Here is a 144179-nt window from a genome sequence, read left to right on the forward strand (position 1 = left end):
AAAATGCTCTGAATCATCCCACGCTGCAGCAGCCACACTAAATCCTTCATTTCATAGTTTTGTGAGCACTGCAAGAATTCTCTGCCCATTTGCTTAGGGTTTCAAAGATGTACTAATCCCTCAAACACATGTTAACATGGGTGTTCCTTGATGAGAAAGGGGAGATACATACTTCAGAAGTGAAGCTCCTCCTTCAGCCCCCTCCCATCCATTCCACGGCGAGAAAGCTTATTAGACTCCCTACAAGCTCACTACGGGTCTTCTAGAGTTGGGGTTCATGGCTCTAGGGGATGGGGTAAGAGTTGGCCAAGGTAACGCCCTTTTGGTGAAACAAGTACTTTCCTCCAGAATCCCTCTCCCTGAATTGTAAATAACTTCTTTTCCCCACTTTTTATTGTTGTTTTAAACACCTGACTTCCCCTGTCTTATTCTTTGACTCTTGGCTATGACACTTGCCTGTCTTGCCTGCTCTCCCCACCATCCGATCTTAACCTACCCTGGGGAGAACATACAAGCTGAATCCTGATCACCCAGAAGCCACCTACACCCACAAACTCACAAAATGCAGTATAGAAAGGGAGTAAAGCCTATCCTAGATTCCACATCTTTACTTCTTAGGCCTATAATCTTGAGCAAATTGGACCATAATTAATTAACTATACTTTCTTTGATCTGTGCAGTGGTATAAGTATTTCTTTACAAGAGGTTCCTAGTAGTAGAATTGCTCAGTCAAGGTTATATGTTGATAGGTATTGCCAAAGTGCCAATCAAAGTCATTAACATACATGACAAAGCATGTACATGTTCATTCTAGAAGATGGTTGCAAATATTATAGTGCTAAAAAGCTACACTTTCATGCATCTTTGAATTGGTGACTGAGGTTCAAGGTCACAACCTCTAGTCTTACACCTTAAAAAAAAAGATAAACAAAATTGATAAACTTCTTTCCAAGAAATAACTTTTCTGTTTCATATGCAAAAATTTTTTTACCTGTCCTGGCATTTACCAGTTGACATCATCACAGAAAACACAAACTCAGAGACAATAATTTCTTACCAATCTTTGGTTCAAAGTGCTGGATTTTATCTCTAAATCCTATTATAAATACTTGTACCACACAATCACATACATTCAATTAGAATGAGTTGATCGAACTAGACTTTTCATAATGTTTTCCTTTAGATTCTTTCTCTCTTGTTTTTATACTTTTTTTGTTTGTTTTACATTTCACAAACAACATAGTTTTCTTATAAAAATTCAGACATTAGGATTACTGAGAGAGTAAAGCATGAAAGTCATTCTTTCCAATCTTGCTGCATTCTATATCTATATCTCTTTATAACTATATCTCAGATATTCTTATTTTTCAATCCATTATTTAATACCTGCTCCATACTGACATTATTCAAGTTATTCAAGAAAAGCTCCCACATGGAAGTGGCAAGGCAGTGAAATATAGGGACAACAAGAATAAAGAAATAGTAATTCTCTGAACAATTCTCTCTGTGACAACTGTGGGAGTATTTTGATAACTGTTGGCAGCAGGGCACTACATGTGATGTGGGGAAGGAAACCTTGGCATTCAAACAAGCAAATGGTTTGGCGACAGTTTATTAAATTTCTGCCATGCTTGCAAATGCCAGTAACAATTTCTCAGACTGCAGAATTACTAGACATGACAGGTTCACAATTGTCATCAAACAAATCATCCTTCAGAATTAAAAATTATATGAACTCTTTTCATAATTGTCACTATTAAAACAAAAGCTCTACTGGAGTTTATGAATTTCACTTGTGCATGTTGGATGTTGCCCTGTCATAGAATCAGAGGTTAAGTAAAGGCATTCAAGTAAACTTATAATCCAATCTTACCAGTAGGTTTCTATCGGACTATTAAATCTTCCGCCCCCAGATAACCCCCGTTCCTTCCTAAATTTATAACTGTAAATGCCTACAGTAAAAAGTATTTCACATCAATAGCTAACTTTTCACCTTCAGGAACTAGATAAGAGCAAAATAAACCCAAAGCTAGCAGAAGCAAGGAAATAATAAAGATTGGAGCAGAGATCAATGACATTGAAAACAGAAAAACAAAGAGAAAAATCAATGAAACCCAAAGTTGGTTTCTTGAAAATATGAACAAAATTGACAAACCTTTAGCTACATTGACTCCCGCCACCCCCAAAAAAAGAGAAAACACAAATTACTAAAATCAGGAATGAAAGAGGGCACATTACTACCAATGTTATAGAAATTAAAAGGATTACAAGAAAAACTATGAACAACTGTATGCCAACAAATTAGATAACTTAGATGAAATGAGCAAATTTCCAGAAAGAAGGAAACCAGCAAAACTGACTTTGAAAGAAATAGAAACAAATAGAATAAGCCTATAACAAGTAAAGAGATCAAATTAATAATTTAAAACTTCCCACAAATAAAGACCAGACCCAGATTACTTTACTGGTGAAGTCTGCCAGACAGTTGAAGGGGAATTAATACTGGTTCTTTACAAACTCTTCTGAAAGATAGGAGAGGCAGGCACACTTTTCAACTCTTATGAGGCCAGAATTATCTTGATACTAAAACCAGACAAAGACATCACAAGAATATTGGTAGAGAAAATCCTCAACAAATACTTGCAAACTGAATCTGCAATATATAAAAAGATTATATAATATGACCAAATGGAATTTATCCCAGGAATGCAGAGTACTTTAACATACAAATATCAATCAATGTAATACATATGAAAAGGACCAAAAAAAAAAAAACATGACAATCTCAATAGATGCAATAATGTTTATTGATTTAAAAAACAAAAGCAAACAAAAACAAAAACAAAAACCTCAACAAACTAGGACTAGGAAATTCCTAACCTGATAAAGGATATTTATGAAAGTCCACAACTAACATTATACATGATGGTGAAAGACTGAATACTTTCCCTTAAACCAGGAACAAGAAAAGAATGTCTAGTCTTTCCACTTCTATTTAACATTGTACTGGAGGTTATATCCAGGGCAATTAGGCAAGAAAAAGAAATAAATGCATGTAGATTGAAAAAGAAGAAGTAAAACTATTTCTATTTGCAGATGACATGATCTTCTATCTGGAAATCCTAAAAATTCCACTTTAAAAAGCATTAGAATGAAAGAGTACAGAAAGATTTCAGGATACAAGATCAATATACAAAAATCAATTGTATTTCCATAGTGCAGCAATGAAAATTCTGAAAATAAAGTTAAGAAAACAATTCCATTTATAATTGCATCAAAAAGAATAAATCACTTAGATATAAATTTAGCAAAAGAAGCATAAGACTTGTACCCTGAAAACTACAAAACATCATTGAAAGAAATTAAAGATCTAAATAAATGGAAAGATATCCCATGTTCATGGATCAGAAGACTTAACATTGTTAAGACGGCAGTACTCCCCAAATTGATTCACAGATGCAATATCATTCCTATCAAAATCTCAGCTGGCTTTTCAAGAAATTGACAAGCTTATTCTAAAATTCATACAGAATTACAAGGAACCTAGAATAAAACAATCTAGAAAAAGAAGACTGAAACTGGAGGACTCATCCTTCCTGATTTCAAAGCTTACTACAAAGCTACAATAATCAAGATAATAAGGCACTGGCATGAGGGTAGATATATAGAATAATGGAATAAATTGAGAGTCCAGGAATAAACCCTTACATTTATGGTCAATTGATTTTTGATACCTGTGCCAAGACACAATGGTGAAAGATTTTTTTTTTCAATAAATGGTGCTGGGACACCTGGATATCCACATGCAAAGAATGGAGTTGTTTACTGAGATATAATTCCCATACCAGACAACATACACAAGAGTTACATTTCTGCCTCACAATATATATAAAAATTAACTCAAATGGATTATACACCTAAATGTAAGAGCTAAAACTATAAAACTCTCAGAAGAAAACACAGGAGTCCATTTTCTTTTTTGACCTTGAGCTAGGCAGTAGTTTCTTAGATGAGACACCAAAACCACAAGTCACAAAAGAAAAAATAGATAAGTTGGACTACATCAGAATGAAAAACAACTTTGTGCTGCAAATCATCAAGAAAGTGAAAAGACACCCACAGAATGAGAAAAAAACTTGCAATTCTTGTATCTAACCAAGGACTTGTATCCATAACACATAAAATACACAACCCCATAGCAAAAACAAAGACAAATAATCCAAGTTTAAAACAGGCAAAGAATTTGAATAGCCATTTCTCCAAAGAAGACATAACAATGACCAACAAGCATGCAATGCAATGAGAAAATACTCAACATCATTAACCATCAGGTAAATGCACATCCAAGCCAATGAGATATTACTTCATTCCTATCAGCATGGCTATAGTTAAAAAGGCAGACATTAACAAGTGCTGGTGAGGATGTGGAGATACTGGAACCCTCACACAGTTCTGGTGGGTATGTGAAGTGGTATAGCTGCTTTGGGAAACAGGCTGGCAGTGCCTCAAAATGCTGAACATAGAATTGTCACGTAACCTAGCATTTCAACTCCAGGACGTATACCAAGTGAAATGAAAAAAAATACATCCACATGAAAAAATTGTACATGAATGTTCACAGCAGCATTATTCATTATACCCCCAAAGTGGAAACAAACCAAATTGTTCATAAACTGATGGATCGAAGACAAAATGTGGTTTATCCATACAACTGAACATTATCAATAAAAGAAAGTACTGGGTTTCTCTTAGGAGGGACAAAAATGTTCTAAAACTAGGTGTGATAGTTGCACATCCCTCTAAATACATTAAATACCATTGAATTTATACTTTAAATGGCCGAATTGGGTGGCATATGAATTATATTAATAAAACTATTTTTAAAGATTCCTGACCGGTCTGGCTGGCCTTTTCGAGAGGATGCCTGATTCCTCATCCCTCGGTCAGACACTTGACTGTCTCTTACCATCCATCAGCCTTGACACGCCCGGGAAGAAGACACAAGGTAAGTCCTGCCAGGTCAAAGCCACCGCCAACTGGCACATAGGAGCACAGTTTCCAGGGCCAAGCTGCCTACATTCAAATTCTTCCTCTCCAATTCCTAGCCCTTGACTTTTATTAAAGTTTATTTGCACCTCATGCTTCCAATTAATCATATGAAAAACTGGAGTAATTATAATACCTGCCTTGTAGCCCGCAAGGATGATGAAAGCAGTTAATCCACGGGAGGCACTATGTAAGGTCAGCTGGTCATGACCTCTTGTTACTGGTCATGGCCTCTTCATCCTCGGAACCTCCTGGGACTAGCTCAAATCCAGATCTGGACAGTTTCTGACTCTGCTTCATGTGGCAATGGCAGCAATGCTTCTGCTGGGCTCCCTAACCTAGCAGAAGGCACTAGGCCTCTTCCCTACACACCAGTTGGCAGCCCAGCCTTTTGGGGCATCAGAAATAGTTTTGTACATAGCCATAATGAAATGGAATTATGTGTTATTTGATTTTCAAACATTCTGCATCAAGTGTGTAACAACTACAGGGGCTCATATTACCCCATTCTTAGAAAAAATAATTACATGTAAAATAGATTAGGAGTATAAGGAAATGCATTTGGAGGGCAATGCACATTTGAAACACTGAAAAAAGAGCGTATTTGCAATCTCAGTTTTAAACTGTTCACGTATTTATAATCTCATTGTTTTGTGTTCAGCTTAGGTTAATTTTCCTGCTGGGATAAATCATCTCTGATAGTCACTGTGTATTTTATTCTCATCCCTTTTCTTTGCAATCTGCAATATTCAGATGCTTGGAAAAACTAGAAAATTCAATCTGCAATATTCAGAAGCTTGGAAAAAATAGTAAGTGTGATCTTACTTAAATAAAATTTTCCATCATTTTTGTCAATGAGAATTTGGGAATATAGGTAGTGATACATAACAGAAATCCCAAATACTGATAACTGAGTATTTAATTTATAAGCAGGTTGGCTGGCTGGTTTTTACTTGCCCCAGTTTTACAAGATTTTATAGTAGTTTAGAGCAGTGGTTCTCAAACGTTGTCTCCTTATACCTTCCCCAGGTAGCTTTTTTAGACATTTTTCCAAAGGCCCCCGTGACATTTTAATACCATTGATATACTGTAGATCTGTTTAAGCTTTTTTCACGCTCAACAATTAATTCCTCTACCCACTTCCTGCCCTGTCCTGGGGCAATATTGTGTCCACTGAGAATTCACGACCTAGAATATTCAGATTTTTCCATGGTAAGAAAATGTAGGATGAGCAACCTTCCTCACGTGCCACTCTTTCTGCAGCTTGTTATTTTCAGTAGCAGGAAAAGATGCAGCTATTCAATCATATTGGAATATCGCCTTGTTCTTTATTGTGGTCTTTTGCTCAGCAGCGCCACCGCCATCTGGGAGCTTGTTAGAAATGCAGGTGCTCCGCCCCAGCTGAGACCCACTGGATGAGCACCTGCATTTTAACAAGATCCTTGTTGAATCTGATGCCTGTTAGAGTCTGAGAAGCACCGTTTTACAGTACAGTGGACAGTCCTCTCCTTAACTGGGAAGCATTTGGATAACGTGTGAATGGAAAAAATATGTGTGGACCTCCAAAACAATTTTTAAGTCCCCCCACCGCTTACTCTCAAGTCCTGACTAATACACCCTTTCTTTCTTAAAAGTCATTAAAATTATTTTTTAAACTTAGAACTGGGTGTGTTTTGTTTGTTTGTTTTTTGAGAAAGTGTAATTTTATTTACTTCTCCTAAGCAAGTGAAATCCCCACGAAGTCGTGTCCCGCTGCCTTACCTCCTCTTTGCCTTCTTTCCTTTGTTCTGTTTCTCCAGAAAAGCAGCGGTGTTAGAATTAGCTGGAGAGAGCAACATGAAAACAACGAAGAGAAGTTTCTGTTTTTCTCCCCTGGTGAATTGGCCTTCCAACTCTCAGTCAAGCCCGCTGTAAAATTAAACTTGTTTTGATAGTGATCATTTCTTTTGGAGCCAGTAATATAGCCAAGAGATTTTTGTCTATTTTACTATTTTGAAGAGCTAACAAGTTAGCTTGGGGGAGAGGATACCAAATTAATTCAATACACGTTGGTTCTTTATCTATGAAGAGATTGTTTATTAACTTTTTTTGTTCCATATATGAAATTTTGAAATGTGTGTGAAAGGTTTGAAATATTTCAGCCCTACTGAAAAGAAGAAAAATGTTATACCATATGCTACTTACCCACCTCCTGGGTTAATGATTTGCTACATTTTGCTTCTTCTCTTATGTATTTTTCTGAAGTATTTGAATATAAATTCAGATATTCTAGTTCGCCCTTAATTTTCCTGTGTGTCTTTTTTTTTTAAATGACATTTTCTTGCATAAAAGATGAGTTATACTTAACTAAAACTTTTGAGGTTAAAACTGGAGAGATTTCCAGTACCACAAAATTTCCATTATTATTCCCATCACTTTTTGCCCTACTAACAGGAGACGAGAAAAAAACTTGGACCTGTTAGACTTGGTCCTAGTACCAGCCGAGACTTGATTCTTTGGTGTTTCCCGAGGGGTTCAAACAACAGAGTTCTCTTTAATGCTAAACTATTGATGAAGACTGAGGTCAAGTTAGGCCAAAAGCCAAAGCACGCGTCATTGAAAAATGCTGTGGAAAGATTTGGCTAAATACCAGTAGCTTTTTCTTAATTAAGAATCTCAGTCAACATACTGAATCTTTTGAATGCAGAAAGCAGGAAAGGGAGTGTAGAAAAAAGTGATGATAAAAGGAAGATCAGAAGAGATGAGAAAAGAAATAGTTGGTCTTATAAATTCCAATTCAAATGGCACAATCAAGCCAGCTCTTTGCTTTTAGCTCCCTAAATCCCTTTCTATTCTAACATGCTTGACTTACTAGGGTAAAATTAAGTAAACCTTAAACAATTTGTAAGAGATAGAGAAAAAGTGTGTGTGTGTGTGTGTGTGTGTGTGTGTGTGTGTGTGTGTGTGTGTGTTTTAAATAGCTGGAGGCAAGAAGAGAAAACAATCTGTAGGAGTTGAGTACAGGTTGCTTATTATATTGACAACTTGGCATGCAATATGCTATTGTTATTAGAAGACTTGTTTATTTTTCGTTTCTGAATTTGAAGACTCAAAGATAAGAGGAGCCTAGTTTTATGATTGAAAATGTCTTTAAAATCACATATTCAGTCCCATTTCCTATTATAGGAGCAACTGAATTTCCAGAGGTGTTAGGCGGCATATCTGAGAGTATCTCTAGGCAAAAAAAAAGTGGTGTTTGTGCAATGACCAATATATTCCCACTTTTGATTTTTCAGTACTCCAGGATGTTAAGTTCCTATTCCAGGAAGGAATGATTAAGGATGGCCATTTCTGCCATGTGCTCTGGCCCCGTATCCTGCCTATTAAACAGAATCTACCTCACCAGGCATTTTCAGTCTCCACTGTTCCCGCCATTGTGATTACTGGCTCCAAGCCAGCAGACAAGCATTTGAACTTCTGTGCCTGTGAGGATTCCTGCACTTCAGAGAACCACAGCCTGGCCTTCTTTATAATATTACACTTCCACACAACACAAAAAAATATTTTTGAAAACTCTTCCAATTACTAGGAGTCCTCACATCTATAATGCACTAGGCAAGCCTTAAAATTCAGTGAAACAAACGGTGAGAGGGTTTTAAAGTCTAATATGAGAAAATACGCCCTTTCTTGACTTCTCCAGAGAAACATAAATCTTGGCTTGTGTGCTGGACAGAATGTTGTCGCTGCATTATCACTTGTGAAACTAAATGTTAATCTTCTGCTGTTCTTCCAGTCAGCTACTTTTCATCAGGGCCAAAAAGAACATTCTAGAAAGACTAAAAATATCCACCTGGTTTAAAGGGGACAGATCCAAGAACACAGATCCAAGTAGAATTCCTACCTAAATATTTGGAAGTGAAACGCATCATTCTGTTCCTTGTCCATCCCATCGAATTTTTGCTGTAGCAAGGTAAACCCAGTTTATTCACGTTCTCTAACCCCTTCACAAAGATCTTAAAGATAAAAGAATACAGTTGAGATGCTGATAAGAAGTCGTTCTAGCTAAAGAATTTCATTAGCATTAAGAATATGATTGGCAAAAAACAAAAACAAAAATGAAGGTTTATGCAGATACACTGGAGAAAAATGTGTTCAGGATCCATAGTAAACATTAATAAATTAAAAGCAGCCTGGTTTCGTTACATGTTCTCCTATTTATCTGCCTTAAGTTGGAGTATATGCTAAATTCTGTACTTCAAAAGAATACCTTGAGGACTAGGCCCAAATAAAAAGGGCTACAGGGGAGTATATCTTTCTTTCTGTACTCCAAGACAAATTAACCAAAATGCAAAAAATATTTTTTAAGTTGTGTTTTTTGTTGTTGGCACAATGGCAGAAATACTTGCTCTCTTGGTAAATAGGCAGGTAACAGAATCCACTACTAAGACTCAGGTTTCCTATTGCAAATGTGGCCATATGAATCAAAAACTGCCTTACATTTTTACTCACCAATTACGCTGAGGTAAAAACGAGACAAAGTACAAAGATACAAGGATGTGTATCACAGCTTTCTTTTGTTTAAATTTGCTGGGATAACATTGGTTAATAACATATAAATTTCACATGTACAACTTTATAATCTGTTATACTCTACTGGGTGCTCACCACTCAGTCTAGTTTCCTTCCGTCACCATATATTTGACTCCCTTTACCCTCTTCATCCTCCCCCTACCCCGCTTCCCCTCTGGTAACCACCATTCTTTTGTATCTATGAGTTTGGTTTTTATTGTTTATTTTATTTGTTCATTTGTTGCTTTCTGTTTTATATCCCACATATGAGTGAAGTCATATGGTTCTCCTGTTCCATCTGACTTATTTCACTTAGCATAATACTCTCAAGATCCAACCATGTTGTCAAAAATGGCCATATTTCATATTTTTAAAGTATTACATTGTATATATGTACCACATCTTCTTTATCCAGTCACCCATCGAAGTACACTTAGGTTGTTTTCATGTCTTAGCCACCGGGAATATTGCTGCAATGAACATATGGGTATATATCTTTACGAATAAGTGTTTTCAAATTTTGAGGGTAGATACCCAGAAGAGAAATTGTTGGGTCATATGGTAATTTTATTCTTAATTCTTTGAAGAACCTCCATACTGTTTTCCATAGTGGGTGCACCAATTTACATTCCTACCAACATTGTATGAGGGTTCCCTTGTCTATGCACCCTCTCCAACACTTGTTATTTCTTGTCTTGATAACAGCCATTCTAACAGGTGTGAGGTGATATCTCATTATGGTTTTGATTTGTATTTCCCTTATAATTAGTGATGTTGAGCATCTTTTCATATATCTGTTGGCCGTCTGTAGGTCCTCCTTGGAAAACTGTCTATTCAGGTCCTCTGCCCATTTGTTAATTGAATTGTTTGGGGGTTTTTTGTTGTTGTTGTTGTTGACTTGTGTGAGTTCTTTATATATTTTGGATATTAGCCCCTTACCGGAGGTGTTGTTTACAAATATCTTCTCCCATGTTGTTGGTTTCTTTTTGGTTTTGTTGATGGTTTCTTTAGCACAGCTTTCTTTATAATGTTAAAAAATCAAAACAACCTAAAAGTAAATAAAATATTAATGTGTTAAATAAGTTATTATATCCCTACAGTAAACACAATGATGCCATCAGGTCTGGTGTTGCAGTCGATTGACTGACTTGGAAAGATGGTCGAAACAGTGGCAATAACATGACATTGTTGTAGAGTAAAGGCTTTAGATATAAACAGACCTGGACTCAAGTCTTGTCCTGCTATTGACAAGCTGGGTGTCCTGGGGCAATCTATTGGACCTCACTCCAACTCTCAGCTCTTTCATGTGGAGAAGCAAAGGATAAAATGAAAATAGAGCTTTGCAATGAGATTCCTATATAGATAGTGAAGCTTAAAAGTACTACGGATTTTAAAAAAGGCTTTGTTGGGTGTTATGGACTGAATGTTTGTGTTCCCTCAAAATTCACATGTTAAATCTTAATCCCAATGTGATGGTATTTAGAGGTGGGGCTTTTGGAAGGTGATTAGGTCATGAGGCTGAGGCCCTCGTCAATGGGATTAGTGTCCTTATGAGAATAGGCTAGAGAGCTAGCTAGCTCTCTCTCTGTAGTGTAAGGGTACAATGAGAAGTCAGCTCTCTGCCACCGGAAGAGGGGTCTCACTGGAACTCAACCGTGCTGGCACCCTGATCTTCAACTCCTAACCTCCGGAAGTCTAAGAAATAAATCTCTGTTGTTTATATATCACCCAGTCTTCGGTACTTAGCTATAGAATCCTAAACTAAGACATTAGGTTAGAAAAACTTACAGAACAATCACACTCTTGCCAAAGATATACAGATCTATATATTTATCCAGTAGCCAAATATTTATTGAGCATTTACTAATGAATACACACTTTGTTAGGCAAAGAGAATATAATAATGAGCCAAAAATTAGATGGACCCTGCCTTCATGGAATCCACAATCTACTGCTAGTGACTGATTGTGATTAATTGAGTGTGAAATCACAGCTATGATACCAGAGAGGAAGGGGGTGATAAGAGCTGGTAATAGTAAGATTTGATCCAGTTGGGAAGGGCAAGGACATTGTCTAAGGAAATGACAGTTGAGCAGAGACAGAAGGATGAGTATATATATATATATTATATATATATATATATATATATATATTATATATATAGTGTGTGTGTGTATATATAGTGTGTATATATACATATAGTGTGTCTGTATATATATATATATATATTTTTTTTCCTTTACATACACACCTTTTTATTTAAAGGAAGCACTTTGTAGCTTCTCTTTAGCATATCTGAATTGCCAGCATCACTACATCACTACTCTTGTACTCTGGGCCATTAATCCGTAAAATAAGGGTTCCTTGAACACAAGCACTGCAATGCTGAGACAGTTGATCTGATAACCCAGATGGTCATTAAGTGACTAATGGGTGGGTAGGGTACACAGTTTGGATACACTAGACAAAGGGATGACTCACATCCTGGGTGGGATGGACTGGGACAGCGAGAGATTTCATCACACTACTAAGAACAGCATGCAATTCAAAACTTACGAATTGTTTATTTCTGGAATTTTCCGTTTAATATTTTTAAGCCACAGTTGACTGAAAGTAACTGAAACCGTGGAAAGCAAAACTGCGAATAAGGGGGTACCACTGTATATTCTGCTTTTATTCTAAAAGCTGCTGGAAGCCACTGAAGGTTTTAAGCAGTGGCACTCCAGGGTCACCATCATTCTCCCTCTCCACCTTTGTGCTGCCGCCCCACCTGCCAACTCTCATTCTCTAGTACTTGTCACAGGGTCCTACACATGATGTTCCCTTTCCATAGACTGTTATTTCCACCTGTCTTCTCCTGCTTCCTTCAGATTCCAGCTGAAGTGGTGCTCCCTCAGAGAAGCCTTCCCTGACCTCCCAACTAGGCAAGCGCCTTATGAAAAGCTCCCTTGGTGAGCCTGCTTGCTTTGCCTGACTGATGTCTATCTCCCCTACCTACATCTCCATGAGATGAGACAGTGTCTGTTGTTGCACATAATTGTGTCCCCAACCATTAGCACAGCGGCTGGCTTATAATAGCTGCTTAATTCATAGTGGATAATGGAAGATAGAAAGGATGGAAGAGAAGGAAGGAGGGGAAATAGTGGAGAAAAATGAGGTGGGGGTGGGAAATGATGAGATCTATACTGATTTGGGGACTGTACAGGGAAGACATAACGGGTTCGTGTTCCAGGCCTGGCTCTTTCTTGCTGTGTGATCTTAAGTAAGTCATTTCACCATTTTGGGCCTTATCATCCTTAACTCTGAAATGATGGAGGGAGCCATGTAGGGAGGGAGGGAGTTAGAAATTACCTCTAAGTTCTCCCCACGTTTTAGTTGTTAGGATTCCATGCTTGTAGATTAACTGATGCCTGTCCGTCCTTTGTTTGCCCCTGGTAAGTGTTTGTTCAATGCTAGCTCCTCCCCCAAGTAAATTCCATTTAAAAATCATTTTCATATTACCTAATTCCCTGTGAAATTTCTAATTATCATTCAACAAAGAGACCATCTATTAAGTTGATGGTAAATGTGCTTTAAAAAAAAAAGCAAGCAAGCAGTAATAAGTAATTTATTGATTGCTGGTGAACTTCACCTAATGGGTAGGTGGAATCACCTTAGTGATGTCATTTAATTTAGGAGCAGAGAACATGGAAGAAGGAATGTTCCTGCTTGTAGCGATTAGAACCAGGTGAGGCTACTTTTCTCTTCTTCTTCTTGGAGCACTTTTCTCTTCTTCTTCTTGGAGTTTTGTTATAATGTACCTGAAGAAAGATGTCACTTTGGGAGAGTGAGGAAGGCTACGTACAGGCTGGAGACACTGTGGGCTTCTCTGAATATATGTATTTGGCTGGAAAGAGCTGTGGTTTGAGCACAGGCGTGAGTGTGCTTGTGGGCACATAAGAATGGAATGTTCAAATGAGGAGTATTCCAGAAAATCATCTGAGAAAATAATAACGAGGGGTAAGTATGTAAGGAAGATCCCATTAAAGACCTTACATTCCACCCATAGGAGTTTAAAATTTATAGGAGAGGCACTCGAGAATTGTGTGGTGTTGAAAATAGAGACTTCTGCCTCTCTCTTTTCTCTAAATTGCAGTGTGGGCACAGTTTCCAGCACCTTCTCCACACCCAGGAGGAAAAATAACCCATTCGACACAGAAATACCAAAACTGAGATGTTGTGAGAAGTCATTCACTTTAAAGCCAGCCCTCCCCCACGCTGCTTGTTTGAGGCAATGGGCCTCCACACCTCCTCAACATTACGTAGAATTCAGAATTAGAGTGGGTGGAAAGAATGAAAAACGGTAAGAGATTCTAAAACACCAAGGTCCCATTTATGTTCCCCTGACAAGACTGCTTACAGTGTCAGTGAAAGTGATTATGACACACGGTGGGTGGGGGAGGGACAGTATGCTCATGGATGGAAAACTAGAACAGAGTTTTGAGGGTCTCCCATGGTATTTCCTCCCTACAACTTGTCCCCTGTTCTCTGAGGTAGGGATTCTTACAAGCAGAACAACAGTGAAACCAACTCCCAACCACTCATCATGAAGCAGCAATAACTACTGTTATTCTTTCACCATCTGCTCTTGCTGTTTCTAATCATTTCATTATTTATTTTTATCCAATACATTTGTTTAATACTTTAGTAAGTACAGAACACAAGTCTGTTTAAGTTTTCTCTGCAAGTTGATCAGAGACTTGCTTTCTCGATCGTCCAAATGGCCAGTGCCCTCATCACTGCTAACCACAGAAGACAATTCTCAAATCCTCTTTTCAGCATTCAACTCCCCTTTTGATTCCTGATTCTCTCCTGGTGACTCTCCTACTTTTTTGACTTCTCTCTCTTGTGTTTTTTCCCTAGGTCTTCTGTTTTGTTTGTTTCAATATTATTATTAGAGTTTCTTTTTCAGAGCAGTTTTAGGGTCACAGCCAAACTGAGCAGAAGGCACAGAGATTGGCCATGTACCCCTCACCCCCACACATGCACAGCCTCTCCCATTGTAAACATCCCTCACCAGAGTGGTGCATTTGTCACAGCTGATGAACCTACCTTGACACATCATCACCCAGAGCCCATATGGTACCCTAGAGTTCGCTCTTGGTGTGATACATTCTGTGGGTTTGGACACATGTATAATGACATCTCTCTGTCATTGTTAGTACCATACAGAATAGTTTCACTGCCCTCAAAGTCCTCTGTGTTCCGCCTATTCATCCCTCCCTCTCCCCTAATCTCTGGTAACCACTGATCTTTTTACTGCCTCCATTGTTTTGACTTTTCTAGAATGCCCTATAGTTGGAATCATACCACATGTAGCCTTTTCAGATTGACTTTTTTTCACTTAATAACATGCGTTTAAGTTTCCTCCACACCTTTTCATGGCTTGATAGCTTTTCTTTTTTCTCTTTTTTTTTTTTAGCTCTGTATATTATTTCATTGTCCTGATATACCACAGTTTATCCACTAATCTACTGAAGGACATCTTAGTTAGTTCCAAGTTTTGGCAATTATGAATAAAACTGCTATAAGCATTTGTGTGTCAGTTTTTGTGTGAACAAAAGTTTTCAACTCCTCTGAGTAAATACCAAGAAGCGTGATTGCTGGATCATATTGAAATCGGAGGCCAAACGAATCCAGGGCTCGTGCTGCCTGCACCTCTCAGCCAATAGACCCACACAGAAGTTGGGTCATAGAATAAGCGTTTATTATCAGAGCACCGGTGGTCTGAGAAGGCAGCGGGTTAACACCTCCAAAAACTGCCTCCACATTCCCAGACAAGCCTGGAATATTTAAGGGAAAATCTGGACATTCCTCCAGAGGCCACGTGATGTGCCAGGGGTCTGCCTGGCGTCTTCCCTCAGGGGATGTGACGCTCCATCGTGGTCATCAACCCAGGAGCAGTGATGGCAGTCACCTGGAAAGAATGCTAGGCCATAGAGATTGTGATCAGTGGGTAAAGGGTATTGTGGCCATAAGCAAGCACAAGTTTCAGGGTCATTATCTAAAGCAAGGAACTGGGCAGGGGACATTTCAAGCTCAAACCACAAGGAGGGGGCTTTTCAATTGTTAAGCTCTAGTGCAGGGAGAGGAGAGGCAGGGACATTGCAAGGCCTCTTTTCTGGGGGTCCCAACTGGGCCCTGTTTGAATAGGGCATTTTTGCAGAATGACCTCCCAAAATTCAGACCCGTGTGCCCGATGCACTGGCAAGCCAAAACACTGAAACACAGGGGCTTGGAGATAGAGAAAGGTTTATTCGATTTGGCCAAAACCAGAGGATGGGAGAGCAAAATTTCTCAAATCCATCTCTCCCAAAAAGCAAAAATAGGGAGATTTTATGCAGCTAGGCGTAGAGAAGAGGGAAGTTCCAGGGAACTGAGAGACAAGTCTGTATTTCTTTAGTCATAAATAACACTTTTTCATATCAGACTCCTGGGCAACCAGCAGCTGATCGCAGCTACCTTGGAGACATTCTTTCCTTCTGTAAAACAAACTCATAAATTCTCCTCAAGACCGTGAAGTGATCTCCTCCCACTTGACAAAGAAACAGTATATCAGCAACACAAAATTATGAGAACAAAAGGAGTTGAGGATGAAGAGCAGTTAACATGTGAACAAAGGCCTAATTAAGAATTAAATTGTTTAATTATTCTAGCTGCCAAAAATACTAGAGGCATTAAAATCACAAGGGGCTTGGCCACCATATGTTAATTAATTAAACAAGGGGGACATTAGACTGAGGTGGCACGACTGCTGTGATGGCTTAGGTAAGCAAACCAGAATCTAAACCTGTAAATGCTTTCAAAGTTATGAAATCAAAAAACGCTAAGGACGACTAATCACAGATAGCCAATCAGGCTGTAGGCTATAGACAGTCAAATAATTTCCTTCCTTCCTTTTCTTCCACACCTCCTCCATAGACGCCTTTTCCCTAGCTCCTGTCAGGACTTCCGGTTTGATGCTGCCCTATTTGAATCGATTTTTGCTCAAATAAACTTCTCAAATTTTTAATATGCCTCTGATACTGTGATACAATAATATACATTTGGTCTTTCTCCTTGGTTCCTTTCACAGAGGTCCTAAAATCCCTGTAATTTACAGAGTGAGGTGGGTCTTTGGGTGGCTGAGGGCTAAACAACTCCAGGATAGGGACCGGTCACCAGAAAGACTTAGGCACGATTAGAGGGTGTAACTTTCAGTCCCACTCCCAACCTCCAAGGAGGAGAGAGGGGCTGGAGTTTGAGTTAATCACCAATGGCTAAGGATCTCATCAATCAAGTCCCTGTAATGAAACCTCCATAAAAACCCCTGAACTACAGGGTTCAGGGACCTTCCACATTGGTGAACACATCCACAAGCTGGGAGGGTGGCACATCCCAACTCAACGGGGACAGAAGCTCCTGTGCTCAGTACCCTTACAGACCTCGCCCCATGGTACCGCTTCACCTGGCTCTTCATTTCCATTCTTTATAATGTCCTTTATAATAAACAGGTAATAGTAAGTAAAGGGTTTCCCTGAGTTCAGTGAGCCATTCTAGCAAATTTTCAAACCTAAGGAAGGATTTGTGGGAACTCACAACTTTGTAGTCAAGTTGGACAAAGGTGTGGACATCCTGGGCACCTAATCCTTGGGACTGGCATCTGAAGGGATGGCAGTGCCATGGAACTGAGGCCTTAACCTGTGGGGTCTGCACTCGTTCTGGACCTTTAGTGTCAGAATTAAGTTGAATCGTAGGAACCCACTTGATATCTGGAAAGTTGGAAAATTGGTTGGTGTGAGGGAAGCAAAACCCACACATTTGGTGTCAGAAGTGCTGAGGGTAGAAAGAGATTGTATATGCTACGAGTATGTTTGGGTTTGTAAAAAACTGCCAAAGTGGCTGTACCATTTTGCATTCCCACCAGCAATGAATGAGAGTTTTTACATTCTCATCCGAATTTGGTGGTGTCAGTGTTTTGGCTTTTGGCCATTCTAATAGGTGTGTAGTGGTATCTCATTGTTATTTTAATTTTAATCTCCCTGATAACAAATGATGTGGAGCATCTTTTCATACGGTCATTTGTCATCTCCTTTGGTGAGATGTTTGTTGAGGTCTTTGGCCCATTTTTTAATCAGGTTGCTTCTTACTGTTGAGTTTTAAGAGTTCTTTGTATATTTTTGATAACAGTCCTGTATCAGATATGAGTTTTGCAAATACTTTCTTCTAGTCTATGGCTTGTCTTCTAATTCTCTTGAGATCATCTTTTGCAGAGCAGAAGTTTTTAATTTTAGTGAAGCCCAGTTTGTCACTTCTTTCTTTAATTGGTGTGCCTTTGGTATACCTAAAAAGTCATCGAGGGGGTGGGGGGAAGGGTGGGCACAAAAGTGAAGGGGATTATGAAGTGCAAACAGCCAGTTGTAAAAATAATCACAGGGATGTAAAGTACAGCATAGGGAATATGGTCAATAATATTGTAATAACGTTGTATGGGGCCAGATGAGTACAAGGCTTATCATGGTGATCACTTTGTTAAATATCTAATCACTATGTTGTACACATAACATTAATATAATGTTGTATGTCAGCTATAGTTAAAAAATAAATTACAAAAATAAAAAGTCATTGCCAAACCCAAGGTCATCTAGATTTTCTCCTGTGTTATCTTCTAGGAGTTTTATATCTTTGCATTTTACATTTAGATCTGTGATCCATTTGGAGTTAGTTTTTTATGAAGAGTGTAAGGACTGTGTCTAGTTTGTTTATTTATTGCACGGGTCCTTGTATTGCATTTATTTTCATATATTATCGCTAGATAAATATTCACTTTTTTTTTTCCTGATTGATCTCATTCTTTCATGGTCACAGCTTCTCCTGTCTTCTAGAAAGGTATTCACATACCAGCCCATGGACTAGTTGCATTAGAACCAACAAGGGTGCTTATGAGAAGTACAGCTTTCCAGCTGCCCGAGATTGAAACTTCTGGGACTCGGAATTAAGCAAAGAATCATATTTAAGGATTCTAGGGTAATCTGACGAGCAGACAATCTTGGTGATCACTGTTCTAGGAGATGCTGATGAAATTTATATTTATTTCTTTAGTTAATCCTGAGGGTTTCCTGAGCCCTGCCTGCACCCCCAACAGAGGAACATCCTCTTATCCTTGACCTTGAACAAGACATTAAGTATCTCTCAGCCTAGTTTTCTCATCTGTAAAGTGAGAATGATAACATTTTCTCCCTTCCAGAGTTGTTGGGGGATAAATATTGCACAATTCAGAATCCACCACTGAGAAAGCACTCAATAAAAAGCAGCTATTATTTTCTGCCCTCCTGTAACACTTATCACACGGTATTAGAGGTCTTCCCAGATGGGACTCTCGCTCTCCTTAAGACTGTGAGCTGGTTAGCAGCAAAGAGGCAATCTTGTTCATCATTGTTCATCTGTATCTGGCATATTACAGCCATTTGACAAATGTCTTTATTGATTCACTCAATAAATAACTGAGTGAATCAATTATTCAGATGGGATGTCACAGAAATTTTGAAAAATATTCCTTTTGCGTGTGTGTATCTTTGGGGAGGAGCAACAGACATAGTTGTGGCAAGAATGAGAAAAGAGGATGCCAGCAACTTCTCCTGTAAAGTATTACATCTTTCTTGTTACTGCCCAGAAAAACTGGCAGAAGTCTGTTAAATCTGTGCCCCTTTTCCTTGCTTGACTGGAGTATGAGCTCTAAAATTTTTGCCATTTTGACGTTCCTTTCTGGGCCCACTGGATCCTCTGCTCCTCTCCCAGCCTTGGGTCCCTGGGTACTAAGCTTCCGTCACTGTCACCAAGGAAACAGCAGAGATGCCTCATTCCTCACAGCTCTGCATATCTAAACTCTGGTCGCCTTTGTCCACTGAGCTAGCTAAATTCTTTGTGTGCACACCACTAAATCAACTGTCTTCTATGCAGAACTTTATCCATTATTCTACTTAAAAAAAAAAAAAAGATGTCTAACAGTTTCTTTTCTTGGGAATGGCTTTTGTCCAGACCTGTCAATACTCTTGGATGCACCAGACATTTTTGGTCCCTAGGAGCAAATATAAAAATTGCCTGTTTAGCCTTTGCGGTGTGGGCCATGTAAGTGCGGGTCACTTTTAAAACATGCAACAGAGCATGCATAATGGGTTTCCCTTTTAAAAGCACGGTAGACCAAAAATAAACCTGACAAAGGGCAGCTGTAGAGTTTTAACATGTGGAAAACTCCACAGGCAGCAGTTACGTAACTAGAAAGAAACATGATAAATATTTCACACTGTTAGACGAACTTCCAACTCTGACACGTGAAAAGCAAAGAACACACCTTGGATCTCCAAGGAGCAAAAAGCTTACAGTGAGAAGGGGCCAAGACTAAAATCTGAGATCTGCCTTCCAGCACGAGTCTTGATTGCTTCCCGCCCCCCAACCCCCACGTCCAAGGCAGAGCGGCGAACCCCATCTCACCAGAGCGCCTCGCCGGTAGCTTCGCTCCACCGCCAGACAAAAATTTCCCCAAATCTCCATCTCTAGGCTGAAAACCCAAAAAAGACGTTTTGTACCAAGGAGGGGAAGAGAGAAGTTGGAGCAAGGCAGGCGGAGTTCCCCTCCACCGTGCCCCCCGCCCCCCGGCTCCGCGCCCTGGGGACAGCTGGCAGCTCCGCGCGGGACCAGACACAAAGCCGATTAATCCCGGCGGCTCAGGGGTGGCAGGACGCCCGCCAGGGCTTCCCTTCCGCTCCTCGCCTTCTGGGGCCCCTTCATCAGGACCCAGCCAGCACCTTGTCCGACTTCCACACCCCTCCCCCCCAAAGGAAGGCCCAGACCCCCCATTCCGCGGGTTGCGGAGACCTGCCTTAGGCTGCCAGCTGAGAAAGCGCCCCAGGCCGGGGAAACTGACGTAGCATCAGGGGCCGCCCCTCCCCGCCCTCCGCTGCACGAGTCTGTCTTGCGCTCCGGCTCCAGAAGTTCAGGGGCCCCTGCCCGGCCTCCCGCACTCCGGCCGCAAGGACCCTCAGTCTCCGAGGAGCAGACAGCTCGGCCCCCGAGAAGATGGCGAGGAGGAGCCGCCACCGCCTCCTCTTGCTGCTGCTGCGCTACCTGGTGGTCGCCCTGGGCTGTAAGTGGCTCCGTTACCTCCACCCTCCCACCCGCTCCCGCTGGGACCAGCTTCCCCAAACGTCCAGCTCTAGGCGCGGCGCTGGCGCTGGCGCTGGCGCAGGGCTGTCTCCCGGCTCCCGGCGTTGGGTCGGCCGCGGGGCATCTCACTTGGCACCCGGCGACCCGGGAAACGGCGGTAGGGACGGGCGCGGGGGCGGGGGGCCCGAGGGCTTCGGTTTCTTGCCCATAGCATCTGATTTTTGTCAATTCTAGTTAGAGAAAATTAAGGGTCCACACCAGCAGGTTCTCATCTTGCAAAGTTGGGTTAAGTTTTCCAAGCCAGAGGGACGTGATTAGAATGCAAAACTCACTAACTCCTTGTAAGATGCTAACATCTCAAGATGGCATCACTCGGAGGCAGGCGCGGGCCACACAAAGTACAGGAGGAGGGGACAGTTATAACGTTTTCTGGGCTTCTGAGGGTCCCCATTGTGCCGGGAATATCGGTGCACTTGTGGGGCGGGGCGTGGGGGGAATTCGTGGCAGCTGAGCCAGAATTACTTTTATCCTCTCCACCTGATTATCTACATTCAGGTAAAGTCTGGTCTGGGGACTCTAGCCAAGCCGCTGTGTCCTCGGACGCCCAACAGAACGATTGTTAGAAAGATGCTTGAAGCTGAATGACTGAGTAACGGGTGAAGGGAGGGACGTGTCCCAAAGCCAATTTCACCGGATGGTTCTAAATAGGATTTTCAAGGATTCTGGGCTCATAAATAAACCTGGAAACGCTTCCTATTGTTTTAGTTTAACCGCATTAACTTTTTTTGGAAAATGGAGAAAATTACTCTAGATCTTAAGCACGTAAGCAGCGAAGTCCTTTTGCTTTTTGTCGCTTTTCTTTCTCTCTTTTATCTTTCCTTTTGTAATAGAGTGAGTTATTATTGTTGCTCTTCAAGTTCTGGTAATATAATACTCAAAATAACCCGCTGGATGAGTGTCTAATACCGTAATACAAGGACTTTTCCTCACGCCCTCATTGCGGAAGTGAGTATTGCTCAGCTCAACGTGATGTGAGCTTTGTCCCTTGGTGAGGGAGGAAGGTGCAAGTTGTCTCCAGTGAAGGATAATGTGCTGACTGACCTATATCATAGAAAATCAAACCAGGAAGGCAAAGCTTCACAATAAAACCATTGTACAATTTTGAAATATCAATTGGTATCATGTTAAACATGTGCTAATGCTGAAAAGCAACAAAGTGTCAGGCTAGAGGAATTGTAGCAGAACTGGTGGGAAAGTTATGTGTTCCACTGAAAACCCTAAATTTAAAATAAAAAGACCATGACTTTAGTGTAGAATTGTCACTAATTAAAAACAGAGAAAATAGGTTTACTCTGCTATTCATATTCAGTAATCAGAATAGAAACAATATACCCTACATTTGAAATTGTAGCCAAGAAACAACCAAGAGGCCAACACAGGCTTAGACAGATGGGCAGAATAACCTCTTCCTCAGGCTTTGGGTAAATAAATGTAACACATTGGCTCTTCATTCCCTGACTCCCATAGGGGATTAATTAGGAAGTGTATGGGGATCTTTTCTGTATTGTTCCTGGGATGCTAAATGTCTGGCATTACAAGAATGTTTTCTTTGTCTTTTTTAAAAATAAACTTTTAAAAAATTTATAACAGTTTAGCTTTAAAGAAAAATAGCAAAGACAGTATAGAGAATTTCCATATACACCACACCCACTTTCCCCTATTATTAATATTATAATTAGTATGATACATTTGTCACAATTAACCGACACTAATACGTTATTAACTAAAGTCCACACCTTATTCACATTTTCTATATTCTTATCTAATGTCCTTTTTTTCTTCCAGGATTTCATCTAAGACACTGCATTCCATTTTAGTAGTGTTGTCTCCTTAGGCTGCTTGCTCTTAGCTGTGACAGTTTCTCAGATTTCCCTTATTTTACCTTGACAGGTTTTATTACCTTGACAGGTTTGAGGAGTATGGAGTACTGGTGAAATATTTTGTAGAACGTCCCTTAATTGGTATTTCTCTGAATTATTTTTTTCTCATGACTTGACTGGGTTTGTGGGGTATTTTTGGAGGAAGAGCACAGAAGTTAAGTACCATTTTCATCACATCATATTAAGGGTCCATACTATGAACATGACTTGTCGCTGTTGATGTTAATCTTCATTACCTGGCTGACATAATGTATGTCAGGTGTCCCCATATGTTGCCCCTTCTTTGCCCTTTCCACACTGTATTTTTTGGAAGGAAGTCACTATATACTACCAACACTTAAGGAAGAAGAGTTACTATCCACCTCCTTGTAGGTGGAGTATCTCCATAAATTATTTGGAATTTGGAATGCTTCTGCTTGGAAGATGTGTCTCTCTTCCTCATTCATTCATTCATTCATTCATTCATTTTTATGTCAGTATAGGCTCGTGAATATTTATTTTATACTTTGGATTATACTCCAATGCTATTTTATTTTAGTGCTCAGATTATTCCAGCTGTGGCCATTGGGAGTTCTTTCAGTTTGGTGCCTATGGTCCTATCAGTGTGTGTGTGTGTGTGTGTGTGTGTGTGTGTTTAGCACTTTTACCACTTCCTTGTTTTCTAGCACCACAAAATGCTGATCTTGTATTTACATTTCCCGCTCCCATCCTAGAATCAGCCATTTCTCCAAAAAACCATGGTTCCTTTTACTGGAGAATATTATTAGAAACCAAAATCTGGATAGTGGATATGCTACTCGTTGCTATTAGGGTTTGTTGAAAAACAAGAATGTTTTTCTGTTTTTTGGGCTCAGGTTCACTGTACTGTGCTATTTGTGATCTATCCACTCAGGTTTCATGTCCAGATTCAAAAACAGTATACTGAAGGCTTTTGTATATATCAGACACTGTTCTAAGGACTTTCTTGTATATTCTCGCTTCTTAGGGTTTCAATAAACGCATGAGATAGAACATATCTTCAACTTACAGATAATAACCCCAAGGCTCAGGAAAGCTGTTGCTTGTCTAAACTCACTTATCTAGGCTCAAAAGAGATAGAACTAGGATTTGAAGATCTGAGAATTTGTTCCATAGATAGCTGGATTTTACTCCTCTCCTTATTTTTCTGAGTGCTTTATGCTTTTGCTTGTCTTCATTCAAGAAGAGAATTAAATGGATTTAATGGAATTAGTGGGTTTCTTATGCTCTAATTACATATTCTTCTTAATATTCATCCCAAATATAACTGTTCCAGTTTTTGTCCCAGGCCCCTCATCTATAATATCATGTATATTCCATTATTTCCTTTTATTTCTGTTTGTTGTCTGTTTCTTTTTGTTGTTGCTGCTGTTATTTAAACTGTGCTTTCAGTGTACCTGTTGATATGTGGACACTTATTTGCGTTAGTTGAACTATCTTTTTATTTCTCACCAAAATGGAAACTACATAAGGGAAGGAATTTCTTGATGTTTGCTCACCACTGTATGTCCAATGCTGAGCAAAGAACCTGGTTAATAGTACGTATAACTATGTTGATTAGATGGGAAAGGGATAAGGTAGAGTAGATGGAAAAAATGGATGGGTGGAATTAATGAGTACGATATAAATCAGAAAGCCCTAAATAGGTGGGGTGTCAGATTTCTCTGAGTTGACGTTTAAGCTGATACCTCAAAAAACAATAGAAATGGATGATCAGTGTCGGGGCAGGGGAGGAAACTGTCATGCATTCTGGGATCTTTCAAAGCCAAGGAGTTGAATGTAAATGAAAGCAGTGTGCTGTTCTTGACACCACATGGCTGGTAGCAGCTGGTCCTCAGAGCTGGACTGGAACCCATGTGCTGACCTCCTCTGGTTAAAGCATTTCAAGAGTCTCACTTTTAGCTGTCTACTGTCTTGGCTCAAAAAAGTCCTGAGCAAGAATCCTTCTGAGCCTAACAGACAGAGGAGCTTTAGTTCTTAACTGAAGAACTCTCCTTCTTATGCCATTGGCGTCAAGTTTTTATTTGTTTTTTTAAGTTTTCTGTTTTGTTTTAGTTTTCAAAATTTCTCACAGCGACAGTTTGGGAAAGATTTGTGTCTCTACAAATAGGAGGAGTGGAAAAGCCTCGCCAAGTCTTTCTCCTTTGTGGGAGGCATTTCCACTTTGCTTGCTCTCATTTTGTCACAACAGTCACCTGCTGTTTTTAATTTTAGCTTTGCTCACACTATACAAACTTGGTGAATACCTTATTATAGACATAATCAAAGAGAAAAATCGATCATTTTAAAATGGCTTTCCTTATATATTTAAAATAATATATGTATATGGTAAATTCAGACTGTACAGAAAGGTTATAAAATAAACAGTACATCTCCTTTCCAGCCCCCCTGACTTCTACTTCACTCCTTATAAGTAACCCATTCTTAAGTTTCTTGCATATAGTTTCAGAAAAACAGAGAAAATATAGTTGCATATATGATATAGTTTCTTTAAAAATAAAAAGAACAAAAGGACTTTACCTGCCCACATCAAAGCGAAACTAGACAGGAACAGGAGTTTGCAGCAAAGAAAGTAAAGGTTTATTTAGGGAACTGGCACCAAACCCGGAGAAACAACTCAGCGCTCAAAGACCTGGATCCCCAATGGCGTATAAGTTAGAGATTATAAAGAGCAAAATCACAAGACATGGTGGGTTAAAGGTTCAGGGTCGTGCTGGAAGCTGATTGGTCAGAGATAAGGTAAGGGTAATGAATCATTTCTTCAGGTCTTGAGACAGTTCTGAGGTCTTTCCCAGTGTCCCTCTGTCTGGTCTCATAGGAAAGTAGCCAGAGGGTTGTTCCACCTTAGGGCTCAGGAGCTCAAACATAACTTAGCTAAAGATGTTGTCTTTAGCCTGCCAGAGGTCTAGACAGTGTGACCATTTGAATCACATCCAGCTACTCTGTTCTGCTGCCTCGGGGGTTGGTGATTAGGCTAGGTCTCTGAGGGTCAGACATAGAGAGATGGAGATAGAGATGAGAGAGAGAGAGAGAGAGAGAGAGAGAGAGAGAGAGAGAGAGAGAGAGAGAGAGAGAAAGAGAAAGAGAGAGATGATTTCTAGAGCTAGGATTCAAAACTAAATTTAATCAAAGTCAAGGACCCTCGGTTTCATGCTTACTGTTCTGCACCTTCCAACAAATCAAATCATATCATATGCAGTGTTGTGTGCCTCCTTACAAACATTTATGTTTGCTAGTGGTTGAGCCACAGCCCAAAGCCAGGTCTCACAAACAGTACTCATGATGATATCATACAGAAGACTTTAAAATCCTAGGCCAAAGTGCAGAGGGGCTGCTTTCTAGTTAAAACCACCAACAGTAAGAAGTGAAACAAAGTGGTAGAACAAAACAGAGAGAAATACACTCCCAAGCCAGTGACCAAATCTAGAAAGGGAAAAATTCCAACCCAGACCCAATGAACACGTCTGGGGAAGGGGTAAGTGCCAGCACCCAGAAAGGAAAGAGACACCAGCACCAGCTAAGACTCACAAACAAGTGCAACCTGGTTCTATTTTTAAAGGAGACCAAAGAAGACCAAAAATGACCACAAATAAAAAAGGAACATGTTGAACTACTGGGGAAGTGCTAAATTTGAGAAAGGAGAATTGTGCTAATGTTTTAAAAACTGCTCTGTAGACACTTTAAAATAGCAAAGGATTCTAATCAGAAGTAGAACTGACACAGTGGAATAAAGAATAACTCAAGTGTAAATAGACACTAATCTATTTAGTCCAATAATCTCTTATTAATTAATGTATTATTTAATTTAATAATCTAAACATGCAGCCAAGTCATATCATAAAAAATATGACAAAAATTCTAAACGAGCTGATTGGAGCCATAGAATGAGTGTACTTTGGCCCTATAGAATGCTTTTGGTCCCAGAACAACTCAGGTTCTTTTGTGCTCCGTGTGTGTGTGTGTGTGTGTGTGTGTGTGTGTGTGTGTGTGTGTAAGGGTGTAAGGGAGTGAACATCTATGCCATTTTACCTAGATACAATGTTTCTCCTTTCCAACCTCCATCATCTCTGTGTTGTTGTCATAGTTAAAATGTTCTCCATGTGGCCAAATGCAATTACTCTTTGAAGATCTAAATTCAAAATCCCTTACATCTTGTCTTAAGCCTTCCCAAGTCATCCATTCTTCAAAGCCCAAGTCTACTGCATATTGTACTTCTGGTGCTCTTGGTATGTCCCTGGTTCTCTTAGGGCACTTTCTGGGTGGTCCTATTCTTTTTACCTGTACATCTCTCTGCATTGTGAGTTTGTTGAGGGCAGAGACAACACACCTTTGTGTTCCTAACACCTAGTCTAGTGCCTGGCACATAATGGTTCTTTAATAATTAGTTCAATAGAAGTAAGTAACCAGGAGTTTGCTTATTTGTTTCTTAGCTTCATAAAAATCACATTTTAATAACAAAAATTGCAGGACGCATGTAAATAGTCTCTCGTGAATGCATAATTTTACTGCTTTCAGAACTCCCTACCCCTTATTAACCATGACCTCCCTAGAGTTATAAGGAATCATAGTGCGTGGTCTGCCTTTTAGAGTTTTGAGGCATTTTACTGATTGCCTGATGCTTCCTTGTATCGGAAAAACACATAAGCTCCTCTTGAGTTAGTAAGCATTGATTAAAAACTCAGGTGAATCAAACAATACCTCCTCACAAGTTACCTGAGATATAACACAACATAGGAGGTTAGAAAATTATAAAGCTACTCCCTGGAGCAGGGAACTGCAGATTTTCTCCTCAGAGTCCAATCTCATTTGACACTCAGTTGATAATCATAGCAATCTATGTCCCACAATAGGCAAAAATTGATTAAGAAAAATGAGAGGAGAGGGCCTGATAAAGTAATCTTTATTTCCAAACCAAAGGTGATTGTCCTAGGCATTCTTGTCTTCATAACATAACAACATCTTCTTGTGGGATCTTGATACCTGTTCATTGGCACTAAAAAAGTTTCCCTGGATTCAGAAGACTCATCATCTCATTCCAAGGGTATCATCTCAGAGTTCATATTAGGCAAATGCCAAGATTAGATACATCCTAAGGATCTCAGCTCTGGTGTGCTACTCCCCAGAAAAGCTGTCTGAGGATACTGGAACGTTCAAACATCACTGTTGGGAGCACTGGTCTTCTCTCTTTTTTGATTACATATCCCACTTCTTTTAGAAAGAGCATATGCCCCAACATCAATTTTTGGTTATAAGTTATATACATGTATCTCTGTATGCATATGTTATATTAATTGTAAAAAATACATAAAATAAATATCAAACCAATGAAATTAGTTGTTCTAATGGTGTGATAGAGATATGTCTTTAATTTGTATAGGTGCCTACTAAAATAATAAAGAACATTGTTTGATATATGGGATTTGCTTTAAAATTTTTCAACAACAAAAAGGATAAATAAAGTACATGTGGCAAAATCTTTATAACCATTGACTTCGGATAATAAATACAGCATATGAGCATTCTTTTCTTTATTTTGGTGGATATTTAAAACTTTTCATGATAAAAACTATTTAAATCCATAAAAACAGAAAAAAGAGCAGAGTGTGATAAATATAGTATAGAAATAATAATATTTCTTTACTTCACACCTCTGAGTTTTCTTGTAAATTCCACCTTAGAGTCTACTTGTTTGAAGAGGAAAATAAATAGATCAAAGTGGGTCTACTTGAAATATGTGAAATATCTATTCTCTCAAACTCTACACGTTAACCCGGTGGTCAGTATAAGAAACCCAAATTCTACTGAATAGCCCCCCTTTTAATCTGTTCAGTCTATTTCACACTAATCGAAAAATAAAATTCCTTACAACAAACAAACACACACCCTATCATTAACTGAATTCCAAGATGCTGGGTTATACAACAAAGTCCGTCAGCAAATCCACTGTGTAACAGCTACATTTTTATTCATGATGTAGCGTAGACCTTTCAGTTCATTTCTTTTGAAAGGGACTTTAATCTTTTCTAAATGTAAAAGTACATATTAGATGAATGCATGTCATATTCATAGGCTCATGGAAAGAAAAGGTAAATGTAAAAGAGAGAGTTGATTAAATTCCTAAAAGTTAAAAGTTTTCTCTTGTATTTACTTAATGCAGACTGATTCAGTCAACTCTGGCTCTTGTACACAACAAAAGAGAATACTTGCAGGCTTCTTATAGGGTAAGGACGTATCCAGCATTGGACATGTTAACCAAAACACACTTCAGAATGGCTCATACTTTCTAAAATTTTCATTTAATGTTCAAATCCATGTAATTAATAACTCTGTATCAAGTTTCAAATGAGTTCTTTGTATTATTTCCATTCCCATAGTTCCTTTAACCCTGAAGATCCTGAGGCTCTAAGGATTCTCTAGAAAGGACTGGTTGTTGGGACAGAAGGGAAGAAATAGAGGCATCTAGCTGGAGTCTGAAGCTAGAAGCAGCTGGAGTCTGTGTTAGCAGCTCATGCATGCTATCAACGTAGACATTTATGTCAGAAGTTACTTCCATGCTGGATAACACTTCCCCCAAACACACCATGAATTTATGAGCAAGAGAATATAGGTGTTAATAGAGGAAAGAGTTTCACTTCACCTCCCATTTCATTATCTCTTAGTTTTAGAGCAGAAGAAAGATTGTACCCCAGCCCTGTAATAGAAATTACATTTAGAGTCCTAATGTTTGAACAAAAAAGTTAGATCTCTCTTGCACCATTTCATACTTTCAACTATTTATCTTTAGCAGCAAGATAACTAAATCTGCTGAGTAATGATGAGACCAGTTAAGACCAGCCTTTTTCATTATGTGGACTAGAATGTCTGAGGAAATTTGTTTCTAATTATTAGAAGATAATAGGACAAGTAGTTTTGGAAGCAGGATACAGAAATATTTTCTTTATAGAGCAAAGTTATCTCACCAGTGAGTGTGTTGAATACAAATGTTTCTTTTCAGAAAACAATAGATTCCAATCTTTTACCTGAAAGAATACGAGTTACATCTTCCTCGACAGGGTGACTCAGGGATATGTTCACGCTGACTGGGGTGGTGGGCAGAATCACCCTCTCTTTTTAAGTTGATTACTTTTATAAGTTATGCTTCTAAGTAGATTTGACAGTGGTACATTATTAAATTCATAAGTTAAATGTCCAGGCGAAATACCTCTACTGGAGGTTTAAAGGACCTCCTTATACTTTAAACCATAAATGTCAACTTTGTTCACAAATCAACAAAAAGTATGATATAAATAAAATGCAGCTTGGGAACCAAAGAACTAAGATTATACCAGTTCTGCTCTTAGTAACATGGCTTTAGAAAATTTTATTTTATTACGGTCTTGTTTTCCTTATTTGTAAAATGAGGGGGTTTGAGTTAATGATGATTAGAGTTCTTCATTATTTAACCCTTTATGTTTTCAAACAGGAGAAAAATGTACCATACTTAGATGATAAAATTATTTTATATGGAGTTGAGAACATGTTCTACTGTTAAACTGCCACTTTCAGAGTTCTTACTGATTAGAACACAGAGTTTATCTTGAAAAGGAATAAAATATGGGCTCCAAAAATGGTTTGGTATTCGCGGACTTGATTGTATATTATGTATAAAGTTTCTATTTGATGAAGTAGGCATCAGGAAGTTGCTGGAAGTTTTAAGAGTGAAGCAGCATGCCAACAAAATGGCATTTGGGTAAACAATAATTTTGACCTTTACATACAGGGTAGACTTAGGAGAAAAGAGATGACTAGAGCCCAGGTGGTAGGTAATTGGGTCCACGTTTAAGATGGCAGCTGTCAAAATTGTTTAGGAAGAGTTAAATCCTGAAGACACTGAAAATAGTAATTGGTGAGATTTAGTCGTTGATTAAATATGGGAGACGACAAATCGATCAAAACAGTAATTCCAAGGTTGTAAACTTGAAGAACCAGAGAAATCATAGTATTTAAATTGAGAAGGAATGATTAGTTTCTATAATCCAGGAGGCAACAGACTATCCAACTAAAAATGTCTTCTCTATAGACCATTGGAAAGGGGATGAAATGCATAAATGATCTGTAGCTATCCCCTGTACTTAAGTGGTAAATAAAAATAGATAGATTTACTCTGGGAGGAAACATGGAGGTAGATTAGTAGAGGGGCAAAGGACTGAATTCTGAAGAATATGCTCTGTTAAAGAATATAAAAGAGCAGAGACAATGAAAAAAAAGTGCCCAGGGAAATAATAGACAAACAACAGAACCAGTGCCATGGAAGTGGGTAGGAATTTTACCAAGTCAGTGGTTAACTAGTGGCCTGAAAGAATGAAAGGAAAAAGTGAAGTCATGAGCCATCTGAGGGATTAGAAAGTAAAGAAAAATAAAATTAGTATTTGAATAGAACTTTAGGATTGACATTCATGGAATTGTATTACTTAACTCTCATGTTAACATCCCGGTGTGGTACCTAGAACTATTTTTATTACAGTTTCATAAATGAGAAACAGGCTTAGCATATTTTTAGGGATGCACAGAGACAGACAGGATTTAAAGATGTCAGAACTGCTGACTCCAAATCCTGTTTCTCTCCTGTATGGGAGATGAGGATACTAGAAAGGGTAAGGAAAGATAGAAGGCTGAGATTTTAGGACAAATGCAGGTGCTCTTTTCTGGTGTTCACGTCAGCCTACGAAGGCCCAAGAAGAGGAGAGAGGGCACCTCTGTCCTGTTACGTATAGATTTAGAATTGACATGCAGTATCCCACAGGAATACTGAAAGGATGACTAATGTTTTCTGGCATAATGAGAGAATCATTTGAGTGTTCTGTTTAGAATGTAGTTAACAGTTTAAGTATCTCAATGTGGTATTAAAATACTTTTTGACATTTAGTATATTTGTAGTGTGGTTGTCTCAACATATATAAATGTCTTCCACATTCACAACTCAAATTGAATTCAGAGCAATATTAATCTGAAGGTAAGCTGTAAGTAAGCCTCTAATAAATATTGCATGATCTGAAAATATTGTTTAACTAAGTGGGGAAAATATCCAAACATGAGCAGATCCACTACTGTGAGGAATTTAGTATCAAATTTGGTCGCTATAAGAGCATCACATCACAGATCATTGGAAAGGGAGCTAGAAAAAGTTTCCCATAATTGGCCTTTTTTCTAAAAGTTAATATTAAAAGAAAAACATTAATTTGTCTTAAGCAGAAGTAAAGATTGCTATTTATTGTGCATTTCCTAGATTTTGTATATGCATTATTTTTTAAGTTACTATGTGCTATGTGATAGTGGGACACAAGGATTTGTTTTGTTTTGTTTTGTTTCAGCTAATTTCTTTGGTACCGTTTTGTAATTTCTTTTGTCTTTTCCTACTTCCCAACTTCAGTTTCCATGGGAACAGGATCATTCATTCAGAAAGTTATTTGGGACTCTTTCAGAATGCTGGGTCCAGGATTCCTAATTAGGCTTCAGGCACTTATAGATTAATTAATATATGAGTCTGTGTGTTATATCTTTTGTCGACGTGAGAAACGTCCAAACCTGTAGAGAATTTGTATGAGTTTATTTGAGCCATACTGACAACAACTGCCGGGAAGCAAAATCTCAATGGATTGAGAAAATGCTCCAGAGAATGGCAGTTTTTTGCAGCTTATTTTATACATTTTAAAAAAAGGAAGAAACACAAGGGAAGAGTTACATGAAATTCATTTGTGGTAGATTAGGGAGGTGGGATGGGAGAAAGCGAAGCAGGGAAATCTTTGGGATTGGAAGAAAAGCAAAATGGAGAGACATGTGCTTCTTTTATATTGGTGGGTACAGGAGGTTATGTGGGCAACAAGGTAACAATGAGGGGCTCTGTGGGAACCTGCTGTGGGGCGGTGGGGGTCTGGAAAAAGAGATTACTATGACATTTCAAAGGTATGTTATCTTAGCTGCAAAATGACAATAGACAGGCTCGCTGAAGGTAAAGACTGACCTTTGTCAAGGAAGCTACAGGCTTAGGACGTGACTCCCCACCATGACCCACTTTCAGTTAGGAATTTCTACGTCCCGAGCATTCTGTGTGGTTCCTGTTTGTAGGAGCCACCATCCAATTTGTAGGCCTGTTTGTAGGCCTCCCCTAAGCTTCTCAGGTTTAATATGTGGCCCCCTTTTTATCTACACTTTGAAGGTGGAGAAAACTGGGGTATGATTTCACGATAGGTTTGCATTTTCAGATTTTTTTTTAAAGATTTACATCAAAGAGCTTTAAAATCACTTAAAAATGTGATAGAACATGCCTGAAAAAATTAAATATGAGTATTTTTACACATACTATTCTCTTAAGGAAACTTAAGAGACACCAGTTATTCCAGTTATACTCATCAACATTCGTTCAATTTTTCTCAGCTGAAAATGTTATCCTTTAAAAGACAGCATATAGTGAGTGAGAACAATTATATTGGGCTACGATTTAGAGCAGTGAGTAAGTAAAAGTCAAGAAAGGTAAGAGAAAATAACAGAATTGAAACGCCTCCAAATTGTACAAGAACATCCTTGAATGAATCCTGTGTCGTCTCCAATTCCTTGTTGGTAGTTTTGTTGTCCCCAGTGGAATATAAGGCAGAGCAGAGGTTTTACTCTTAAAAAATTAACTTTATGGTCATGTTACATCAGCTGTAGAAGTGGAGAACATCCTCAACTTATAAACAAAGCTTTCAGGTATGTGTTAACTGAGAGTAAATTCAAGGACTTCAACAGGGAATGCCCAGCAGTGCTCCACGGGGTGTCGTGGAGTTGTAGCCAACCTATTTGGTACAGTGATGGGTGGGTGCTATGCACTGGCTGGGCAGGGTCCAGGCCGGATAAATATCTGTGTGCCAGATGATGGAAGAAACAGAGCATGTAAAAGATAGTTGTAATGATAATAAAAAAAGGCTTATAAAGAGTGCTGTGTCAGATAGAGGAAGGACTGACTATGTATGGATGGACATAGGAGCCGGGGAAGGCTCTACCTTTTTTGACCTTTGAGTCGGGCATTGACTTATACATAGAAGCTCACTATTCGTCAGGGGATTGTTGGAGGGAAGGGATTCTGGACAGAGAGAATGGAGGATGCAAAGGCCTATGGAGTGCGGAGAACAGCGGGAGCCCCATGCTGGGTGACTTGAGCATAGGGTTTGTAGAGGGCAGTGAGTGAGGGGGAGGCTAGAAAGATAGGAGCTGGTTCTGAAAGGCCGTTTGAAGGAATTTGGAATTCGTCCTGAAGGCAAAGGGGAAGCCTCTGAAGAAAGCCATGCTGAGATTATATTTTAAGAAGCTAACTCCTGTGGGAGTGTGGCAGATGAATTGCAAACTGGTCCACGTCTATACTCATCCTTAGCTATCTCTCTTCTGAATCGAGGGAAGAGGGGTCTCTCCTATGAAAGCTGATTTCTCACCTGGGTTTGTGATGTTCTTCCAGTTTCCCTGGGTCCTTTGCTTCAGCAGTTTATCCCCTCTCTCATAGATCTTCAACTTATCTGCTTTACTAGCTGTCTTATCACAGGCTGCAGACGTGCTCAACTCTCTACGATTGTGAGAGGGAAAAAGAAAAAACCCACCCTGATTATTTAGCCTACCTCCTTGAATCAGTGGTCTATATTTATTTTCTCCATTTTTTTGCGGACCTTCCAGCCCACTTCAGACTGCTCCTTCCCATGCCAGTGCTGTCTTTGTATCACCAATAATTTACTAGTTCCTAAATTCTCAGCCTTCTTTGACTCAAAACTTTACTTGACTTCTCTGGGACAACAGACATTGTTGATGCTTCCTCCTTGCAAGTCTGCCCATCCTCGACTTCCATGACGTCATTCTGTCCTAGTTTCTCTTATTTCTCTGATTGCCTCTTCTCAGTCTTCTCTTGGACTTCTCTTGACGTTCTCTTGGACTTTTTCTCTCTTATTCTAGAGTTCTAACCATGGTTGGAACTAGTGCCAACCATGGAACTCTAGTGCTTCATGCGCTAAATTATATTTCCCCCTTGGAAAGTCACAATGCTCCTTAGCATGTTAAAGGCTCTAAAAAGTCCTCAAATAGAGAACTTTGTTTAACTTGTAAACCCAAGGTTTCTCAACTTTTTACAACCATGGAACCCTTCGTCCCTCTAGGAAATGCTGAAAGTCAAAGGACAATATGAGGGAGAAGAGGCAGAAAAGGAGTATCAGAGAAGAGAAACGGGAGAGAATGGTGTCACAAAAGCCACCAAATGTGACAAATCATAAATGCTATTTAACTTTATCAAAGTGGATTGGAAAGGAAGGTTCCATGGGTAGTTAACATATTATTTAGAGTTTTGACAGAAGAATATCCTAGAGATAGTGAGGGTTAAGAGGGGCCTTGAAGATTTTTCTAGGAAAGAATTTTAATGGAGGGGAGACAGAGCGTATACTTCTGCCCACACTTCCCCCAAGTGAAGACTGTGTACAAAAGGATAAGGAAGATTAAATAAACGTGTCTTTGTTCTTGAAGCTATAGACATGCCTCTGAGAAGGGTGTTTGTTAAGGTTTAAAGGGAAGTAATTAACTATGTAAGGTTGTTCTAGATCAGCTTTCTTAGAACATAATAGACTATGGAACATTTTTTCAAATTACAGTGTATTGTTGAATCTCCAAAAGGAACTCCTAAGATATAAAGCACACTTGTATTAGACTCCCCAAAATTAATGTATTACTGTAATTCATTATAATGGTTACATTAGTCAGAGTTCTCCAGAGAAATAGAACCAATAGGATGTGTACACAGTATATATAAAAAGATTTATGTTAAGGAATTGGCTAATGTGATTAAGCAGGCAGGCAAGTCCAAAATCTGCAGTCTTCTAGCAGGATGGAGATCCAGAAAAATCCAGTGCTGCAATTCAAGTCCATAGGTTGTCTGCTGGCAGAAACCCCTCCTGTTCCAGAGAGGTCAGCCTTTTATTCTACTCAGGTCTTCTTCTGATTGCATGAAGTCCACCCACAGTATGGAGGGTAATCCCATTTACTCAAAGTCCACCAATTTAAATGCTTATCTCATTCAAAAATACTCATAGAAACATCTGGAATAATGTTTGACCACATATCTGGACAATGTGGCCCACTCAGGTTGCCACAAAATTAACCATCGCACTGCTATTTTGTGTATCAAAACTTTTAAAAAGCAAATGATTTTATTTAAAAAATACAACTTCTCACTTTGTGTTACTAAGATTAGAATTTTTATTAAATGCATTTTTAATTTTAGATGACAAAGATATTTTTAAAACAAGAACACTGATTTATGGCATTTAAAATCATGTGTTAGGTATCTATGCAGCAAGATATTGTAGTTCACTCTTATTATTTTTTAACATCAAGTATATTCATATGTTTAATTTTTTGTTGAAGCATAATATGAAAATTGATTCTGCATAGCAGTGTTGTGACAAACTACATATTTATAATTTCAAATTGGCTGCTTCACAATCTTTCCTTGTTTAATTTTGTGCAGTCCATCTTTTAATTATAAAAATTAAGCATAGCTCTTTATATTCTATTTTCGTTTGCTCCATAATTCACTTCCATGCATTTGGCAAATGTCTACTGACTGTTACACACCTAGCACTATTCTTGGCCATTGGGATATTGGTAAGGAAAATCAAGGGCCCTGCACTCGATGAGTAAATACCTAGTATATAGTATGTTAGAAGACGATAGGTGCTATGGAAAGGAGAAAAATCAAGGTAACATTAGGGAATCAGGCGTTTGGAAGGGAAAAGTTCAGATGAAGGTGGGGTTGCGATGTGAAATAGAGCAATTGGAATGGACTTCAGTAAGGAGGTGTCTTTTGAGCAAAAATGTAAAGAAAAGAGGGAGTTAATAGACATCTGGAGGAAGAGTCTTCCAAGCAGAGGAAATACAGCATGGCCTGCTTTGAGGATAAACATGGAGGCCAGTGTCCCTGGAGCAGAAGGATGGAATAACTGAGGATGGGAGGTCTGAAAGGCAATGAGGCGAGATTGTATTGGGCTTTCGAAGCCGAGGTAAGGACTTTTACCTGTACTCTGGGGAAAACAGAACTAATCCAAGGCTGTGAGCAAAAGAGTGCCATGGTCTGATTTAGCATTTTAAAGGATCACTCTAGTGGATGTGTTGAGATTCGATTTTAGAAGTGCTGGATAGAGTAGAAGATCAGTCAGGAGTGATCCAGGCAACAAATGATGGTACTCAGACCAGGTGGCAGCAATGGAAGTAGTGGGAAGTGGTCAGATTCTGGATGCGTTTTGAAGGTAGAGCTAATAGGATTTGCTGAGGAATTGGATACGGGCTATGGTTAAGTGGATTCGTTAAGGATAACTACAAGGTTTTGGGCCAGAGCAACTAGAATAATCATTTGAGGTGGAGGAAGGTGGAGCAGATATGGAAACAAAGATGAGTTTTGGGCATCATGTTTGAATGTCTGTTAAACCTTCAGGTGGTGAGGTTGAATAAGCGTTTTGATATGAGTCCATATTCAACAGAGCCATCTAGCTTGGAGATATATATGTGAGAGCTGTTAGCATCAGAAAGTGTTTAGTGCCACGAGTGTGGATCATTAGGGAAGGAAGTACAGATAGAGAAGAGGAGATGACCCAAGATAAGACCCATCCTGGGAGACTATGTGGGTGTAGTGAATTGTGTCAAATTAAGGTCATTAGGGAAGGCTTCATTGTCATAAATCATATTATACATTAGATGATGAAGCACAGCCCAAAGAGGTTGTAACATTCCCAAACATGTCATAGCAAGGATGAACGAAGAAATAGGGATTCCCACTCTAAGCAGCCACTATAATGAAATCCTATTAACCATTTTTAAAAGGAAGAAACAGATGTAACCCTAACTAGTCATTTTCTATTTTGATGATCCATCCTAATACGTGATTATTGTAATCATTTATGAAGCTAAATTTGCAGCACCACATTGCATACATGTAGAGTGAGTAGAAAAGGATGAGAAATAAATATTTGTAGAGAACCTACTATATGCAAAGAACTAGGCTAAGCAATCATGTACTTTATTCACTTTAATCTTTACAACCAATAAGGAAGGCATTATTAGCTTCATCTTACCTAAATGAAAAGTAAAGTTTAGAAGAGTAAGGCTGTAGCTTGTCCCTGGCTGTGTGACTAGTTATTCATAGTACAAGGTTTTAAACCTTGCTAGGTCTCATTTCTGCTCTATCAATTATGACTTCCTGAAGATGAAGAATGAGTCTGTTTTCATCTATAATAGACTTAGGCCACATTTATAACAGACTCTCCTTTCCTCACCATCTGTACTTTAATGTGTGTGTGTGTGTGTGTGTGTGTGTGTGTGTGTGTGTTTTATTTCAGATAATAATTAGTCAAAAAGCCAAGCTGTTGAAAATGGTGCTGGTGGTACAATACTATCTAGTTCTTTATCCCAATAGGTGAGAAGTCAGTTCTGATACCGCCTCATCACCAACTGAAGTGCTAAGACTGACTACATAATATCAAAATATCTGGTTGATTATGTCATAAGTCCAGTCATCCTACTGCTATACAGGATAGCAAACAGCCATTTTGCCTGAATTATGTTATGACAGTTAGACTTTTGCATGCGAAATTTGGACACAGATAACTTTGTCCATCAGAAGCTGGATCTCTAATAGTAAATACTCATTTTCTGACCATTTTAGGATTCAGCTCTGAAGGTCCCACTGATTTGAATGCATGCAGATTATCTTAGGCAGTCCAAGCTGCTGTAACAAAAATAACATAGACTGGGTGGCTCAAACTACAAACGCTCATTTCTCACAGTTCTGGAGGCTGGAAGCCTGAGCTCAAGGTGCTGGCAGATTTGGTGTCTGCTGAATCTGCCAACTTCTCATTGTGTCCTCACTTGGCTCATAGAGCTCGCTAGCTCTCCGGAGTCCTTTTTATAAGGTTATAAGGGCACTAATCCCATTCGTGAGGGCTCCACCCTCATGACCCAATCACCTCCCAAAGGCCCTGCCTCCTAATGCCATCACAGTGGGGTTAGGATTGCAACATACGAATTAACGGGGGACACAAACATCCAGCCCACAATACAGGTGTTCATTAAACCATTTCTTTTACTGGTCTGGTTGACTGACCCTAAAAGTTGCATTTTGATGTTAGCTTGCAGTTGGTTGTAGTAAAACCCGTTCTGAAGTAAAAAAAGTGAGTCAGAGAATTGTCTTTACCAAAAGAAAAGGAAAAGTATAATACTTGGATTTAGAGCATCAGAGAAATCAGAGTAACTAATAAGTGAACAATCTTGCCCGACAGTTGTAAAGTACTACAGTTAAAGCATGCCAAACCATTGTTTCCATGTTCTGCACTTCAAAATAAATGGTTCTTGTTCCTTTGGCTTCCTGAAGACTAATCAAAGGAAACATGAAGCAACAATAAGCTGGGAAGGTTTCCCTTAGTTTTCAAATCTCTTCTGGAAGCATTCATGGTAATAGAATTTAATTAACAACATGTATGAAATGTAAGGGCTAAAGTTCTCATGAATTATCCATCATGAGAGTTGAAAAATAAAATTCATACAATTCTCATATTTCAGGGATTGACCTTTGAGAGAGAGCGAGTGTACATGAGCAGGAGAGTGCTAAGTTGTTGGTCATATAAAATCCTTACTATTTTAAAGGTTGAACTATCAGGTAATAGACTCTGGAGACCACTTTATTGCGGGTGGTCAAATCTTGAAAGCTAAATAAACTCATTAATAAGGAGAAATCCGTAATTGTGTGCAGGGATGGATTATTGGTGCCCTCACTAAGAAAAACTGAGCAACAAATTTTATTTTTTCAAATTTTACAAAATGTGCTTACATTGGTAGTCCCTCGCCACCCATCACCCCAGGGCCTTGTGAGGCGCCCATGCACGTGCGAGCCCTAAAGCTTTTAAATTCCTGGTCATTCTGCATCCCTTTATGTGTTTATTCATTATATTTTATAAAACTTCTAATTTGGAGAAACATTGAAAACAGTAGTGCACAGTCTTCATTTGAGAAATGATAACTGCATTTGCAGATAATAAATTTAACAAATTGGTGATATTAGAGAATCTTTTTGACACTTTTTATACTAATCTCTGTAAAACACTATTTGTATTCATAACAGCATGCTGTACTTTCAAAAAATAAAAACTTGACTCCCCAAATTCACTTAGTAGGGCCAAGAAAAAAATACTCTGAAGGTATTAAGAAAATTTAAAACACACACCTGTGTCATGTGGGAGGTGGAGAATGCTTAGTAGATGGTAGAGTGCTGTCTTCTCACATATGTTGCTTAAGTGGGTTTCTAACTATCAAATAACTGCAGAATAACCATTGCACTCTCCCCATGCCCCAAACAGCCACGGAGTAATCTGTTAGAGGACACTTTGTGCAAGAATTCTCAGATTGCCACACCTTGAAACACCTTGAAACACCTTGGTGATTCAAGAACCAGAGTTGAGAACACAGGGTCAGAAACTCTGTTTTAGCTATTTGCCCACAGCTGATCAAAACTCTGGATAAATGATTTACATTGCCTGCTCTCAAAAATTACTTATTTGGCAATTACCTTAGCATGTTCATTTCTGCTGAGAAACATAACTATTGAATACTGGACTTTTAACCTTGAAAAACCATATTGAGGTTTAGGAGTTACTAACTATAATTTCAGATTGAAAGGCAATGAATGATTTTAAATTGAAATGTCACTAAGCTCTCAAAGCTCGATGCACCATCTCCACTGTAAGGATGTGTCAGAGACACAACCCAGACCACGTGAGACAGTGAGTGGGGAGAGACCCTCAGGTTTGTCATTCTTCACCTCTCCCATTTTAGTGCTCTTCACCATTTAGTGCTCTTTACATTATGTGTCTACGAGTATTCTGATACCTGACATCTCTAGTAACGATTTCTTATTTTACACTAATAAAAGTTTAGGGCCTTTGTTTCTTGGCACCCTAATCTTAGGAAGCACCAATTAGAACACAGAGTGGTCAACAACCATGCCTTCCATTGAATATTTGATATTTATTGGCATTGATTTTAGAAAATGACATTTTTTCATCTTGTCTTGAAAGTCTGCTGGATTTGAGTTGATTGTTGTCATCTATTTAACATCTATAGTTAATACCACTGCTAAATGAGTTGTATTTGGCTGAGGTTGTCACTTGGATAATATCAAAGAAAGATCTCAGAATCCTAAAATGGCTTCTTTTATTTCCTCCTGAGGAGTCCATGGTAAGAAATATTGCCATTGATGGCTTTCTGATGCTATTAGCCTCCATTGAACACTTGAAGATGTGCTGAAGGCCATGTCTTTGAAATTTTTGAGAATTTATTTTACTGTAAGAAGTTAATTTATTTACCTCATATCTAAAATCACCTGAAAAATTTTATTGTCTAGTTGTTTGGGTAACAGAATGCCTTAGAAATTTCCCGAAATTTACCAATGCATATAACGTATATGAAAACAACTTTATACTCAGTTCTGAAACCAACTGTCCTTCTTGTATGCAGATGATTTAAAAAGCAGATATGGCGAGGGGGCATAAAATTTTGAGCAGTATATAATAAACATACAAGGTTTATTCAAATTAATTCATTCATCATAAACAGTTGGCCATTAACGCTTGTTCTGTTAAAAATGGCAACTGATTAGATACTCTCTGAATAGTATCTTTACAACCCTAAGGCTTGAAAATGGATGTGAAGCCATCTGCAGAGTATCTGGCCATACTGGGTTTGACACTACTTTCTCACAAAGCCTTGCACTGGTTGAGAATGGCAGCAGGGGCAAGGGGTCTGTGGAGCCACACTAACTAGATGTAGATGCACCTTTTGTCTTCCTTGCCTTCTAGGGCTGTGACCTTGAGCGAGCTACTTAACCTCTCTCAATGCTCACATCTGTCAAAGAGGATATTAACACAGTGGAGTCACATTTTGCTCAGATGCTAGGTTCTTAAGGGGAAAATTTATTCATAGTCAAATCACCCTTAAATTCTTTAGGTCATCATTAACTCACCAGGACATCAGCCAGGGTAGCTCTAAAGTTAAATAGTCTTTTATTTTTCCTTGCAGTTTATGTGGCCTCCTTTTCTCTGAAAATAGGGTATGAAAATCTCATGAAGAGGAAGGGCCAGAATGTCCTGTTTGAGAGGCTAGAAGGAGATGTCTGTCTGTCTGTCTCTCTGTCTGTCTGTCTCCCTTAGCCTCCTCCTCCTCCCTCCTCCTTCCCTCCCCACCCTTTTCCTTACTCTAGACTTACTATGGTTGAATGATAGTGAGATAGAAGGTATATTATCTAACTCCTAATTCCTACCTCATTGGGTTACTTTCTATCCATATAAAATTTATCCGTAATAAATAGTGGGTGGTATTATTTTATTTGTTACTTCCAGCCCTGTGCCTCATTTTTATAGTTGTTTGTGTAATAATTGTATATCAGTGATTATAAAAACCACATGGCTATTCATTTTCAGTTTTGAAAATTTACGAAATAATGTATATCCAGTTTTTATAACTAGCTTTTGTGCATGGTAGTCTCTGTAATGTATTTAAAAAACAAACCAACCTCTATAACCTGTCAATTTTTCCTACTCATGTTTTTAATTAAAAGTGTTCATTTAAACAACACTCTTATAGTAAGTTTGTTTTTTAAAGAAAAAAGTATTTATTTTTGGTCAAATCAGATTGTTTTAGATAAGTGAGAGACAATATAAGAACTATTATTCTTACAGTTGGAGGGGAAAGGAACACAAAGGTTTCATGTGACTTGACTGGGAGTTGTTAACAGTTATGGAAATAATCATCTCTTAACCTCATGTTATGAACTTCTGCCAGTGACTCTGGCACACGTCCATACTATTAAAGATGTTTTGTAACTCACTTTGAAACAATTGTTGACCTCAACCAGTGGACCTACATGACAATTGTTTGTTTTCCTATTTAACTGATTCTGGAAAAGTGAAGACAAAATAAAAGTCAGTTCAAGAAAGCAGCCAACAGAGACTGTTCCTACCTAACATCTGTTAGTGAAATGTTGATACAAAAGCCAACATTTTGTCTTCATAAAAGGAGTTACTGGGTGCAAGTTAAAAAAAAATAAAACTGAATTCCAAGACTAGAAAGGCTGAAACAAGGTAGAAATCTTATAATAAGTAAACGTCTTTTTAGAAGATTTAGAACTTTCTGTTTAAATAAGTTCAAAATAAGGATGACACATTTTAATTATTTTTACCTTATTAATAACAAACCTTTAAGTAAATAGAATTAGAGGAAGCAAGGTAGCTAGGAGGACACTTAAAGTGACAGAAATATTTATTCAGCTACCTATTAATAGTACCTATCTATTAATTCTTTAAGACTAATCCTTATTATAATTTTTTTGCCTTTATAGTTTTGCCAGTTCAACCAATCCTCACTTTTTTAGTGTCTGGGACACACTTTTTTTTTTCCCTATTCAAATATATACATATAAAATTTATGAAGAACTTAATAAAATCTGAAGTTAATAGCTGTTGACACTTTTAAAATGATTTTTGAAAATTTAAGAAATTTTTCTCAAAGGAAGTTTATACAAGTAGAAAAATTGAAAAGGAAGGAAATGATTTAACCCAGGCCTAAATCTTCCAGTCTCAGATTGGCCTAACGTTTGCCTCTAATGAAAGAAGACCCAAGTGTCCTGAAGAAAATAAACACTGAGTAGGCAGCGCGGTGGGTGTTTGAAAAGTTCAAAGATAGCATGATGCGGTGGGAACAAAGATTATCTTTTCCTATTTTGCCCAGGTTTTTTCCTCGACTGGTTTCTAGGGAATATGAGCCTTCACTGTTTTGTCTAAAAAGTACTAAAATAGTTCAAAAATCACAAGAAATGCCAGTCCTAATTGGAAATTCTCTGAGGGCACTAATTTACACATCGCTGAAGGAGAAAAGAGACTTTTTCAAAGTGCGCTTTGAAAGTTTCACAGAATAATGGTTTGAAATGAGACTCATTGGTAAAAACATCCATATTTTTTTAATTTAGGTGTAATGTAACAAGACCACATGAAGCCCTGTCTTTTTGCCAGCTCACTTAGGAGGATTCTGGCTTGGCCAGCTTAGTCTCTTCCCTTCCTCTGCTCTCTGAAGATCCGGACCCTCCCTTTGGTCTCTACAAAACTAAATTGGGGAAGAAGTGGGTGGAGAAGCTGGAAAAGAAAGGCATGAGGCAGTGAGGGTGGAGTTCAGAGGAACATGGGACATATTCTGCGATGTGACAGAGTGACTGAAAAGGAGAAAAAGGATATTTTAAAAGATTGTGTGGGCCCCTTCATGGGTTTTGAAATACACAAGCTAAAGAGTTATTTTGAAATTACTCTTTGGTGGCCCTGACACCTCTCTAAGACTGAACCACGTGGGTTGCTGCTTTATGCAAATATATTTACAGCTGTCAATCCTACATTCTTCATGTACACACCAGGTTTGCCAATTTCCCTAATGAAGCTGTTTACAAATTAAAAGTATAGAACCTGAATAGTTGAATAATGTTCGACATGGGAGCTAGATATTCGAGGCCTGTAGATTTTTGATCTTTTCTTTTCACGATTTGCTGTCCAGGCTTCTAACGGAGAGAAAAGAAAAAAATATATATTCACAATAGCGGGTTCCTTAGGAGTGATAAAGTCTACTACAGTGAAAGACTAATTTCCATGTTAATGTACATATAGATAAATAAATCAAAGAAAAGATGCTATATTGTGTGAAAGAATTTTCTCTCCTTCCCAGAACTGTAATAGATTATTTCATAGTTTAAAAAATCTGATAGGAATTCCTCATAGGAACTTTCAAAATCCTTAAACTCATGGTTCTTTGCCTTCCTTTAGTCTATTTGTTTATTTTTATTGCTGGTTCTTCAAACCAACCTAGCTGTAAGTCTAGAGCAGTGGTTTTTCAGCCAGGTATGATTTTCCCACCTCTATCCTTAGCATTTGGCAATATCTAGAAATATTTTTGGTTATTATGACTTGGGGTGCCATGGGCGGGGGATGTTACTGGCATCTAGTGGGTAGAAGTGAGGGATTCTGCAAAATATCCTACAGTGCACAGGGCAGCCCCCACAGCAAACAATGATCCGGCCCCAATGTCAATAGTGTCAAGACTGAGAAACCCTCACCTGGAGCCTCAGCTCTGAGATTACCTTGTTGTCCTAGTTCTCCTGTCACAGCCTCTTAGCTTCCACCTTCTTTGTGCGTCAGAAGTAGTTCTTTGCCTTCATTATAACCACCATTTTCTCAATGGTGGTTTCATCTTCATTAGACCGATGGACCTTTCCACCTGTCATGTGAAACTTTGCTCATCGTTTAGCGTGCAGGGACACGATGTGTGGCCCAGTACAGTACAGTAATAAACTCAGTGGGCTTTAGGTAGAGACTGGCTAAGTTCAAATCCCACCTCCACCGCTTACTACTTGTATAACCTTGGCCACGTTTCTTACCCTCTCTGTGCCTCAGTTTCCCCACCTGAAGAAAGTGTGGATTAAAAAATGGTACCCTAACCACAGAAAATTGTTGTGAAAATTAAATAACTTAATCCTTGTAAAGCACTGGGAACTTTGCCTAAGATCTAAATGCTTACTAAGTGTTAGCTATTGTTATTCTTTCTCAAGAGCCTAGTAATATCTATCTAAGTTCTCCAACTCACTTCCTCCTCTCTACCCTTAGACTGGGGAGGAGGTATATTTTCCTGAGGATGATTAAAATTTTGTGTAAACTGTGAGTCGTTTCCATTTCCCTTGTGGCCAGGGTTTCTAAATGTGGAAAGGCAGGAAGTATCCTGCTCTTCTTTCTCTGGTTTTAGCCACATTCCCTCCTGAGGCAAAGAGCCCTTGATTGCATGAAGGTGGGGGCGGGGGGCGGGATATCCCAAAACATCATGCTGGATGACACACAGCTGTCAGTCTATAGAAGGAAACTGATGAGTAAATGGATGGGAAGATGGATGCATCATGGGCAACACCTGACATGAGTGACCATGTGGGATGTGGTGCCTTTCACTGTGATGGGATTTGTAGAAAGGAAACAAAGTTTGGGGGTAAACCTATGAGGTTATTTTTGCCCATGAGTTTGTGGTGCTTATAGGAAGTGAAGATACAGGTATTCTGTAGAAAGAAGAGTTTATGGATTTATTCTCAGGAGAGAGATTAGCTGGAGGTACAGATTTAGGAATTTTGAACAAATAAATGGTAGTCGAGTAAATGAGATTATAAGAGATTATAGAGAAAGGAGTTAGTTGAGTCAGAAAAGCAGTTCCTGGAAGGAAGGATGGATGGATGGAAAGAACAAGAAAGAACCCACGAGGGAGACAGAGAGAAGACTAGAAGAGAGTCATGTCACACAATCTAAGGTAGTCAACAGAGTCAGATGTCATAAAGAGATCAAGTAAGAAAAAAACTGAAAAGTGTCCATTGGATATGGTGGCAAAGAGGTCCTTTCTGCCTTGGTGAAAACAGAGTCTGTAGATCATATGAAGACAGAAAATAGAGAGTAGCATGAGCAGAGAAACAGCATTTCTAGTAAATTGTAGAAATATGTCTTCAAGAAATAACCACCTATAAATTTTTATGATCAGTTTAATTTGGTCTTAGATGGTTTCATGTATGATTTTTTTCATGAATAATGAGAGACAACAGATGGATTGTTTTGCCTAAATTGTTTACTCGAGGTAATCAACAAGAACACTTTGCATTATTGTTATTTTGACATAATTAATACCAATCCAATATTATATACTTACAATACCTTCCAAAAAGAATTGCTTGCCTTCAGGAACCCTTCGTCAGTGTCATTTTGATCTGACCCCCTTTTACTGGATTCTTCTCATTAATATACAATAAGAGTGGTATAATTTATTTGTTCAACACATATTTATTGCGCCTTGCTTTATGTCAGGCAGTGTTCTAGGTATTCAGGCTGTATCCGAGAATGCAACATGCAAAACTCTTTCCCTGGTAGGATTTGTATTTTAGAGATAAATACTTATAGGAGTGATTTAAATTATTATAAAACATGGTCATTCAACTGGACTATCGAATGATATCCATAACACAAAGTGATACATATCAAATATTGAATTAGAAAGTTTTAATTCCTGGTTCTGCTACTTTGTTGCTTAAGTCTTAGTAATGTCTATTCTTAAGGTATGTGAATGTATGATCACTGTGCTGTCCACCTGAAACTAATATAATATTGTATGTCAATTGTAATTGAAAAACATTTTAAAAACTGTAAAAGAAACTAATGTCTAGCCTGAATATTGAATTTTATAGAATAAAAAAGTATGTATAGGCACTTTTTAAAATGCAAATTTTATAAAAGATTATGGGAATGATATCACCTCCACCACCATCATCATCATCGTTACCATATAACTATCAGATCACATTAGCCGTCATAATCACCATAGTGACTCATTTCTGTATGATCTAGGTATAGTCAGGGATAAGTTTGTAAACAACTTATACCCTTGAATAGGGTGCTAAAAATTATTAGCTTTTATTTGGGGTACAGTACCCTGTGACATTCGATTGTATAATAGCTCATTTAAGGACATAAACTCTTGTTTAACAATTGGGCTTGGGAGAATGTGTTGCCTGCGGTGGGTCCTTAATAGATTCACGGGTTCTCCTTTGGGAAATGCTTAAAGGGCAAAACCACGATGCAGAAGATGGAAGAGACAAGTAACGGTTTGGATTCGTTTTTCTTATTTTGATACTTTAAAACTTATGTGTCGTGAATTGCGTGAAACTGTCACCAAACTTGAGGCCAGTTTTCTTTAATATTGCATCCCATTCACACATTTAAAAATGGCCTTTTGTACTATTTTAATTATCCTATCTGTTTTAATCTTCCAGATCATAAGGCCTATGGATTCTCTGCCCCAAAAGACCCTAAAGTAGTCACAGCAATAGAGTATCAAGGTAGAGTACCTTACTGATTTTCACAGACTGTATTGTTTAAATGACTTATGAGAATGACACATGTGATATTGTCTTTCTATTTGTCCGGACCCGCTGCCTCCCCTCACACTAATTCTTCTACACCTACAATGCTGCTCCCTGCTCTTTCTGCTTTGAGAACTCTTTCTCAGTGGAAATTTTGGACATTCGCTGAAAGACCTGATGTACAAAGAGGGCCTCTTATTACGTAAATTATCTGCAACAAAGCAAATCTAATTTTTGAAACTGGGAGATGGAGATTTTGCAAAGTTTCCAGCCAGCTAGACAGGGTAAATGGAAATTAACACTGCGAATACTTAACGTATTTAAGATGGCATTAATATAACCTATTTTGGGGTGCTGTTTTGTTATTTATTTTAGCTTCTTAAAATATTTATAAGGGAGAGTTGGTACTGAATGTGTGTAAAGTTTCAGTTTTTGCAAGATGGAAAAGTTCTGGATATTGGTTGCCCACCAATGTGAATACACTTAACACTACTGAACTGTAGAGCTAAAAATTGTTAAGGTGGCACATTTTAAGTAATGAGTATATTCCCGCAACTTAAAAAAAAAAAATGTAAAGGCTCTGATAAGCAAGAAAAAATTTATAAGGGCTTTTATAAGTTTACTTCAAATATTGTGTCAAATACTTTTTCAAAGGATCTTTTACCTAGAACGCAATTAATAATGCTAGGCCACGAGAAGAATGACTGTTTCTTGAATGTGGTGCTTGGTTAGGCCAGAGATTGTAAACATTTAAGAAACAAGTCCTGAATGCCTGATCCCTCTTTTCAGGCATGTCTTAGGTTCCTGGGTTTGGAGAGAGAGAGGCTTGAAGGAAAGAGACAAAGATTAAAGAAGAAGACCGCGATGGGTAGGAATTAAATGAATTAGTATTTAACTAGCATTTACAGTAGCACGTAATAAGTGTTACATGTGCTTATTCAGTAAAAATATGCTATAAGAAAAATCAGCCCATCATTTACAAATAATAAATCACTTAAATAATTATTTAAGTTAATCAGATTCTTTTAAGTCCTAATATTTTACATGATTAAGCTAATAAAACACTCACTCTTTATCATGACTTAGTTTTAAATGGGGAGAGGTGGGAAAAGGAAATTAATGATTGGGAATAATTTGGGACGATAGAGCGCACTTATAGGACAGATAAGCGGGGCTGGACAAGGTGCCCAAGAGACCGGAAAGCCCAAAAGAGTGAGCGTAGTGAAGAAAAGATGGGTCAGGATGTCCACGAGGGACAAAGGAGATGAAGTTAATTTCACTTACATTTTACTTTTCTGGAGGTTCTTCCTGTTGGGTCCATCCAATTGGATACCATGGATGTACATCACTGTCTTCGCAGGCCCTATGGCATGATATCTGCATTAGAATACCAAAATTATATTCTTTAGTCTTACATTAATTTTTAAAAACTGTATTGAGGTGAAATTCACATAATGTTAAAGTGAACAATTCAGTGGCATTTAGTACATTCACAATGCTGTGCAACCCCCACTTCTGTCTAGTTCGAAACATTTCTATCACGCCAAAACCCTGTACCATTTACATTGCTTTTCATTGTGTGCTTTGTTTTTAGTGTAGAAAATCCTTTCTATTTTATTGCAAGTGTTAGTTTTATTTATCCGCAAGTATTTTCTATTTTTCAATTTTTTTCTCTGCTCCTTTTAATCAGGTATTACATTTTGATTCTATTTTATATGTGCCCCAGACGCCCCGACTTGGCTCTTCATAAAGCAAAAATAAATATTCTCTTCCACATTTTGGTTTTAGGATATTTTATGCAGTAACTTAATTTTAGTTGAAGTCTAAAATATTTTATGATTTGTGTGTATGTGTCTTCCACCCAATTCATTCATTTTCTTTTGTCTCTTGTCTCTCTGATGTCAATAAATCGTGAATTAATTCCTTCTTTTTAGTGCACTGTTCTGTATCACTTCCCATAGTGGTGCCAAAAACAGAATGAGACTGAAATGAAGGTAGTTCTGCCAGCCCCATAAATTATATAAGCAGTCTTACACAGAGTGTCCAGCCTCGAGAGCTACAAATCAGAGCCTGCTTTTCTCCAAAAGTAATTTCTGGTAATTCTTTAGAACTACTTTGGTAGCATCAGTTCTCTCCTTGTAAGATTTTGATTATTTATTTATTTATTTATTTATTTAATTAAGGAGAGTGCAGCTCACAGTGGCCCATGCGGGGATCGAACCCGCAACCTTGGTGTCATTAGCACCATGCTCTAACGAACTGAGCTAACCGGGCACCCCAGATTTTGATGATTTTTATCTTGAGCACAGAGAATAAAATAAAAAGATACAGTTCAGAATCCTAAAAGATTTAAAATTCACAATGATTCTATATGATTCCTAAAAGTGACTATTTTTCTACATGCAAAATAGTTGTTGCTAAAGTTTTTTCTAAACAAAAAATTATTTTTTCTCAATTCAAATGAAACATATTTTTGGCAATGAAATAGTCATCTTAATGGAACAACTTGGTGCATATTTCTGTTTCAATATGCATTACTTTGAGAAAGTACGATTTATCTATTATTTTCTTTGCTGTCTCAAACAGAAGTAACATTTTAGTTCAAATTTGAATGATTTTTAGGTAAATTTGTGACGGTATAAAGTGTGGATTTTTATTATGTCAAGGCAAGTTTACAAACTGCAACTAAGAGAAGTTAGTTTCTCATGGATGAAATTAATAATGACCATTTATGGAACACATGGGATAGGCAAAGTACCATGTGCACCCAAGTATATAAGTGCATTATCTCTCAACCCTTACAACAACTTGGCGAGATTAAGTACTGTTATTTATTTTTTTTTTTTTTCATTTTACAGATGTGAATATACTCTTCAAAAAAAAAGTTATTTGCCCCAAATCACACACTTAGTATATGGCACAGGTCCAACTCCAAAGCCTGTGCTTTAAGCTGCCATATTTTGACAGAATAACCCCTGGGCTAGATGCAGAGTTATGCTGGCCCCGAGGGTTGACTTTTGGCTGAGAAGAGAGAGGAGAGTCCGTGTTAGTTAGCTTCTAAGTTCACGACCTTTATCCCCATGATTGCAGCAGATCTACTGTTTCCCATAGTTCTGAAGGTCAAGATATTTTCACCTTACAATCTTGGCACTGGCTAGTCCCTTGCTTGGAACACTCCCAAAAAACCTCATGGCAAATTCTAAATTCGAATTCTAGGGTATTCTAATTTGAATTCTAAGGAATTTGAATTCCCTCTTTTAAGTCTTTGGTCAAATGTTACCTTCCAAATGAGGTGAACTCTGACTAACCCTAATTTTTTAAATTGTACCCCCTCCCCCAGCACTCTCAAACCTCCTGTACTCTGATCTACTCTAGTTCCATAGCACTCATCACCTCCTAACATACTACATAATTCACTTTATGATGTTTCCTATGTGCCTGACCCCCCCCCATGTAAATTGTAAGATCCAAACGGGCAGAGATCTTTGTTTTGCTTATTGTTGTAGCTCAAGAACAATGCTGGACACGAAGTAAGTACTAAATATATTTTGGACAAATTGGATAGAACATTTCTCCACATTTTACATGGTTAGTGTGAGTGAGGCAGTAGTGGAGTCACTGCATTTAGGAAAATCATGGACTATATTTTTGAATATACTATCTATAGAGGTTTTTCATAGAGCAACGAGGACACAAATTAGGAAGAATTGCCAAGAGGTGTGTGTGTGTGTGTGTGTGTGTGTGTGTGTGTGTGTGTGTGCGTGCGTGTTTAAATAAATGAAACAATATGATTATTTGAATATAAATTTATTCCTAAGAAGGAGTATGGTCTAAAAATGAGTGTGGGTGTGTGTTTAATTGTTGGAAACTCAACAAAATACGGGAAGGAAACCTATCTAAAACTCAAGACTCCGGAAAGTCACCACCCATTTTCCTTAATCAACAGAGCAGAACTGTGTTTCCTCAGACAAGTCCCTCAGCACACATTTGTCTTTGGAGCACAACTGTAAACACATCTATAAAATGTTGTCTCCTTGTAATGTAAAACCTGCCTTTAAAACTTTAGACATTCTTAAAAAGAACTTTTGGGGTTTTTGTTCATGCCTTTCTTTGTCCTACTTTCAATTTTCTGTTATCTTTTATTCTATTTCTATATTTCTAGCAATATGTGTGTGACTAAAACAACTACAAACTACATACAACAAAGAGAAAGGTCATAATTATATTATACAGAAATCATCAATGGGTTAATATTTTCATACATATTTATACAGACTTTTTGTCCACACCTTTGTGTACATTTTTAATAAAATCTGGGATAATATTTTAAGTATTACTCTCTAACCTACCATATCACATAATATCCTGAAGACTTTTGGAAAATGTCACTAAATCTGTTTAACATCAAAATCAGAAATTATATTCGAAAAAATTTTAATATAATTCCTCTTCGAGTTAAACATACTGTGCTTTTTGGTCAAACTATGTATATGCATAGTGGGAACAAAAAAAAAATCTCAGAAATATGAAGTTGAAACTCTGGAGAACCTGGCTGAAATATACTTTAAAAATATTTAGACCTGGAGGTTTCCATTTGGCAACTTGAAGCAGCTGGAAGTCAGGCACTGGGTTTTACCTCCTCAGTCATCCTGTTTAGACAGTTAAAAAGAGGAGGTTCCAGGAATTCTTTAATGATATAACTGGAGTCAATTTCTTGTAATAAAGTGACCTTAGTGAGCTACATTGAGGAAGATAAGCTTGGTGCCAAGATTAAATATTTCAATACCTTATCTGGATTGAGGTAAGGGGTCGAGTCAACAATTTATTAGTAGACCACATTGGATTTGTATGAATGTATTCGTAGATGGTTATCAAAGAAGGGAGCTGAGTGAGCACGTAGCATGTTGAGGGAACGTTTGTGGGTTTCCACAGTATGGCCTGGGCTGGCCTAACGTGCTTTTCTTAGGCACTAGGTGGGAAGCACCCTCTGCTTATCTCCATCCTTGCACTCATCACATTGGACTGAACTTATGTTATCTTTTTGCCTCTTCTCCCAGCCTATAAAATCCTTGAAGACTGATACTGGTAAGACTAAGATAATTAATCATAGCTGCCGTTTTAAAGTACTTACTATGCATATTTTATTGTATTTGAAGATTCACAAGAATTCTATGAGATACTCTCTTATTTTACAGATGGTAACTGAGGCTCAAGAATTAGGGAAAGTAGCATAGTGTCACACAGTTACTACGTGGAAGAGCTATGATGCTTTCAGTTCAAATTTGGGTTAAGCCAACATGATACCTGTTGAGGTAATTTACGAATGAATGAATGGATGAATCGAAATATAAAGGAATAACTTAAGGATGTTAAACATTCATTGCTTAATTAAGTAAAATATAATTTCAGAGGATAATTAGCAAATAAGTATTTTTGTTGTTGTTTCTAGAGGTTATTTTAGCCTGTAAGTACCCAAAGAAGACCATTGCCTTCAGATTAGAGTGGAAGAAACTGGGGCCCAGTGTCTCCTTTGTCTACTATCAACAGGCTCTTCAAGGTAAGAAGCTGTGGACTTGAGGAGGCCAGAGTGAGAGAACAAACACCAAGTACAGCCCGGATGCTTTAATTTTCAAATAAGAACAGGACATGGCTGATAACTGAAAATGTGTTTTTCTAAGTGTGAGATGAAGCCAACAGCGAGTGACTGAGAACTAGAACATAACCCCAAAACCAGAGAACAGAAAACAGAAGTAGGTGAACCACTGAGATCCTGGATCTTTCATGTCTCAGCTCAATCCTAGAAGGTATAAAATGCAATTGTTCTTACTGGCCCAGTACATTAAACTCTCGAGAGAAAAGATAATGCAGGTTTGGGATGGAGGGTCACTGCTCAGTTATAATAACTTTCCATATTTCCAGTTCTCCATCTAGAAAGCTAGGCCCTTACTGGGTAGCTTAGGGAGGGTAAATACAACTACCTTTATCCATTGCTTTCTTTTAAAATTTGTTCTACCTTTCTTTCTACTCTCTACTCTTCCTATTGAATATATGATGAGCTTTTCAATTTGAAGTATTGATAATGATGAATGAAAAGCTATGATGTCTGGGATTTCCTTCAATATAATTCAGTGGTAAGAAGTATGGGTGAAATAAACAGGCCATGCATTGATTACTGTGAGCTGGATGATGGGTACATTGAGGTTCATCTTACTATACTCTCTAAATTTGTGGATGCTTGAAATTTTGCATTACTAACATTTTAGAAGTTGGAAATATAGTTTAACAAGTATCATAAACATGTTATTATTTTAAAATACTATGTATTACTTTAATTTTAAAGAATTAAATGAGCAAACAAATGTTTAAAGTTCATATAAAATGTAAAACATCCCTCTGGTTCTTATCCGTGAAGATAAGACTATAGACTTCAAGGTGCTAAAGGCACAGCTGTCTTTACTTGAATGTTCTACAGTTGCCAATTCTGGCATCTGAACATTATACAAAACACTATTTTAATTCTGTGCATATTAATATCAAAAACTAACTAAATGAGTGTTTTTAGGACCCCCCTCACCTTTTCTTTCTGGCAGTGTCATGTGGGCCACCACACAGCACATAAAGTTACTATCCCAGCTAATGAAACTAGGCTCTCCAGTATCCTTGGAAGACAGGAATATTTTTATAAGCATGTTAGAAAGGGAGTAAGGCAGGAATGAGGGTTGAACTCTTTCAAATAAAATATGGGAAGATGGGAAGATGAAACTGAACATTCTTTGGTGAACAGTATGTCATTCTAAAAGAAAGGAATTTGAAATAGCAGCACCAAATACAACTTCTAAGTTTTGACATCGAGTTTGTTAATAGGAAAAGAAATGCTTTGGTTACTGAATGAGGCGACTTGAGGAAGGTAGTATACAGAAGGTTACGTGCATCATTATTGACATCATTGTCTTCTTTTTCTAAAAGGTGATTTTAAAGATCGAGCTGAGTTGATAGATTTCAGTATACGGATCAAAAATGTTACCAGAAATGATGCCGGGAACTATCGTTGTGAAATCAGTGCCCCGTCTGAGCAAGGCCAAAACCTGGAGGAGGATACGGTCACCCTAGAAGTATTAGGTGATGTGCTTGTATCTGTGTGAACACTGTTCCCCACCCCTCCCCCCATCACCCAGCCCCAGGGGCGAGGAGGCAACGCAGGGGCCCCAGTCAGTCAGGTTACGGAGACCACCAGAAGCACCTCTCCTGCAAAGTCTTGGCCATTTCTCACTTCACCTCATTGGCTGCTGAAATTTTACTAGTACTAATCCACTATCACAAAATCTCTTTTTGTTTAAGATTGAGGTAAGTCTTAATGGTCCTACACTGTACATAGGAGCATGTTCCCCAAGAGCTTACTTTGCAATAGCATTCAGCATATGTAGTATTTCTCCTACCACATAAAATAATATCACATGAGATGATAGGAAAGCAATAACACAAAACAGTAGATGAGGGGGAGTATTAGCAATTATTTGGTAAAGAAAGGACATCAGCATTTATTGTGCAGCTGGTATGTGTTAGGCCCTTTCCCATGGGTAATGTTTCTTAATCTTCACAGACAACCTGATTGTCACAGATGAGGAAATAGAAGCTAAATGATTTTCCCAAGGCTAAATAGCTAATAAGTTTGGACCAGGATTAGGATCTCAATGGAGTTAATTCTAAAGCCAGTGTGTGTAGTGTTTATAAGAACCATTGGTAGATATTAACAGCTCATGATGACAATTAGAGGGACATGTTCTTTTTCCTTCATAGATGTTAGTATAAACTACCCACTAAACGGAATGAAATAACTCCTCTTCCTTTTCTTACATAGTCCAGGTTCTTCTTAAAGTAATAGTAATGTGTTAGTATAGAAGAAATTCAGAAAATCTTGCAGGAGACTCAGCTGGTGTATTAGTCTTCTATTAGTTGACATAACAGATGATCGCAAACTTAGCAGCATAAAACACCACCCATTTATTAGTTCACAATTCTGCAAATCAGAAGCCCAGCATGACATGGTGGGGTTCTCTGCCCAGGGTTTCACAAGGCTGAAATCAAGGTGTCCTCTGGGCTGGCTCTGGGGAAAAAATCCACTGCCAAGCTCATTCTTGTCATTGGCAGGTTTCAGTTCTTGGTGGTAGTAGAACTAAGGTCCCTGTTCCCTGTTGGTTATGAGCTGGGTACCACGTTCCACTGCTAGTGCCACTGCATTCCTTGCCACTTGGCCCTCTCCATCGTCCATCCATCAAAAGAATGTCTAATCCTCTTGTGCTTTGAATCTCTCATTTTCCCTTTTGTGACCAGCCAGGGAAAACCACTTTTAAAGGGATCATTGTTTATGTCAGTCTATCTATTTGTTTCCTATCATAAAGACAGTGGATTTGGGGCCTTAATTACATCTCCAAAATCCCTTCAGAGTAGTACCTAGATTAGTGTTTGGTGGAATGAGAGAAACTGTATATATAGCAGGGCTGGGGAACTTGGGGGACCATCTTAGAATTTTGCCAGCACTTTAGAATTCTGGGTTTTCCTGGAGTTAAGTCACCTGGTAAAGTCTCGTTTACTTTACAAATCCCTGGGATCAAAATAACCCTAACTCAGGTATTCTCTAATTTGGCAAAGTCTAGGCAGAATAGGATTTTAGTTTAAGTATTGGGTCTGAAAAATATGCTCAGGTTTGACTTTTTTCCAATGTAGTTAGTAATAAAACATTAAAAACCACTGGTGAGGAAAAACAGAGAGATTGTTCATCTAAAAAAGAATTGTTCTATAAGCTAACATGATGCTTTATATTATAACAAAAACACTCTCAGTGAGTGGCTTAACATAAAGAAGTTTCTTGTATAAGTAAAGTCTGAATAGTTGGGGCTGAGATCGTAATGGTGGAGCTGTGTTATTGTACTTCATGAAATCATTGCAAACCCAAACTAATGTAGGTCTGGTACCGTTAATACATGGCTTTCTGAAGTCACTATGGGTGTTGACACCTACTTGGTAGTGGGAGGAGGTGGGGAAGGAATGAAGGGAGAATTATGCAGGAGGCTTTTATGTATCAGCCTGGAAATGGCATATATCACTTTTCCCCACATTCCATTGGCCAGAACCATGCATATGACTACGTCTGGCAGCCCAGGAGCTGCCACATGAGCTGTGTGCTCATGAAAAAAGGAATGGGCCTCTTGAACAAATAGCCAGTCTCCATCACAGGTGTCTGATAAGTCAATCTTTCCCTGGCTGTTAAAATCCTTGTTGAGCTTATAAATAACCAGTACTGTTTAACTGCCATCCCTCAGTGGCTCCAGCAGTTCCATCATGTGAAGTACCCAATTCTGCTCTGAGTGGAACTGTGGTAGAGCTGCGGTGTCAAGACAAAGAAGGAAATCCACCTCCTGAATACACGTGGTTTAAGGATGGCGTCCCTTTATTATGGAATCCAAAATTTGGCTCTCAAAGCATCAACAGCTCATACACAATGAATACAAAATCAGGAACTCTGGTAAGGTCATTTCAAACATTGGCCTAATAACTGTTCTGCATTCAGAGGGAAAAAAAATATTGGGACTGAATTGAAGGTTAATAGAGGGCTGATACCATTGCTTGTTAAATGGAGGGAAGGGGGCAGAAGGAAAGATGGTGGTCCATGCACAGTGAAGTGATGGAAAGGGCTGCTACAGGAGATGGGAAGGCAATAGAGAACCAGGGAGCTGAGCACGCAGAGGTCTGCACGTTGACCTAAAGCCGACCAAGGCTGATTCATGATGATGGATCAGGCAGTTCACTACAGCAGCCTTCCTGGCCTGGAAAGGTACGCAGTGCAGTCTCATAGTTAGAATATCAGGGAAATGCATAAAACCTTTCTTGGGGATGCCCAGCCCCCAGTGCCAGCCATGTGAGAATAGTGACTGTCACCAACTATGGTAAGTTGTTTGTGCCGTTAAAGCCTTCCATGACTAGATCAACAATTGACTCTGTGACTTGAGTGTTTACTCCAAATTTTCTGACTGTTTACCCCTTAAAATACTCTGATTGAAAAGTTTTCTAGGGATACTGATGGAAACCTATAAATAAGTACTTTAAGGTTAATGACATCTAAAAATAAAAGTATCTTTTACTTCTTTGCCTCTGGCTTTTCAAAGATCATTAAGTTTGAAGCCTTTTTTGTTGTTGTGCAAGATAATATAACGGGTCAGTTTAAAAATGTCTGATGTCCATTAATACAGAATTAACACACCATTATCAAAAAATCTTAAAGGCATGTTAATAATAATAATTTTAATGAATTTGCAAAGGGGGTATAATGTTTCCTTTCATTTCTTCAGTCTACAAGCACACAAGAACATTTAAAACAACTAGATCCTCTGGTAAATAACAAGGCATATTGATTAAGGTGTTAAATAATAAAGCACATCGATAGATGCGACTACTCCCTGAGAAAAGCCCGCTCCAGCCTCTCGGCATCAGCAGGCTCTGTCATTAGGTCCCAGTGAATTTACACTGCGTAATTGGGCAGCAAACCTGCTGTCACACTTTGCTATATTTACTTTAAAAGTTTACGTTTTCTTGGAGCATGTGGTACAAGCCTGAAGGCAAGTCTGAAATTATATAGATTCTCCTTCCTCAGTTAGCCTCAACCTTTGAAGTATCTTGTGATGTCAAAGGGATTCACAGGGCAGAACTAGGATAGGTTATTTTCTAAGAAATGAGCAATGGACAAAGGCTCCAGTGTATATAGATGACAATGATGTCCTTTTAATGAACCGGCATAATGTTCTGGAAGATCATTGTTGGTTTTAGTCTAACTTATTGTTTACACATAACTTTGGCCTTGAGCGCATGGTGAGTAATTTAAAAGTAGTCTGTTTGGAGCTTTAATCCCACCATGTTGAAGTACACAGAAAGGAGAAGTATGTGGGCAGTGGGTAAAGAAAAGTGAGCGAGGAAAAGGAGTTAATAAATCAACACCTTGCTTATCTTTAGGAACATATCTTGCATGAGGATCAAAGACAGTGAGGAGGTGCTCCTCAGAGGTTCTTGGCTCTCATGGATGCCGTCAGCACTGCCCACTGTGGGGGGGTGACACGCGGGTACTGAAAGAATGGTTCTGAGCACCCCTCTTATGCTCTGTGCTGGTCCTGGCAGGGTCCTTTAAGGTGTCAGGGCCCACTGCTTTCATCCCTTCCTCCCTCCGTCCCTCCCTGCCTTCTTTCCTTCTTCCCTCCCTCTCTCTTTCTTTTTCTGTCTTCCTTCCGTCTCCCTTTCAGGCCTGTCTGCCTGCCCTTCTGCCTTCCTTTCAGTCTTCTTTTCTGTCTTCTTTCCAGTATTTTTATTTTCAACCCCATCTTCTTTCCTTCCTTCCTTCTTTCCTTCCTCCCTTCCTTCCTTCTTTCCTTCCTCCCTTCCTTCCTTCCTTCTTTCCTTCCTTCCTTCCTTCCTTCCTTCCTTTTTTCCTTCCTTCCTTCCTTCCTTCCTTCCTTCCTTCCTTCCTTCCTTCCTTCCCTCCTTCCAGAAATTCCCCCAAGAGTTTAAAACTACTAGTAACAAGTATGAAACCTAATATATCAAAGTCTTACCTTTCAGCTGCTTACCTTTCAGCAGGGAGTGGAAGGAGCAAAGGTTGGACTTTATGTTTTCAGAATTTTCAAAAATTTTACAACCCATAGAATTTATAATCCTACGAACTACATTGATTATGATTTTCCTAGGCACTACATTACTTCCTGGTAGTAACTCTGGCTCTTTTGAGGAAGTGGTAATGTTTGCTGCTGCAGTGAACTCACTTGTGACTTAGGAAAGTGGATCAGCCCTTTTAGGCCAAGAAGGCCTTCACATAGAAATGGCATTTTTTAGGAGAATAAGAAATACCTAAAATACTTTCTACTACAATATGCTATAAATGTAAAAAAATGCCCAAACTTAAAAAAATGCCCACTGTCTTCCTGACTATACCACTTTCACAGTATCACACACAAAAAAGACACTTCTCCATAAATCGTTTTCTGTCAAATTAAATAGGAAACTTAGCTAGCTATTTAGTCTTTAAAGTCATGGAAGATGTTAAAATTCATAGTAAAGATATAAAGTTTTAAGTCATTGAAAAGGAAAGACCAACTTAATGCTAAAATTCAAGGGACATGGTTATTTTAGGAATCTACTTTTAGATTTATTGTTTAAAAAAATGCATTTCTTTTTTTCTTCCCCAAATAGCAATTTAACACTGTTTCAAAACTGGACAGTGGAGAATATTCTTGCGAAGCCCGTAATGCTGTTGGACATCGCAGGTGTCCTGGGAAACGAATGCAAGTAGGTAAGCATGAACTTTTGGGAGGAACAAATGGTTTGCAATTACAGTATGCAAGTATTTACGGGTGGAAAGAGTAAGGGTTAGGAAAGATGAGTGATTGGAAGGATAAACTGGAGGGAATCTTTAAAACTAGCTTGACATATGTGTTGCAAGGAGCAAATGTTGTTTCTAATCTAGCTCCCAAACAAGCCAAGAATATTTAGCATTATACTTTACAAATTTTTGAATTTTTCAAATAATTGTTTTGAAATGACGCTCCGCTGAACAATCGTCTTTCAAACAAAAGCCAACAGTCTTATAAATTAGTCAGGGTAAAGAACTCAGTATGGGGGTTCGAATTCTAGCTCTGCCACTTACTAGCTACATACTCTTGGGCAAATTATTTACCATCTGTGCCTCAGTCTCCCCAAAGTGGAAATACTAAGATACCATCCTATAGGGTTGTTATGAGGATGAAAATAATATCTGAAAGTGTGAGAATAGCGCTGGCATGCTGTGAGCACTACGTAAGTGTTGACTATTTTATTTGTTATCAGGTTGTTGTTAATTTTCTTGATCCCCTAAAATACTATGCTTAGACTTATTGCAGAGTAGGCACTCAAAAAAGACATGTTGAATATAGTTATGGATCTAGGTTACTGTAAATGGTAGCTGCCATATATTATGTTGTACAAAATAAGCTTCTTAAAATCCAATAAAATCAGTGCTCAAGAATCTTTTCATATTATGTGAGTTCAGAGCAAACATATTATTTTCTTCATTTTATTTTTAATAATTTGGTTTAATTCTTTCTTGTGTGAAAGCATGTGTTTTGAAAATGGTTGTGTAATAGAGAGGGATGAGCTAAGATAGTACTCAATAGGTCACTCAGGAGGGCTGCACCCCAAAGGAGAATACTGAGGGCTCCCCTCAGTTCAGGAGCTTCTCCTCAGCTTTGTGGGGTCAGAAACTCATTTTTACAGTGTGCTTAGAGGTATGCAGATACATGTGCAGTAATATATATTGTCTATGTGCAGTTAAGCTCTTAGCATTTTTTTAAAAGAAAATATAATCTTAGTAGACTTTAGGATGTTCTTAGAATAAAATATTCAATAGTATATTCTAATTTCCACAAGTAAGTTTGAATTTCTGGTCTCTTTTAAGTTCAGAGGTACATATCATCCACCAAATTCATTCAAGTATTGATATTTATAATCAAATATAAGCATTTGCTTAAATTATCAGAAACTATCTCTCTCAATGCTGCTTTGGAGTTATTGGAAAAATTCATTAGAACCTGTTTAAAAATTAACGCATTCATCCAGTGTTTTCCTAACTTCGTTCATTCACGTTCCATCCTCAGGGTTTTGACCATAACCTTGAACTCCCTACATTATTACTATTATTTTTTCTCTAAATGGTCATGTTTAATTTTAAGGCCTAATTTAGCCTCAACTTAAGAAATAATATCTGTGACATAATGCTTTTGACATCCTACTTACATGCATTTTTCCTAGCACACAGTAAATAAATATATAACGAATAAAATTTATGGTTTGTATTTTGCTGATAGTGCTATCTTAATTTGAATGTGATTTCTACATACCTACTCTTTCTGCATATAGGTTAGCTTAAAAGTTAAAATTAGTTTGTTTAATGCTCATCATTGATCCTAGGTGTTTCACGCCCTTGGTTTGGAATTTACATCTCTTGAAATACATAAGAATTCATGAAATCTCATGTTCAGTTTTCTTTGTGAATTATCACTAATAATTTGTAAGCAAAAGCAGAATCTGTTAACTGTCTTTAATACGTTTTTTTTGAAGTATAGAAAGAAAGTAAATCATGGGTTTGTTAATTATCACAAGAAAACCCCACTCACACATAGCATTGTAGCAGTTTGGTTCCTTTCTGTTTGGTTACAATAAGGATGCCTTCTTTTTATGGTGGCTTTTCTTTTCTTCTAAAGAAAGAATGCAAAATATTTTCATATGTGTTGCTACATTTTTCTCTTGAGCGAGGTGTAAGATGGTTATGTGACTTTGTCAGTATCTCACAGTATATGGCAAATGGGATGAAATACCTTACCTCTAACTTACAGGTCTTCTAGCTTCCATTTCATTGAAGAAAATAAAATTTATGTCGTGACTTAGTACTTACAAGGCAAGACAGTTTTGGGTTTTTTTTTTGTTGTTTTTTTTTCTGTCAGAAGTTGCCTCTAGGTTGAATCCTTCATAGATGTCACATTCATTGACAAAGTACAGTATAGATTTTTGTCATATAATAGCTCTTGGGTTGAACCCTTCATAAATGTCAAATTCACTGACTACTAGAAAAAAAATAGCAGGCACAGTTCGGTTCTCACGAGTTTCATTTAGTTACTAATTTAATTTGCCTTAGATTGTGATTATTGTGGATTTTTTCCCTCTGTGCTATTTTTTATCCAAGTAAATGAAAAGCTGATCTCATTGACCGCCCAATGCTCAAGCAATTATGAACTGAGTTTGTACTAAGCAACAGTTACTGTTTTCTACTCTGGCCAAATTACTAAGCTTTTCAAAAGATTTGTCATGGTTCCTTAAAAAAAAAAAATCAGTTAATATTTCAGTGGTATCTGAGAAAATTAATAACACTCTTAAATTAGGAAAAAATTTGCAGACCAGACATGTTTATGAAAAGCAGAATCAATTAAATAATATTTCTAAAAATAAATATTTCCCCAAATATGCAGTGCTTTAAAATATCTAAAACTACTGTTGAGAAAAATAATACCTAATATTTTCTCCACATTATTTAGTAAGATGCTAACTAATACTTACTTTAAAAATTGAGACCCCCCCTTGAGGAACTGCTCTTTTAAATAGCACTAACGTACACGTTAATCAATACATAGGAAGCATCTAAATGATGGAAGAGTGTGGCTCATGAAATGCTTGTGGAAAAGATTGAGAAATGTGATCCAAATTAAATATTTACATGGATTCACACATAGTGGGATCTCACATCCAGAGCATGCTAATAAATTGCATTGTATGAAGGGAGGTCATATATACATTTAATAGCCTGTTACATAGTTCTTTCCCTAACAAAGTCATGTTCATCATTTTATTAGTGACTTGAATGAGACTATTTTTGATGCAGTTCCCAACTGCAGAACTATTAACCTTGGAAGATTAATAATCTAATTCTTGGGCAACAATCCGGATCTGAAAAAAAACTTCACAAGTTGGTAACATAGTGATTTCAAACTTGGGCCCAAAAAATCCATTTGTATGAGCTTAGCGACTATTTAATAGCAACAGGAAAAAGCTTGGGATAATTTAATTCACTTAAGATTCAACGGAATGACAGTTTGATGACATATACATAGTGGCATGTATGTACACCTGCACACAAGGCCATATAAATTCAAGAAGGAAGATGTTTCTGACAGGTTTATAGAACAGTGGCATGGGTTTTCTTTGGGGCTGAATGAGTGTCCATGATTTGTGAAATTGACACAGATGATCATATAGAAGATTTTTAAATAAAATTTTTTGGGGGTAGTAGTGGAATACTTGAACTCACTGAACTTCAAAGATCTCTTCCTAGCTGATATTCAATCCAATGAATAATCACATGTCCAAATGAATGCAAGAGAATACCATATGTTTTATTTCTGGACCATACAACTTTTTAAAATTTAAGAGTCTTGCAAAACTTAGTTCTGTTAACATTTTCAACCAATTGTGACCCATGTTCTGGAAGTTAGTTAGTTGAACAGGCTTCAAAAGCATGAAACTGTCCATGTTTATTGTATAGCTGCAAATGGGAGCTTTGTTGAACTTTTCCCGTTTAATGGCTACATCTGTCCATCTATTTGACATGAGTTCACGCATAGTGTATTTTGCATTCTAGATGATCGCAATGTAAGTGGCATCATAACAGCTGTAGTAATTGTGGCCTTAGTCATTTCCATTTGTGGCTTTGGTGTGTGCTATGCTCAGAGGAAAGGCTACTTTTCAAGTAAGTGACTTTCACCTTTCGTTGCTAGACAATTTCCTGGGGATACAGAGTTCTCTTAGTGAGATACCGTTTCTCTTAAGAAGTTCTAATAAACTCTGGAGAATATTTTTCATTGCTTTTTCTGCAGTAGAAAATATCCAAGATGACATGCAGGTGAGTCATGAAGCAAATGGGGAGGAAAAGCAGAGCTTCCTCAGCCCAGTATTCCCGGAGACACCACAGAATATACAAGAGGAACCCTGGAGTGGCATAGAGCAGTGGTACTGAGATAGTCAATATAGATGGATATTTATCGTACATGTACATGTACTTAAGATCCTTTTAATTTAGGAATTGTATATCTCAAGTGGTAAACTGATTTCTAGTTTTATGATGAAAGATTTTATTGAAATAAATCTATGAAATGTTTTATCAGTATAGAACAGTTGAATATTGAATGTCAAATTTAGCACAACTGTATTTAAAAAAGAATTGTTCAATAAAAACTAGAATTGTTCAATAAAAACTGGATACCTATTATATTAGAGTTCCTTCTGAAGAAGGGTTTTAGGTCTTTAGATTCAGACCTCTTGTCACTCTAAATCCCCATTTGGCAACAGGTTTGATGTAAATGAGTGAGATGAAAAAATAATCTGTTTTATTGTCTTAATGCATGTCTTTTCTCCCAGTCTTTAAAATTATCTGAGAGTTCAAAAGCTGCAGAACTCCATCAACTCTATTGGGAATAATGTATGAAGTAGAATTTGTTAGTGGGATAATAAATTTATGACACGAACAAGTTTTAGACCCACTGTTTTTACAGTGAACATTGATTTTGCAATTTAGGTTTAAAAAATTTTTATACCAAAATAAAACTTAAATTTAAAAGGGGGTTCTAAAATACCTATAATTAGGTATTAAGTGTCATAAAATGTTTCCGTGAACATGGTTTCAAGGATATTCCCTATAATTAAGAAAATGGCTCTGTGAATTAATAATAGTTGTTCTTTTGTATGGCACTCCAATCTAGTCCAGGGTAATTTTATGAATGAAACCAGTTGAGTCCCCCTGCTGGTCACAAGTGGAAGTACCAGACAGATAAGATGGCTCATTCAAAATTCTTGTCATCTGTATCTTTATTTGCAAAGAATAGCTGAGTATTTTTATTGACGATGCAGTAAACAAATTTTCCTTAAAATGCTGAGTTAAAGATCTGACTTGGGTATTAGTAGTTCATGAGCTAAGAATGTTATTCCCATGTTTATCTGACAGAAAATCTATCCAAGAGAACCATTTTCTTGAACTTGCATTTTGAACAGGGGTTGGCAAAGTACAACGTGTGGACCAAATCCAGTCTGCCACCTGTTTTTTATGGCCCATGAGTTAAGAATCATTTTTACAGATGAGCATTTGCAATCTATCTGATAACACGGAATACAAACTTTGAACCCCAATTAACAGAAATGTTATCCCGCAAATAATAATTCCATTCTAATTAGTAGACCTGTACTTTGATGATTGTTATATTTTGAATTTTATCAATAAAAATTTTGGAAGTTTGTTTTCTCTCTTATTACATAATAACCTACATAATAGCCTCAATTTTATCTCTTGGCCCACAAAGCCTGAAATATTTGCCATGTGGCCCTTTACAGAAAAAATATGCCAACCCTTGATTTAGAAGGTACAAATGCCAGCAAGTGAGAACCAAGATTGAGAAAAAAAAAATTAAGCTTAAACTCAGTTTTATATGAATCTGTCATACCATATGGAACTCTTGTATTAATGATATATACTTATTCTTTTGTAGAAGAAGCCTCCTTCCAGTAAGTATGCTTTCTTAAAATGCATGCCTTTATCCCCTAGGAACTAATTTTCTGTTACTCATCTGTTTAAAGTCCAAAGTGGGAAGTTGAGTTATTTGTGAAGGCTTTTAATCTATGGAAGATGACTCAAATTCATCAACAAGTACATCCCACGTTATGCCTGCCTACTTGTCAATGCTGTTTAATTACTTGGAGGACAAATACAGCATTAATTTGACTTTGTAGGCATTTCCATAGCACCACTTTAAAAAATATATTTGCTGTAATTTGCTAAATTGAAAATTTTCAAATAAAATTTTACTTAACAGTCATTTTTCCATTTAATGAAACACCGATTCTGTGCCCAACACTGTCCTAGGGACTGGTGATACAGCAGTGAACAAAACCGGTCTAAAACCGTTCTGCTTTATGGAGCTTACCTTCTAGTAGAGGAAGACGGGAAGGTAAACAAATGTGTAAACTCCACAGTACGTCAGATTGTGAGAAGTATCATGGAGAAAAAGAAAGCAGGTTAGAGAAGAGAGAATGCATGGGGGAGGAGTGGAGATTGCCCTTGTACCTGGGGTGTCTAGGATGCCTCACTGACAAGGTGATGTTTGAGAAGGAGCCGAGGGAGCAAGTCACGTAGATATCCATGAGAAGAGAGTGCAAGCTCAGGGGCGAGAACAAATGGAAAGACCTTGAGGCCAGACACGTCTGGAGTATCTGAGGAATATCAAGGAGACCAGTATGACTGGAACAGAGTGACAACAATGAAAGAGAAGACAAGTGCACAGAACCAGCAGGGGCCAGATTATACGGAGCCCCTTGTAGGCAGGTGTGAGGAGTTTGGCTTTGGTTCTGAGAAAGATGGGAAGTCAGTGGAGGGCTTTGAGCCGAGGAGTAGCCTCATCTTACTTAATTCTAGAAGCTCACACTGGCTGCTCTGTAGAGAATAAACTATAAGGTGACAAAGGGTAGAGAAAGCAGGGAGACCAGTTAGGAGACTAGTCAATAATCTAAGATGAGAAAAACAGCAGCTGGTTCCAAAGCGGTGCTTTGGAGATGTTGAGAAATGATAGGATTCTGGATATGTTTTTAACAACGTGCTGATTGATTGAATGTGGGCTTTGAGAAAAAGAGAGAAGTCAAGGATCGCTCCAAAGCTGTGAGAAGGATGGAGTTACCTTTTCGTAAGTGTACAAGATTTGAGGAGAAGCAGGTTTGAGAGTGGTGATGGGGGTAGGTGGCAGAGCTCTGGAGTGTTTTGGAATTTTCATATCTGAGTCACCTATTACACTTCCAAGTATGCAGAGATAATCAGTAAGCAACTGAATACATGCATCTGGAGTTCAGGGAAACATCGTAAGTAGAGTTAGAATTTAGGAGTCATTGATGAATGAGATCACCAAAGTCCCCAGGTTATGCACACTGACTTGTGACTGTCCTTCTTGTATGCATGGAATTGGCACAAGCAACTTTGAGTCTGTGGGCATTCCCTTCTACTCTCAGCTGCCGTGGCTTCAGATACTTTCTCATCTCCCAAGTCCTTTGAAAACTTAGCTGCCATTGGTTTCCTGTTCCCAGACTTGCTGCTCAGGGCTGATCTGGGATCCTCCTAATAGCTCAGTGCAAGCCTAGGATGAGGTCCAAGTTCTCAGGACTAGCAGAAACAAAGGGGGTGAGTTCAGAAGAGCAGAGTAGCCTGACAGTGTAGCCCCACCCCCTTCCTGACCAAGGCAACTGTGAGGATTTCCACCTTTATTAAGATGGAAAGTAAGTGGAGGGTTTTGAGCACAGGAGAGGAATCCTCTCATCTATGGGAAAAGGCTGGCATGGCTGTGGTGAGGGAGGTTCTTCTTCCCTTCGTTCACAGTGTCTGCGATTAACCCAGGCAGCAATCTGGGAGGCAATATCTTTATTCCTACACATGTCTTCCTTTTGGCACATCCATGGCTCTCAAAATATGTCAGACAATGAACTGGATGTTATATTAGTTTGTCAGTCTGCCATAACAAAGTGCTGTAGACCGGGTGGCTTAAAAAACAGAAGTTTTGTGTTCGCTTCGGCAGCACATATATTAAAAAACAGAAGTTTGTTTTCTCACAGTTCTGGGGGCTAGAAGGCCAGGATCAAGCTGTCGGCAGAATTGGTGCCTTTTGAGGGCGCTGTCTGGGCCTCTCTCCTCGGCTGATAGGTGGTCTTCTCCTTGTCTTCATCTCTTCTTCCCTCTGTCCATGTTTATGTCTAAATTTCTTCTGACTCGTATAAGGACACCAGTCATATTGGGTTAGAACCCATCCTAATTTCCTCATTTTACTTTAATCACCTTTTTAAAGACCCTATCTCCAAATACGGTCATATTCTGAGGTACTGGGTGTTGGGACTACAACATTTTAATTTGGCGGGGCGGGGAGGACATCATTCAGCCTATAACAGATGATCGGAATTTTAGTCCCCACAAAGAACTTTTTTTCCATGGAAAAAGTGAAATTTGAGATTATAATCTCAAGCTTTCAAAATGTTAAATGTTGCTAAATTGATAAAAGTTCATAAATCTGTTTTGCATATTCCACAAAAATCTTTAGTATACTAGCCCTAGGCTACAATTAGATACACAGGACTTGACACACACTGATACTTTGTTGCATGGTTTTCTCTGTGAACATTGTCTATAAATATAAGAAATTCAGTTAGGACTGCTGGCTTTTTTTGTACCTGGCTGAGATAAATGTTCATCTTCCTGCTGAGAAAAATGTATGGAGGTAACGTTGACTAAAAGAGGATATGTATTTCAGAATTGGAAGTGCTAATGTAGTAAATATTGTCTTTTATATTCCACAAACAGGAAGAGTAGTTCTGCATCTAAAGACACTACGAGTGAAAATGTGAGTATTTTTAAAGCATATTTATAGAATGGATGTGTTTAGGGGATAGGGCAAGGAAATGCAGTCATTGTGTGGAAGTGATGGATTTTCACTTTTAATATACTTTGTACTAGTGTCTACCGCTGGCCTTTAGAAGGAGCTAAATAAATGTTAGTTTCCATCCAATGTCTGGGATGGCATGATGAAGAAAGGAGGCTTTACCATACCATTATTTTTAATCATGGTGTTTTCTATTATTAGTCAGCTTCTTACTGTCGTTGGGTCTGGCATTATCAGCTCCAGCTGACAGACGAGAACATGAAGACACAAATTCTCAAAGGATTACAGTGGCCAAGCTGAGAGCCAGATAGATACCTTAACTTTGCCAGCTTGACCACGCAGATTGCGTCTGCAGATCTGTGGTTCCAGGACCTTCCTTTGGTTATTCAGAGCACTTAGAAATTTTCAAGAAGTGGAATATCCTCTATTGCTGAAGGAGCATCTCAGAAATCCTTGAACAGATGCAGCTATTATCTCTCTCAGATGGTTAAGGGAATATAATTTAGACCTTTGGATCCTGGTGTGCTTGTGTGTTCATAAACACGACAGTGAAGCAGTAAATACCATCATTGCTCAGGTTGTGTACTCTTTGGATGAATATTCAACCTTGTAGATTATTTTTCTGGACTGTAGTGTGTGGAGATGGTGAGGTGTCCCATGTTTTTAGAAGCCTAAGCCCTTTCTCATGAAATGGAGCACTGGTACTCTGAATTCCTTAGGGCTTTATGGCAGGAATTCTCACAGATTTCCTTTTACTAGAAGGGATGGGGGCACGGACATCAGTGTTTTAAACACTTAAGTGATTCCGATGGACACTAATAGTGAAGACCCATGAACTGCTCCATAGTGCTTTTTCTGTTAAATCTCTTTTTAATTGTCTACTCCAGAATCTGTCACAGAAGTCACTTTATTTTGTAGTTTACTACACTGAAAGCGTATTATTCTTTAATCAGCAGGCAACCAATATGTAACTCCATATTTGTTCCTACAATTTGTGGAAAATATTCCTTGAATGAAATAAAATAATCACATCCCATCAAACAGGAAGAGCTACTTTGTGGCCGAGGTGGAAGAAAAAAAGCCTTTTACTTTTTGTCCGCCTCTCAGTTGCTCTCATCAGCTGAGAGCTGGAGTCTCCAATTCTAGTTTTGCCCTAGAACAGGGTTTTTCAACCTAGACACTATTGACATTTTCTTGTATTTCTCATATAAGAAATGACTATTTCTGATCATCCTTATATAATGAATTCTTATAATTTCACGTAATTCTTCATTGTGGGTGGCTGTCCCGAGCAACGAAGAACACTTATCGGCACCCCTGACCTCTACCCACTAGAGGCCAGTAGCATACTTCTCCTGCTCTAATTCCCACTCCTATTTCCTTATTCTTTAGGCAGTTTCAAAGACTGTCGTTCCTAGTATAATTACTTAATTCCCCATAAAACAGGTTTAATTAAATATATGTTGGTTTGTACTTGTAAGATTCTTATAGGGGATGTAGCTTTATACTCACAGGATTTATAATATTTCTTTAATTATGAATTAATACATATTTAAACTTGATATTTCTTTCTTTTCCTAGGATTTCAAGCACACAAAATCCTTTGTAATTTAAAAGAATTCCACCTTTGAGATACACCAAAACTACAGTGGTTATACAAGTTATTAAAAGATTATAAAACTGCTTTGTCTTCCATTTGCAAAGAGGTACATGTAGAGATAAAACTGGTATTTCATTATACTTTTTGTGACCACTCAATCACTTGAAGTTGTTAAACAAATAGTCTGTCAACACCTAAAATACAGTCTGGCTTCTTGTGTCTGGGCTAAGTTAAAAGAAACAAAATACTCTGTAATATTCTGAGGTTTGTGAAATGTTAAATGTCCTAACTTCTAGAGAAAGTTACTGAGCTATGTCATATATTGATTGTGAAATTAATCCACCTAGCATGCAAATATAAACTGCATGCAACCTCTGTGCAAAAGTCTGATTTAGAAGGTTCAGAAAATAGTCTGACAGATGCAAAAGGAACCTCTGGTCTCATTTCCACCTAAATCCTCTTTTCTCCCCTAATATAATCCTTCTGCTGCTGCTCATTTATCACTGACATATCCACAGAAGGGATGTGGCGGGAGTGGGTCTTAAACCCAAGGATTTGCACTTTGTTTACCTTCATTTCTGAGAACCAAAAGCAACATGGAGAGAAATACCTAATGACCAGAGCTGACTCACCTGGTGTGTGCCATTGATTTCTTCATTAAACATAATTTTGAGAGTCAAACCCAAGTGTCTTATTTCACCCCCATAGCTGCCTGTTGCTATTTCCTTCCCCTAAGAACCCTCTGAAGCGGATCAGTGACCTTGACATCAGAATTTGCCAGCGGAGCCTACACAGAGCCCTGCAGAGACCTTCCCTTCAGCATGGTAACTTCACATCTCTGTAGAGGCCAAGTCCCCTGCTCTTATTTACGGTCAGTGGACTCCCAATCCTGCTTATCACAAAGCCAGGGGCACGGAGGGAAGAAGTGGTTGTGTGACAGGTAAAATGAATTGAGAGTTCACAGTGGCTCCCTGCACTTGGTGACCCTCTTGCTACATAGAGGGTACAGGAGAAACAGTGGCTGAAATGGAAAATGGATCTAATCATCTGCTTTCTCAGCTGATTCCCAGGCTTCCAGCTAGTGTTATAAAGTGTCAGTTCCAACGATCCATTTAATAGTAAGAGCAGCCAGACCATGTTAAAGGCATTATTATTTATAACTTATTTTGATTATTCATATTAAACACAAAATATGGTGAGGGCATTTCCAGTTCTGGGCAAATTGGACGAAAAGGTCACTCGCTACCTTTGACAACTTTGAACATAGTTAAGCTGCTTTTCAAGGAGTCCATTCTTTTTGCCCAACAGGCAAAGCAAATCCTCAGGATTCACTGGACAGACAAACGCATTAAGCACTCACCAAGTATCTTGCATGTGCCTGGACACTGGGTCACTGGGAAGGCACCTGTTGTCAGACGTGTCCCCTCATGCTTGTCTGTTGCATTCAATACTTCTCACCAATCCCCTTCAAACATTTTCCGTAAAGGGCCAGATAGTAGGTATTTTAAGCCACACAGGCAATATGGCCCATTATAACTACTCAACTCTACCATTGTAACACAAAAGCAGCCATAGACAACAATAAAGAAATGGTCATGTTTGTGTTTCAATAAAACTTTATTTATAAAAACAGCAAGCAGACAGAATTTGGCCCACACAGTTTCCCAACCCCTGGTGGTGAAACATGAAAAAATACCAATCTATAAGCTTTTGTAAGATATTAGGCTAAATGTTGCCCATGCTTTGATTTGCTTTGGTTTGAGAAATGCTTTCCTCTTGCATTGCCAAGTGCCAAGGGGATATGTGAGTCGCAAAGCTACCGTTTCAGGCATACCTACTAGCACACAAGACCAACTTCAATTTAAATGACAAATCCATTTTGTGGGGAAAAAATATGTAGTGCCTTAGCTTTACTAATAGATGAAAGCTTCTTAGCAATACAGGCTAGAGGACTCACCATATGCAGCGTTAACATCTCACACTTCATGTCAAATAATAGTAAACGTCATCTTAAAATACTGTATACGGCTAAATAAAAATTGCTGTGTGAAGAATGTTTTCTCCCACACAAAGGATGTAGTACTGAGCACTCATTTTCCAATTATTAAAAGCATATCTGCCTGTGTCTGGGCTTGTTTCCAATTGCTTTTATTTGAGGCACTTGAACAGTAACAATTGGTAAAATCCCATTATAATTCTTAGAACATTCTGATTTTATTTTCCTACAGTGAAATTGTTGTATAAGGAATAGGGCTCTAGAATCTTTAATAGCAAGTTTTGTTTTATTATTGTTGCTGTTATAACTAGGTTTATTTTTAGTTGGCGGTTTAACCTAACTAAATCTGGAACAATTGGTTGTTTTTCAATACAGCTTTGTAAAAAACTTCATCTCACATATGGTTTTATTAAAGTTTATACTAATAAAAATAGCTGAACTTTGTTACACTTTTTAGCCCCATTTAACAGTGCAGGGGAAGAGTCATCCACCAATTGTTAATAAAACCCAGGAAACTACACCCTCTTACCATCTGTAGCTACAAGGCTAGTTCTTTAGCTGCCTGAGATTACCATCTCATCTCAGTCTGGATGCCTGCCAACCTCTCAAATGAGTGCAAAAAAATAAAAGAAAAAAAAATTCTGAAACTAAAAAGCCACAACTATTTATTGAACACTTTATGTATGTTACAGGTAGGGGTAGATGGAGGAGAGGGTGTATAAAATCTCATTCATCTCAACGATATTATGAAGTGGGCAGTGTCGCAATTTTACAGCTGAAGAAACAGACTGAGGGTCAGTGATTGCCAAGTTCACAGAGCTAAGTGGAGAATCAGGGTCTACGTGCCCCAGGTCCATCTGATAACAGGATATTTCCCACTAGATGTTTTGTCTCTGCGCTCAACTTTCCTTCTAGTAAATTCTCATTCTCTGGTACCACACCTTCCCTTCATCCTCAGTCATCTCTGGCCCATCTACCCCGTCCTAGTCTGTCTTCCCTTTCTCCCCTACCTAGTCTAACAGCCACGGCGGGCCATTTCAGTCTCACCCACTCTCCCCTCACCACAGATGCCCAACTTGAATCTTTTTGTTTTTAATACTGAAGCTAACAGGATGAATACATTTAAATTATATCAGTACCACTACCATCCTTCCTATCTCTAAATCTCCCCATCTTTAACCTCTCATTTATTCATTGGCTCCATCATTCATTGACACATTTGATGATTGTCACAACTTTTTATCTCAGGCATTTGTTACTATCTCACCTTTTTTCTGGGAACTTCCTCCCTAAAGTACCTTCTCTTAGTCACTATTTCAATCTCTTCTGTTCTAAAGGCTTCTTTGCCCTCTCATCTCTCCCTTCCCCCACCCCATGAATCAGTTACTGCCAGATTATCCTCTAAAACAATGTCAACTCCTTTCTCTTTTCTCCTTTCCCCTTGCTAAAAAACCTTTCACTCTTTTCTTTACATAGTCTATTACTGAAGTCTAAACTCTTTAGCCTGGAATTCAAGGCCTCCCAATCAGTATCTAATAAATGCTGAGTTATTTCTGTAAAATCAAAAGAGCACTTGTCAAAGGGCAATTTAAAAAGTATTGATAAAATTTCTCCATCGATTTAGTTGGAATATTAGTATTGTATTCTGGTTACTACAATCCAGTTCATTTATAATGCAGTTAGACAAATTATTGCTCCACGAATTAAGGCTACACAGAAATTATTCTTCTTATCCAACCCCTTTTAGTTATTAGGTGTTCACTTCCACATAGTTCTTAAAAAGATCTTAAAATATTTTCCAAATTTTTATGTTTTAAAATTTAATTTTCTTGTTCTGTGTTTGGGACACTTTTAGTAGTAACAACTGACCTGGAAATTCAAGGTAAACTATAAACTCTTATTTGTTGATACTTTCTATTTAATCTTGCTTATTTTTAATACATGCCATTATTTTTATTTGACCAAATTTGAAAAAAATGTACTAAGACATAGTAGAGTATAACATACCTACTAAGAAAATGCTCTCACAACAAGTGAATACTTGTGTCAACAACAGACCTATTTAACTTCTTTAAGACTGAAGGTAGACTGTTTTAAACCTACATTTTATGATGTTTTCAGCATTGAATGTGCTTTAAGTACTTCTTAAAGATGGTGTAAAAACTGAGATTTTTCTATGATCTGCAGTTAGATTAGCATCAGTAAATCAAACAAGTGTGGCGAGCATGTGGAAAAAAAGGAAACCCTCATGAACTGCTGGTGGGATTGTAAATGGGTTGTAAATGGGTGCAGCCACTATGGAAAAAGAAAACATTTTTAAAGAAAACCTTTAAAGGCTTACTAAGACCCGCCTTCACTGACATACGTCAGAGAGATTGTCAGATATAAAAAGGCACAGATGTTTTTCCTTTTTCTTTTAATATGTGAGAACTATCTACAGTTATTGAAATTTTGACGTGCCTGCTATGCCGCTCATCCAGCATGTATCTGCTGGATCTTCCTTTACTTGGGCAAAATACAGCTTAATCTTTCAAAGGGAAGTTCCTTAGGAGAACCTTCCTCTTCACCAGCCTCTAGCTTTCCCTCCTCTGTACAGCACTGTAACAGACTGCAACCATAAACTGTAAGGGAAGAAAGAGCAAAGACCTGGGTTACTGGGATAAAAGCATTTAATACTTGAGGAGAGGGAAGTTAAAACAAAATGGATATTCCTGTACATGTTCAAAATTACACTTGCGCTTCCGGAAAAAGCTACGAAAAGGATTTACTAACCCTTTCTATTCTGGTGTAAAAATATTCCTTAGGTCAGGCTGGCTCCCCTCAGGCAGTAGGTCTCCACAAAGAAAAGTATAACCTGCACATTGAGAAGAATCTGGCAGTCAATATGCAAGTTGTACTTACTTTACCCAAGTTCTCCATCTGCTTTGTTATAATCAAATGGGAAGATTTTAAAACAATGCTAAAACACAATTCAACACACTCAAGCATATACCCAATATCACCAAATTTATTTGGAATCAGATTTAAACGAACAGTTGGCAGTTGTGAAATGTATGTTTATTCTGATACTTCTGATCAGTTGTACAACTTATTTAGGACAAATTACCAGATAAATTTTACATCATTTCTTCAGGCCTGGGGTTTATCAATGACTTCAAATTTGGGATCTAAGAAGAAAAAAGGTTCAAGCTTAGCCATACTTAGCCATACTGCAATAAAACACATTAATCGAGAGGGCTTCAATGTTTAACTCATCAATCTTCTGATTTTTTTTAATGAATATCTACGGTTTCTAAACATCTATATGGAAACACAACGATTGCTAATGATTCATTCAGCACCTGTGATGAGCTGACTATTGACTTTACATAGGTCACTTGACTACAACCACCAGATGAGGAAGATCTTATGATTGTGCCCAAGTGTCAGCTGGGAAACAGGCAGCGATTAACTACCTAAGATCACACACTCCCTAAGTGGTACTGTCAGGATTCAAGGTGAGGGACTTTGATGTCACCATTTAACCTCTAGTTATGTGGTCTCCTCCACCAATGGCAAATGTTTATCCCCGAGCTTCCAAGCACACATAACTCTCCCCATAAATACACACGTAACTGTCATTTAATCCTCTAAACAATCCAAGTAAGTATTAAAAAAGTACAAATATTTTCCACTTAAAATGATCTCCCACAAGAATGAATCCGTGATTAAAGAGACATACCTTCAAATTTGAAGTCAGGGAACGTATTCATGTCTGCTTTACCATACATTTGCTTAAGCTTAAAAAGCTCCCTCTCCAAATCCTGCTGATATTCTGGACCAGTATCAACAGGTCCTCCAGATGACCTGTGTGTAAATGAGCAAGTAAAAACTCATTTTATGCACTAGTTTACTAAACCAAAATTACTTTCCACCATCAAGTTTCAATAGATCTTTTAAAGAAATTCATGTAGGGAAATACTGTGTTTCCCCGAAAATAAGACCTAGCCGGACAATCGGCTCTAATGCATCTTTTGGAGCAAAAATTAATGTAAGACCCGGTATTATATTGTATTATATTATACCCGGTCTTATAGTAAAATAAGACCGGGTATTATAGTAATTTTTGCTCCAAAAGATGCATTAGAGCTGATTGTCTGGCTAGGTCTTATTTTTGGGGAAACGTGGCATAAACTTTTCCAGAAGAAAACAAGTATTTCCACTTGAATTTCAATTACAACTATTTTAATATGACAAGGCTTCACATAAATGAGACAGCATCAAACAAACCTCTAACAGTCAAGGGCTGTTAGTATGAAAGATACTTAAATCAAGTCAGTTTCTCTCTCAGGGTCTAAGCTGCAATGAGGAGGAACGGCCAAGTCCATGGGCTCTGAAGTCTACGACTACTTCCATCTGAATGTCAGCTCTAGTAAGCGCGTAAACTGGAGCAAGGCAGGATGCACTCTGAACTTCAGTTTCCACATCTAAAACTCAAGGTCCTCCCTAATGGTGTTCAGAGCATTATAAAGATAACGCACATGTACCACTTGGCGCAGTGCCTGGCACACAGTGAGCACTCAGTGCTATTACTATTATCTGACTGAAATTAGCTATCACCCAATGGCTTTTTTAAAAAGATCTTCATAACTTTAAATCTCCATAATAGGGGCCTAACAAAGAAACAAATTATTTCCTACCCTTCAGAAATTTTGCCATTTAGAAGAAAAACGTAACACGTTTATGAACATTTATGCTGTAAGGGAGTCATGAGCTTCAAAGACATAGTTTAACAAAAAGCTACTCAAGTTGAGAGAACTATTGCTGAGTTAATCAGAAAAAATTTCATTTTAAAAAAGTGGCATTTGTGACAAATCATGCATTTGGGTCCAATTTTAATTTGAGATAGCCTAAGTCTGAAAAAGCAAAGATGTGGAGGTGGGAAATCACTGGCTGTGTGTGGGGAATACTAAGTTGTCTGGATGGCAAAGCAAGAGGGATCCAGATCACGGGAGGCCCAAAATGTTTAGCCTGGGAGTTTGTATTTCATTTGCAAAGCAATACAATGACATAATTAGAGTTGTGCTCTGGGAAGATAAATATAGCACCATGGACCAGCAATGGAGCCAGTTAGCCTACTTAATTCTTTGCACAAATTCTGTGACTGTCATAATGTTATTGTCTGCCTATCATTGAACAATAAACAAAAAAATTTACAACTGAAAATTCCGTCAAGGGTAATAATATTTTCACACGTCTATGAAAAAGGCAAAGGGTCTTATGTGACAGAATTTCCACAAAAAAATACAGCGAGTTCTGATTTAAGAACTTAGTAATGATATTTCTTGGCATGGACTCAATTTCCTTCTAGATTGGCATATACAATGAAACTTCTGTGATCACAGAAATGCTCTGTATCTGTGCCGTCTAACATGGTAACCACTAGTCATAGTAGCTAGAGAGCACTAGAAAGTAGCTAAGGCGACTGAGAAACTGAATTTTTATTTAAACTGAATTGTAAGTAATCAGAATTTGAATAGTCACATGTGAAAAACAGCTCTACTGAAATAAACAGTGCAGTTCTTCATAGAGCCTTCAACAGACATTTTGATGACTGTCGAGCTCTGGGATCTGCAAGCTTTACCAACAGCTTTGAGAACACCCAACCAGTCTCACACTGGTTTCTAAAAGATGATGGCTGTTACAACTTTAGTATGTACTCTTACGACAGAAAGGGGGGAAAAATCATCTGCCTCTTCAGCTGACTATAAGTCTCCCAGCCCATCTTGTTTATTATTATATCCCCAGGCTCTAGCATGGTGACTGGGACAAAGGAGTCACTCCAGGGAGACTTGTTTATTTCACTTAAAAAATACTACGCACACTCATTTGTTGAATCACTTAATCTTTATAACATCCTATGAAACAAGTACTGTTATCATCATTTTATGTATGAGGAATCTGAGGTACGGAGGTTAAATAACCTCCCAAGGTCATAGAGTTAATAAGTGGCAGAGCTGGGTTCCAGCCTAGCATCCATGCTCAGAGCACTTCTCCATGTTGTTTGCACAAATGAATGCAGCAGACTCCTTAGATGCTGGGTATACCTAAGTATTGACTTATATGACAGGCTTTTAAAGACAGTTAAAATGCAAACAGCATCAGTACCTCCGAACAGAAGACACTCAAATTCCTCAACCAGTCCTGCACACCAGCTTATTACATAGTGTGATTATAGGCAAATTCTAACCGTTAGCCTAGTTTTCTCATATATAAAATGGAGATAACATCAATAAGGTTGCTGTGACTTCCATAACAATGTCTTCATTTTAATCCCTTCACTCTCTCCCTCCTTAGTTTTGAGTAATGACAAAACCTTGTTAGTCACCCAGTCTCAAAAGTCTCAGTGTCTTGACTCTGTCACTTTTATATCCCCACTGCTATAAAGACAAGATTCTCATCAATCAACGCTTGGATTACTACATTTTTCTAACACGTTTGTTTTCCTCCTTTTCTCATCCCAATTTCCCCAATACACTATGATTAAAATTATCTTCCTAATACAGAGTAATTTTGTTCCACCCCACCATTCTACTCAAAAACTTTTAATTGATGATAAATGCCTTTGATATATCTTAATTGTCAAGTCTATAATCCAGGCCTTCCATAATCCCTCATTCTAACTCCATGTTAGCCTTACTGTTCCCTAACTCCTCAGACACTCTACAGTCCTGGGAAATAGCACTACGCAATTTCCCAAATATGCTCTCTAGTTTTCATGTCTTAGCTCATACCATTCTTTATTTGTTTTTTAAATTAAAGTTTATTAAGGTAACAACTGTTAGTAGAGTTACATAGATCTCACATGATTGTTTCCTCCTAAAAGATACCCTCCTCCGACCCCCATTTATCTATCCAACCTTCACACCAATTGTAACTGGGGGTAGACCCCTGGGTTTATCTATTGATTTCCTTCTGTGGGTTTCAAGCTATAAGCAAAATCGTGAGTAAATTCTTCTTCTTCTTTTTTTTTTTTTTCAATTGGGGAATATTGGGGAACAGTTTCTCCAGGGCCCATCAGCTCCAAGTAATTGTCCTTCAATCTAGTTGTGGAGGGCGCAGCTCAGGTCCAAGTCTAGTCACCGTTTTCAATCTTTAGTTACAGGGGGCGCAGCCCACCATCCCATGCCGGAATTGAACGGGCAACTTTGTTGTTTAGAGCTCATGCTCTAACCAACTGAGCCATCTGGCAGCCCCTCCGGCAGCTCAGTGGCAGCTAGTTGTCATCAATCTAGTTGTGGAGGGTGCAGCTCACTGGCCCATGTGGGAATAGAACCGGCAACGCTGTAGTTCAGAGCTCTCACTCCAACCAACTGAGCCATCTGACCGCCACTTCATGGTTTTTTGTTTTTTTTTTTTAAATTAGAACAATGATCCATAGCTGTCCATGACATTCTCAAGAGGGATGAATGACCTCAAACACTGCCTTCAAATCCAAGATAAAACATTCACTCTTATAACACTCTCTAAAATGCCTCCAGCTGGAAAGGAGCATTTCTTCCTGGGAACTACCCAAACATTCAAAGTGCCAGTATCTCAGCATCTAACCCACTTTATCTTATAGCTTTCTAAACTTGCTTACAAGCTTTCTACAGCTATCAAATGTTAAGAATATTGAAATGTAGCGTGGCTTCTTTCTTTGTAGCCCAGTGCTTTGAATATGGTAGACAACTAAATAATTAAAAACAAAACAAACAAGTAAATTTAACTATGAACTATAAACAAACTTATGTGTACTACTTTTCCAGAGTTGGGGGTTGAATTTGATGGTGGCTAAGGTCATCATTCATCTCCAAAACTGTATGGTTCTGTAATCACGTTTTTCCTGCACTTGCCTTATGCCACTTCACAGTCCTCTGTTCTTTCATGTTCCCAGAAATATATATGTATGAAAAAGGCATTAAAGAAAAAAATGCTATGTTTGGCATTTTCCCTAAATCATGATGTCACGGAAAGGGCACTAAATTGAGTTAGAATATTTTGATCATATATTTTTCCCCCAATTAGTTTAATGACTTACAGCTAATCAATGTCTAAAAGATTTAGTTTTTTCAAATAACAGTAGTCCCCCGTTATCTGTGGTGGATACATTCTGAGACCCCCGTGGATGCCCGAAACCGTGGATAGCACCGAACTCTATACATATTGTTTCTTCCTATACATACATACCTATGATAAAGTTTAATTTTTAAATTAGGCAAAATAAGAGATTAACAACAATAATAAAATAGACAAATTACAATAATATACTGTAATAAAAGTTATGTGAACGTGGTCTCTCTCTCTCTCTCTCATAACCGATCCGTAACTGAGATGGCTACACTAAGTGACTGACTGGTAGGTAGCATATACATCATGGATACACTAAACAAAGGAATGATTCACACCCTGGACCTGATAGATCAGGGCAGCAAGAAATTTCATCACGTTACTCAGAATAATGTGTAATTTAAAACCGTTTATTTCTAGAATTTTCCATTTAATATTTTGGACCTAGGTTGACTGCAGGTAACTGAAATCACAGAAAGTGAAACCATGCATAAGGAGGAATTAATGTATAACTCCTAAATGAGTTACAAGATCCTACGTACTTCTATCAATCGACTCTAGTTTATAATAAATGACATTATAATAAGGATACATTTTAAATGACAATAGATTTAATGGGACTCTCCCTTGGAAACCACATAAAAAAGATAAAATTTGGGACTGAAAAAAAAAAATCAAGATCTTATTTTCTTCTTTTGGAGCACCTCATGAATCCTGTCAGGAATCATCAGCTCAGTGAAGGTCTTAGACACTTTCAAACACCAAGTAATTTTTTAATTACCATCTCAAAACTTACATACTTTTAATATTTACATTTACACCATGGTTGATTATCTACCCACTTACTGTCTACCCACTTACTGTCGCTTAGTTCTGTATTCTCTAATCTTGTCCACGAAGATTTTCTGTACAGGATCAAGTTCCTTATTAAATGCCACTGCTGTAACACCAATATTCCTCCTCAAATGGACTGAGACTGCAGACTGAATGATAGAGGAGAACCTGAAGAGCCTCTGAAGAATCATGGTGATTCTGTTACTGAAAACAAGCACCAGAATGTTCATATTCTTTAATATGTATGTAATTGTAAAGTGCCTCTAAATACATTATAGTGGAAATGTAATTCTAATTGCAACAGAACGTAAAGCACATCAGAACTCAGTGAATGCTCAGAACAGTCATGTGACCATAGCTCCATTGCCCCCTCCACTCCTCACTGCAAGGTTTTACTTCTTAACCAAAGGCTCTGGGACCTAGAAACAGTTAGGAACTCGGCCCTGTGTATGGCTCTACTAGGGTGAGATGCAGAAAGAAAGCACAACATATAGGAGGGGTGTTCCTTCTCCATGAACTTAGTCTTGGACCAGAGGGAATAGTCAAGCTACGATGTTAGAAAACTGCCCACACCCAGCAGGAAAAGGACAACCCTGGCCCCAAAATAAACGTGTTAGGTATCCCCGACCCCTCAAAATGCCAAAAAAGCGCTGGGCAGGGATACTGGAGAAGTTGCCTCAGGCAAGATACTCTGCAAGTTTCTACTTCACAGACCCACAGGGGAAGAAACTGCTGTGCCTGTTAAAATGGCAGGATTCAAGGCATTCTGTAACAACCAAATGTAAGTCCAAAAGAACCAGAAAGGAAAAATAGCAACCAGCCCAAGGAACCCACCAACAAGAGAAAATCAAGGGGTACAACCTAATCAGTGAAAACAGAATTTGTAAAGGAGGTGAAAATCTGATTTTTGAAAATAAGGACTTAAAGACTTCCAAGTCCTTCAACTCCTTGAAGCTAAAATACATGAATTTCTAACTAAAAAATTTTAGGAGATAAATTAGAGGATGATCTCAGTTAAGACCTCATTTAGTGTCTTGAAAGATCAAAGGCAAAAAAAAATTCCAAATTACAACAAATACTATATAAAAACAGGAATTCCAAAAGAAAAGGGATAAGGAGACCATAAGTAATTGGAAGAAATTGCCCTTGGATTAAGAAAGACAGTGTATTAAAGTGAAAAGGCTTACCAAATCCTATTTTGGAATGGTGATAAGATTCATACCTCAATATAGCCTGATAAAATTTCTGAACCTTAATGTGACAATCTGACATGTTACCATGACTTGCATGCGCCCCCCAAATTACCTAGTAATAACAATAACAATACTCATCATCCTACTGATTCTGGACTTCTATTAAGTTATACCACTACAGCTCAAAGTGTGGTCCGTGGACCAGTGGTAGTATACAAATTGTTTCTGGGCCATAGTAATACAAAAATTGGGAATAAGCATTTAGAAACCTTTAAGCAATTTGACAGAGTAACATATTACTATTAAATTTAATAATAAACAATTAGAGTTTGTATTTCGTGTCTTCATTGTTTTGTCTTTCAGCTCATTTTTCTGATAATTTATTTTTATTGTATTCAAAAGTATCCACAGGGTTGGGGGCAAACGGCCCTTTTCCAGAGTTTGAGAAGCACTAGGCTAGAGGATAGTAGAGTAGCACTGTGATTCTCAAACAGAGTGGGGGTATCCTCCAGGAGATAGCTGACAATGCCTGAAGACATTTTTGGTTGTACTGAATGGCGTGTTACTAGCTCCTAGTGGGTAATCACTAGGGATGCTGCCAAACATCTTATAACAATCACAATAACCACAGCCTTCCCCCAACAAAGAATTATCTGGTCCCCAATGTCAACAGGGCCAAGGTTGAGAAGCCTTGGAATAGCAACTAAAAACTACCCAAAGAAATTCCACAATCAACAAAACACCCTTTACCAGCCAGGATGAAAGCACACTATTTGAAAAAATTAAAGAATTCATCATGTATCATTCTTAAACCCCGCCAGAGCAAAACACCCGAGAAAAGACTCCAAGCAAAAAACAAATGACTTTAAGGTGCTACTTATTATCAGTCCCATTTTTCATACAGAAACTGAGATTTAGATGTAAATACCAGGGCAAAGGTTACGCAGTAGAATCTGACTGACACCAATATATTTTAAAAATCGTGCAACCCGATGTATATTTCCCCTTCTGGCAACGTAAGGACATGCTTAACGCTCAGCAATAATGTCATCTAACGTTTGTTTAGCCCTCAGTATTTCGCAAAGTACTTCCATATTCTCCTTGTACCCTATGGCACTACTGTTAAAAAATCAGAGAAACGTGTTCTTATTTCTCCTGTAACAGACAATAAAACTAGGTCTAAGGAAAGTTATTAAATTGCTCACGTTCCCAGTTCATCTGCTCTACGTCTGATTGCAAAAATCATGTTATTCCTACTGCAACATGGTGCAATAACGGCTGACCAGCCAAAGGGTAGACCTTTCGCCGCCTCTTTAAAGCATGTTCCTAAAGTAATTTACAATCCACCTAACTTGACCTGCTGTTTGTCCCTCCTGGAACCCTTGTGTTCGCATGCGCACTCTGGCTTTCTCCCGTAGGTCAAGCACGCACCCCCTCCGCCTCCCCCCAGGCAGTGTCCTCTCCCTTGGGGTGGTTGAGGTGGAAGATTGCGTAGGGGAAAAAAGAGTGTGAAACAACAGCTGCTTAACCAAGTTTTAGCACTATCAACACTTTTAGGTTGCAAACTTGAAGCCTATCAGCCTTTTCCTTACGGTGTACATTCTGCTTCACACAGTTCAGAACGATCTCCTGCGCGTCCCAGTCGGGCAGGCCTGGCTGCAGAACTGCCCCGGGAGCATGACCTTGGGCTGCCCCAGCTGGGTTGCGGGTCCATGAACCTCCCGCCTCCCTGCAACTCGCGCCACCCTTGTTTGCCATCAGAGCGGTATTAGCAGGGCTATGTATTAATTAAGTCTACCGCAAACTTCAAGGCCTAAAAACGCCGAGATCCGCAGTGACCCCGGGCCAGGACATGAAGGTGCCTGGGACAGAAAATTGCTCTCCCCTGAAGGGCTGAGGTAATACGCTATCGAGGCCCCATGAAGAAACTCAGAATCCTAGTCCCAAGAGGCCAAGCTAGTCCAGCTACCCGCCCCAGTCACCTTGCACTCAGTCCCGAGCTGCCAGAGTCACCACCGCCGCCACCGTTCTACTTCCGGCCGTGGCTCCGCCCCCACCCGCCTACCCGCCATCGCAATGCACTATGGGTCGCCGTTTCAGTCGGTGGACACTCACCGGACAGGAAGCGTCTCAGAGACAGTCTGCGACCGGACGGCTCTAGGTGAGACAGAAGGCAAGCAGGAGGAGGAAGTGGAGGGTAAGTGCTTCCGGGTCCCCTAGCGACGCCTCCGCCATCTTTCCTTCGCCAAACTTGACCTGCTTTTTCCCTCCTGGAAACCTTGCTATGTACGCATGCGCACTTAGAGTGGCCTTTCCATTAGTTCAATCCCTCCCGCCCCAAACCAGCGTCCTGTTCCTTGGGTTATCGAAGTGTATGAACGTACAAAGTGACAGTGTAAAACAAAGGGGACTGGGGCGTTGTACTCCCTTGTGCGACTCCGTTGCCTCGGGCGTTCGTATCGCACAACCTGCTGGGAGTTGTAGTCTTGAAACCGGAGGTGCCTGGCAGGCGGGAGGGGGGTTGGGAGTTTCGGCGCTGATTCCGCGGGAAGGGCCCAGGGGCCTCACACTTCGAGTCGAGGGAGCTGCACGTTTTACCCGGAGAGACGCTGCCCGTGGAGCCCGCGTCGCTGCTGTTCTCAGCGGGCTTTGGAGTGCGGGCGGGGGCAACAGGGTCGATTCCGAGCGGGTGAGTGCGGCCGTAGGGGAGGAGGGGAGTGCGGGCCCGTGCAGGCCGGCGTCGTTCCGGGGCCTTCTCCCCCAAAGCAGCCCCCCCGCGGCCGCCTCTGTGTTTTGTTTCCGCTGGTCCCCGGCGCTGTGACTCCCATTTCCGTTCGTGGAGACTTGAGGGAGTCGGGTGGGGAGGGGCGGGGGAGGCTGTGCGGGGAGCGGAGGGGAGGGGCGGGGGGCGCGGGGCTCTGGGAAGCCGCGTGCCCCTGGGGCCCGGGCTGTTCCTGTCACCTTTCGCCGCTCATTTCCCTCACTGTCCCCTCATCGACTGTCGGCTGCGGTCCGCAGTCTCCGCGGTCGGGATTTCAAAGGAAGGTGCAAAACTAGTCTCGCCGACTCAGCGATTCGCTCTCGTTTCAAATCCAGTTGTGTTTCTAGAATTGTCCCATCGTGCCTCAAAGCCATATACATATAAATGTATGAGGTGTCCATTGGTTTTTGTTTTTTTTAAAAAAAGAAGCAGTAAGACAAAGGGAAAGCGATGTGTTAATGTTGCTTGCCAACTCTTTGGTTTTTTTGTGTACTGGAGGATAAACTGCGCGTGTTTGTATTTAGGGATTCTCGTTTGATTAGGTTAACGGCAGGGAAGACAATGCCTAATACTTACTGCATTGCAAGACAATGACTAGTAATTTAGAAATACAATAGGTCTGACTCGTGGGAGGAACAGATTTAGAACGGTTCACTTGAGGAAAGTGCAGAACTGGGCAGTCATAACATTCTTAGGTACTGTGTTGTCTTACAAACTTCAGAAGAAACTGGTCAACTCTTTCCAAACTAAAGGAATAAACCCTCCTAGGGTTTGAGCCAGACTTTCCAAGCTTATTTATTTTTAGACGTATTCTGGCTCTAGGTGAACTTCAGTCAATTTTACCTCGATTGCGTCTACAGGACTATATGTGATGAGGGGTATATAGTCTTGAAATAAATACTGAGTTAGATGTTAAATTAATACAAGTCATGAGATCAGATATGGGGCTGAGTACTAAATTAAAGCTGTTTAATATCCTCCCTCCAATTTCTATTTATAAAACTTTAGATCTACAGGAAAATTGAAAAATTATGCAATGAACACCTTTGCTCGCTCGATAGAGGGGTGGGTACCAAGTGTTAATCTTTCTCCACACTTGCTTTCTCTGTCTCCCCATCCACATACGCACACATAATTTTTCTTCACAGATGTATGTGCTTTATTTTTACTTGACTGCTGGCTTTGTTTTTAAAGACAAAAATGTCTTTTAATTTCTTCAGGTATTTATAAGTATTTTTTAACTTGTGAAAATGTGCAGTTGATCAGGCAGGTACTCCCAGATTACACTTATATATATTAAGTACATATTTTGTGTATATTATATATTCAAATTTTGACAAAGAATCCTGAGGAATTGGTTCCAGAAAAAGAGGAGCTACCCACTTATGCAATGATATCAAAGATCTGGACAATTTCCAAAACCTCTCCTTTGCTTCTCTAGGCTAAATTTAGAGAACTGAGAAAAAGATCAACTTAAAGACAATGAATGTTTTTTCTAAAAGTATATGAAGTTCATTTTTTTCTTTGTTCTGCACCTGGGGACTAATCTATAACTTTTGGAAGATCACAGGGTAAGTTTCTTTTTTTAACAACCCCCTGTTTTAGTGCTTGTATTATGGGGAACCACAGTTATCACTGCTAGTAAGCCTTTAGGGCCATTTCTCAGCCTCTGGTTACTTCCTCGTATACTTCTGTATTTTTTCCAAAGTTTCCAGAAAACTCACTTGTTTTCTAATATATTTTTTTAAAGGTTATGAAGATAGGAGTGGATCTTCTTCTAGGCCTAGAAAATTAACCAAAGATCTTCTAAAGTGCTGTTCTGCTATAAACCTTACTGTTCCTTCCATTTTTTTTTTCAGTACAGAACAGTTTTTATGATTTTGTTTGTGTACATTATGTCCCTGTTTCTAACTGCTACCAAAGTTCCATGGTGTATGCTTCTTTCCCTTTTTCTTGTATCGCAATGCTTTCTTGCTATGGATACTTGTATTGGCTCCAGCTTCCACCTATCGCTAACAAAGCTGCCATAAACATCGTTGTCAATCAATATGGTACTGTCTCTGGAATGCTTATCTAAGAGCAAGATTGCTGAGTCACAGGTATAAGCATACTTGATTTGGTCAGGTACTGCCAGCATATTTTCTCCAGAATAGCTAGACCTGTCTGTACTCCATCAAGAAAGGCTCAGAGGATTCTTATGTCTCCATGTCCCTGCTAAGTCTTTTCAGTATTTTACATTTTAATTTTTGACACACAGTATGAAGTGTTAGTTCCTTTTTTAAATTGCATTTTTGAATGATTTGAATTTGAACATTTCTTTATATCCTTAGCCATTTTGGTTTCCCTTTATGTAAATTTTTCCCCCTATATTTTACCTGCTTTTTTAATTTGTTCTCATTTTGGGGGGTTGTTATCAACTTGTAGGAGTTCACTTTCTATTCTAGTTATTAGTCCCTTTTCACTTTTGGATATTGGAAATATCTTTTTCCACACTATAACGTATCTGTTGAACAGAAATCTTAATTTTCATGTAACCAAATCCACCAGTTTTTTCCTTATGGTTTATGTTTTTGGAATTTAAGAAATTCTTTTCTATCCTTAGACCACAAAAAAAATCCTCACCATTTTCTTCTTTTAGCTTTATAGTTTTACCTTTCACGTTTAAGTCTTTAAGGCATCGAGTCAATTTTATATGGTGTGTAATAGTTCTTATAACATTTTCATTTTTTCAACACATTAATAGAGTGTGTACTAAGGGTGAGGCATTGTTCAAAGTACTTTGTATACATCTGTAAACAACCTTGTCCTACAAGATTGATACCTACTGGGTCACCACTGTTTTGCTGTAGTGCTCAGGATGACTTTCACAGCTTTACACATAGTAATCTTAAGGAATAGACTTTACTGGTGAAAGGGAACACTTACTGGCCAAGGTCAGAAGAAAAGAAAACCAAAGTCCTTCATTCTTATTATTCCAAACAAAAGTCAGCTGGGGTCTAGGCGGCCTGCTGGGTGTGCATGATGTGTATCTATTCTAGTGGAGAATTCCACCTTATTGGTCTTCTTACACACGGGAGGTGTGAGAGCGACCTTAATGTGAGAAAGATCAGACCATTTTTGTACCAAGCAATCTAGATTTGGATGCTAGCTATTTATAGCTAATTTGGCAGAAAACCAGCTCCCCAGCAATTGGAGATATTGGGACCTGAGGAGAGTTACAGCCCTTTCAAAAGTGGGGAAAAAGACATATTAGTTTCCTAGTGCTACTATAATAAATTACTACGATAATGTGCATATTGATAATGATTTTGTTACTTTATTTTGCTGTTTTAGAATATTGTACTTGCACTTATAAGATACGTAATTTGTAACACAAATTAAAGCTATGATTAACTTTAATTTTTTATCACTCTGCCAGTACAATGCTAATGAAGTACATTCTTTATTCTGCTAATAAAGTACAGCTTTTAGCTGAACAATTGTAGTTTATTTCCATGTTGATTTTATTTAAGGTTCAGGTTTGAATCTGTTATTAAGACTAAATTGCTGTAATATACTTAACATACTTTTCACTTGATTTTGAAGTTATTTGAGTTAATTTATTCACTGAGATTGGGCTGAAAAATATCCCAACAAATCCAGTGGAATGATGAAGTCATATCAAGCTAATAAACATCATCTAAACAAAACTAGTATGATAAAAAATACAGTGAATGTTTAAATTTTAAAAAATTATTACACTAAAAGACACATTACCATTAATCCCCCCCCCAAAATACTCCCTCTTACTTTGAACACACTTATCCCATCGTCCTTGTTGCTCTTTGAAGCAGTTCTGAAGTCCCCTTTCGCGAGTGTCTTTAGTTGTGCTATTGTGGCTGCCTCCATGTCCTGAATCTATTCAAAATGTTTGCCTTTCATAGTCATTTTGACTTTGGGGAAGAGCCAGAAGTTGCGTGGTGCTGGATCCGGTGAATAAGGTGAATGAGGTTCTTACTTGACAGAAATTGCCATATACCAGAAACGATGTGTGACACGGAGCGTTGTCATGATGGAGGATGATTTATGGCACACTTTAAAACACACCTTCTCAACCATAGCTCACACCCGACTGACTGCACCAAACAAGTTGAAACTTGTCACACATTGTTACTAAGATTCAGTGCGCCACTTCCCATATTGAAGATCCCTGCCTTTCCATTGGATGGCACTCAGCGGCAGCATTCACCATATTTTTCAGTCACAAGGCTCCATGTCACACATCGCTTCTAGTACAGCAATTTCTGTCAAATAAAAACATCATAGTGTGTCCTCATCCATCTTATTCACTGGATCTGGCATCATGCGACTTCTGGCTCTTCATAAAGTCACAATTATTAATCAGGACATCCAGGCAGCCATGACAGTGCAACTAGACACGAAAGTAGACTTCCAGAACTGCTTCAGAAATTGGCAAGAATGATGGGATAAATATGTTGGAAGCAAGAGGGAGTAGTTTGAAGGGGATTAATGGCAATGTGTCTTTCACTGTAATAAATTTTTTTTAAATTTAAATATTCACTATTGTTTGATCACACCTCGTAAATATCTTATGTGGGTTTTCTTTTTATATGTGAAGATTACTTCCTCCTCTTCTGTTTACTCTCTGCTTTTATTTGAATTGGGTATCTATTTCTTGTGTATCATTTCTGTTTGTGCAAATAACTTCAAAATGTGTGATACTTTAACTCTTACAGGGCTGAGCTTTTGAAATACTTCAACCATGACTAAAAGAGAAGCAGAGGAGCTAATAGAAATTGAGATTGATGGAACAGAGAAAGCAGAGTGCACAGAAGAAAGGTTGGTATTTTCTGAGTTTACCACCTTTTATATTGTCAACATACCTAAATAAAATTACGAATCAAGCCAGAGTTCTTGGGGGGGTCTTGTTTTGTTTTGGTTTTTTCTCAACTGATCTCAGCATTTTGGGGCTTTTTCACCCCTTGACTTAATGAGTTTATAGCTGAGAGGGAAAACATTTTAAATTAATGATAGTAATTAGCATAGCTGATAATGATTAAGCAATTGATTGTGATCATTTTTATCCCTTAGGGCACTGTTTGACTGTTTCTTTTTTTTTTTTTTTCCCCTTTTGTCAGTTCTGGTTACTTTTATTTCAGAAAAAGCTTAATTCACAACCTGAACTAATTTAACAAATATCTATAAGTAACTGCTATGAACTAGTAAGTATCAGGAGTATATGAATATATGAAACAGTAACCTTCTTATAGAGGCCACATTGTATTTGAGGAGACATACAGGTGTATAAGTAATTATATACAAAGTACTAAGCATATAGAGTAGTGAAAAGTGTTAGTTCTTGGAATACTAACAGAATATTACTCCATTAAGGAAGGAGGGAAGTGGTAATAAGTTCAGAATCCAAGGGAGAATATGGGTAAAAATAGAGATTTGGGAGTCCAAGAAGAAGTTTGAGGGAGGTTAGGGCTGTTGGTCCTACTTTACTATGTAAAGCAGGAGATGAGATAATGTGCTGAAAATAAAACAGTACTATAGTAGCGTAGGTTTGGAATAGCTAGTGGGAATGGACAAGATTACTGAGGTTGAATAGGATGCTGAGAGTTAAGACTGCAGCTGAAATTTAAGGCCTTAATTTTTTTTAATTCATTTTATTGTGATAACAGCACTTAACATGAGATCTACCCTCAAAGGTTTTTAAATGTACATACAATACAGTGTCATTAACTATAAGCACAGTGCACCACAGATCTCTAGAACTTATTTGTCTGGCATCACTGGTTTTATGCCAGTTGATTAGCAACTCCCCATTTTTCTGCCAGCAGCCTATGGTTACTCATGTCACCTCCTCTTCTGCTCAGAGGAGAGGTCTGGCTCTAGCTCAGAAGACTCTGAGAGTGTGTGTGTGTGTTTCATTCATTCATTCATGTAACAAATTACCCCCAAACTTAGTTCTGGCTCAGGGTATTTCATGAGCTTGCAGTTAAGCTGTCAGTCTGGCTGCAGTCATCTGAAGAGCTGAATGGGGCTATCATATCTGCTTCCAGGATCACTCATGAGACTGGTGGCAGAACCACTCACTTCCTCACCACATGGGCTTCTCCGTAGGGCTGCTCATGACATGGCAGCTGGCTTGCCCTAAAGTAAATGGCCTGAGAGAGAATGCTCAACAAGATGGAAGCCGCAGTGTCTTTTAAATAACCTAACCTAAGAAGTGATATATCACTTCTGCCTTAGTCTTTTAGTGACACAGAAAGTGGGAGGGAATTATAAAGGGGTGTAAGTATTAGGAGGTGAAGATCATTTTGTCCATTTTGGAGCCTGACATGCATATATTTATTTTTATTTTCCTCTCTCTCTTTCTCTCCCTCTCTCTCTCCACAAAGCCTAAAGTTTTTATATTTGGTCCCTTATAAAAAAACTTTGCTGATGTCTCCTGTAAGAGATGGTAGTGACCATGTTGACCTGGGGAGTAGCTGTGTAAAGGGAGCTGTTGTTACACAGCTGTAGCAGATTGTTGCTGTGCACTAATTTAGGTCGAGTGATTTGAGGTCATCCAGATTTTTTCAAGAAAAATTGGTAATTTATATTTTTGTATTAAGTCTCCTAAGGCTTAAATGGTGGCAACAAATTGTTTTAAAATGTTTTAAATGTTGAGTTCATGTAAAATAGGTCTTTAAAAACATCTGTCTTAAAGTGACATCTGACTTAAAGAATCATTGTTAACAAAAAAAGAAAGACATAACCCACTGCGCTATAGCTGAAGAATTTGATAAAAATACAGAGAATGCCAAAAAAATACACACATTTTAAGAAAGGAAAAAACTTTTAAAATTGTAGTACTCTATATATACTGATAACAAAAGATGAATACAAGTCATGTTTGACTTGTGCAATTATAAGAGGTGCTCAAAGTGGTTATCATCAGCATCCAGACACTTATTACGGTGAATTACTGCTTGAGCAACGTTGACCAAAGTGTCCAGTTGTATACATTTTTTGGTACCCCCAATATTTAGCCAAAGACCCAATTATTTTACTTTAATAACAGCAATAGTTTACTGTTACTTATAAATAATGTGTTTTTAATCTGAAGTCATCTATTTTATAAATTTTAAAAATTTTAGAAGGAATTTAGATTATATACATTCATTGAATGTATATGTACTTGGAATTTATGTGAAAATGGAACTTGACAAATTTTTAGATACATACTGTTTTGGACACTGCAAGTGAGATTTAAATCATATTTAAAGCAAACATGTGAAACTTAATTGAATTTACCAATTCAACAAATATTACTTGGTGTCTATCTTCTATTTGGTCCTAAATAAGGATTTACAAAAGATACATAGAATTAATTATGAAAGATTTTAACTTTAAGGACCTTAGAGTTTCATAGAATTCAAAGTATGAAATAACGTGAAAGAACCCTAACAGAGTTTTAAAGAAAGAATGTAATTTTTTAATGTGGAGCTATGCTGACTGTAACCAGTAATTTTCAGATTAAGTGAAAAGTATTTTATATAACTTCCATTTTCATATCTTATAATTTACATTTGTTTATTTGTATTTATGTTGGGAAGGGACATTGACTAGTACTGTTGGCTTACAAATTTTGAGAAGACTTTTAATCTTCCTTTTTGGGCCCAAATTCTTCAAAATTACTTGAAAATATAACAAATGCTAACATTTCCCCTTAAATATTGTATATGCAATATTTCTATGTATATACATACATACATACATACATATGTATATACATAATGAAATACATTTGCAAGGGTGCTTTAAATTTCCAGTTAGCATTTCTTTGTGCAATTCAGTATTCAGTTTGGCAACATTGGTTGGTTGATGAGTCTACCACTGTGAATGGTATCTATGCAGAAATGAGTTTCAAAGACCAGCAATGTTTTTTGGTATTGAATTTTGTTTTGAGCAAATTATTATTTTAATACCCAGGGTAAAAATGTAATTATTAACCATTATATCCTTTAACATTTAGCATTGTAGAACAAACCTACACACCAGCTGAATGTGTAAGCCAGGCCATAGACATCAATGAGCCAATAGGCAATTTAAAAAAATTGCTAGAACCAAGACTACAGTGTTCTTTGGATGCTCATGAAATTTGCCTGCAAGATATCCAGGTACTTGTTTTTTATATTTGTATTTCAGCATTTAAGTCTGTATCAGAAATATTTTTTTTGTTGGCTTTTAATCTCTATAGCTGTAGCTTTTACCTCTAATTAGATTTGACCTGTATTATTATAAAATTTAAGCATTTAGAAATAAAAACAATTCTTTCAGCACAATTTTCTCCACTTAAAGTTATATTTTAAAAGATTGACTACTAAATCAAACATTTCATGGGTTTCTTTTTTAATTCCACAAATTAAATTGAGAAGTTTAAATTTGAATCCAAGCTTAATCATAGAGTAATGGGAAGCACATTGACCTTGGAAGCTGAAGAAGCATGTCCTTACCCTATTTGTAAATAGCTTTTAACTTCTTTGTGCATTAGTTTCCTCATCTTTAAAATGAAATAATTTTACCAAATGATTTTTATATTACCTTCCATCTTTATTTCCTCCAGCAATAAATTTTGGATAAGAATTTAAATACCAATGTTTATATTTATTAGAGTTTATTTACAGCAATAGGATTTTACCAGTGGTAGTATTATAACAAAGTATTATGTTTGCAGAATATTTATAGTCATTTTTTTTTTTTTTAAATAAAAGGTAGTAGCTAGATTGGATTGCTCAAATAGTTTCTCCAGACCTTCTTAATCAAACAGAAGAGTTTTATACTGTTTTTTAATACCAACTTGTACTAATGTATATTGTGTCATCTTTTTTATTTTTCACTTCTCCCCCTCCTATATATTATAGAATTTTTGCTTTCATTTTTTAAAAATTAAAATCCTATGTCTACTATTTTTATGTAAGATTTTGATGTACAATAAATTGAAATGTTTTAATGAAATGTGTGTATTTTAGTTGCGATTTAACCATACTTTTATAATTTCCTTTCAATAAGTCTAGTAAATGTTGGGGGAGGTAGGAATATTGCTCTTCAAAAACGGGAGAATGTAGGTGGGTCGAATATAATAATTTCAGGATTTAAGGTTTTCTCCTGTCAACAGTGAAAGAATAAATTAACGCACTTTTTTGGGAAAGTAATTTAGCATTTAGTGTCCATTAATCTTGAATGTGAAAAAACTAGCAGTTCCCCCTCAGTGAATTGTTCGTACAGAAATGGTCACCTGGCTGACCAAAGGTATATGTAGGAGATGTTCATTGGATGATTGTTCAGAAGCTAAAAATTCAAATTTGCCAAAAATAGGGAATTGGAGGAATTGGATAAATAAATTCTATAGATTGGAATTCGAGGCAGCCATTAAACATTGATGAACTAGAGCTATATGGGCAGTTTACATTGAATGAAAACATAATTGCAGAACACTCCTAAATTGTCATATTTAATCTTCACATCAGTCTTTGAAGTCAGCATATTCTTAGTCACATTCTGGTGATACAGAAACTGAAATTTAAAGAGGTTAAACAATTTTCCCAATCCAATGTGGAGCTACAAAGGGCTGCAGTGGAATGCGAACCCAGGCCTGTGTGACTCTGAAACTCTTCACTTGTTTGAGGCAGACTTTTAAGAAAGTTCGTATTGAGTAATTCAGTGTCACTGGACTTTACCTGATTTTTCTCATATGTAAATTAAGGGGAATCTGAACTTCATCTCTTACTGTCTTTCAGCTTTAACATTTGTTGGTTTTTATAATACCTGGCCTAACCAAAATGAAAGTATGACCTGCAAATACCCAACCTCTCATAGATTCTCAATAAATATTTGTTGAATAAATAGAAATATGCATAATTCATAGTATTATAGAATTCAGAGCTAACCTTAAGTCTAAGTCATTTTGCATACCATGCTGTCCCCCTTCCTCTCCTCAGAAAGGACACAGAGAGCACCTTCTGTTCTCTATGTCAGTTCATGCAAACATAAACATACATTTGGAGTGAGAATGCCTGCTGCTTGGGGTAATGCTTTTGTATTTTCAGATGAATCCTGACTTGAAATCTGGTGGAACAGCTGAGTTGCACTTCTTTGAGGAGTATGACCCAAGATCAAATACCATATTTGAGTTTTGTCCTCGTGCCAGGTCTTACTGAACTCGCTAGTGTTTTCAGTACCTGAGAGCTCACTTTCAGAGTTACACATGCCATACTTCTACTGGATAATACCAGTGTGTACCAGAGAGGGGAGAAATCTTGATATTAAGAGAATTTTTAACAGTGTCAGGGAGAGACTATTATATTAAGGAGTGAAACTGCCACGTTTGACCTGTCTGTCTGTGGGGGGGTTACACTGTTTGTCTGGTCCCTGATTAGGTTAGATGTGTAGTCACGTAGGGTTTTAGGTTTTACATGTATATATTTTTAATATTAGGAAATGTGTTTGTACTACTACTACAGTATTGACTGAATTCTTGAGAGTGAGAGTGGGGGAGCCTTGTGACGCCAGCTGTATGATACGCAGACACACAGAGATACACATTTTTCAAGATAATTACAATGGAAACCTGTTTTTAAACTGGCGACAGAAAATGCCTAGAAGTCAGAATTACTTTTTGTTATCAATTTGTCATTGTGTGAAATGCATTCACTGTAAAGAAATATGAAGGAGAAAAAGCACTGATATTGAAAGGATATAGAATTATAATTAAAGATGTTCATAACTAGATCTGTAGTAAAGTCGTAAGTCTTTTAACTTTATTAACTTTGTGATCAGAGATTTAGTTAACCCTGATTTTAAATGTGTGTCATTGTTTACAAGGGAAATAGGCAAATATTCTATTAATAAATTTATATAAATTGTGCCCATTAGCTAAACATGCTTGCTTTTTCATGACAGATAAATTGTATTATCTTCTAACTTTAAATATTTTTACAGAATAAACAGTTGCCTTATGGCATTATTTGAAATCCTAAACTAGACTTCAGAGCTAGAGAAAACCACCATTTAAAATAAATTCTGTTGTTTATATTGTCCTTAATTACTACCACAGTGGTTAAAATATTTTCAATTTTGGCAAATAATTAAATGATATGACAACTTGGATAATTAAATGTGTTCTTATTTAATCAGCATGCATCAGTAATTAAGTCCTGTTTGGTACATCCATTTTTATTAAACCAGATGATTGTGTTAAAATAATCTTATTCATTTTACCTATATTTAGCTGGATCCAGAACGAAGTTTATTTGACCAAGGAGTAAAGACAGATGGAACTGTACAGCTAAGTGTACAGGTAATTTCTTACCAAGGTAAGTTAATTTTAGTGTAGTTATTTAAAAGTTTAGCTCATGTTGTTTAGGTGTTTTGGATGGTTGTCTAAATTAATGTTCTACACAATGTTTTGATTTGATTATTTTCTCTGTCAAGGTGACACAGATAGTATGACATATTCTATCTAGTTTAATCAGGTAGGGATATATTGTAATTTAGTAAATAACAGGATCACAGAGAGCACTGAAAGAGCAGGTTCTGACTTTACAAGAATGCCTCAGTCACATGGCAGAACTGGACTGCCAAGGAATTTGCTGCCCTGCCATATCTGGAACATGCCAAATCTGAAAGCCACCACTTTAGCTATCACCTTGGAACCATGCTCCCTTTTTAGTAATCCACAGTAGCCAAAAAATAGATGTTATGTGCTTACTTATCGTCTATTAACTCATTTCTAAGTAGAAAGCTCACGCCAGTGATTCTAGAGCCTAAATCACATCGGGAACTCTCACTGCAGGAAAATCTAGTCTCTGCAGTTTAGCAGAAAAAGAGGAATTTGAAAAGGGTGTTGATTGACCCAGTCAGCCATATCCTCACAGCATTTCACTACTCTTTGCATAAGTACACAAGTTAGAAAGAAAATTAGGAAACCATTTTTGGTGGGTTGAATTTTAGTATTTTTAAATGTGACTTGTTGGGATTTCTAACCAGAGTTTCAGACTAATTTTAATCTCTGAACATACATTGCGTACAACTATGTTTCACAAACCAGAGTTTTCTTCAGACTGAAAACAGTAGTTACCTACCTTTGATCGTTAATTTCCCTATGATTCACTATTGCAGGGAATAGGAGGAAAAAATCTATGTTTTTATCTTTAAAAGCCTAGTGACCTCTCAGTGCAAGTATTCATCAAGAAGAGTTTACTTAATGAAATTTGAATAGAGGATTAAGGGATAAGTCTTAGGAAAAATATTTTTCAAAAATTCAGATTTTTTTCATGTATATTTTAAAAAAGTGACTTCTGTTTACACCACCTAATGAATGATAGCTATATATTTTTTTATAATATTGATTTTCACAGCAGTTTGAAAGTTTTTTATTTCAAATGCATTTTGATTACATTTTGATATAGATTGTAACAGAATCAGTGAGCAAACAGTAGCTGTTAAGCAGTATGATAGTTTCTTAAAGCTGTCTTTTTAACAGAAGTATCTGATACATCATTAAGGGCTAGTTTATTCTGTTTTGAATATCTTAAGGATTTGTGTTTTTCTTCATTCAACTGACAGTGAATGTCAGAATTTAATGATGTGAATTCAATTTAACAAACTGTGTTTTTAAAATATGTCCTTTAAAAAGAAAAGCAGTCAGTAAATAATTTGTTCAGAAGAGTGAATAGCTACTCATTTTTACTCTCCCTAGTCTAATTTTTATTTTCTATTCCACGTTGGCACTTTTTCTCCTAATGTTTGTAGGTAGGAGTGTGTGTGTGTGGCGGCAGCAGTGGTGGTGTTTATAAATCATTTCAGACTTACTGAAAAGTTGCAAGAGTACTAAAACGCTTACTAGGTATTCTTTATCCAGATTCCCCAACTGTTAACTTCCATTGCATTTGCTTATTCTCTTTCTCACCCCCACATTTATTTTGACCTGTTTATGAATAAGTTGCAGATGTGTTCCCCTTCTGTTCCTAAATACATAAATCTGTGTGTTTTCGAAAAATAAGGAATTCTTTTTCAGTACAATTACCAAATCAGGAAATATTGATTGACACAACACTGTTATCTAACCTACCAAAGTTCTGTTGAATTGTTGTTTTTATTATTTAATAGGAATCTGTTGAATTCTCATACTGCTAAAAATATTTAAAGTGGAGTTTTGCTCTACCATTTGAGAACATATAAACTAAACTAAATTTTATATGTTAGTGCCTTTCATGTTTTCATTTAGATTTTTTTTTTTTAAATTCACTGTTAAGGAATTGAACCAAAGCTCAACATCCTTGAAATTGTTAAACCTGCGGAAACAGTTGAAGTAGTTATCGATCCAGATGCCCACCATGCTGAAGCAGAAGCACATCTTGTTGAGGAAGCTCAAGTGATAACTCTTGATGGCACAAAACACATTACAACCATTTCAGATGAAACCTCAGAACAAGTGACAAGATGGGCTGCTGCACTAGAAGGTTATAGGAAAGAGCAGGAACGCCTTGGGATACCCTATGGTAAGAAAATACATCATTCCATGTCAGGTAGAATAATAAGAATTAAGCTTGACATAGAGGATGCTGGGGTGAGAATCTGTTTTAGATGTAGAATTTTTAGGAAAAACACTGATTTTCTGTGTTCTTTTTTGTGGGGGGGACTAAATACTGTCCATGATGGACAAATACTGTCCTGGGTTCTGGGACTAAAAACTACAGTCATGCGTTGCTTCACGATGGCGATGCGTTCTGAGAAATGCATAATCAGGTGATTTCATTGTTGTGCGATCATCATAGAGCGCACTTAACACAAAGCTCGATGGGATAGCCTGCACACCTAGGCTGTATGGTACAGCCTATTGCTCCTAGGCTGTCAATCGGTTTAGCTTGTTCCTATGCTAAATACTGCAGGCAATTTTAGCACAATGGTAACTATTTGTGTATCTAAACATAAAGGTACAGTAAAAATACAGTGTAAAAGGTAAAAATGGTGAACCCATATAGGGCACTTACCATGAATGGAGCTTGTAGGACCGGAAGTTGCGCTGGGTGAGTCAGTGAGTGAGTGGTGAGTGACTGGGGGAGTCTAGAACATTTCCGTACTCTACCGTAGACTTTATAAACACCATACACTTAGGCTGCACTAAATTTACATTAAAATATTTTTGTTTCTTCAATAATAAATTAACCTTAGCTTACTGTAACTTTTATTTTATAAACTTAATTTTTTTTAACTTTTCAGCTCTTTTGTAATAACACTTAACTTAAAACACAAACACATTGTACAGCTATAGTAAAATATTTTCTTTTTTTAGGTCTTTGTTTTATAAACTTTTAAAATTAAAAAATTTGTTTTACTTTTTAAACTATTTTGTTAAAAACTAAGACACAAACACACGCCTAGCCAGGCCTACACAGGGTCAGGGCCATCAGGATCGCTGTCCTCCATCTCCACGTCTGGTCCCATGGGAAGGTCTTTAGGGGTAGTGACACAGGGAGCTGTCCCCTCCTGTGGTAAGGCTGCCTTCTCCTGAGACGACTCCTGAGGACCTGCCTGAGGCTCTTTTTAAGGATGCGTCACTCTTTTCAGAAACATGTCCATGGTGGTTTGCTTGGTTGGTTTCTTTTTTTCATCATTGATTTGCTTGGAGCAGATAATGCACCAGGAACATTCCTCTCTGTTAATGTAAACCTTTCTGTGTTGGGGTCCATGTTTTCAAACTTTCTAAGGAGCTTGTTGAGGTCTGCAAAAGCTTCTGCTAAACCCTTCACTGAATTTCCTGGGGCTTCTTTTTCCTCACCCGCAGGTACCTTTACTCTTGCCTCTTCTTCAGCTATGCGTTCCTGTTCCAGTTCCCTCGACTCCTCATTGGCCAGTTCCTCAGGCACCAGCTCTAGGAGCTCCTCCAGGTCCTACTCACCCACACCCACGTTAAGTTGTTCGCCGTCTCAGCCACAGCCTTGTGGATTTTTGCAGTGTTTGTACTATGACATTATGATGGCGACAGCATCACTAGGTGATAGGAATTTTTCAGCTCCATAATCTTATGGGACCACCGTCAGAAATGTCCATCGTTGACCAAAACATCACATATATGTAGTACACACATGTGTAGTATGTAACTGTATAAAAAAATTTCCTGCCCTTAGGGTGTTCTCAGTGTAATTGAAGAGAGGAGATAGATGAAAAGAGATAATTGCCAGAAAGGTAACATGTTTTAAAGCTGCCAGAAACTGGTATAAACGAAACATGCTATTAGAATCTCAGAGGGCTCATAATGTCCTGGGGGAAAATTGGGAAGGGTTTATTATGGACAAAGAAATTGTTGGGCAGAGAAAGACATTCTAGACAGGAAATGTATGTGCAAAGCTGAGAAGTAGAAGTAGGAGTATACATGAGTAGTGAGAAGATTTAGTAGGTAAGGAGTTATTTTGCAGCATTATAGAACTGTTTTTGATTGATGGAAATGACAATTGAAAATGAATGTGTTAGTGGTATGTGGCGTAATTTGGAGCAGGGAGAGACAGTGAGGGGAAAATGAGAATATTATTGTACTTGAGGTGTGACTACCTGATAAGGTCTGGGTTAGCCTAGACAAGGTGATTTCTGTGGGAGTAGAAAGGAGGAGATACCAAAGTAGTGATAGGACTGGGAAACTGACTGATGGATTTTTGTGATGGTAGAGAAGGGAGATTCAAGTATTGATCTAACTTCTCAAGCTGAGGTGGTAAAGATGTTATCTGGGACTCAGTCACATTGAATTTATATTGAAGCCTTAAAAGGCTATATAGTCTCTGATGGAGAGAGAGAAAATGGAAAAGAACACAATGTTACAGACTGGTTCCTGGACCTCCTTAATATTTAGGGTTTGGAAAAGGAAGGGAGACATGGAATAGCTAAAGAGAGAGAAGGAAAGTAAGAACTGTATATAGTGCCACTGAAATTAAGAGTTTTTAGATAGTCAGAAGTCTTGATGCCACCAAGAAAGTCAAAGAATGCTAACAGAGTAATGGCTATTAAATTTGGTAATCAGAAGCTCATTGGTATTTTAGGTAAAAGTAACTATACAAGTGGAGAGACAAAGCTGAATTATAAGAAGTAGATGTCATAGAAATGGAGAAAATTGAGTATTAACTTTTGATGGAGGGCAAGTGGGAAGAGTGCTGGGGGAATAAATAAATAATATTGAAGGTTCAAGAGCTGGTGGTGACCTGAGTATATTTATAGATAAATGGTATGGAACTAGTAGGAGGAGAGATTAAAGAAGCAAGGAGAGGGGTCGTTAATTGGAGCATAACATAAAAAAGAATCAAGTTTGAAGAGTGAAATCTAGCCATCCTTAGAGACAGGATGGTTGAAAATATTAAGTTATTTTTGACATGTGGAAGCTAGTATGGATGGTGTACTTGACCTTAGTGTTAGTAAGTTTTCTCTTGAGAGGAGAATGCTGAGAAGGAAAGAAGGTAGCATAAAAACATTTCAAATAATGTTTTATAGTTTGCTAGACCTTCAACAAGAACTCTTCAGTAATAGAATCTTTTATAGAAAGTAATGTATAAAAATGAATTATAAATAGCAAGATTATAAACTCTGACAAAGTTCCTACCAATGAATGTTATTTACTTAGAATGAAAGCTCTTTTAAGATTTTGAGATTTATTTAGGTATAGAAAGACTTTAAAATATCACTGGCGATTTTTCTCATGAAATTGTTACCGACTAGAAAGTTTTAGAAATGATTAACATTTTCTTAGGGAACTACCATTTTAGGTTTCTATTTCTGTACCTAATGGTAGTTTTTTTGCCAATTGCTTAATTCCGTGCAAAATTGAAATATGGTTAATTGGTCATAGCTACTTTAAATCTCTTTGAAATATTCGTCCACATTGGAAAATTTCCTCAAGTTCACTTCACACACATCAATTTTATGTCTTGACAGGAGCTTAGAGTCAGCTCTTCATATTTTCATATATATTTATATATATTCATATTTTTTCCCTTCAATTTTAAATTTTTCGGGATTTTAATTCCTTTTCCTATTTATTTTATTTATTTATTTTTTTACTATTTTGCATTAAACAGCTGGACAAAACTCAAATTAATGAATTTATGGTAGTTAGAAGTCAAATTGATGAATTATAGAGAATGTTAAAACTGACTAAGAGTAAAATTAGAGTAAATATATCATTCTTGTTCTTTATTAAATAGAAATATTAAAAGATGAATATGCTGAGATTATTTTTATTTTTTCTTCCAGTTGTTTGAATAATTAAAAAGAAGGACAGATACTCATGTTTTTGGCTCCCAGCATTGTCAGATAGTGACATTTAAAAGTATTATATGTATGTTCAAAAAATAAAACAGAGATATAGTTTGTATCTAACTAGCTACCTAGTTCCATAGCTCTCCCATCACCATGGTAAGCTCTGTCATTTATTATATATCTTTCACGTCTGCTTTAAAGAAAGTCTTAGGAAAATACAGTAGTTCTCTAACATGTCTTTTCTTCAGTCCTACTCCCCAGTCACAACCACTTTTTGCTTTGCTACTTTTAATCATTAACTTCCTAGTATAGTAGATGAGGTAAAGTTCTTTTATACTTCTCTCCTCTGCAAAACAAAATTAAACCTTGTCTTTCCCCATTTTCTTAATTTTATTATGTAACTTTTGTCATTAGTGATTGTGTACATTATGAGAATTTATTTCTTGCACGACCATGATTACATTTATACAGCTTTTAGTTTTCCGAAAGTTCAAAGTTCACCTGTCTTTTAGTTGCATAGATTTCTATATATACCAAGACTTACTTCTCCCATTTCCATCAGTCTGTTTTGTGCCTATCATTAGTTTTTCCCAAATTCTCATCCATCTCTGGGTTGGATTTTTCTAGGTCTGCCACAAAGCTGTCACCCTAGGACATCATGACTTTCCTGCAGGGCTGGATCCCCCATTTTCCCTTGGATCTCCTATTTTCCTTTTTCTTTGTTTTATTCTCTCATTTACTCGTTATTCTCTCATTCCCTTTTAATAAGTTCATTAAGAAAGGGCATCTGGGAAATAAATATATATACATTTTTACTTTTTTTGGTGTGTGTGTGGGTGGAGACCACACATATTTGAAAATGTCTTTTATTCGCTCAGGTAGTTTGGGTGTAGACTATTAAACTGAAAACAGGGTTTTGATGACCCTGTTCCATTTTGTTATACTATAAGGTGTTCAGCAGGGGCATTCTGATCCTAGTTCCTTTGTATACCCTATTTTTTTCTTTCTGGAAGCTATTAGGATCGTCTCTTTATCTCTGGTCTTGAATGGGTTTAGTGGTGTGTAGTTTTTTTTATTTGCTGTAGATTTGTGGTGCATAGTGTAGCGTTTCAATCTGACCCTGCATTGTCCAGTGCAGTAGCCACTCGTCTCATGTGAGCACTTGAAATGTGCCTGGTCTGAATTAAAATGGGCCATAAGTATAAAATACCCAGTACAAAAAAGAGAAGAATGTGTAAAATCTTACTAACTTTTTAGATCAATTACATGTTAAAATGATAACATTTGGATGTATTAAGTTAAATGAAGTTATTATTAAAGTGAATTTCATCTTTCTTTTTTAAGGTAGCTGTTAGAAAATTTAAATACACAGTGGCCTGCATTATATTTCTATTGGACAGTGTAGTGCTGATCTAGACAATTGTATCCTTCACTCCTGGGAAATTTTTCTGAATTATTATTTTGATAATTACTTTATGTGTTTCTCGTTCTTTCTAGAACTCCTATTGAATTTCCTGGGTTGATCCTACATCTGTTTTCTTCTGTTTTTCATCTCCTCATTTATTTCTACTGCCTCTGCCAATGTTTTTTATCTTTATATTACAACCTGTCTGGTTTTCAATTTATAAGGGTACTTTATTTTTGGTTGTTACTTTTCCATAGCATTGTGATCTTATGTTATGAATATCATGTTTTCTCTTACCTCTCTGAGTATGTCAATTATGGTGGGGGTAGGATTGTTTTGTGTGTGTGTTTTTTTAACTTTGTTACTGCATTATTTCTGCTTTCTAGTAGTTCTGTTTTTCTGTTTATTTTTGTTTGTTTAATGGTTTGATGTTAGCCTCTCAACTAGCTGATTACTCTTGACCATACATAAGAGGGAATAACTTTAAAGCTGATTAGTTTGAAGTTCTGGAAGGGATTTACTGACTACACCCTGGTAAGGGTGGGGTATTGGTTTTTTCATTAAAAGATTTTCAAGTGTCATTATGTTTCGATATGTTTCCTGGGTCTCTTTAGCTTCTCTGGAGAATTGGCCAAACCCTTGTCAGGAGTAGAAGGCTGAGGTGAGGATTTAGGGTTGATGTGTACGTGAGTGCAGGACATGGAAGGAGGGAGGGGGAGGAAATGGAGAGGGTCTCACTCGTTAGTGTGAGTGAGACCTCTTCTTTTTGAGGTCAGTTCTCTCGGTACCTGCTTGTGATTCTCCCTGATCTAAAGTCTTCCGGTGTCCTCACCTCATATGTGGGGATGCGTTCATTCAGTTGGGTCCTGAGAATGAAGGAGAGGCCCTGGAGGTTCTAAACATACCATATACTCTAAATCAGTCCCCTCATTTGTCACTGAAACCTCTCCTGCTCCCTGGAAGCACCACGACTGAGCCGATGAGGGGGCTCTGTCGGCAGGAATACTTCCACTTCTTACGGGCGTCCTCCTTGGTAGGTGTTTAGGTCACAGCTTCTCCTGCTCTGCTGGGTTTTCACTCTGCTTACTGCCTTCAAAACAGTATGTGGAAATCTCCCATCCTTTCTGTTGCTTCTCACTCATGTTCCTATGAGTTTACATCTTTTAAAAATTCCTTTACTATCATTTTACTAGGTTCTTAGAGAAAAGAGACAAGGAGAACATGCATGGCCAGTTAGTAATGTTAGACCAGACGTCCTGATGTTATTTAGGAAAACAAATCAGACTGATTCTATTACCTCCTAACTTTTTTGACCTTGACACTTTTTGTTTATTACGTTTATGAAAAATGAGCTTTCTTGGACTTTTAAAGGGATGTGGTTTAGGATAGCTTCTCTAACTTTCCCGAATCCCTCTTCAGTTGTTTTCAAGTAGCATTAAAAAAAAACAGAACCACTTTTTTGGTTCCTGCCTGTTCCCTTACACCACTTTTATCTGGACCTTCCTTATCCTTTTCCTTCATGTTCCTGTGCTACTCAATTTTGATTACACTCCCACCAGTTTCCCCTTAGTGTGGTCCAATCTCCTGGAAGTGGTCTTGGCTCAGTTTGAAAAACTCACAGATGCTACACTGCTCCAGCCTCTGAAACCTTCCCACAGACCTTTGTACTCAGCTGCTATCGGATGGGGCAAAACTGCTTTGAGCTGCTCCTTTCACCTTGGCCTGTTGTGCTTTTAATGACTGCTTCCTGGATAAGTTCAGGTTGTCCTGCACTCACAGTGGAGAACGGGTCAGGTGTCCCTTTGCTTTCGCTGCACAGATGCTGATACCATGGAGGTCATGTGGCCATTATTGCTTTGTCTTCACCTGCATGTATTTCAGGGTCTGGGGGGGTACTTGTCACAGGGTTTTATTGTAAATGTTCACGGATTTTTGGTTTTGCTCTCTAGTTGCTTTTGGTGACTTTTTTTTTTTAATTCAGAGAAATTGAAAAACATTGTTGTCCTTTTCTCAGAATCCTCCTCCCTTAACTTCTCTGTGAAAAACTCAAATAAAAAAAATCAATTCTGTGGATATCAGTCCTGTATTCTTATGTTGATTCGTCTTTACTGTAAACTGGCTCTTGATAAGTACCCAAATGTTATTTTCCCCTCTGTTTTCTTACTGAATGGCATGCATCTTGGCAACATATAACTATGTTTGGGTAGATCATCTTTTCCATGCATTAATACCTATATGAAATCAATTCAGCTAGTATTTACTAAACTTCTCTGGGTAGAATGCCCCGTTAGGGACCAGACATACAGCAGTGAAGTATTTGTACGTGTTGGCCATCCTTTTCATTTGTGAATTTAATTAGATAATTAAAAATGACGAGGAAATAAAATTATTTGACTTCACTTTTTGTAAGATTCAACAAATATATGCACAAGGCACTGTGGTAGGTTTTGAAGATAGAATGATTTACAAGACACAGTCTTTGTATTTAAGACCTTGATGTATTATAGGAGAAGACAGCTGAGTAATAGGCAATTAACATGTTGTATTGTTAAGTGCCACCATAAGGGTAAACACAGAAGCAACCAGAATTTGACAAGAAGCAGAAGGGAGGAAAGAGTATATTGTTCACATTTTGGAGACGAAATCTAGCTCCCTAGAATCCCCTTTTTTTTCCCGTGCACCAAATCATACTCTGCTATGAAATAATTTTTAAAACTCAGATAACTTACTCATTCCTTCCAGGATAATCATATATTTTATGCCATCTGGCCCACTGGAGAGCATTTTGCAATTTGTTTTTCTTGGTACAGTTCCAGACTAATTGATGTAGAACCAAGTGAATCCATTAAAAATTGAGATTAAAAAGGAACTGAGGAGAAAATGTAACACAAAAATCTTTTTACTTCATATACTGAGTTTACTTACTTGCTTGGGGAAAACAAGCTGTCTGGATTTTATCTCTATGTGCGTGTGTGTGCATGTGTGTATGTGTATGTGTGTTGATGAGTTAGCTGTAAATTTCTATAATATCTAAGATGGAACTAGTCTAATGGTGATATTTTTCTTTTTAGATCCTATACAGTGGTCTACAGACCAAGTCTTGCATTGGGTAGTTTGGGTAATGAAGGAATTCAGCATGACTGATATAGACCTCACTACACTCAACATTTCAGGACGAGAATTATGTAGTCTCAACCAAGAAGATTTTTTTCAGCGCGTCCCTCGGGGAGAAATTCTCTGGAGTCACCTGGAGCTTCTCCGAAAATGTATAAAATTAGAATTATTTTCTGTTTACATTGTAACTTAAGTTTAATTTTATTTCTTTATAACTTTGTTATTGTGATTGTCAATTGATAATAGAAATAGTACTTAACGTTTATTAACTGTATAAGGCTATGCTAAGAGCTTTATATGTAGTATCTTATTTAATCTCTGTTTTAAGGCTGTATCATTACTTTCCTTATATTTTAGATAGGGAACTGAGGGTTACGAGCCCCGCAAAGTCACAGAGCTAGGGAGTGACAGAGCCCGGATCCAAACGGGCTAACACTAGAATCTTATCTTAAATAAGATGCTGTGCCCTACCCTTAGCTCTCTCGTATGTTCTAGATGTTGACTTCTGTTTCCCCTGTCACTTCTTCCAGGTACTGCTCATCTTCTAGAAATTTAAGATTTTTCACAGGTGACTTCCCTCTCATTCTCTTCATTATTAGTGAGATTAAATCATTTAAAATTTCTTTTAATTGAATGGGGTTTCAAGAGAGAAAGGAGAAGTTTAAGCATGTAATCCACTGTCTTGATTTGGAAGCCACTGGTTATAAGTGTTTCCATGTTTTCCACAGACATTATTATAATTATGATTAGGTGACTATATACAGAAATTAGGAACTACTCAGCTGTCCAACATAAAGCTCAAATAAATGTAATTTTTTTTTTTGGAATTTTAATCCATTTTATATTTCAGTGACTATCTGTTACAATCTCTTAGCTAAGTAACCCATTCCCTCCTAACAGTGTTTTGTAGATCACAAATGCTAGCCAGACCCACATATTTTTCAGAATGTGTAAATAGGACAAACTCTGACTTTGTTTTTGTAATGGCTATGGATGAAACAGTAATTGGTAGCGTTTTGTTCTATTTGCCTGGTAAGGGGAAAGCTTTGGTGGAGGGATTTTCCATAGTCATCTACTGCTTAGGGTTTTCATCCAGGCTGCATTATCTGCTATTGAAGTAAAAGTGAGCTCTGGAGAGAAGCTTTCCTTCATTGTTTATTTCTATAGTTTCTCTCTTGTATTGATTCTCTTAAGTATAGGGGGAGAGGAATATCTATGACGTTAGAAGACTTACTACATTCATTACATTTATAGGGTTTATTTCCAGTTTCAGTTATTAAATAAGTAAATTGAATGTTCTGTTTGAAGGTTGGTCCTTGGCTTCACAGGTTTTCTTCTCTGCAGATGAATAAGGTAAATTGTGAATCATTTCAGGTACTTAACATGCGAACCATGTTTACTTAACACGTTCTTGGGGGAACTCTCAAGAATAGAAAAAGAACAGCACTTGGATTAGTTTAGTTTTTCTCAGATTCATGGTTTTCGCTGTCACTTCCAGGTCAGCACTTCGTTCTGGTTGTCTCTTCCTGGTTCTCCTAGGCTTTCTCAAGCTTTAAAGCTCATTCAGAGACTTTTCCTCGTACAGGGAGAGAGCAATGTGTATCTTTCCATTTTTTTGGTGGTAGAGTGAATCTTCTTCAGAAGAGCTCTGCTCTGGAATTGTTTTATTTTCAAAAGTAACAAAGCCCCACAGCTTAGGTAAGTGTTTCAGGGAGTTCCTTGCCTGTCCATCCATGATTCTTTGCTCTGCCCTGGCAAGGATATCCCATCTGGTTTAGGAATCTAATGCTCAGTTCAGAATTTGGTGATGGGCAGAATGGTACGTAAAGCTATTTCTGGCAGACTTTCCATAATTCACAAGCCTGACTTCTCAGAACAGGCTCCTTGAAGCAGTCTAGTACTCTGGCCCCTCTTGTAGAGTGAAGTCTACAGCATATCTCTGAAAGGTACAATAAGCCCGGCGTAACTTGTCTCTTCCTCCTTAATGATCTGTCAAGGAGAATTTAGATGCTTGCATTAGATTACCCACCAAGCCACTGCCTTTTTGTGGTTCCCTTTGTGTTGAAACTTCATCCAAGTTCTGCTATATGTGGGGAGATAATTAGGAAATATTCCCAGTACTACCAGCTCTGTGATGTGCTCCTTCCTGGTGTGAATATCTTGTCTTCTATCACCAAAGGCAAAGCTCAGTATGCAGAGCATTTCTTTTTTTTTTTTTTTAATTTTATTGGGGAACAGTGTGTTTCTCCAGGGCCCATCAGTTCCAAGTCGTTGTCCTTCAGTCTAGTTGTGGAGGGCGCAGCTCAGCTCCAAGTCCAGTTGCCATTTTTTTCAAACTTTAGTTACAGGGGGCGCAGCCCACCATCCCATGCGGGAATTAAACCAGCAACCTTGTTGAGAGCTCGCGTTCTAACCAACTGAGCTATCCGGCCGCTCCCGGAGCGTTTCTTTAGGAAAGGATTGCCTTACACCTTTAGTGTCCAAAGTTTCTTCATAAAATGGCTCTGTATATCCGTATATCCTGCCTCCTAGGACTTTGCTTCCTTCATGCATAGCCAGAATGTGAGGGCTACAGGGGAATATGTTATTTGGAGTGCCTCGATAGTCTTAGACCAAGCTTTCAAAAACCCTGTTGCTGTGTTGTACCTTCTGTCTTGAGAGTTCCCAGGAAACAGACCAAACTCTTTCTGAGAATCAGGATTTAAACGCAGATCTTACAGGTTCGTCACATCTGTGCTGTGCGTTGCGACCCTCTGTTTTGTCTCTTTTTAGGCTAGGGCTCCTTTGTTCATTTGCAGTCACCAGTGGAATAAATACAATTTCTATAGCACTTTGCCCCTTCAAGTTACTTTTATAAAGTTTTGGGGAATTTTTTTTCTTTAGGAGAGACAACAGTTCTTGGGGAGAATGTTCAAAACTAAGAATCTGGATAAAACAGTAGCATCTTCATTTTCTGAAAATTTAACTATGTCTCAGGCACTGTGCTTCCTAAAAGCAATTTCCTATAATCCTCACCAACGCATGAGGTGGTGTGGTAGGTGTGGGGGTATCTCACTTAAACGTGACAAAATTAATTTTCAAGTTGGTCGAATAATTTACCAGAGTCACACAGCCAGTAACTGAGTACTCAGATAGAACCCTCCCAGATCTATCTGCGACTAGTCCCACATAATCATTTAAACCCACAAACTCAGGAACCCCAAAGAAAGCTCCCATCTGACAGGTAGGACTCACACCTCTTTTTAGTTCCCCAACTGTATGTGTCTGGAACTGGATCCCAGCAGGGTACCCAAAGTAGAACTGTGTTGGGAGCCAGGACACAGGTGACTGCTGATGGGTAGTTTCAATTTCAAGGGAGAAGCATCATGCAATGATAGGCAGTAAATCGGCTAAAGCAATAGAGACTGGGAAGTGTGCCTCTTGTTTGAGAGGTAAAGGTGGCATTTGAGTAGGGAACAGCAGTAGGTGAGTAACGAATGGCTGTCTAAAGGGTGATCTTAGGGCCTTTTCCAATGTAACTCTTATATTGAGAGCTATATTTGTAGACATATTGAATTATTTAGTTCAATTGTGACATTTAGGGAAGCTACAGTTTTACTGAAAATTTAGCTATGTTGAAGAAGGAGTATTAAAAGTTAAAGCAGTATTATTCAAAGTAGATGTTAGATTATTAAATTATGAAGATTTCTCAGATCATCTTGAGAGAGCCTTTTTGGTGACGAATGTATATCTAAATACTTGCAGCGTGGTGTACATTCCCATCTCTAATCTGACCCTGAAGATTTCCATGTTTTATGTGGTTTTATGTAGGTAGATAAATAGACTTAGATATAGGCATCTACATTTAGAAAACCATGGTTCCTTGAATAGTGAACTCTAAAAGAAATTGGGGTTTTCCCTTTGTTACTTCTCTTAAAAATATCTGTTCCTTAGAAAGTGACTCAAATATTTTTTAGGTTATCATGCCAGTAAATTTCAATTGTTTGATGTTTTGCTTTTTTGTTTGGTTGATTTTGGTTTTAATTGTGGAGTTTCTTTTTAAAAAATCGTGTTCATAAAGTTCAGTTTTACTGGATTGGGGTTTGTATTTTTGGTTTTCAAATGAAAACAAAATTTTCTATGTGTGTTCTTCAGATGTGTTGGCAAGCCAAGAACAACAGATGAATGAGATAGTTACAATTGATCAACGTGAGTATACATGCCCATAATACATGGCCCATTTATCAATAAGAAATGTTTCCTTTATTCCATATTGCGAAGTAGTAAAAAGGAAAACTAATTTTTAAATTTTTTATGAAGTATTTGAAATATATAAAGAAATAATAAAGTATAACATCTGTGTACACTATAACACCATATACTATTAAGAAATAAAACTTTATATATGAAATTTACCTGTTGTAGATCCTGAACTTGAAATTTGTCATTCTATGCATATTTTATATTTTCACCAACTGTGTAACTATAAACAGTATAGCACTGTTTTGCACATTTAAATTTTGGGGGTAAAATAATAATATACTGTGCCTATCGTATTATAACTTGCTTTTTTGTTTAAAAGTTGAGACTTACCCATGTTGATACTTGCAGCTTGAGTATTATTCATTTTCACTAGGTATATTATTTTTAAAACTTTGTGAACATCACTGAACTAGTATATTTCAGAATGTATATGTGATTCTCTAGTTGTAATATCATGGGGTTTCTACCTTTTCTTGCTAGGTATTGCCAGAGTTGTTATATCAGAGTGGTGGAATGAGGTTGTACTCTCATAAGTAGTGAAATACGAGTTCTCATTCGTCCACATTTTCTCTCAACATTTGATAAACCATTTTTAATGAACTAACATTTTATAACTGTCCACTAAGTTATTTCAAAAATAAGACCAACGTTTATTCAGTAAGTTAAGATTCACAAACTGGAATGCAAATATATCCTCTGAACTTTTTTTGTAATTTTTTTCAAAATTTTTGTAGATTAAGCCTTTTTGAAATGAGGCCTTTGTTGAGGTAATTAGAGGGACAATAAACTAACTGCGTTTTATGTCGTTCAGTAGTTTTTTTCACTGCTTGTATTAGAAGGGAAATAAATTTTCCCCTTGTCTTTCTTTGCAGCTGTGCAAATTATTCCAGCCTCAGTGCAGTCTGCTACACCAACCACCATTAAAGGTATCAACAGTAGTGCAAAGGCAGCTAAAGTACAAAGAGCTCCAAGGATTTCAGGAGAAGATAGAAGTTCACCTGGGAACAGAACAGGTATTTTTGCATTGTCATCTGGTATTTATAAAGTTTTGTCATATTATGTATATTTTATTTGATTTCAGTGTGAGTATGGACTACTTATCTGGCAGTGCTTAGACAGCATTTGAAAAAACATTTGTGTTCTTAGCATGGCTGAAATAGGAACCAGAGAACCTGTTTGTTGCCTTTTGCCCTCTGTTAATTCATAGCGCTGTGGTCAATGCTTCTTCCTTTCAATTTAGGAAACAATGGCCAAATCCAACTGTGGCAGTTTTTGCTAGAACTTCTTACTGACAAAGATGCTCGAGATTGCATTTCTTGGGTTGGTGATGAAGGCGAGTTTAAACTAAATCAGCCTGAACTGGTTGCACAAAAATGGGGACAACGTAAAAATAAACCTACGATGAACTATGAGAAACTCAGTCGTGCATTAAGGTAAGCATTTATTACCTTTTTTCTTCTTCTTTTTTTTTAATATCAAGCCTTTCTAAAAATGCCTTCTTAGTCTAGGTATAAATATTGTTATGTAATGATTTTAAAATACTTGTTCATAGGATGATGTTTTCTTTATATATAAAAACTTATGTTAAAAAACTTTTTCAAAAATCTTTAGTAATAATTTTTAGTAGAATTTTGAGAGTTGTTTGTTAAATATTACTCTAACATTATTTTTTTGTTTGTCAGGGAAAGCTTTTATTTCTCCTTCATATCTGAAGGCTAAGTTTACTGGATAGATTATTCTTGACTGGAAGTTCTTATCTTTCAATATTTTGAATATGTCATCCCACTCTCTCCTGGCCTGTCACATTACTACTGAGAAATTTGCTGATAACCTACTGGGGAAAAGTTACTTGTTTTTATCTGATTTAAAAGCATATACTACTCTGTTTAAAAACAACATGTTTTCTGTCATTTAAGTTACAGATAAAATCTATCATTTGCATAGATGAACTGAGTGAAAACTTGAGCAAATATGCAGATATTTTCAACTTTTATATTTAGATGCAAACTATTGACCCCTTTTCCTATTTTTTCTCCCCCTCCAATCTGCCTAAATCTTAGTATTCATCAGTAACTAAAATGCTTCATTTTCAGTGTGCTTATCATTTAATCTCAACTATGTAAAGATCTTTTTGGTATAATCAGAATTAAAACTGTCATTTTTGATAGTTGATATGGCATAATACAAATCCCCTCAAAATTATTGATGAATTATTAGAATTAATAATTAAGATGTCGGTTCTCCCTAGATTGACCAAAGTTTCAATGCAGTAACCATCTGAATAAGATTTTCCATAGAACTTGGCAAGGTGTTTGTAAAATTTATTTGGGAATAATAATGAACCATGATAATCTGAAGAAGGTTAACTTGAGTTTCACTATAAAGCTGCAACAATAAGAACAGTGTGCTGTTTGCTTAGGATAGACAAATAGACCATAGATTAGCATAGAGAGCTCAAAAAGAACCAAAAATATAAGAGCATTTGATTTAAAAATGGCAGTGGAAAGAGGACATGTAGAAAAGACCTACTTTTTAGTCAGTGGTGCTGGGACAATTGACTGTCCATATAGGAAAATAAAACTTCCTCACATCATACTAAAAATCAGTTCATGTAACTTGTAGCTCGAAATGTCAAAAGTAAAATAGGAAAGAATCTAGAATACCTCCATGAGTTTGGTAGATGAGGAAAGGCAAAACTAAAAGCACTAACCCTAATAGAAAAAAGATCAATAAATTGGACTACATTAAAATTAAAATTAAGACCATCTGGTCATCAGAAGCCATCATCAAGAGAGTGAAAGGCAGGCCACACATAATCTGACGTAAGACTTAGATCTTGAATAGCTAAAGAACTCTTACAGAGTAATAGGAAAATGAAAAATGGGCAAGAGACTTAGACACTGTAGAGATTTTCCATATGTCCATTAAATGTATGCAGAGGTGTGCAGCCTCATTAGTAATTAGGGAAATGCAATTTAAAGCCACAGTCAAATGGTACAACACACACCCCAGAATGTCTAAAATTAAAATGATAACCAGTGCCAGGAGTGTTGGTGAAGATACGAAGCAGGGGGAATGCTTCTACACTTTTGGTAGGAATGGGAATTGTAGCCTGTAACCCAGCAGTTTCTCTCCTAAATATTTAACAAACGAAAGTGTACTCATATGTCCACATGTGCTCATCACAGCATTATTTATAACATTCAAAACCAGAAACTACCCAAAAAACAGGTTTCCCCCACTATCCAAAAGTAGAGCGTTGCTGTGAAGTCTGTCATAAGCCAAAATGGCATAAAGCGAAGAAGCAGTTACCATTAATTTATATGGGAGTTTCTGAGCGTTGCCAGACCCTAAAAGTAACCTACCGTATCATACCAAATGACACGTGAAATTTACAACAACATATAACACATAGTGAAAACAGGACTGCACAGAATAAATCGAGATAAAGCACAGATGTTCCCGGACAGTTCAAAGCTTCAGCAGCTTGATGCTGAGACGCTGCGTGCAGTTCCTCGGGAAGGGGCTCGGAGTGCACACTGCCTCTATAACGGCTGCTGCAAAACAAATGCTAAGCACTATTTTGCTTTTCACCTTTTCTTTGTAAAATGGAAAATACTCTGGATGTTTTTTGATTAACAAAAGCAGGTACTAACACAGGTCTTAAGTGAAGGGGCAGATCGCTAACTTTCAGAATGCACAGGATACTTGTAGATACAATGGTAGTGAATAAATAAGTTGTGTCGTGGAGAATATATTGTGTATCCATAAGAATGAACTACTGCCAAAAGCACTGGTATCGGTACCCAAGGAGTATATACACTGTAAGTTCAAAAAACAGGAAAAGTAAATTACAGCATTTAGGATGCAAGTTTGGGTGATAATATAAATAAAAGCAATGAAATTACTATCATGAAACAGATTGGTGTTTACCCTTTAGGGGAAGGGGTGATGACTGGAGGAGCAATAGAGGGGGTTCTAGGGTACGGGCAGTGTTTCTGTCTCCTGACCTGAGTCATAGCTATCCGGTGAATGTTCACTGTTGTGTCTTCTCTGTGTAATATATATCACAATTTAAAAGGTTTTTGAAAAAAAGTTTCAAAGAAAGGGAAGAAATCATATCCATGAAAATACAGGTATTGTGTCCCTTTCCACTTTCTTAATTATAGAGAAGGAACAAACACAATGAATGCTATTATATATAGTTGTATGATTTATCTACTAGATTGAAGGAAGTATTAAGTAAAATTAAACTTAATGTGTATTTTTTATCACCTCTTACCAAGAAACTGATAAGAGTATACCAACTTCATTTTCCTGCTTGAAATATAACCACTTTCCTTCATTCTCCTTTTTTCTCAAGTGTCTATTTATTACAGCCTTACATATTATGAAGAAATTTTTCTTAAGACATTGAAATGCCAGTAGCATTTTAAACTGAATGACAAGCATTTGGTGGTTTATGGGCTGAGATCTAAATTCTATATTAACGTAATTGGCACAAAAGGAAACACAGGACTGGCCAGTGTGTTATCGCTCTTAATGGGAAAGTGAATGTAACTATTACACTTTTGCTGTTCTGCAACTAGAGAAAGATTACGTAATTTCCTGTGTATAGGTCACTCTTTTCATTAATATAGTCAATTAAACTGAGGGACTTTTATGATAAATCCTGCTAAGTGTGGTCATTTACACCACTGGTACTTTTGCCAACAATTGTTTTTTTTGTAATAGTTCTGTGTCAAATGGGTGCAAATGGGCAGTGTAATTTTAAAATACAGGCTTCACAGTCTGCCAGCCCAGGAAAGTCTTTACTTTTTTTCCCCTATTACTGGAATTGGCAGTGTATAGTGGTAAATAAAGTCTGTTTTCCAGAGTAAATATAAATCCTACTCTATTTCCATCTCCATAGAAAGCAGCAATAAACTAGACTTCTAGAGGGATTTCCCCAAATGGAAGCTGTGTAGGTTTAGGAACATTGTTCTTTATGATGTCCTGTTTCCTGTGTTTCTGTGTGTCTCTTTCTTCTAGCGCTTTTACTTATACTTCTGAGGCTCCCTATTGGATTTAGAGAATTTCTCTGAAAGAAAAGCCTGTCATAGTAACATGATGTAAGTAAAGGCGTAGCTACATAATATAGGATTTTATACAAGACAGAAAAGAAGCGGCCATTCCAACAAGCCATAGAATATGTATATTAAAAATTTCTTCATACTACATGTATATGGTTAACATAGCTTATATTTTATAGAGGGCTCTGTGCCAGTCATTGTGTGCTAAGCACTTTCCAAAGATAATCCTTTTAGTCCTCAACAGTTCTATGAGGGTAAGTACTGTTTTTAACCTCATTTTATAGATGAGGAATAAAAGCTTAGAAAAATGGCTTTCTTGTGGTCACAAAGGTAATAAATAAAGATACTGGATTTTGAATCTCCGCATTCTGACTCCAAGCCCTTGTTCTTAGGTTCTGTTACTGCTTCCAAGGTTTTTTGTTTTGTTTAATAATACCTATTTTTAAATCAGTGATTTATCCTGATTGTGGAAAATATGCTTTGAAAATTTAGTACATAAAGTTTTAGAATTCTGAGCATTAAAATTTTAGTTAATAATGTTTGAAGTTTCCTTGGATAGTAACATCAAACATTTCTGTGTAACTTCAATGTTAATTGCTATTATGGTGGATGCAATACTGTGCTAGGCTTTTCCTTATAAAAGTGACTGTGAAATGTTGTAAGAAGATTATTTTTTATATAGTGTTTTATTTTTTATATAGTGTTGATGTGTTTCTCTCTCTCTCTAAAGGTATTATTATGATGGGGACATGATTTGTAAAGTTCAAGGCAAGAGATTTGTCTACAAGTTTGTCTGTGACTTGAAGACTCTTATTGGATACAGTGCAGCAGAGTTGAACCGTTTGGTCACAGAATGTGAACAGAAGAAACTTGCAAAGATGCAGCTCCATGGAATTGCCCAGCCAGTCACAGCGGTAGCCCTGGCTACGGCTTCTCTGCAAACAGAAAAGGATAACTGAGCCCAGGACCTTCTGGGAGTTCCAGGTCTTTCTTAAATATTGGAGCAAGTACTGCTCTTACCTTTATTACTGAATTGGAATCTTCTTTTATTTCTAGACTGTACAATCTGATGCATGATTTTTTTATAAATATTTCATACTCTTGTGAATCTGGATCTTTTTACTTTGAGCATATATTTTAGAATATGTATATGTTAAAGGATCACCACAATGGCTTCAGTGTGAAGGTGGGTTCATTGTGGGATAGTTTGTGAACAGTCAGGAAAGCTGAACTGGTCAGTATTAACGTCTAGCCCGACCAAAAATAGCCAGTAGCATCTGAAGATGAAAAGTAAATGAAGTATCTGCAGGGAACAGTCTGGCTTAACTATTTTTGAAAATGTTACTGTTTCCCCTCTGCTGCCCTAGATGTCACTTTACATAGAACCGCAACATGAGATTTTACAGCTAAAGCATGTGTGCCTCTTTCATTTAATCAGGCAGAGCCAAAATAGTCATATCAAATAAAATTATATATTAATAACTAAAATAAGAGTATCAAGTTATTAAAGTAATTTATATATTTGCAGCAAAGGACAATAAGAAGCCGACTGGCAGAAGAGCAGTGCTGAAGAAGGAGGTACAGGTTTAAATCTGGCTTACCTCAAGCCACTTTTAAGGATTTTCTGTATAGATTATTCATAATGTCAGGCCAAGAATTTAAATTATTTTAAGAGAGAGGCATTTAATTCTAATGAACCAACTATTACAAAAATTCTGAAATGATCTCTGTTTTTCCAGTCAGAGATGTAAAAAACTGAAAAGTATACCTCAGCCAGAAAATTGGTTTGGTTTGGATTTCTACTTTTTTTTTTTTTTTTTTTAATTTTACCCTATAGTGCCGGTTTAGTGCGCAAAAGAGCTTACATAGTCATTGTGTTTCTGATGAAATGAAGACTTTAAATCAGTCAGCAGTACTTTGCCTTTCAAGACGTTAGTAAGTTACAAATACAGAGGGTGCCAAAAAAATGTATACACATTTTAAGGAAGGAAAAAACTATTAAAATTATAATACTCAATATATACTTGTAACAAAAGATGAATACAAGTCATGTGTATACATTTTTTTGGCACCGCTGGTAGTTTAAAAAGGAAATTTTGACCTCCAGTACAGGCAGTCTTCTCTTAAAACAAAATGTCCCATTTATTTAATTTTCTCCTTTTGAATATTTGTATGTGTGAATATACAAATATCTATATACATGTCCATTTTGACCATTTCCTATATAAAGATACACTCATAAATGAAGACAGTAATATTCAAAAGGAAAGATATTTCAAAAGGTAATAAATCATTTTTAAAATTCTTTAATAAAGTAATTCTTATATATGAGCAACGTTTTACTTACCACAAGCTGACACTAAACAGAAATGGCTAGATATGTCTTTCTTTTTTGCTTGCTCGCTCACATGCTTTCCTTGTTTTTTGTTTGTTTGTTTGTTTTAAGGTCTTATGTACAAATCATGATATGAGATGTTGGCAAATAGCTTCTAATCCTCTTATAACAGAAGACTGATTCTCAAATATTAATTTATGCACCTTCTCCCTCATCATCTCCTTTAAATTTGTCCCCCTAAACAGCTTTATAAGAGTCAATGCTTTTGACTAGGAGGAAAGGGCCAAGGTACTAGAGTCAGGGCGGCATTGTTAGCAGTTTTTGCTGCCAAGACTAACTAGTGGTGTGGCATGAACTACAGGAGGAGGCAGGGCTCTTAGAAACAAGGCGGAATCTACCATCTCCTTTTCTGACAACCTCAAATCATAATTTTTAGTGCTGTGCTATAGGACTACAAAATGCAGTATTGGCCCATTTATATTACTGTATTAAGGCCTTTAAGACCCTGCCATAAATATCTAAGGAAGAATAAAATTTGTAACTTTCATGTTTACCTTTTGATAAACACATACAAAATAGACTGTCAAATTATTAGTATAATTTGGGCACAGTGATTCCAAGAGTATCTGAGTGGAATAGCAATTTGAAATAATCAACAGAAGCTCTAGTTTCAGATAACAAATAACTGCAAAGGTTTTGCATCATCTGCTTTTCGCCTGGGGAGTTGACAAGTAACTTACAGTTTTAAGAAATAATATACTATTCTGGGTATGTTATCAAAAGCTTAAATTCTTCACTTTCAGATATAAAATGCTTTTGGGGAGATACTGTTTTAAGTTTTAGCCAAGATTGCAGACTTCATGTCTCAATCATAGGTATATATTTTTTTAAGATAAGAAACACCCACATTTATGTTAGATTCCCTAAGACTATTACCCTGTTTCCCCAAAAATAAGACCGGGTCTTATATTAATTTTTGCTCCAAATGATGCAGTAGGGCTTTATGTTCAGGGGATGTCATCCTAAAAAATACTACGGCTTATTTTCCGGTTAGGTCTTATATTTGGGGAAACATGGTATTTCTTTTTTCCTTCAAGCATTCCTGAGATGCTTTAAAAAAATAAATAAACAAAACACACTTTCTGTTTTCTTTCTTGGCAGTTTTCATTTCTTATCATAATTTGAACAGAGATAGTTCTCATACATGATTAGGTGCTTTTCTTTTTTCTTCTTCGCCTCTCACTATCATTTATGCACCATAACATAGGTAATGAGACCAGTTTACCCAGTTGATTTAAGATGCTTTCGTTGCTTGGTCTCAACTTATATATAAACTATTTCCCATTGTCCTTACTAAGGTTACAGTAACCAGAAAGTCAGGTAGTCTTATTAAAAGATAACTTAGGGAAGAAAATATTCATGCCATTCATTCTTGGCTATGTTTTTATGAATGAATTTTCCATAGGAGAATTTACAGTGTACTCAAAGGAAGAAATAAAATTATTGGCCATATTTTGTACCTTATAAGTACAAGAATAATGAAATTTTTCTTTTGTTTTAAAACTTGTTTTCCATGTGAGGTTCGTATTGAGCCAACTTTCTTGGGTATCTTGGTATCTTAAAGTTTGGAAATTTGTGTTGGCATCAGAAAATCAAACAAATGAGTCAGAATTGCTATGTGTGGTTGATACTCATATGAATCAGCTCATCACATTCATTTTTGAATCAGTCTATGTCAATCAATGAGGAAAAACTGTTCAGTTGTTTTTCTCCCCCAATTAATGATAAAACTCAAGTATATTTCTTTAAAGGGCTGTACCTTCAAATATTTTTGTTGAGGTGTGAGGTCTGCTATTTTCCATCTTCATCCTTTTATCCTACTGCCTTCTAAAAAGAACTAGCGTGTCTTTGAAATAGCACAAATATGTTTTTAAATTCATAGTTGCAAAACACCTGTGACTAACTTAATGTCTTCATATCTAGAGGGTATAAAAATATTGATATTTCAGTGATATTTCACTTGCCAGAAAAAAATATTCTCGGTCTTTTGTAAAAGGGAGGAGGATTTTTGCATACATTTTTACTCTTTAAATACAGACACTTATACTGTCATAATAACAATTATGTATTTCTTTGTGGTTTTTATTTTTTTTGTAATTTTACATAAAACAGTTATTTTCTATTTTTACTCAGATAAAAATATTTGTGCATAAAATGTAAAAATAGTAAAATGAGAAAAATAAAACTATTATACAATATGTTTCTGTGTTGTTAGAAGTTTTATTCCTGCAAACAAATAGTCTCAAATTCCAGGGGTATTTGCTTGGGTGAAAATATGACAGTCCACATATGATGTATACGAAGTCAGACAATTTAGTTAGTGAACTCATAGAAAAAGTGCTACATACCTCATTGCTGAAGTACTCCCCTGGGAAGCTATGCACCAACGCCAGCTCCTAGTCCACCCTTCAAAGCAATTTTGAAACTCTGGAATGGCCATCAGAGCTATCATCATATTACCCTTGATGTCGTGAATGTCATCAAAATGTCTTCCTTTCAATAATTCCTTTATCTGCAGATAAAGGAAAAAGTCATTAGGCAGGTCAGGTGAGTAGGGAGGGTGTTCAATACAGTTATTTGTTTACTGGCTAAAAACTCCCTCACAGACAGTGCCGTGTGAGCTGGTGCATTGTTGTGATGCAAGAACCATGAATTGTTGGAGAAATGTTCAGGTCGTCTAACTTTTTCACGCAGCCTTTTCTGCACTTTCAAGTAGTCTACTTGGTTAACTCTCCAGTTGGTACAAATTTATAATGAATAATCCCTTTGATATCAAAAATTAGCAACATCGTTGCAACAAGTTCGTGAAGTTAATTTTCAGGCCTTCGTATGTCATTCCCTTATACTTTAAAACTATCAATTTGTGAAGAACAGATTTCATGAACTAAAATTAGGTGGTAGAGTTTAGACTTTTTTAAGAAAATAAATGAAATCCCATCCACAAACCCTAACTGTTTTAGAATAATAAAAAATGGTAAGATAGTACTTGCCAAAAGGCGAGCAAGTGATTGTTAAATTAGATATTCTTAGTAAAGCCGTTTTTTTGTTTGTTAATTAAAAAGAAAACTACCTGTCCATGTTGGCTAAATAACAGGAAGAAGAATGAAAGGGGACAGGAGAAAATGGGACTTTGGTTTTGTTTGTGGTCCAGCCAGTGGTCACACCACAATATAACTATAAAAAATTACGGTTTGAGTGAAATAAATTGCTTGAAAAACACAATATTTTACCTAGTTTGAAGTGATGAAAACCATCATTTAGGAAACTAATGAGGTATATTTATCTTCTGTCACAAAAAGACTGATTTTTTTGTGTGTAAGACTTAAAAGCTTAGTTTGTAAGCGAAGCACATGTTAAAAATGCTTTTCTAGCAAACTAACTGATTTAGAACACTGCTTTTAAAACTTTCTGAGGTAAAGGACTACTTTTTATTTCCAGTTGGTTACAGACTGAAATTATTATAAAATAAAAAATGAATTAAAAGGGGAAGAGGGAAATGGAGAGTTGTTGAATGGGTCCAGAGTTTCAGTTTTGCAAGGTGAAATAGTGGAGGTAAGTTGTACAAAAGTGAATATACTTAATGATACTGAATTGTACACTAAAGCATGATAAAATGGTAAATTTTATGTTAATAGGTATTTTAGCACAATTTAAAAATTTTTAAAAAGTGAATTAACAGAATTTTAAAAATCATTTAATTCACCAAATTAACACAGGGCTGGGAGGACATGGTCATATCAGTACATGCAGAAAAATGGTTACAATAAAATTCAATATCCATTCGTGATAAAAACCGAACAAACTACAATTAGAAGGGCGCTTCCTTAATCTGATAAGGAGTATCTATGAAAAATCTACATCTAACATACATAATGTTTTTTCTCCTAAGATTTGGCGAAAAGCAAAGAGCTACCTACTGTCACCATTTCTATTCAACACTTACTGAAGATACAACCTGTGAGATCAGGCTAGAAAGAGAAAAATAAAATATTGTTAAGAAATAAAACTCTGTAGAAGACATCATCAAATGTTGAAAATCCTAAAGAATAAACTACTAGAAATAATGAGATTAGTAAGGTAAGGTACAAGGTTAATGTACAAAACTCAATTTTATTTCTAGCAACATACCATTGGAAATATTGAAAAGCTACCATTTACAATTTAAAAACATGAAATAATTAGGGACAAATATAATAAAATCTGTGCAAGACTTATCCAAGGAAAACTACACAAAATGCCAAGAGATGAAAGAAAATCTGCATATTTTTTCCAACCCTACATTTGATAAAACCTTTAACTCCTTGCAATGTGACAGGTCACAATTATATTTCATTATTTTGATTTCCATTTCGTTATAATGGAGAAATGCCGAATGAGGTGAAGTGATTTAATTAGGATTACACAATGCCAGGGGCAAGGCTGAGCTAGAACCTGGTCACTTGGCTCTTAATCTAGGACCAATTGTATGCGATGTAAAAGGTTTTGGGTTTTGTTGTTCCAGTACTTGTGTGGAGAGGAGGGAGAGAGCTGGTGGACCGCGAGGTGATTGAAGATTCTTGATCTTAATACAAGAATTAATACAATTCTTGCAGTAATACAAGGGAGGGTCATCTTGCAATGAATGGAAAATTGGGGCATAGTTCAAGCATAAATGAGAGAAGAACAAGTATGAAATATACCTTACTGTGTAAGAAATGCTTTATGTGTGGCATTGGTTCTCCAAACACATGAGTTGCATGTTATATCACGAAAAATTAGTGTACCAGAGAACTGCCTTTTTTCTATGGTTATTTAGGATATAATTCCATTGAAACTCGATTCTGCCGTTAGTGGCAACATCAATATAGCATAGGGAAATAAACAGATTGAGAATTCCAGAAATAATCTTATTGATCACATACATGTATCCGCTTGATAGGAAAATCATGTCCATTTGTTGATTTTAAAAATACATTTGTGTTAAGATATTTTATCTTCCTGACACAAAATAATCAAATGAGTGTGGAATTTTTTTTTAGACTGCATGGTAAGCGGGGAGGCCTGCAATGGCAGGCTTTACAAACTCAGACCAAAAGTAACACATAGGATGGTCTGAACAAAAAAATTCCTAATTAAAAGCGATTCATGGCAGGTAGCCAGGTCCTAGACCAGTAGCTTCCTTGACAGAGGTCAACCTTTGAGTGAGCCTGTCTGTTGTCTTTTTGCGTGTAAGATAACAGACCTCTGGAATGACAGAGTCATCACTTTGTATCAGACCCATCAAGGCACACCCATCACCGGAGCAGGAGACCACAGAACTTAAAAATGTTATCTTGTTCCCTGAATCCCATTTCTGTGTGCTGTACATGTTAATCACTAACTATCCTGTACCCACCAATAGAAAAGAAGTGTGTGTTGCTCCATTTTACTTTTTATCCAATCCCAGAGATTTCCCCATTTGCTTTCTCCCATCTCCCCAATCTACCAATGAATTTCATGTAACCCTCCTTACATCTCCTCCTTTGATTCTAATGTGTATTTAAAAAGCTGCAAAACTGCCGTTCTCCAGAGCATTTTTTCAATCCGTTGAGATTTTGCTCTCCCACAATTGTCGCCAATTTGATTCAAATTAACTTATAAAAATTCCCTACAGCTTTAGACATCTCCTATGTTGACCTAGAACATGCTCAGTAGAGGGATTCTTATTTGGGTAAGGAGGATGGACACAAGGGAAAACAGTCACCATTTTCACGCTTAATTCTTTACCAGAATATATTTGATTTTCTTATGACTTCTAAAATCAATTTGAGACATAACTTTGTAGAAACTCTTTTGCATTCAAGTATTTTCTCCCAAATAGAATGTTTAGGTTGTTATATTGATTGATTCCCAAACCTCATTATGAAAACATGTCAATTTAAGTTTGAAAAAGTGAAGGGGATCCAATGATCTGTGGTCTTTTAATTTTTAAGTCAAGATTTTTGGTGCAGAGTTTCCAGAAATGGCAGGATTACCCTCCAGCTAAGATACTATTCAGGGACTCAAAAATTCATACTAACCTTTCTTGTTCCATAAGTTGATAAAAAGCAGCTGCCATGCAGAATTCTTATGACAAGCTCCTGTCAGATTCTCAGTATGGAAGCAAAGCAATGAACTATTTGAGAGCAGTAAGCTTCAGAAGAATTTAGCAAGCGGAAATCAGGAAGCTTTCAAAGGAGAAAACATTCACCTGGGTGGGTTTAAGGGTTGAAATATTCTATGATACATATTTGATAAACTTTCATGCTGCTGAAAAAATATTCTCCCTCATATTTACTTCTTCTGTAAATATTAGCTCATTGCATCGCTGTTGAGAAGTAAATAATGCCACATATCTTTGCAAAGATAAATCAAGATTGTTTCCTACATTTTCACTTCTGCGTGAAGATAGCAGAATTTCCTGTGGCTATTTAGTTTTCAAGTCATTGGCAATATGTTTGAAACATAAATGATCCCAAGGGTTCTCTCTCAAATGAGAAATAGTTGAACTTGTATCATGCTGGGGGATCTGTCGAGAGTAAATTAGATACATTGTGGAAGCTGGATATACTACTGAAAATCAGTAATTATCTCAGCTTGCCACGTAGTCGTCCTAGGAATCTGAAGGAGTTCTTGTGTTTTGAAAAATCTTTAATCCAGGATATTTCAGGAGAAGTAAATCTTTCTATACGTTTTTTTCTATTCCCCCAAAAGTTGATAGCTAGAAGATCAATTTCGTGTCTCTTTTGGGGTGAAGCAAGATTAAGAACTTATTTCTTCATTCTCTTCCCTCTGATTGAAAAGCTTTTGCTCTTTATCCTTCCTTTTCCTCCCACTTCTCTGCCTGGCAAAAATCTTATCATCCTTTGTAGTTCTGAATTGACCATCTCCTCCTTCTTGCACACACTGCCTTTGAAATTACACTCACCTGATCTTCCCACCTCAATGGTCCTTACTTTATTGGCTCAGTACTTACTGGAACCTCTTGCTTTTCAGAAGGCTAGCGACGAAAGGCTGCCTTGGTCCCACCTAACAAAGTTTAAAAAGCAAGTGTAGTTACAGAACAAAGCTTAACATTACTTATAGGAATAAAGAATAACAAAGTATTGCTTATTTGCATTATTTAAAAAAATGTTACTCCTTTAAATTCCATCTAAAATGCTAACTGATTTTCTTCCTTTAAGTTCTTGGAGGATTCTTTTACGACAGTTAGTACAGCCTGTATTTCATGGGTTTTACCCAACTGTATTGTGAATGGTTTATCCAGTTGTATTATAAATTCCTAGGAGATAGAGAACACCCAATATTCATGCATATTTCTAGTTCTCTTGCATTGTTGATGCCTTCCATACCTGATTTTAAATATATATATTTGCTTAATAAATGAATGACTATTCCAATAAAGTTTATCCAAAGTATTAAATATTGTCTATTCATTTTTATAATAAATTTATTTAGAAATTTACTCTTTGAATATGTGAAGGCCAACCTCTAAGAATCACTCATATTATTGCCAGCCTGTTTCTGAAGTATGAGTCAAAAAATATGGACTAGTTAGGTCTCATGGTTATTTCTATAATAATAAACAATTATTTTAATTACTTATATTGGAATTTGAAACGTCCTTTTTCAAATCCAGCTGGGATTATTTCTGTGGTACTTACACAAGGGTTATTTGAGTAATACTTGTAAGTAACGTAGCAAAAATATGTCATGCTGAGGGGTTCCAGTTTCAACTTTTTCCAGTTGTGGACAGAAAAGGAGCCACATGTTAAACCTGACAAGCTCAGGAGACTGAAAATAACCATGTAGGATGGCGTGAACATAAAAATTTCTAACTAAGGTGAGCATGGCCAGAAGTCACATCTTTGGCCTTTAGCTTCCTTGACAAAGGTCAGTCTTTAACTTAAGTGAGCCTGTCTGTCGTCTTTTTGCATCTAAGATAGCATAACCTTGGAATGTCAGTAATCGCTTTTTCCAGACCCCCCAGAGAGCACAACCCACCACACCGGAGCAAGAAACTACTAAACCCCTCACTGTTATCTTGTTCCCCAAATACCATCTCTATGGGCTGCAAAATGCTCTTAACTATCCTGTACCCACCAATGTAAAAGAAGTGTGCCTCTCCATTTTGCTTTTTGTCCAATCCCAGAGATTTTTCCACTTTGCTTTCTCCCACCCCCTTAATCTATAACCAATGGATTTCATGTAACCTTCCTCCTTTGATTCTAATGTATAAAATACATTGCAAAACGGCCATTTCCCAGAGCATTTTCTCAATCCATTGAGACTTTGCTTCCCAACAATTGTCATCAGTTTGACTCAAATAAACTCTTATAAGCTTTCTCTTAGGCTGGATGGTTTTTTCGTTGACACAGTTGATGTCACTATGGCAAAGGTAACTTAAATATCTGGCATAAAGCAGTAAAAGGAAGAAGATATAAATCTAATAATGTGGCTGAATGGAGAGGCATATATTTTGGGGGATGCTGCTAAAATGGGGGTAGGGAACAGGGCAAAACATCTGAATGCAGTTCTTGGAATCAGAATGGCTGAGTGACTGCACTGACCTGATCTTATATTAGTCAGCAAACAAACACACGAACAAACCTATAATGAATTTGGAAGCTGCTGCTATTGCAGCTCTTTGCAATGACACAGCAGGGAAATCCTCTGGCTCTGAACTGCCACCGTGCCATGATGGTAGCTTACAACAGCCTTTAGTCTTGCTTCTCTGTCTGCTCTTTAGAAAGTAGTAAATGGACTTCTTCAAGCTACATTTCTGGCAAAGGGCTGAGATACTGTCTCTCCCTCTGCAAGAAATCAGGACAGATAACAGAGGAAATCCGAAGGAGTGGTAATGGTTCAGAGTGTCTGAAAAGTAACAGAAACTGGAATAAAAATGGCTCCAAAGTAAATAATACATCCTTGCCTTTTAGCAGCTGTTTAGGGACGCCTGTATCTTTTCGTGTTAAGTTTATGTGGCAAGGTAAAGGCACTTACGTAACTAAACACTGTTCTTCAACAAGTATTTCCTGGGTATTTTTCCAAAATGGGAAAACAGGTCTGTTTTCAGATATTATTCAGCTGTGCAGGGAGGCAAACAGATGTATTCATTGACACTCCCCGCAGAGCATATTGTGATCTTCAGAAGTGGGAAGTGCTCAAGCTGAGGTTACACAAATGTTTTCTGTTATGAAACCTGCCTCCACGGGACCACAACTTTCAAGGAGAATCTCAATGTAGACCATTTCCCGTTGTCACACTTGATGTGAACAGCGATTTTCCTAAGATTATAAGTTGCATTTTACCTTGCTTTAAAGAATGACTGTTCTGTCTTGTTGTTGCTTTGCCTAAAAATAGGAAGCCTAACCTGTTTAAAATTTAATTTTCTGTATCAAGATAGTGAAGGAAAGGGTTTTGTAAAGTTGAAGGTAATTCAATGTCGTACTGTGAGATGTCACTGTACTAACGCCAGAACTACATACATGAACTAAGAATTACTGTTGGTGTTTTAAACCTACGAACTGGTGATAATGATGACCATGGAGGACAACATTTATCTGAAATTCTGCTCGAGAAAATTACAATTGTGCAACCGTCATGCAGGGACTCAGCTCCTGCTCCCCACACCAGAACACAGGACATGGCGAGGCCAAATGAGAACACCAACGGAGCCATGGATAGGGGGTTCATACCATTATAGTCTCGTTGGCAGCTGGGTTGGAGACATAGGAAGCAGGCTCCATGCGATAAGCAATCCACCAGCCACTTCTCTGCCAACCAACAAACCAACCCAACTTGCTACCTGCAATCCACCATCTGCTTCTCTGCCAACCAACCAACCCCTTGCTAACTACCATCCGCGCTTGCTAGCTCAGCCACGGCAGTTATATCAGTGGCCAATGGCTAACTGGTTACAGCTGACGGCCAACTACTCACAGCTGATGGCCATCTACTACCCGAGCCAGCACCTTTCCACGTGAGGCCGAGAGCCTGGAAACTGCTCTCTGGGAGCCTGGAAACTGCTCTCTGGGACTCTGTCCCCACAGCAACCCTTCCCCACCTACAGCTTTGGATGCTGATGTGTTATGTTGGTGAGGTCGTGGTGCCCAGAGAGAGGCCTGAGGCAGGCCTTACGGGGAAGGCACTCAGGCCTGAGATGGGGAAATCAGTCTCCCAGTTCTCTGTAGGTATTCCCAAAACAGGCATGGAAACAATGAAATGGGTTTGAAAGGCACAAACAGGACCTGGGTTTCCATGGTCTTGACCAGGGCTTGGTTGCAAATGGGCCTCGAATGGGATTTCTTGATGAGGTGACAGGAAAACACAGTTGGTTCCTAGAAAGTGTCTGCAAAGTAACTTCATGCCATGAAGGAGTCAGAGAGAAAAATTCCCTGAATTGGGACAATACTAATGACAAGAGTGAAATGAAGAAAGGAAAAAAAAGAGGAAATGTTGATTCTGTTACCAGAGAGTGGGCTCTTTTTGGCATAATGTCCAGGTTCTTGGCATCTCGAGCAAAGAATTGAATGAGACACAGAAATAAAGTAGTGAAAGAATAGTTTATTAGAAGAGATAGTACGCTCCAAATAGGAGTGGACCTGAGCAGCAGAGAATGGCTCAAGGGCTCATTATTAAAAGAAAAAATACACTCCAAAGGGTTTAGAGTGGGCCCCTAAGCAACAGCAAGGCTCAAAAGGCCCAAAGGGCTAGACTGGCGAGGACTTGGAATTTTTATCCCTTTTTTTCTCTAGAATGGGCTGTTTCTTTCTGGATGTGGGACCACTTGATTGACACCTGTGATTGAAAAGTGGCAATTACATCATCTTTTTAGACTGTGCATGTTCCTTCCCAGAATTCAGTCAGTTATAATGATATTAATGAACTTCCGGGCATATGTATGATATTATGATGGTATAATGAGGCCAAGGTGAAATGAAGGTCATTGTGGCCTTTACTGCACAGGTGTGAGTGGCTGGTTTAATTTAGTTGGGTATTTTGTACCCATTTGTTCCTCATGGGGTAGATAATTACAATGAAAAGGGAAAGTGTTGGACAGAGAGGGGAGGTCTTTTGGGCGGTAACATGATGCCTATCTCTAACTTCCTGCCTTGTTTTCCGTTTGAGAAACATGATCCCCATAAAATTTATATGGGAAGTTGAGAAACAAGAGGTCTTTTCTTCTGTATCTGCTTCCTGCTGGACAGGAGCTTAGAGCTGTCCCTACCTACTGGGGGATTCAGAGAAATCTCGCCCTATCTGATCTTGGATGAGAAGAAGGGGTCCCGAGATCCACCTGGAAGACTGTGTTGGCTTCTTTGGTTGCAACTGGCAATCTTGCTGGGGTATTCTCTGTATTTCCAAGTCCCTTAAATGAGGAAAAATAGATTTTAATTAATAAATGCATTAGCTCTATAGAGCCTGTGGCCATGCAATCAGCCATTCAGGTGTTAATTGTCCAGGAGGTAGGCCCGGAACGGGTAGGAAAGAACATTAGGCTTCAATGATTACAATCAACAAGTATGAATCACAAGTTTTAAGGTAGTTATCTAAAGCAGGGGTAGGAGCTAAAAAAAAACTGGGGGAAAGGAAAGTTGAGAAGGAAACTTAAAATTTCTATAGGAAAGAAAACTTAAAAATTTTCCAGGGAGCGGGGCGGGGTTGGGTGGGGGGTGACTCGTTGGTCCCTATCAATTCCTGTTCACAAAATAAAATCTACAAAGGAAAATGGTCCTTGTGAAACAGATTGTGTCAAAGTGAATCTTAGTTTTCAAATGTGGGTTTAGTACTGACTGTTAAGACAGTTGCCAGTTTGTCTGCTGGGAGTGTGTGGAAGTATTTTCTTAATTAATCTTTCTGGGAATTTTTTCTGTATCCCAATTTTCAGCAAATATTGACTACATATCTACTAGTACTAGGAGATACAAAAGAAGCATTTGTCACCCCTTTGCAAGGCAAAATTGTTTAGCCATTTGCAAGATAAAACTGATCCATGATAAACTGAGATGAGATCCTTAAAATTTTGGGATTTCATGGAAGGGAAAAAAATTACAAAAACAATTCAAATGACAGTATATTGTTTTGCTAGGGCCGCCATAACAAACTACCACAGACTGGGTGACTTAAACAACAGAAATTAATTTTCCCACAGTTCTGGAGACTGGGAGTCCAAGATCAAGGTGTCAGCAGGGCTGGTTTCTTACGAGGACTCTCTGCTTGGCCATCCCCTCCCTTTGTCTTCATGTGGTCTTCCCCCTGGTGTGTCTGTGTTCTAATCTCTTCTTATAAAGACACCAGTCATATCGGGTTAGGGTCCAACCTAATGGACTCATTTTAACTTAATTACCTATTTAAAGACGCTGTCTCCAAATAGAGTCACATTTTGAGGTACTGGGGAGTTAGGACTCAAATATATAAATTTTGGGGGAACACAATTCAGCCGACAGCAAACAACAACAAACCCACAAAACAACTCTAGGTGGATAACACACAGTTTTAAACTTTTATTTTGCCGAATCAGGAAATTAAAAAAAAATATGATTTAATCATAATTTAATAAAAGACATAATTTATTAAGAGAAGAAAAGAGGTAATTGGGATATAATCAAGGAATAAAGGAGTATTCTTTAAACTACATGCATTGACCTTTATAAACATCTCACAGATGTGTCCTTATTTTTAGGACCAGTGAAATCTTGAAATCCTTATTAGTGACTGGTGCTAATCTGCCAAAATAGAGGACAAAGTTACTGTGCCTTGGTGCCCTAACTAAAATTTGGTTCCAATATCTTCAAAACCTTAATCACACTGGTGGAAACCTTGCAGGAAGTGAAGACCTGAATGTATCCTGAGGCCTCTGTTCTGGGGAAAGGAGCAGAAGAAATTATTTGTCTCTGCATGTATTAAACAGATCCCTTAAACCGGAAAAGGAGCTCCTCAAGAGGTAGAACGGTCTGTGTAATAATAATGAAAGAGAGAGAGAGAGGGAGACTTGTTCTTGTTGCTTCTGTTATGTGAGAAACTGTTGGTCAGTGATCAGGAGCTGAGACTTGATGTTGGTGAGAACTGTGTGAAGCCCGATCTTCATCTCACAGGAAGAGGCAACGACACTACCCAGATGGGGCTCAGCCGACCCGTGCTCTTGATGTTCTGCTTGTGGGGCTGTTCAAACAGAATCATACATATTGGGGGGAAATGTGCTGATCTTGTACTAAGGTGTTCTGATGTCATTTCTCACGGAGACCCTATTACAAACCCAAAGCCCTGTAGCCAAGACTTTCATTGAACAAACAGGGTATTCTTACTATCAGTTATCCCAGGAAGGAACGCATTCTAAAGGAGGAAAGTAGGGCTGATAAATCAATCCTTAGGTTAGCTTGGAATCTAAGCCATTCTAGAGTGAGACTTGAGGGGGAAATGGATGGATCCTGGTTCTGTTGTGTAGATCTGCTGGTAGGATGGGACATTAATATCAGGACATAAGCTCAAGGTTACTCAGTGCAGGGTAAGATGCCGTCTCCTCAGGCAGTTTGGGCCAAACCACCTGATGAGGATGATTCTTGTTGGAATAGTTCTGAGAGCAGCGTATCTACGGACAGAGTAAAACTTCTTATCTATTGCATTGCAATCACTTTCTGTAGCCCTTGAACCTTGAGTGAAGTCTTACTAAATAAAGACTGTAACCTGTCTCAGCTGTGCTGTGAGCAACGTGAGTCGATTCCATGCTTGTCCCATGTGTGAAGGATTGCAGTTTTAGACAAGATAGTATTTTGATTCTGATGTGATTTAAAACTTTTACATTTTATTTATCATCGATGTCTTAGCATTCATTTAAAAAATTTTGTATTAAAATACTATTTACCTCAATCACTGGGGGTTTTGGTGCCTCTGTAAACTTTGCACCGTCGTATCAGTTCTGATGTTTTCAACTCAGAAATACCAGGGTCTGTTTTACAATGAGTCAAGTAATTTTAAGATTCCAAGTTCACAGAAAATGAAACAAGAGATGTAAAAATAAGTTTGTTTGTTTTTTAATCACAATAGGAAACAGCTTAACAAAACACATAAAAGTATTTCATGACCCTAAGAGCTGTCAGCATGTGTGTGTGTGTGTGTGTGTGTGTGTGTGTGTGTGTGTGTGTTCTTGGTAAATGATATTCAGCATTGGAGGAAAGAAGAGAGAGGAAAGGAAAAACTACAGCATTTGGGGTGGAGATGGCAGTCTAAGTATGACAAACGCATCAACAAATCAAGGGCAGCATGAAATTTTTGTCCTAAAATTCCGCATTCTGATATGATGTGTTTATGATTATTTTTGGATATGGTATGGGGGAAAGTTGAAAATATTTCTACCCACACTTGGGATAAATCATTACTGTGGGAATATTAAGTCATATTCATGGCTTCTTCTTGCATTTAGAAGAATAAAAGAATTACAATTAAATATCTGGAAAACTTCTGGTTCCAGCTCTGACATGTAGAACTTGGAAGTTGTCATTTCTGTCCTCACAATAACAAAAAAACTGAACAAACTGAAGATCTATGCCTTTTCTTACACACACCGAGAGCTGTAGTTACAGGGTGAACTGCCACCCCAAATCTGAACACATGAGTGAATTCAGAGTCATAGCCAGTATCTGCTCAACTCCAACAGAAGATGGTGGAGCTATAAACTAGTAAAAACACTTAAAAGGTAATTTTAACTGCTAAAGGCTGCTGTGGACTAGCTGGAGAGCTAAAAACTTTTGGGGCCCAGTATAATGGGGACCCCCCACTGTGTCATAGGTTTTACCTCCAGGAATCCCATCAGGTTCTTATGATGAAGAGCCAAGAAAGAGGCCCTCCTGGCTCTGGGGGGGGGGGGGGAGAGAGAGAGAGAGACCGTTATGAATCATGCCCAGAGCTTTCTCTAACAAAGGAGAACCGTCCAGTGGAAAAGCCTTAACCAGAGCCTTATCTCTGCTGGAGAGGGGCATTTCTCCCACTCCAGCCCTCTCTCACCTTCTCTCTTAAGAAGGAGGACAAGAAAAAAAACTTTGTGAAGGTCATAAGCCAGGGACACTGAAATACTGGGATTTAAACATAATACTATAGAATGTTTCTCTTCCCCTACACCTGGCTGCCCACACCTGTAGTTCTCCAATATAACAGCAGTGGATTGGTGTTATAATGTTTTTGATTCCTAGTGTTTCCTTTTGATACCTTCTTAGGAGATAAAGAGCCGCAAGCTTCATACTCTATCTGAGGAGATTTTAAGGAAGTCTAGAGTCAACAGAGGCGACAAAAATTAAGGACACTAGAGGAATTTGAAGTCTTTGGCACCTACAGTTACTTTAATCCAATTTAGCCCAATTTCTAATCAGTTTAACATAAAAACTCACTCTAAAGCCTTATAACCTCAGTTCTATTACCTGATACATCATGTCTGACTTTCAACAACAACAAAAATTTCCAGATATCCTGAAAGGTAAAAGGAAAAAAGGAAGAGAGGAAGGGAGGGAGAAAGGAAAAAAAGCTTTGAAATTATCAGACAGAGAATCTAAAATAACTCTGATTAATATGTCAAGGACTCTACTAGAAAAAATAGACAGCATGCAATAACAGATGGGAAATGTAAGCAGAATGATGGAAACTCAAAGAAAGAATTGAAGGGAAATGCTAGAGATCAAAGACACCATCACAGAAATGCAGAATGTCTTTGCTGGGCTTATCAATAGACTGGACATGACAGAGGAAAGAATCAGTGAGCTTCAAGATTTGTCAAGAGAAACTTCCCAAAGTGAAATACAAAGAGAAAAAAAGGATGAATAAAATGAACAGAATATCCAACAACTATGGAACAATTTCAAAAGGAATACTATACACGTAACTGGAATACCAAAAGGAGAAAAAAGATAATAAAGCAGGAGAAATATTTGAAGTAATTATAACTGAGGATTTTCCAAAACTAATGACAGACACAAAACCACAGATCTAGGAAGCTTAGAGAATATCAACTAGATAAATACAAAAATATTCCCACAGGCATATTATGTTTAAACTGCAGAAAATCAAGATAAGGAAAAAATCTTGAAAGAAACATGATCACACACACACAAAAATCCCTACCTATAGAGGAACAAGGATATGAATTACAGCACTATTATCTCTCATCAGAAAACACGTAAATAAGAAGCAAGTGGAGCAAAATAGTTGAAGTATTGAAAGAAAACCTCTTACCAACCTAGAATTCTATACCCCACAAAATAACCCTTTAAAAATTAAGGAGAAATAAAGAATATTCCAGACAAACAAAAACTGAGGTGATTCAATGCCAGCAGACATGCCTTACAAGAAATGTTTAAAGAAAATCTTCCAGGAGAAGGAAAATGATGTAGGTCAAAAACTCAGATCTGCATAAAGAAGGAAGAGTATTAGAGAAGGAATAAATGAAGTAAAATAAAATCTTTTATTTATTTTTAATTGAGCTAAAATAAATTATTTGTTTTAAGTAATTATACTAACAATGGTTTGGGCGATAATATGGATAAGCAAAATAAATGACAGAAATGTCATAATGGAAAAGAGTAAAGAATTGGGAATACTCTCTTATAAAGTATTTGCATGTGTGAAGTGGTATCATGTTATCTGAAGTTCAACTTAGTTAAAAATGTGTATTGAAAACTCTAGAGCAACCTCTGAAAACTTAGAAGTATAATTGATATACTAAGAAAGGAGGTAAAATAAAATTGTATAAAATACCCAGTTAAAACCAAAGAAGGCAGAAAAAGAGGGCAAAAGAAAGATCAAAAGCAATTAATAGAAAACAGTTACGAACATGGTAGATATAAATCCAAGTATGTCAATAGTCACTTTAAAAGAGAACAGTCTAAATACATAAATTAAAAGACAAATATTGCCAAAGTAGATTTAAAAACAAGACTCAATTATATGTTGTATACAAGAAACCCACTTTAAATATAGAGACTCAAATTAAAAGTGTGAGGTGGAGAAAGATATAGCATGCAAACAATTTTTTATTTAAAGATGGGGTAGCTCTATTAATTTCAGACAAAACAAACTTTAGAGTAAGGAAAATTATCAGAGATAAAGAGGGGCATTATTTAAAGACAAAGAAAAGAGGTCAATTTTCCAGGAAGACAATGTAATCTTTAATGTTTATATATCTAACAACACATTGTCAAAATACACGTGGCAAAAACTGAGAGAACTTCAAGGAGAAATAGACAAATCCACTATTGTAGTTTGAGACTTCAACACTCCTCTTTTTGAGTAACTGATAGTTCAAGCAGGCAGAATATCAGTAAAGGTGTAGTTGATCTGTACAGTACCATCAATCAAGTGGGCCTAATTGATAATTACAGAATTCTTCACCAAAACAGCAGAATGCACATTCTTCTTAAGCTTCCATGGAACATACGTCTACACCAGGTAGACCACAGAACACATGTAACAAATTAAAGAACAAAAATAAGAAACATACAAAGTATGTTCTCAGATCACAATGGAATAAAACTAGAAATAACAATAGAAAGAGAGCTGGAAAATCCTCAACTGTTTGGAAATTGAAACATATTTCTAAATAAGTCATGGGTCAAAAATGAAGTCTCAAGAGATACTCAAAATATTTTGAACTCAGTGAAAATGGAAACACAATTTATCAAAATTCTTGGAGTGCAGTTCTTACAGGAAAATTTATAGCATTAAAGGCATATATTAGAAGAGAATTATATCTAAAAATGATCTAAGCTCCCACCTTAGGAAACTGGAGAAAGAAGAGCACTTGAGGCTAAACTAAGCAGGAAGAAAAATGTAGAACAGAAGTCACTGAAATTGAAAACGGGAGATCAATAGGGGAAATGAATGAAGCCATTTGAATAAACTAAATGAAAAACTGCACTTTAGTTAATAATATGGTATCACCACCGGTTCGGTTCAACAGTTGTGACAAATTGCTATACTAATTAATGGAAGAAGTTAATAAGGGGAAACTGAGTGCAGGGCATGTACTGAATTCTCTATACTATTTTTGCAATTTTTCTGTAAATCCAAAACTGTTATAAAAATATAGTTTGTTTTTTTAAAATTAAATATATGGCTTGAGACGTTGACCTCATTACTAAGCAAGTTGGCAGGACCTGCTTTTTAAAAGAGCTGCGAGAGTAATACTGATACCCACATCTTTGGGATAGCTCAGATGACACCTGGCCAAGACTCAGGCCAGGCATAGTTTGGGTTCCTTGAGTATGAAATTGTCTAAGATCTCTAAGCAGTCATCTCTCATCCATTTCCAAATGGGGCAGGATATAAATAAGTTTAGAGCTTTTAAAAAGATCAGCTGTACAAGAGACACCAAAGCAAGGACGTAGGGAAAAGATAGAAAGGTTATCTCTGGAAATAGCATTTATAAAGTGAAAGTTCAGCATGACTGGAGACTTGCAAAAATTGCTTAGGTTAACAAAAGCTGGCCTTTCTATTTTCTTTTTTTTTAATAAAGTAATTTTGAAAGAAGGATAAGAGGAACAGGGACCACATAAATCAGCTTTAGAAAAGATAAGGTATTATATTGCTGTATCTTCTAGTTTGGACTTCTAGGAACAGGAATACCCCACTTAACAGGAGCTTAAACAAAACAGAAAGCTCATTTTAGTCTCCTATTAAATTTGGACGTAGACTGACCAGGGCTGGGTTTCTTCACCTGCAAAATCGATGACATCAGTACCTGATTCATGGACTGTTCTGATGATTACATCATCATTTTAACTGTTAGTCAAACTGAGTGGGGGATGGGTTGGCCATACATGCGTTGGACAAAAATGAGTTTCATGACTTGGGCAGAACTTTACTCTTATTGGGACTGGGTTTATACCCCTGTGCCCTGGGATACTGGTTAAGGGTTGAGAGCAAGATAGTCGGGGAGGTGGTTCTGGGAGGTACTACCCGTGCCCCGTGGGCTAGGACAGAGGGTGGACCACTGATTAATTTTCCAACTTCATCTTTCTTACAAACCGTGGTATATCTTTGAGATTCGGGCAACTGGTTGTATGTCAGTCTTGGTTTTCAGTGTACTGTGAGGTGTTTTTTTTTCAGTGTACTGTCAGAGATTTTTAACGCCAAGTTTTTCAGTGACTGCATTAGGAGTTGCTTTCCAGATGTAACTTTAAATTTGAAGTTCATTTTTAAAGCTCCTAAAAGGATGACTTGCTGTAATTATTAAAGTGTTCTTCCACTGTAAAACGTGTTGATATGTTATGTTACCTAGTCCTTTGTCTAATGCATGTTGGGATAAGTGTCTTTTCCTGATACCAAGTCAGAGAGTGGTTAAATAGAGAGCTAATGATCTATAGGAGTTTTACTAGGTTACATCCAAGGGGTCTTGAGAAATGGGAAACGATGGAAGAGTTCAGGAAACAAAATTTCTTGACCAATATCCACCAGCTACAGCTAAGTTACATGACATAGGACTGCTTTTTCCAGACAGCCCAGACTTCTTCAGATATCCAGTTTACACTGCAGGTCACTTATTTTCAAACTCATACATCCGCATATTTTCTTATTCGAGTGGTGTCCTTGTTTCTGGATGTGTTGTTGGCCAAAGAGCATTGACATCACGCAAATGTTCAGGCGAGAGATCATCGTTAGTTTACATGTAAGGAAACACATGAAAGGAAGCTCACACAGTCCCTGAGTTTACACAGTGGATTACTGGCAGGGACAGGGTTCTGTGTACAGCTACCTGGTTCCAAAGCCGGTGCTTTCTCCCTCACAACATACTTCCTCCCCAAAGTGCTGCTATATTTTGGCTTTCAGTCTGAGAGGCTTATGGGTTTCACTGTTTCCCTTTATGTGAAGCAAGCAACTTTATAGCATTTTTTGCACAATTAGCAATCCAATAGCTAAAGACAGGGATGTGAAAAAAAAATCTATAAAGGATTTCCTAAGAGAAGCAGGTTTAGGATGTTTATTTTTTACAGAGCTCTCTCAGCCAATATATTTGTCATGCATGTGTGTGTTTGTGTCTATATTTAGACTCACATACATCCACACAACATCCACAAAACTCCCTTTAAAAAAAAGCACCAAAATTCTTTTAATTGACAGCATCCAGAAGTGTACGGCTTACTGCTTATAAAAGAAATAACTCTTGAACGCACTATAGGAAAATGGAAGAGTTGAATATAATGCCAACCTTTTTATAATTGGGACCAATAGCCATGCAGGGATCTTATTCACATTCCATGTCTCCTGTTATTTGAACAGCAGCTTGTTTAGTATAATTAAGCTAAACTCATGCACCATCGTTGATATGCTAATAAGGTAGAAAAAGTATGATGAACTCTGAAAATTTCTCAAACATAAGGTTTTGAGTTATACACAAGACATTTCAATTGTATTAATGTTTTAAAATTTAGAATCTTAACATTTCATTAAATACAATGTAAGAAGTGCATACGTCAAGGAAAATTTCCACCTTGGCATGATTTTTGTCGAAGAAACTGTCAGGAGCATCATACCGAGACAGTTTTAAAAACAGCATGAAGCTAAAACTAAAAATATGTTTTTAGAAAAAAAAATCATTCCCTGTGACTTGGATTTTTCTTTCTCCCCATAACCAATTGCTATAAGGAAATAAGGTGCCATTCTCCTAGCAACCTCCAAGGAATAAGATCATCCATTCGTCTTCTGATATTCTTTTTTTTTTTCTGCTTCTTTCTGTACCTGTTACTGGTTTGATGAAATATTTGCCCTTTGAAGTTTTAATTTTCCTCATTGGTTGTTGCCATTCTTGAGAAAGTGAAAAGACTATGAGTCTGGATATAAATCCAGTTTTCACAAAGAAAAAAACCACAAAACACGATAAAATGTTTAGTGGGCTATTCCTATACAGAATCTTTTAAGACACCAGCTGTTAGCCACTGTACACAATGTTGTTAAAAACTCTTATTTATCAGAGCGCAAAATTACAATGCCTTTCAACACTTTTGAAAAGCAACAATAAAATATTCCAACCATATTATTCCTCTTAAGTCCTTTTTGATCCTGAATTAATACAGAATTTTGATTTTCCAAGTGTGTGCTAACTTCACTCTTTTGTTCCAAACACACAGCAGTGCTAGATAAGGAGTGAAGCGGAAATGTAAAAAGACAGAGTTATGCTCAAAACCATAATCAAGATTACATAGATGTAGAGTGTGAACAAGCAAGAGGTACGTGAGCTGAAAACCCAAGATTGTGGTTCTGGAACCGGGAAGAGAGAACGGAGAGTTTGGTGAACTGTTCTACAAAAGACAGAGGCCTGAGTTAGCTCACTGTTAAAACAAAGGCTGTTGTGGATCCTCTGCCTTTTAAATATAATTCAGAATTTCTGCTACTGACCGCAGCTTGACACCAAGGGTTTCTGTGAGGACACAGGCTCATGAGTGGGAGCTGCACGAAAGAAGCCACCTAGTGGCCAGCGACTGAACTGCACTATGTCCAGTGGCACCTCCGTGAAATGATTGGTGGGAAGCAATGGCCAAACCACTGGATAGTGTGGGGTGCACGAGAGAGTGAAAAGAAAAACAAAAGCAACCACCAAAGAGGGGACAAACCGAATATTCAGAATGCAGGAAGAAGTACAATGCCAAGAAAAACAACAGAAAATCATCGTGAAGTAAATGTGGTCCAGAGAAATTAAACATAATAGGCTTTAAAAAAAAGAAGGCTTTAAAACAAATATTTAAAGGTATTTAATGAAAAAGTTAAGGGAAACATCAGAAAAAAATAGGCATAAATGAAGCATGAATGGATGGATATGTATCATAACTACCGTGTTGCCCCCAAAATAAGACCTAGCTGGACAATCAGCTCTAATGCGTCTTGTGCAGCAAAAATTAATATAAGACCTGGTCTTATTTTACTATAATGTAAGACCAGGTCTTTAATATAATATAATATAATATAATATAATATAATATAATATAATATAATATAATATCGGGTCTTATATTAATTTTTGCTCCAAAAGACGCATTAGAGCTGATTGTCTGTCTAGGTCTTATTTTCAGGGAAACAGGGTAATTAGAAATATTAGAAATGAAAAATGTAGTCAAAAACAACCTTAACAAATGGGATAAACTATTGGACATAATGGAAGAAAAAAATTAGTTAATGGAAATACTTCCCCAGAAACAGTGATTAGGTCAAAAGACTTTCCCACATCCTTGTAAGAATGTATAGAGAAAGAACATGAGGGAATGGTGGAGAAATTATATTTAAAGACAGATTAGCTGAGGTTTTCCTAGAATTGAATTCAAACATAAGTTTTAAATTAAAAGAGTAGTTCAAGTACAAGAAAGATGAATAAAAACAAACCCAATCAATATATATTATAACTCTCTAAGAAAACTTAAAAGTTACCAGAGAGAGACAGGTTACCACATGTTAATAACCTGAGTTACTATCAACAAAGATTGATGTTGAGAGACAGTGGAATAGTATCTTACATGTCCTAAAGGCAAATAATTATAAGCCTAGAGTTCTACATTCAGAAAATGAGGGATATACTAAGACTAAAATTTACCATACACATATTTCCTTAAAAAAAAAAAAGTGTTAAAGGATGTACTTCAGTGGGAAGAAAATTGAATCCAGAGAAAAGGCATTGGGATACAAGAAATAACTGTTAAATTTGGAAATGTAATACTTTTGTGAGAGTAATACAGACTATAAAAGTAAAATTTTCCCTGTAAGCACAAGAAAATGAAACAGCAGGAATAGGAAGCAAATACAAAATGTGGTGAGCAGAAAAAATAAAAGCAAGGAAAGAAAGACAATAAGAAACTACAAAAAATTCCAGCTATATAAATAACCACTCAAAAGGTAAACAATTAAACTCACCTTTTAAAATGACCAAAATGATCAGATTAGATAAAGAAACAAAATCCAGCTGTATTTTGCTAATAAGAAGCATAGTTTAGAAATTTAAAATAAAGGGATGTATAGTTATGTAAGATGTGAACATGGAGGAAGGCTGAGTGAAGGGTGCACAGGACCTCCCTATACATTTTTTTTGTGTGTTGTTGCAAATTTCTGTGAATATGTAATTATTTCAAAGTAAAAAATTATGGAAAATAAGGAATGGAGAAAAGATATATCATTTAAATATCAACCTAAAAAAGGGGGTGTAGCAATATTAATATCATACAAAATCAAGTATAAGACAAAAACAATAACAATAAGAATCAATCTTAATAACTGAAAAAACAATCCCAAGAAAAATAATACTTATGGGCTTGACTATACCTGTAACAAAACCCAGAAATGCGTGAAGGAGAGTCTGATAGAATTATCAGGAGACACGGACAAAACTACAAATATAGTGGTAGATTTTAATATATTTCCATCAGAGTCCAATAAATTAGACCAAAAAATAGTAAGGATCAGAAGATTTACAAAATAAACCTTAAATTATGTTTGTTTAAAATAAACAAGAATAATCGAAAAGAAATAAATTAAGAAGTTTCTCAAGAGCTAGATAAATAAATAAGGGAAGTATAAGGACAGAAATAAAGGCAGAAGTAGAAATGAATGAGATATAAAACAAGAAAAAAATAGAGAGTTGAAAAACTGGAGCTGGATCAAATAAAAGAGAGAGAACAAAAATGAAAGGAATATAGAAATCATGAATAAGTATTTTGAGCAATTTTATGCCAATAAATTTGAAAAATTACGCAACATTTGTAATTATCCAAAAATATGCATGAAAATTAGCTCAAGAAAAGCAGAAAAACTCAAAAAACAGATAAGCATTTTAGATTCACTGATATCATCAAAGCCTCCCCTGATAAGTATTTAAACGGTGTCAAATGTGCATCTCAAATCAAAGGTCACAAAAATGCTGAGAATTGCAGGTAGTTATTTGAAACTCACACAGTTCATGTATGGGCAATTATGCGTAGTTTGTTCCCCAGGAGAGAAGTAGAGCTATTTCATTTAAAGATGGTTAATTATTCTCTGATTTATCCTGGAGAATCCAGCTTGTTATAAATAATACTGGAACAAGTATTTTCTCGGTCAGTAATCTTTGTCTGCAATACTGGTTATCTGTTTAGGAGAGATTTTCAGCTGCAGAGTTTCTGGGTCAAAGTTTCACAATCTTCACCTCCAATGCACTCACTGATGGAAAAAAGAACATCCCAGGCAGCGAGTCAGGGCACTGCATGGGTAGTCACCTCAAGATTACATGGAGCTATAAGAGGCTGGCTCTCAGAACTAAACCCACCACGCTGCACATCCTTTCTCACTCACTCACTGCCAGGAGAACAGACTTTTTCAGTCAATCTTTACGGCTAAGGAGATCACATAATTTATTGTCTGAACCTGGACTTATACTAAATTGCATGCCAGGGTGACAGATAAAACTGGGACAGTCATGGGAAAACTGGGGATGTACTGACTGTCACCCTAATCATGACCCACATTGCTCCATAAATCTAACTTGACTCTCTACATCTCTCATCATCACCTGCATCCATAGTTTTTTACTGTGCCCTCCAGGTCTGCAATCAGCAGACTCTCATACATTCAGTCTCTTTGATAAATGTGTCTTCCATTTCCTGAATTCACCTGAATTCTGGCTTTCCCTGTGAATACTCTTCTCCCTTCAAATCTCTCAAGTGGAGACTATTTTTTGTTCTTATACTCTTTGTATCTCAGGGAAAGGATATGAGACCCAAAGGTCTCCTCTTTGCTTCTCACTGCCATTCCCAAACCATTTCTCCACCTTTCCTGAACGTGGGGTGGGGAGTGGGGGGAGGGTGAGATTCACCTGTACCTTGGAGGCACAGGTACCTGACTTGATATTCTCCCCCCTTTTTATTGCTGTCATCTCTGTTGCTTGTCCTCAGGTCTTGGAAACCAACCTCTGTCAACCTTTATCTCCACATCGACTCCTGTCATAATAAACGGCAACTTCAAGCATCAATGTGACTGATCGGATATTTAATGATATTATGTAGTTATTGTTATTTGTTTGAAATGTAATAATGTCACATGGACAAGTTTTTTAACAGAGTCCTTATTTTGTACAGATGCATTCTGATATATGTACAGATATAAAGATAAGGTGTCTGGATTTGCTTCCAACGATAATAGAAGATTGGCCATGACTTGCAAATTGTTGAAGATGGGTGATACATACATAGAAGTTTATTATACCCTCTCTCTGCTTTGTATATGCTAAAAGTTTTTCATAATAAAGCAAACGAAATCTCTGTAAATGTCCCAGCCAACACCACGGTCCCTCAGTTCCTGGACTTCTACTCCACTTGAACCACTCTGCATCATGGTCATACTTGACCTTGTCAACACAAATTACCACCTCCAAAATCTCCATTTCAAGCCCTTCACTCTCACACCACTCCTACCTGTATTTCAAGCTCACTC

General features: G+C 37.5%; 3 protein-coding genes across 8 annotated transcripts; 2 read left to right on the forward strand and 1 right to left on the reverse strand.

Annotated features, from left to right (window-relative positions):
* Nucleotides 1-20106: 20106 nt before the first annotated feature.
* Nucleotides 20107-70618, forward strand: JAM2 (junctional adhesion molecule 2). 3 transcript variants are annotated; one of them, XM_033129619.1, is made up of 10 exons: nt 20122-20755; nt 47650-47715; nt 53189-53296; nt 54706-54858; nt 57060-57262; nt 59971-60070; nt 63944-64051; nt 65841-65856; nt 68684-68723; nt 70344-70618. In XM_033129619.1, the coding sequence occupies exons 1-10, from the start codon at nt 20689-20691 to the stop codon at nt 70374-70376; spliced, it is 894 nt and encodes a 297-aa protein (XP_032985510.1). In that variant the 5' UTR covers nt 20122-20688; the 3' UTR covers nt 70377-70618. The 3 variants fall into 3 exon arrangements, with proteins under 3 accessions (XP_032985492.1, XP_032985510.1, XP_032985501.1); XM_033129601.1 differs by lacking the exons at nt 65841-65856; nt 68684-68723; nt 70344-70618 and adding an exon at nt 64179-65816 and having other exon boundaries at nt 20107-20755; XM_033129610.1 differs by lacking the exons at nt 20122-20755; nt 47650-47715; nt 65841-65856; nt 68684-68723; nt 70344-70618 and adding exons at nt 48350-48607; nt 64179-65817.
* Nucleotides 70619-75349: 4731 nt separating this feature from the next.
* On the reverse strand, nt 75350-84726 carry ATP5PF (ATP synthase peripheral stalk subunit F6). Of its 2 annotated transcripts, none has more exons than XM_033129641.1 (4): nt 84589-84726; nt 81308-81484; nt 76080-76204; nt 75350-75525 (listed from the first exon to the last, which is right to left on the reverse strand). In XM_033129641.1, the coding sequence occupies exons 2-4, from the start codon at nt 81469-81471 to the stop codon at nt 75488-75490; spliced, it is 327 nt and encodes a 108-aa protein (XP_032985532.1). In that variant the 5' UTR covers nt 81472-81484; nt 84589-84726; the 3' UTR covers nt 75350-75487. The 2 variants fall into 2 exon arrangements, with proteins under 2 accessions (XP_032985532.1, XP_032985523.1); XM_033129632.1 differs by lacking the exon at nt 84589-84726 and adding an exon at nt 84456-84567.
* On the forward strand, nt 84566-119748 carry GABPA (GA binding protein transcription factor subunit alpha). 3 transcript variants are annotated; one of them, XM_033129578.1, is made up of 10 exons: nt 84566-84670; nt 89971-90073; nt 93258-93402; nt 96513-96597; nt 98539-98784; nt 107003-107197; nt 111180-111233; nt 112160-112300; nt 112528-112720; nt 117090-119748. In XM_033129578.1, exons 2-10 carry the CDS (start codon nt 89997-89999, stop codon nt 117316-117318), a joined length of 1365 nt encoding a protein of 454 aa, XP_032985469.1. In that variant the 5' UTR covers nt 84566-84670; nt 89971-89996; the 3' UTR covers nt 117319-119748. The 3 variants fall into 3 exon arrangements, with proteins under 3 accessions (XP_032985469.1, XP_032985459.1, XP_032985478.1); XM_033129568.1 differs by lacking the exon at nt 84566-84670 and adding an exon at nt 84821-85162; XM_033129587.1 differs by lacking the exon at nt 84566-84670 and adding an exon at nt 86694-86805.
* Nucleotides 119749-144179: the final 24431 nt, after the last annotated feature.

Source organism: Rhinolophus ferrumequinum, chromosome 2, assembly GCF_004115265.2.
Source record: "Rhinolophus ferrumequinum isolate MPI-CBG mRhiFer1 chromosome 2, mRhiFer1_v1.p, whole genome shotgun sequence".
Lineage (NCBI taxonomy): Eukaryota > Metazoa > Chordata > Mammalia > Chiroptera > Rhinolophidae > Rhinolophus > Rhinolophus ferrumequinum.

Bases quoted from the DNA above. Each gene is read 5' to 3' on its own strand.
- JAM2 (XM_033129601.1), top strand. From the start codon at position 20,689: ATGGCGAGGAGGAGCCGCCACCGCCTCCTCTTGCTGCTGCTGCGCTAC. The intron at 54,859-57,059 runs GTGATGTGCTTG...GCCATCCCTCAG, and splicing joins GGTCACCCTAGAAGTATTAG to TGGCTCCAGCAGTTCCATCA. The intron at 64,052-64,178 runs GTAAGTGACTTT...CTTTTTCTGCAG, and splicing joins GAGGAAAGGCTACTTTTCAA to TAGAAAATATCCAAGATGAC.
- ATP5PF (XM_033129641.1), bottom strand. From the start codon at position 81,471: ATGATTCTTCAGAGGCTCTTCAGGTTCTCCTCTATCATTCAGTCTGCA. The intron at 76,205-81,307 runs GTAAGTGGGTAG...ATTTACACACAG, and splicing joins GAATACAGAACTAAGCGACA to GTCATCTGGAGGACCTGTTG. The intron at 75,526-76,079 runs GTATGTCTCTTT...TTTTCTTCTTAG, and splicing joins CCCTGACTTCAAATTTGAAG to ATCCCAAATTTGAAGTCATT.
- GABPA (XM_033129578.1), top strand. From the start codon at position 89,997: ATGACTAAAAGAGAAGCAGAGGAGCTAATAGAAATTGAGATTGATGGA. The intron at 96,598-98,538 runs GTAAGTTAATTT...TTCACTGTTAAG, and splicing joins ACAGGTAATTTCTTACCAAG to GAATTGAACCAAAGCTCAAC. The intron at 111,234-112,159 runs GTGAGTATACAT...CTTTCTTTGCAG, and splicing joins GATAGTTACAATTGATCAAC to CTGTGCAAATTATTCCAGCC.